This window comes from Haliotis rufescens, unplaced genomic scaffold (assembly GCF_023055435.1).
Source record: "Haliotis rufescens isolate VD_foot unplaced genomic scaffold, xgHalRufe1.0.p SCAF_12, whole genome shotgun sequence".
Taxonomy (NCBI): Eukaryota; Metazoa; Mollusca; class Gastropoda; order Lepetellida; family Haliotidae; genus Haliotis; species Haliotis rufescens.
Genome location: NW_025963802.1, coordinates 35,818,149 through 35,949,891, shown reverse-complemented (window position 1 = coordinate 35,949,891; position 131,743 = coordinate 35,818,149). Strand labels below are relative to the sequence as shown.

The window sequence follows — 131,743 nt, the reverse complement described above, 5'->3', positions numbered from 1 at the left end:
ACATTTGAAGGGAGGAGGCGTTGCACAGTACGTGGGAAGCACTGCCATACAATCTCAACCATATATTAGACATATATTTAGTTTTCAAAATTTTAATCGAGAACTGTGTCAACATATCTTTCAAGCGTAGCCTGAAATGGAAGTCGCCAGGTTGAAATGAGCGCCGTAAAGCTAGAGAAAGCTGCTTTTTAATTCGCTGATGTCTACTTCTTCTTAGTCATTTCAGTGGTCGGTCAAAATTTGCGAAAGGTCATTCTGACGTGACCCGTAATGGGATGTCCTCAGATCTTTGTTTAGCGGCAGCGAGAACTTAGATCTGATTTTAATGAGATTGTCTGATGTTAGGATGTAAACAGACAGATGGTTTCTTTCAATATGGTGTTCTGCTTGAAAATACACCAAAGTAGAAGTATGATTATTTTTCATAATTGTTCTTTGTGATTGTCATTGCCCTGTCGGAATGTTTCAGGTCAGTTTAGTGTACATCAGAACCATGATATCCATGTGCAGTTATTTATCATAGTTACATTGTTTACTGTGCCACATTCATCTGATAACATATACTAAACAAAAAAAGTTAGAGATAATATCCTGGGGGATATTATTGTATTTTTGTTTTAGCATATCAAAGTTTACTTCAGAAAAGGCGTAGATTTTATACAATCAACATTTGAGTCTGAGCTTGATACCAGTAGCATCTGTTTGTGAGTGAGTCTGAGCTTGATACCAGTAGCATGTTTGTGAGTGAGTGAGTGAGTCTGAGCTTGATACCAGTAGCATGTTTGTGAGTGAGTGAGTGAGTGAGTCTGAGCTTGATACCAGTAGCATGTTTGTGAGTGAGTGAGTCTGAGCTTGATACCAGTAGCATGTTTGTGTGTGAGTGAGTCTGAGCTTGATACCCGTAGCATCTGTTTGTGAGTGAGTGAGTGAGCGAGTCTGAGCTTGATACCCGTAGCATCTGTTTGTGAGTGAGTGAGTGAGCGAGCGAGTCTGAGCTTGATACCAGTAGCATCTGATTGTGAGTGAGTGAGTCTGAACTTGAAACCAGTAGCATCTGTTTGAAAGTGAGTGAGTCTGAGCTTGATACCAGTAGCATCTGTTTGTGAGTGAGTGAGTGATTCTAAGCTTGATACCAGTAGCATCTGATTGTGAGTGAGTGAGTGATTCTAAGCTTGATACCAGTGTCACGCTGTGCTAATTAGCGTCATTTCTCTTCCAATTTTCTCAGTCAATATTATATGTATTTGTACAGTTTGAAAGAGAACTGTATTCTCCACCTTCATGTGTATTTGCTTTTATTGTCACTTTTCAACTTTTTATGTAATTCATGAGTTTGGGTCACTGAACACATATTTTGCGCTTGTGTATTTGCTGTTTATTGTCCCTACCAATTTCATTTGAATATTTAGTGTTGTATATTTTATATCAGTGTATAGAACTTTTTATGACCTATACGCTCATAGTTCATATGTGTATATACTCATAATATAATTTTAGTTATATTACAAAAAACGTGTTCTAGAAAACACACTCTCATTAACAAGACAGGGTTGTTTAGCCTTAGCCAACATGAATAGGCTTATCTCCCATTGGTTAATTAATTAATTAAGTGGCCAATTAGTGATGGTCAATTAGAGGCTCTTTCTTTTAAAGGCCGACTCAAATCTTAAGTAAATCAGTAACGTCTCGGCGGACCCAGGTCACGCTGCTGGCTGCTCACTGCTGTCTTACTGCTGGACCGACTTGGACTCTTTGACGGGATTTGGTGAGATCTTGAACTGTAAATGTTTGGATAACTTTGTCATACCCACATTTGCTTATCTTACCCCTTATTATACCCTTTTTGTAAGTTCGTAGACTATTCTGCTTGCTCTTACATTTTATTATAGGGTTAGATGTACTTGTAAGTTCATAGAACTAGCTATTTGTATCTTACAGTACTTTGGGAAGATATTTTGGGTAAAATCCTTATTTACGCTTAAAGCGTTGTAGTTCTTTTAAATCCATTTATTATCCCTTAGAGGTTATTATCCTGTCCTTTTGAGTCCCCGCTAATTGGTCCAATTAAGAGCTTATGTTAATTGGTCACAGCTCATTGTCTCAAGGTGTGAATTCCTGTCAGACGGAGACGTTAGCATATCCATTTTCTTGTCTAGCGTCCGGTGAGATTGGTTAGCACAGCCTATTTAGTTGTGAGTTTGTCAATTAGCTCCACACTCAGGTGTTTATCTATCAGGTCCTACATACCTGTTGTTGTAACCCCTACTTGAGTTTGATTGCCTATATAAATAAACTGTGAGTTTTAGATTACAAGCCACTTGTTTGTATTATTTTTTCTATCCTGACCACTGCTATTCACTGCCTGACATGCAGGTCGATTCCCATGGTAGACTAGTGAGGCGACTTTGGTCACCGTGATACCAGTAGCATCTGATTGTGAGTGAGTGAGTGAGTGAGTGAGTGAGTCTGAGCTTGATACCAGTAGCATCTGATTGTGAGTGATTCTAAGCTTGATACCAGTAGCATCTGATTGTGAGTGAGTGAGTGAGTGAGTCTGATCTTGATGCCTGTAGCATCTGATTGTGAGTGAGTGAGTCTGAGCTTGATACCAGTAGCATCTGATTGTGGCATTTATTTATTTAACCCATAGGGACTTAGAGGTTCAGGTGGTCAGGCTAGCAGACTTGGTTGATGGTGTGTTGATGGACCTAATGGCATGGATCATAGCTCACAATATCGATCACTTGATTGTCTGGTCCGGACTCACTTATTTACAGGCCACGTCATATAGCAGAGTGTGGCGTTAAACCAAACACACATATTTGTATTTCTTTCACACAAAAACCAAGAATTTATCAACAAGAACCTACAAGTTTCATTCTGGCACCAGGTGAAACCACCCAAGGAACCAGTGTGGATGCAGGTCAAGATGGGTGCCACCAAAAATGGAAAAGCCAATCTGTTAAAAAACACCATGACCATGTTTGTACATATCATTCCCAGTGTGTTTCCTGTATATTTTGTACTGTTTACTGTAACTTTATTTGCTCTGCTTCAATGGTAAAAACCCATGTCTTTCATCAATAACTAAACTTTTAATATTGAAAAGTCTGATTCACTATGTTCTTTACCTGCATCTAGTGTCTTAGCAAGATCAGCTGTTGCCAGATTGAGAGTGGATTGGTGGGGGAATGAGTAGGTTGATGGTGTGAACATTTATCAGTCTGGTTGATGGTGTGCTGTTTGTTTGTTGTTTAATGCTGCTTCATGTTGCAAACACTGATTGGTGTGACTGTTTGTTTGTTCAGCATTTTTCCAGCTATATGACAGCGGTCTGTAAATAATCGAGTCTGGACCAGAAAATGCAGTAATTGATATCAAGAACATCGATCCACACAATTGTTTGTTAGTTGTTTAACTCCGCACTCAGCAATCGTCCAGCTATATAACGGCGGTCTGTAAATAATCAAGTCTGGACCAGACGTTTCAGCGATTGACATAATGAGCATCGATCCACGCAATTGGGATCAATGACATGGGATGCAATAAGCATCAACCATGTCAGTGAACCTGACTATCCGATCCCGCTAGTTGCCTATTTCAAGCATGGGTTGCTGAAGACCTATTCTTACCCGGATCTTCCCATGTCGGTTGATGTGTGAACACTGATCAGTGGAGTTTTCGGGTGGAGACGTGTTTGTTTAGATTGAGTCAGTTGAATGTGTTATAGAACAGCAAGTGGCCATGTGATTCAGGTTTAAACTACGTTGGTGACAGAAAGAGGATCCTAATCAGGATCAATCTGGTATTTATACCACCTTTCAGCAGTAGATCACCGAGCCACCCATGCCCCCTGAGGTTGTAGGAGTGAGTGAGTGAGTTGGGTTTAACGCTGCTTTTAACAGTATTCCAGTTAAATCCCGGTGTGTCAACTTAATGTGGGAGGAAAGCCTGAAGTGGTGCAGGTCTTAGACGGGTATGGTACTGACAAACCTAGAAACATAATCGGGGCAAACCGTGATTCGAACGCACAATCATAGGTTTCCGGCGTGTCCAAGGGACGCAACTCTGCACAGCGAATTGTGGCGCCTTAAACGCCTGGGCCACCCGTGCCCCCTGAGGTTGTAGGAAGTCAAGAGCCAATTCAAGCATGATACATTCAGTTACATGACCAACAATGTCAAACCTCATGTAGGACACAGATATATACACTGAACAACAGGGTGTTACGACAAATAACAAACAAAACTCATTCCGTCAAACTTTATTGTAACATAAAAATGTGGAATTGTAAAAACAGTGCACAGTAAAACAGAATATCATAACTGACACTTCTCAATGAGGGCTCTATGTACCCATAATGGTACATACAGAAAAAAAAAAAGGTTTCCAGATGTGGAATGATGACCACAGCACAATAAATAAGTGTTCAAAGAAGCACACTGGACCTTCCTGTGGGAGACCCTACAATCTGGTTAATATGGCATCAGACCGCCTCCGTGGTCTTGTGGTAGAGCGTCCGCCCGGAGAGCGGAAGGTCCAGGGTTCGATCCTGGGCCGCGTCATACAAAAAGACGTTAAAAGATTGTACTTGTTGTTACCCTGTCTGGCGCTCGGCATTAAGGGGCTAAAACAAGGACTGGTCGGCTCGGAGTCAGTATACTGTGTCTGAGTGGGGTATTCATGTTAAACTGCGGCATGGTATCTCAGTGAGCTAGCACTATAAATCGGCATCAGTCCGGACTAGTACAAGCAGTCACACACACACATACACGTGCATGCACGTCGCTATATAAGTGCAATAATCTTGGACGCGACGTTAAACCCAATTTCAACTCAACTAATATGGCATCATTCAAGGGAGACTACTTTAAATTACCATTGTACACGGTGCATGTGGTGCAGTTCAGAAACCATGCGAGTATGTTTGATGATATCATCCTGACACATACCAATGAACTGACAAAATATTATGCAGCAACTTGGTTAAAACATATTTATTTTCACAGAAGTATGAAAATGGATTGGCAAACAAGCAAAGCAGCAACTTTCACCAGCAACTTTAGCAAAGTAATCGAAGCACTATGGATGTATGATTCCCACAGTAACACAAAATACACCAGTCGGGACTGCCCATTCGATGTTCTAGGGTACCTGTGAGGGTTTTTTGGGGGATTTTTTTCTAATAATTTGTTCTTGAAAATACTTTTTTAAAAAAACTTAGAGAAAGAAAAAGTAAAAGATGAAAAAAAAAGGGTCTCCCTTCTGAGAAAACAAATTGCAAATACCTTGAAGCAGTGAGCACATATTAATTCTGTCCCTAACGCGGTTTTAAAGGACGCAAAACATTAAAAACCAAGCAAGATCTAATAAAGTTACAGATGGTTCATCTTTAAACAGGTGGATCAGTGAATAGCCACTCCTTGATATGATGGACTGTGGTTATTATTCACGAAACCCACAATATACTTTGTAGAACAGAGGTAAAACAGAACAGTTTAAGTACAAAGCTCTCATGACATGAATGCAACAAAATCCTGAGTATATGTAAGTTTCAACATAAAAACAAGAACATTCATACTTAAGTTAATGCTGTATAAAATACCCTCAGTGAAAAGAAGGATGATGCAAAAATATGATCCGCTATCTATCATGATCTGATATATATGATCATAAGTAGGATGATGCAGAAGTATCTATCATCATAAGATCTGATATATATGATCATAAGTAGGATGATGCAGAAATATGATCCGTTATCTATCATCCTATGATCTTATATATATGATCATAAGTAGGATGATGCAGAATTATCTATCATCATAAGATCTGATATATAGGATCATATGTAGGATGATGCTGAATTATCTATCATCATAAGATCTGATATATATGATCATAAGTAGGATGATGCAGAGTTATCTATCATCATATGATTTGACATATATGATCATAAATAGGATGATGCAGAAGTATCTATCATCATAAGATCTGATATACATGATCATAAGTAGGATGATACCGAATTATCTATCACCATAAGATCTGATATATATGATCATAAGTAGGATGATACAGAATTATCTATCATCATAAGATCTGATATATATGATCATTAAGTAGGATGATGCAGAGTTATCTATCATCATATGATTTGACATATATGATCATAAATAGGATGATGCAGAAGTATCTATCATCATAAGATCTGATATATATGATCATAAGTAGGATGATGCAGAAATATGATCCGTTATCTATCATCCTATGATCTTATATATATGATCATAAGAAGGATGATGCAGAATTATCTATCATCTTGTGATCTGATATATAGGATCATATGTAGGATGATGCTGAATTATCTATCATCATAAGATCTGATATATAGGATCATATGTAGGATGATGCTGAATTATCTATCATCATAAGATCTGATATATATGATCATAAGTAGGATGATGCAGAAATATGATCCATTATCTATCATCTTGTGATCTGATATATATGATCATAAGTAGGATGATGCAGAATTATCTATCATCATAAGATCTGATATATATGATCATAAGTAGGATGATACCGAATTATCTATCACCATAAGATCTGATATATATGATCATAAGTAGGATGATACAGAATTATCTATCATCATAAGATCTGATATATATGATCATTAAGTAGGATGATGCAGAGTTATCTATCATCATATGATTTGACATATATGATCATAAATAGGATGATGCAGAAGTATCTATCATCATAAGATCTGATATATATGATCATAAGTAGGATGATGCAGAAATATGATCCGTTATCTATCATCCTATGATCTTATATATATGATCATAAGTAGGATGATGCAGAATTATCTATCATCATAAGATCTGATATATAGGATCATATGTAGGATGATGCTGAATTATCTATCATCATAAGATCTGATATATAGGATCATATGTAGGATGATGCTGAATTATCTATCATCATAAGATCTGATATATAGGATCATAAGTAGGATGATGCAGAATTATCTATCATCATAAGATCTGATATATATGATCATAAGTAGGATGATACAGAATTATCTATCATCATAAGATCTGATATATATGATCATTAAGTAGGATGATGCAGAGTTATCTATCATCATATGATTTGACATATATGATCATAAATAGGATGATGCAGAAGTATCTATCATCATAAGATCTGATATATATGATCATAAGTAGGATGATGCAGAAATATGATCCGTTATCTATCATCCTATGATCTTATATATATGATCATAAGTAGGATGATGCAGAATTATCTATCATCATAAGATCTGATATATAGGATCATATGTAGGATGATGCTGAATTATCTATCATCATAAGATCTGATATATATGATCATAAGTAGGATGATGCAGAAATATGATCCATTATCTATCATCTTGTGATCTGATATATATGATCATAAGTAGGATGATGCAGAATTATCTATCATCCTATGATCTGATATATATGATCATAAGTAGGATGATGCAGAATTATCTATCATCATAAGATCTGATATATATGATCATAAGTAGGATGATGCAGAATTATCTATCATCATAAGATCTGATATATATGATCATAAGAAGGATGATGCAGAATTATCTATCATCATAAGATCTGATATATATGATCATAAGTAGGATGATGCAGAATTATCTATCATCATATGATCTGATATATATGATCATAAGTAGGATGATGCAGAATTATCTATCATCATATGATCTGATATATATGATCATAAGTAGGATGCAGAAATATGATGTGATGAGTTCCAACATACCCACTGAACATTTCAAACAAAAAATGGAATATTTTTATCGCGCATGGTTATTTAAGTTGTGACAGCCATGTTTAAATATTGCAGTTGTGACACTGATGTTTAAGTACTGGCAATATGACAGACATGTGGCAGGTAAGCCCCCGTGTACAGAGGAAGGCTGGAGTCCTGGGCCCTGTTCCACAAAGCGATCTTAGCGCTACGATTGTCGTAAGTCAGTGTTAAAGAATGGGAGTTACGATCAACTTACAGCTAAGATCACTTTGTGGAACGGGGCCCTGGGTGTTTCCTGGACAGCAAAGACTAACAACACAACATACAGTAGACATGGATGGAATGCAATGCTTGTCACATTGTGAGACGGAGGGAATACCATCTTTCAAGGCCTGCTGGTGTTGACATTTCATGGCAAACCAAAACACAAAAATAACGCTTGTGGAATAAATAATGTAACATGATATAATTACGGTTATAATCACTTAAGAAGACAATCACATCAAAAATATAATTTTGTGCCAGAATCTTACCTGAATCCAACAATCTGAACAGTACCCAATGCAAGTTGTTCATGTATAGGAAGCACTTCATTGCAGACACTATGTGTACAGGGTATAATAGATGAAGCACTTCATTCTGATTGGGTTAGATCGCTGACTTTGTGTGCTGGTAAGTGTGTGGCAGTGTGTGTTCGAATCCCGGACAGGACTCAACCCCAAAAAGTATGAGAATCTGTACTTTACAAAGAAATTGTTATCCCAAATATAACATTTGTTACATCTGACCACTTTCTAAATGTCATTGTGTGTTCATAGCTTTCGGCCATGGGAGCCATGCCAATTTACACTTGTCAGAGGGGTACACAAAGTATGTGATCTAGACTACCAGTTTTCAGACTTTCATTTTATGGAAGCCTCAGTGGCTGAGTGGGTAAGATCACTGATTTTGTGTGCTGGCGATTAGGTGCCTCACTCTGGCGGTGTGGGTTCGAATCCCGGACGGGACTCAACCTAAAAAAGTACGAGAATCTGTACTTTACAAAGAAAGTGTAATCCCAAATATAACATTTGTTACACTTCATTCTTTACAATACATGTTGTTGTACAGTGTATATGAAGCACTTCATTGTAGACAATATGAGTTGTACAATGTCTGTGAAGGACTTAGTTGTAGATAATACATGTTGCACAGTGAAAATGAATCACTTCAATTTCCCACAAGCCAACAATGAGTTATAACTTATATAAACAAGTATAACTGATCAAAGAAAAGTGAAGAAAACACAAAGATGGTTTCATTCAACAGCACATAATTGACTTCTCTATTATAAAAAATATATAATTCCTCTCATGGTTACAGAGATATACACTTGTTACAAAAGACACTATGTAACATTTAAAAAATACTACTAAATATTTGAAACAACACAAACACAAACTGTAAGTTCAAGCCGGAGATCTAGGATATTACTGAGAAATCCACTGACCAGTGGTGATTCACATTCACCCAAATAAGTAGTAATAAGATAAGGAATGAGCCCAGATCATCAATAGTCCCGGCAAACCAGGGCGTGGCAGTATGATCCCAGATCATCAATAGTCCCAGCAAACCAGGGAGTGGCAGCATGATCCCAGATCATCAATAGTCCCAGCAAACCAGGGAGTGACAGCATGAGCCTGGATCATCAATAGTCCCAGCAAACCAGGGAGTGACAGCATGATCCCAGATAATCAATAGTCCCAGCAAACCAGGGCGTGGCAGTATGATCCCAGATCATTAATAGTCCCGGCAAACCAGGGAGTGGCAGCATGAGCCTGGATCATCTGTAGTCCCGGCAAACCAGGGAGTGGCAGCATGATCCCAGATCATCAGTAGTCCCGGCAAACCAGGGAGTGGCAGCATGATCCCAGATCATCAGTAGTCCCGGCAAACCTGGGCGTGGCAGCATGAGCCTGGATCATCAGTAGTCCCGGCAAACCTGGGAGTGGCAGCATGAGCCCAGATCATCAGTAGTCCCGGCAAACCTGGGCGTGGCAGCATGAGCCCAGATCATCAATAGTCCCGGCAAACCAGGGAGTGGCAGCATGTTCCCAGATCATCAGTAGTCCCGGCAAACCTGGGCGTGGCAGCATGAGCCCAGATCATCAATAGTCCCGGCAAACCAGGGAGTGGCAGCATGAGCCTGGATCATCAATAGTCCCGGCAAACCAGGGAGTGGCAGCATGATCCCAGATCATCAATAGTCCCAGCAAACCAGGGAGTGGCAGCATGAGCCTGGATCATCAATAGTCCCGGCAAACCAGGGAGTGGCAGCATGAGCCTGGATCATCAATAGTCCCAGCAAACCAGGGAGTGGCAGCATGAGCCTGGATCATCAATAGTCCCAGCAAACCAGGGAGTGGCAGCATGAGCCCAGATCATCAATAGTCCCGGCAAACCTGGGAGTGGCAGCATGAGCCTGGATCATCAATAGTCCCGGCAAACCAGGGAGTGGCAGCATGAGCCTGGATCATCAGTAGTCCCGGCAAACCTGGGAGTGGCAGCATTAGCCCAGATCATCAATAGTCCTGGCAAACCAGGGAGTGGCAGCATGAGCCTGGATCATCAATAGTCCCAGCAAACCAGGGAGTGGCAGCATGATCCCAGATAATCAATAGTCCCAGCAAACCAGGGAGTGGCAGCATGAGCCTGGATCATCAATAGTCCTGGCAAACCTGGGAGTGGCAGCATGAGCCTGGATCATCAATAGTCCCGGCAAACCAGGGAGTGGCAGCATGATCCCAGATAATCAATAGTCCCAGCAAACCAGGGAGTGGCAGCATGATCCCAGATCATCAATAGTCCCGGCAAACCAGGGAGTGGCAGCATGAGCCTGGATCATCAATAGTCCTGGCAAACCTGGGAGTGGCAGCATGATCCCAGATCATCAGTAGTCCCGGCAAACCAGGGAGTGGCAGCATGATCCCAGATAATCAATAGTCCCAGCAAACCTGGGAGTGGCAGCATGAGCTCAGATCATCAATAGTCCCGGCAAACCTGGGAGTGGCAGCATGAGCCTGGATCATCAATAGTCCCGGCAAACCAGGGAGTGGCAGCATGAGCCTGGATCATCAGTAGTCCCGGCAAACCTGGGAGTGGCAGCATAAGCCCAGATCATCAATAGTCCTGGCAAACCAGGGAGTGGCAGCATGAGCCTGGATCATCAATAGTCCCAGCAAACCAGGGAGTGGCAACATGATCCCAGATAATCAATAGTCCCAGCAAACCAGGGAGTGGCAGCATGAGCCCAGATCATCAATAGTCCTGGCAAACCTGGGAGTGGCAGCATGAGCCTGGATCATCAATAGTCCCGGCAAACCAGGGAGTGGCAGCATGATCCCAGATAATCAATAGTCCCAGCAAACCAGGGAGTGGCAGCATGATCCCAGATCATCAATAGTCCCGGCAAACCAGGGAGTGGCAGCATGAGCCTGGATCATCAATAGTCCTGGCAAACCTTGGAGTGGCAGCATGATCCCAGATCATCAGTAGTCCCGGCAAACCAGGGAGTGGCAGCATGATCCCAGATAATCAATAGTCCCAGCAAACCTGGGAGTGGCAGCATGAGCCAAGATCATCAATAGTCCCAGCAAACCTGGGAGTGGCAGCATGAGCCTGGATCATCAATAGTCCTGGCAAACCTGGGAGTGGCAGCATGATCCCAGATCATCAGTAGTCCCGGCAAACCAGGGAATGGCAGCATGAGCCTGGATCATCAATAGTCCCGGCAAACCAGGGAGTGGCAGCATGAGTCTGGATCATCAATAGTCCCGGCAAACCAGGGAGTGGCAGCATGATCCCAGATCATCAATAGTCCCGGCAAACCAGGGAGTGGCAGCTTGAGCCTGGATCATCAATAGTCCCGGCAAACCAGGGAGTGGCAGCATGATCCCAGATCATCAATAGTCCCTGCAAACCAGGGAGTGGCAGCTTGAGCCTGGATCATCAATAGTCCCGGCAAACCAGGGCGTGGCAGTATGATCCCAGATCATCAATAGTCCCTGCAAACCAGGGAGTGGCAGCATGATCCCAGATCATCAATAGTCCCGGCAAACCAGAGAGTGGCAGCATAAGCCCAGATCATCAATAGTCCCAGCAAACCAGGGAGTGGCAGCATGATCCCAGATCATCAATAGTCCCGGCAAACCAGGGAGTGGCAGCATGAGCCTGGATCATCAATAGTCCCGGCAAACCAGGGAGTGGCAGCATGAGTCTGGATCATCAATAGTTCTGGCAAACCAGGGAGTGGCAGCATGATCCTGGATCATCAATAGTCCCGGCAAACCTGGGAGTGGCAGCATGAACCTGGATCATCAATAGTCCCGGCAAACCAGGGAGTGACAGCATGAGCCTGGATCATCAATAGTCCCAGCAAACCAGGGCGTGGCAGTATGATCCCAGATCATTAATAGTCCCGGCAAACCAGGGAGTGGCAGCATGAGCCTGGATCATCAATAGTCCCGGCAAACCAGGGAGTGGCAGCATGATCCCAGATCATCAGTAGTCCCGGCAAACCAGGGAGTGGCAGCATGAGCCTGGATCATCAATAGTCCCGGCAAACCAGGGAGTGGCAGCATGATCCCAGATCATCAATATTCCCAGCAAACCAGGGAGTGGCAGCATGATCCCAGATCATCAATAGTCCCAGCAAACCAGGGAGTGACAGCATGAGCCTGGATCATCAATAGTCCCAGCAAACCAGGGAGTGACAGCATGAGCCTGGATCATCAATAGTCCCAGCAAACCAGGGCGTGGCAGTATGATCCCAGATCATTAATAGTCCCGGCAAACCAGGGAGTGGCAGCATGAGCCTGGATCATCAATAGTCCCGGCAAACCAGGGAGAGGCAGCATGAGCCTGGATCATCAATAGTCCCGGCAAACCAGGGAGTGGCAGCATGAGCCTGGATCATCAATAGTCCCAGCAAACCAGGGAGTGGCAGCATGAGCCTGGATCATCAATTGTCCCAGCAAACCAGGGAGTGGCAGCATGAGCCCAGATCATCAATAGTCCCGGCAAACCTGGGAGTGGCAGCATGAGCCTGGATCATCAATAGTCCCAGCAAACCAGGGAGTGGCAGCATGAGCCTGGATCATCAGTAGTCCCGGCAAACCTGGGAGTGGCAGCATGAGCCCAGATCATCAATAGTCCTGGCAAACCAGGGAGTGGCAGCATGAGCCTGGATCATCAATAGTCCCAGCAAACCAGGGAGTGGCAGCATGATCCCAGATAATCAATAGTCCCAGCAAACCAGGGAGTGGCAGCATGAGCCTGGATCATCAATAGTCCTGGCAAACCTGGGAGTGGCAGCATGAGCCTGGATCATCAATAGTCCCGGCAAACCAGGGAGTGGCAGCATGATCCCAGATAATCAATAGTCCCAGCAAACCAGGGAGTGGGAGCATGATCCCAGATCATCAATAGTCCCGGCAAACCAGGGAGTGGCAGCATGAGCCTGGATCATCAATAGTCCTGGCAAACCTGGGAGTGGCAGCATGATCCCAGATCATCAGTAGTCCCGGCAAACCAGGGAGTGGCAGCATGATCCCAGATAATCAATAGTCCCAGCAAACCTGGGAGTGGCAGCATGAGCCCAGATCATCAATAGTCCCGGCAAACCTGGGAGTGGCAGCATGAGCCTGGATCATCAATAGTCCCGGCAAACCAGGGAGTGGCAGCATGAGCCTGGATCATCAGTAGTCCCGGCAAACCTGGGAGTGGCAGCATAAGCCCAGATCATCAATAGTCCTGGCAAACCTGGGAGTGGCAGCATGAGCCTGGATCATCAATAGTCCCGGCAAACCAGGGAGTGGCAGCATGATCCCAGATAATCAATAGTCCCAGCAAACCTGGGAGTGGCAGCATGAGCCCAGATCATCAATAGTCCCAGCAAACCTGGGAGTGGCAGCATGAGCCTGGATCATCAATAGTCCTGGCAAACCAGGGAGTGGCAGCATGATCCCAGATAATCAATAGTCCCAGCAAACCTGGGAGTGGCAGCATGATCCCAGATCATCAGTAGTCCCGGCAAACCAGGGAATGGCAGCATGAGCCTGGATCATCAATAGTCCCGGCAAACCAGGGAGTGGCAGCATGAGTCTGGATCATCAATAGTCCCGGCAAACCAGGGAGTGGCAGCATGATCCCAGATCATCAATAGTCCCGGCAAACCAGGGAGTGGCAGCTTGAGCCTGGATCATCAATAGTCCCGGCAAACCAGGGAGTGGCAGCATGATCCCAGATCATCAATAGTCCCAGCAAACCAGGGAGTGGCAGCATGAGCCTGGATCATCAATTGTCCCAGCAAACCAGGGAGTGGCAGCATGAGCCCAGATCATCAATAGTCCCGGCAAACCTGGGAGTGGCAGCATGAGCCTGGATCATCAATAGTCCCGGCAAACCAGGGAGTGGCAGCATGAGCCTGGATCATCAGTAGTCCCGGCAAACCTGGGAGTGGCAGCATGAGCCCAGATCATCAATAGTCCTGGCAAACCAGGGAGTGGCAGCATGAGCCTGGATCATCAATAGTCCCGGCAAACCAGGGAGTGGCAGCATGATCCCAGATAATCAATAGTCCCAGCAAACCAGGGAGTGGGAGCATGATCCCAGATCATCAATAGTCCCGGCAAACCAGGGAGTGGCAGCATGAGCCTGGATCATCAATAGTCCTGGCAAACCTGGGAGTGGCAGCATGATCCCAGATCATCAATAGTCCCGGCAAACCAGGGAGTGGCAGCATGAGCCTGGATCATCAATAGTCCCGGCAAACCAGGGAGTGGCAGCATGAGTCTGGATCATCAATAGTTCTGGCAAACCAGGGAGTGGCAGCATGAGCCTGGATCATCAATAGTCCTGGCAAACCTGGGCGTGGCAGCATGAGCCCAGATCATCAATAGTCCCGGCAAACCAAGGAGTGGCAGCATGATCCAAGATCATCAGTAGTCCCGGCAAACCTGGGAGTGGCAGCATGAACCTGGATCATCAATAGTCCCGGCAAACCAGGGAGTTGTAGTGTGAGCAATGGTCCACACCATCGGGGCATGATGACCTACAATGGGCAACCGAACCTGGCCACCTGATACACATATTTGTCAGATCTTTCAACAAGCAAAGCCCATGGGCTGTTTGTTGTCAGGTCGTTAAAACAAAACACAAGTTAAGACTAAGTTTAAGTAGTTCAGTAACAGTGGGAGAACAATTGTCTCAGTCATAGATCACCATTTGTGTCTCAATAACTTGACCAATATCATAGACATTAAGAGAATTGAAAGTAATGATTACGACAGGAGATATTTCTGATGAAAGATGACACCTTTCTGTGTGTAAACCCAAAGTTGGAACGAAGTTACGCAGGATGGTCTGTAACAATACACTGTAGCAATATGATATGTATCTTGATCATAAGGTTGCAATATGATAGATACCTCATTAGAAAGGTCACGATATGATGCATATCTCAATCGTTAGCTGTACAATATACCTCAATCGTAAGGTCATAGTACACTGTGAATCTCAATTGTAAGGTCAAAGTACACTGTGAATCTCAATCGTAAGGTCATTGTACACTGTGAATCTCAATCGTAAGGTCATTGTACACTGTGAATCTCAATCGTAAGGTCATTGTACACTGTGAATCTCAATCGTAAAGTCATAGTACACTGTGAATCTCAATCGTTAGGCCACAATACCATAAATATCTCAATCATAAGGCCACAATACGATGTATATCTCAATCGTAAGATCACAATACAATGCGGATTTCAATCGTAAGGACACAATATGATGTATATCTCAATTGCAAGGCCACAATACAATACATATCCCAATCGTAAGGTCAGGATATGATGTGTATTTCAATTGTAAAGTCAGAATACGAAAACTAGGCTACCCCACCGCCACTTTCTTCAGTGAACTATCACCCATTGCAGCATTTACCAGTACAGTTTTCACAATATAAAATTCTACCTAACTGCACTGATTGCCAGCCATATACACACATAATTTCAAATCTGTAGCATGAACGGTCACAATATTGTCATGAGAATATCATTTGGAGCACGTCTCCCACACACTGTATAACAATATAACACATACTGAACACACAAGTACGTATATTGAAAAAATTCCTCTTAAAATTCAATGCACAAAACGCAAAATATCATTTGTAAAACCCAAGTGGACTACCTATGTGAACTCATGTTCCAGGTAGACTGACCTGTATGAATACATGTTCCAGGTAGACTCACCTGTATGAACACGTTCCAGGTAGACTCACCTGTATGAATACATGTTCCAGGTAGACTCACCTGTATGAACACATTCCAGGTAGACTCACCTGTATGAATACATGTTCCAGGTAGACTCACCTGTATGAATACATGTTCCAGGTAGACTCACCTGTATGAATACATTCCAAGTAGACTCACCTGTATGAACACATGTTCCAGGTAGACTCACCTGTATGAATAAATACATTCCAGGTAGACTCACCTGTATGAACACAGCAACATCATTGAGTATCACAGCCAACAAGTGAACCAGTCGCAGAAATGTGAAATGTGAATAAATATTACTCAATTTTTAGAAGGATAGTTTTATATGCCACGTTACACCTAACTCATATATTTGTGACCCGTGAAGATCCGGGGTACAATAGGTCTTCAGCAACCCATGCTTGCCGTAAAAGGCAACTATGCTTGTCGTAAAAGGTGACTAACTGGATCGGGTGGTCAGACTTGCTGACTTGGTTGATACATGTCATTGATCCCAATTGCGTGGATCGATGCTTTATGATATTAATCACTGGATTGTTTGGTCCAGACTCGATTATTTAAAGACCGCCGTCATATAGCTGGAATATTGCTGAGTGTGGCGTTAACAACAAACAAACCAACTAACCATATATTTGTAAAATAAGAGCCAATAACATTGATATGTAAATAGTACAAAACAACATAATTTTATCTTATCCTGACTCATACTTATTGCTTATCCTTTCTCTTCCAAATATATATATAGTAGTTCAGTTCCAATAACATTGTTAAATATTTTTGTTAATTTTTCAATTGACTTGTTTCTTCACAAATACAATAATTGGACCAGCCTTGTGAACATTGTCATTGAAAACGAATACATAATACACTTGGTCTGTGGTGGCCCAACCAAGCTCCACCTCATCATATGCTGTAAGGAGCTCGGGGGGTGTCCACTGACACAAGGAACGTTTTCCACTAGAGTTACGTCCCTTCAAGGTTTCTACACTAGGGGGCAGTGACTTCAAATTGGATCAATTATGTGGACATACTGGAACATCTGTTACAAAATCACTATATGAACATTATAGTCATCCTGCATCTGACAACATCTGAAGTCTCTACTTCAGGCATATATTAATCTAAGCTTCTTTTCAAATATGTCAATAATCACAGCATGAACATCTGCAGCCATCACTGACCTTGAAGCCTGACCTTGAAGGCTGGTGTGCTGATGTGAGGAGACTGATATTGACTGACACACAATCTGGCGTCTGGCAAGTCAATATGGCTGCCAAATTTGAGCAACTCGAGTTGATGGAGGTAAGAGTGTCCTTAAGTTGTGATAAACACAGACACTGCTCTATATCACTGACGGCTGACTCTGGTGTTCAGATCTAAAGCAGCAATGGTGAACAGGCACAGAGACATGGATCTCAGATACGGAACCAGGTCTCAGATGTGGGGCCAGGTCTCAGATGTGGAGCCAGGTCTCAGATGTGGAGCCAGGTCTCAGATGTGGAATCAGATCTTGGTGTGGAGGCCAGGTCTCAGATGTGGAATCAGATCTGGGTGTGGAGCCAGGTCTCAGATGTGGAATCAGATCTGGGTGTGGAGCCAGGTCTCAGATGTGGAGCCAGGTCTCAGATACGGAACCAGATCTCAGGTGTGGAAGCCAGATCTCAGATGTTGAATCAGATCTGGATGATGGGCCAGGTTCAGATTTGGAGCCAGGTGTCAGATACTGAACCAGATCTCAGATGTGGAGCCAGGTCTCAGATGTGGAGCCAGGTCTCAGACATGGAATCAGATCTGGGTGTGGAGCCAGGTCTCAGATTGGGAGCCAGGTCTCAGATGTTGAATCAGATCTTGGTGTGGACCTTGTTCACGAGTCCACAGTTAATGCATACATCTGCTGTTGGTTACTGTGACTTCATAAATGGCATTTCAAACTACCATACTAGGAAAGAACATATTGAAACTGACTTCAGACACAGCTATAAAAAGTGGAATGAGATAACAATGGCGGTGACCTTTGAGATCACAATAAACACCTTGAGAGACCAACAGCCAATAAAATGTGGCATAAAACTAAACGTCTTGAAGAAAATAGCACTCAAAGATCTAGGTGAAGGTGAAGGTCATTGGTCCCGCTTAGTGAATGTGGCAAGAATTTCTCCCTTGGGGCGTGAAACAGGCAGCCATTTCTGTGAGAGTTCCTGGTTGTCATGGAGACGCCACTGGTAGGCTCCCATCACCTTGTTCACCGTGGACTGAAACATGGCAGGTCATTAAAGTGAGTGAGCGAGTTGGGTTAAACACTATAATAAACAATATTTAAGTTATATCAAAGTCTGTCAGATGTGAGAAGAAAACTGGTGATGCAGATTTTGAGTACAAACAAGTTATGGTCACAAAATTAAAACCAGGGCAAATCTGGGATGACAGTATACTGAAACATATTTGGATTATTTCTGATTTATTGTTTGATAGGCATTACTTAGAAGTTAACGGATGACAAGATACTTCTTTAATACTGTGAAAAGCGATGTTCGGTATAGATCCTTATACCGTTGTCAAGCAAGACTGAATGAGGGACATAGTGCAGAATATATTTATTACTTGCCCGTGAAAAGATCACCCGTTTAATAAACATACAGCTGTATTACACATTGTGTAATACCAAAACGCGTGCTTATGTACTCTCGGAACACGTTTCACGAACAAATATTGAAAGCTCTCAACATACCTTGGCTTATTCAAAGACATTGTGTGTGGAGATAATGGATCACTGAGAGGAGCTTATGCACACTCGATGACCCCAGCAACCTTGTTGCTAGGCTGACGTCACATGGCATTGTTTCGCCGAAGGAACTTGCAACAAAATTCCACAAATTACGTCATCGGGTATTGTGACGTGATTGTAAACTTTGAGGTGCAAGGCCCCGTTCCACAAGGCGATCCTACTGTAGCGCAACGACAGTCGTTGGTCTAAGTTAAAGTATGTGAGTTGCGATAACCTTAACGCTACGATAATTTTGTGGAATGGACGCCTGAAAATTCTAAAGGTGGACCGTTGTATGGTATTAAATTCATACGTTTCAACTTTTGACGTGTTTGAAGTATTACTCAACTCAATCGGATTATGCCGTGGATCGTGTAGGTGTCAGCCTATTCACACTCGAGAGGATAATTCTAAAAACGTTATAAATGGCAAGTAATAAATAAAATACTAAACTCGCTCCCGTGTAAAACCAATTTTATGAAACTCGTGAATAGTTGTGGTATCTGACTCGCTTTCGCTCGTCAGATACCGCAACTATTCACTCGTTTCATAAAATTGGTATTACACGGAAGCTCGTTTAGTATTCTGTATATAGTAGGTGGAGGATTAACACCTACTATACACAGTAAAAAAAGTGTTGCACCCCCACATTAATACGTTTGATACATCACAACATTTAAAACGCCCGACTCTGGTTTTAATGGTAGGTATTCCTTGGGGATCTGATGTTAAATGTGTAATGTTTTCGGAGGGAAGATGATCACCAAAACTTAGCAATCAGCACGTGAATTGCATGGTGCATGACATTTGCAGATTGCAGTATCTTCTTAAGCTCAACATCGCCTATAAAAGATGTTCTCTGACAGCCCAGTTTATTGTAACCCACAATGCCGGGTAGACGATTGTCAGAAGCAGTCAAGTGGCAGATTATTGGCCTTCATGGAGCAGGTCTTTCGTTCAAGGAGATTGGCAGAAGAACTGGACATCACTACTCAACAATAAGCCGTTTGGTCAGAAAACACGCACAAACTAATGATGTAAGGAATCGCAGACCCTCTGGCAGACCATGTAAGACCACAGTTAGAGATGACAGAGCGTTGTTGAGGGTGGTAAGGCGTCATCCATTTGCTACAAGCACAACCTTGAAACGTCTTTGGCTTCCTCGTCAACAGTTCAGTACCCAGACCGTGAGAAATCGTCTTAAAGCTGCAGGGTTGAAGTCCAGAAGGGTTATCAAGCGACCTAAACTCACAGACAACCACAAACGACTACGTCTAGCCTGGTGTAGACTGAGACAGAACTGGAACTTGAGGTCCTGGAGAAGAGTCCACTGGTCGGACGAAAGCAGGTTCCTTCTGCATGTTGTGGATGGCAGAGTGAGAGTATGGAGGCGTCCTGGAACAGCTTATACTGCAAGAAACATCATGCCAACTGTACCATATGGAGGTGGATCTGTTATGGTCTGGGGATGCTTCTCATTTGATTGTAAGCTTGATTTAGTGACCATACGAGGCAACTTGACAGGGGAGCGCTACATCCAAGAGGTGCTGAATCCAGTTGTGGTGCCCCATTTTGACAATCATCCACTGGCCACCAGACCGATATTCATGGATGACAATGCCAGACCACATCGTTCACGAGCTGTGACCCAGGTTATCCACAACAATGCTCTGACGCAGATTCCATGGCCAGCAATGAGTCCAGATCTGAATCCTCTGGAACATGTATGGGACATTTTGGGATGCCTGATTTATCGTCGGGACCCTCCTCCACAGAACTTGCGTGAATTGGAAGCAGCATTACACGAGGAGTGGCAGCAGCTGCCCATGGAGCGATTCCAACGTCTGGTGAGGAGTATGAGACGAAGACTTCAAGCTGTGATCCAAGTGCTTGGTGGAAGTTCTCGATATTGACTTACTGTGTTCGTCAAATCTCCATATGACATTCTTACCCTATTGGATGAATTTGGTCACTAAAAATTATTGAGATGTCACCATACTTAATGCGTCTTCGTTGTTCGTTCATTTTTCGTAAAAGTTCAGCATGAGATTATTACATGCCATAAGGTCATGGAATACCCCATTTAAGTTCATTGTATAGACAATACACTGGTTTGTTGGTATACACGAAATCCTGGTTAATATTAATTCGGTTATCTTTACACCCTTTCAAAACACCCCTCCATGAAAAAGTATAGGGGGTGCAACACTTTTTTTACTGTGTATATATATATTCTGCACTATGTCCCTCATTCAGTCTTGCTTGACAACGGTATAAGGATCTATACCGAAACGTCGCTTTTCCCAGTATGAAAGAAGTTGTTATGCATAAAATTGAGTCTATTGAGGGTATTTATCAAGGCAGGACGGAGATATGATACACTGGATAATGGAGATGACGGAAGGACCAGGATGCCCTTACCTTGATGATGTCCCAGACCAGTCTCTGACCCAGACATCCCCGGGGACCTGCCCCGAAGCAGAACAGCTTGCTCTTCATGTCAGCAGAACTACAGACAGAACATATGTGACATACAGGGCATACAGAGCTACAGACATAACATATGTGACATAGAGAGCATACAGAACTACAGACAGAACATATGTGACATACAGGGCATACAGAGCTACAGACATAACATATGTGACATAGAGAGCATACAGAACTACAGACAGAACATATGTGACATACAGGGCATACAGAGCTACAGACATAACATATGTGACATAGAGAGCATACAGAACTATAGACAGAACATATGTGACATACAGAGCATACAGAACTACAGACATAACATATGTGACATAGAGAGCATACAGAACTACAGACAGAACATATGTGACATAGAGAGCATACATAACTACAGACAGAACATATGTGACATACAGGGCATACAGAGCTACAGACATAACATATGTGACATAGAGAGCATACAGAACTATAGACAGAACATATGTGACATACAGAGCATACAGAACTACAGACATAACACATGTGACATACGGAGCATACAGAACTACAGACATAACATATGTGACATACAGAACATGCAGAACTAGAGACAGAACATATGTGACATACAGGGCATACAGAACTACAGACAGAACATATGTGAAATACAGAACATGCATAACTACAGACATAACATATGTGACATAGAGAGCATACAGAACTACAGGCAGAACATATGTGACATAGAGAGCATACTGAATTACAGACAGAACATATGTGACATAGAGAGCATACAGAACTACAGACAGAACATATGTGGCATAGAGAGCATACAGAATTACAGACAGACCATATGTGACGTAGAGAGCATACAGAACTACAGGCAGAACATATGTGACATACAGGGCATACAGAACTACAGGCAGAACATATGTGACATACAGGGCATACAGAACTACAGACAGAACATATGTGACATAGACAGCATACAGAATTACAGACAGAACATATGTGACATAGAGAGCATACAGAACTACAGACAGAACATGTGACATACAGAACATACAGAACTAAAGACACAACATATGTGACATAGAGAGCATACAGAATTACAGACAGAACAAATGTGACATAGAGAGCATACAGAACTACAGGCAGAACATATGTGACATACGGAGCATACAGAACTACAGACAGAACATATGTGAAATACAGACCTACAGACAGAACATGTGACATACAGAACATACAGAACTACAGACAGAACATATGTGACATAGAGAGCATACAGAATTACAGACAGAACAAATGTGACATAGAGAGCATACAGAACTACAGACAGAACATATGTGACATAGAGAGCATACAGAACTACAGACAGAACATATGTGACATACGGAGCATACAGAACTACAGAAAGAACATATGTGAAATACAGAGCATACAGAACTACAGACAACACATGTGACATACAGAACATACAGAACTAAAGAAAGAACATATGTGACATACAGAGCTACAGACAGAACAAATGTGACATAGAGAGCATACAAAATTACAGACAGAACATATGTGACATAGAGAGCATACAGAACTACAGACAGAACATGTGACATACGGAACATACAGAACTAAAGACAGAACATATGTGACATAGAGAGCATACAGAACTACAGACAGAACATATGTGACATAGAGAGCATACAGAACTACAGACAGAACATATGTGACATAGAGAGCATACAGAACTACAGACAGAACAAATGTGACATAGAGAGCATACAGAACTACAGACAGAACAAATGTGACATAGAGAGCATACAGAACTACAGACAGAACATATGTGACATAGAGAGCATACAGAACTACAGACAGAACATATGTGACATAGAGAGCATACAGAGCTACAGACAGAACATATGTGACATACAGAACTACAGACACAACATATGTGACATAGAGAGCATACAGAACATGCAGAACTACAAACAGAAAATACATGACACACAGCACTACTGACATGACATACAGAACTACAATAAACTACATTTATAAGGAACATTTATTACGAACTGATGGATATAACAGTTTTTTGGTCACAGCCATTCGCACAGAACACCTGGCGACTTTCATTTCAGACTCCGCTTAAAAAAATATGTTGAGACAGTTCTCGACTAAAATTTTGAAAACTGAACTAACGAACATTCCAGAATTTCTGATATATGGTTGAGATTGTATGGCAGTCCTTCCCACATACTGTGCAACGCCTCCTCCATTCAAATGTTTATCCCACGGAAGCTAGAGATAGACGATAATTTGACGGAAACAGTCATTCGGAATACCCAGTGTTAATGTTTTCGAGGTTGCATGATTAGAAAACACATTCCGACTGTCACTTTAGTGATCTGGTAAGCGACGCTTTGATTGCTCGGATGCAAGGTTGTTCTGACGCGACCCGTAATGGGATGTCCTTAGATCTTTGTTTAGCGATAACGAGAACTTATTTTAATGAGATTGTGACAAAGTATCATAACAGCTCAATATCTGATTTGTCAGAGGAAGAATCTAAATCAGTAGTAGTGTCATCCAACAAGATAATGACTGGGGTGATGAGGCTGGTATCAACTCCATCACATTGGCGGTACTGATGTTCAATGTCAAGGACATGATCTGCAGCCTTTTGCCAACTTCAGGAGTAATTCTTGCAAAAGAAGCATGTGTGAGGGTTTTGACATGTTGAAGCATGAAGGATGTGTTATTCTAAGCCATAAACCCTTTGCAGTTGGCCCAGATGGATTCCATCGGATTGACCTCCCAGTGTCTGACGGGTGAACGTAAGATGACGTGACCATGATGCCCTACCCTATATCAAAAAGGTGTTTTGTTCAGTTGGCATGCCTGTTCGCGGTTCTCACACGTTGTGAAAACTGGCATTATCAAGGACAGTAACACTGGGGTTATTCAGATAAGGGAGTGGAGGTGAGGTGAAATGGGGTTTAACGTCGCGTCCAAGATTACTGCACTTATAAAGCGACGTGCATGCACGTGTGTGTGTGTGTGTGTGGCTGCTTGTACTAGTCTGGACTGATGCCGATTTATAGTGCTAGCTCACTGAGATACTATGCCACAGTTTTAACATGAATACCCCACTCAGACACAGTTTACTGACTCCGAGCCGACCAGTCCTTGTTTTAGCCCCTTAATGCCGAGCGCCAGACAGGGTAACAACAAGTACCATCTTCAGATTAGGGAGAAGCTGGTGTTCCATCAACTCTAACACTAACGTCTAACTCTAGAGTGGTACTGAAGACAGCAATACCTGATGACAAGTATATACTCACCAGTTTGTCCAGCGCTCGGGACGGAACTCCTCCGGGGCTTCAAAAACCGCCGGGTCTCGGTGAGCGGCAAACGTCATGAAGACCACTGCATGATCCTTAGGAACCAGGTACCCGTCGATCTCGTAGTCCTGATGACAGCAGCACCATTATTGTTAATACATGTACTCAGTACCGATCCTTAATGAGTACAAGGAATAGTCACAATGATCTTGCAATCTTGTTCAGAAATAGCCAAACTTCTCATCAAGTTCTGTCAGTTCTGGTCTCTATTTACTATTAATTACAATATTCATCACAGTAACAATATTTCAAACTGATGGATGGCCTGGATAATAATTGTGTTGAGCTTTAGCAGAATTTTTTGTTATTGTTGTTTTTTGTGTTGTTCGTGCATGCGTGCTTGCGTGCGTGCGTGCGTGCGTGCGTAAGTGAGTGAGTGCGTGCGTAAGTGAGTGAGTGACTGCTATGTTATTGGCTTAATCTAGCAGGCTGGGTTATCTTGTTCACAAGGTCAGGGTAGACAAGGGGCATAATCCATATCCCATAGAGACCAATATTCACAAACCAATTTTATTCAATGACAGAAAAGGCCATTATAACTGTAATGTTAAATTTATATCCAATACAAAAAATGTAAAATATATATAGAAAAACTGACCCTTGTGTGTTTTGACATGAAATATACCAACAAGAAAAACACTCAAGGGTGAGATTATATTTATCATCAAAATTCATTCTTCCAACTTTTTCAGTTTGTTACCATGGAAATAACGAGTGAGTGATGGGGTGAGTGAGTGATGGGGTGAGTGAGTGCGTGAGTGAGTGAGTGAGTGAGTGAGTGAGTGATGGAGTGAGTGAGTGCTTGAGTGGGTACGGTTTTACGCCTCTTTTAGCAATATTCCAGCAATATCACAGCGGAGGCCACCAGAAATTGGCATCACACATTGTACCCATGTCAGGAATGTCTTCGGCATGACAAGCGAACACTTTAACCATTAGGCTACCCGACCGCCTTTTGAGTGTTAAAGTAGTGCTGACCAGCTTCAGTGGCAGAAAGATTAGTGATGTCATTTGATTGCGTCATCATGGTAACCAATGATGTCACAATGTTCTGCAAAGCATTGTGATGTCATCTCAATGAAGTGATATATCCTGTGGAAGCAGTTTTGGATGATAAACATATATCATACGAACAGTTACTCTTGACGAGGTCACTATGTGAAAACAAGTGCCCAGGGACCCAATCCCTGAGGTGGTCCAACCGGTGGCCACAGGTTTTGCGTATTGACCTCGTCAAGAGTAATCATTCGTTTTGTTATTCCGAAATTGACCTTAAAGTTTATGGGACCATTATACCATCCTCTGTTTCATTGCGGTCACTTGTACCAGACGCCATCTTGTTTTGTTGGTACAGATTAACCAATGGAATTGCAAGATTCTTAATAGATGAATAACAACAATTTTACCAACCCAAATGTTAAATTATAGATAAGTTCATAGACTTTCAAAGACTGACTTGTGTGACAATACGACGTCCGCCGAGAAAGGCTGGGTAGAGACGCTGAACCTCCAGAAATATGGCGTCCATGAAGTCAGGATTGGACAGGCACTCCGTCTGCCAGGATAGCTGCCAAAGGTCAAGGTCAAGGTCAAGGTCGCGTAAAAGACAAATCTATACTGGCTGTGTTACTCATAAAATTGGAATACTCATAGAACATGGCAGTCTTTCATGTTTATTAAGGTAACCTGTTTCTTAAACTCTGCGTGTCAGCTTAATGTGGGAGGAAAGCCTGAAGTGATGCAGGTCTAAGACGTTTACCACTTTGGTGAAACCCACAAGCACGGGTATGGTGCTGACAAACCTAGAAACATAATCGGGGCGAACCGGGATTCGAACCCACAATCATAGGTTTCTGGCGTGTCCAAGGGACGCAACTCTGCACAGTGAATCGCGGCGCCTTAGACGACTGGCCCACCAGTGTCATCCATGACACCATGTCAACGAGTACATGTGAGTGATATACAAACAGTATCCCCATCTAAGACCATGTGAGTTTTCATCTCGGGGATTTTTTCTCTCGGATTTATGATGTCTGTGGAGGGTCAGTTGGAGAAAAAATGCATTGCTAACCAAAGATTTGTTTGTTTGTTTGTTTGTTTGTTTGTTTGTTTGTTTGTTGTTTAACGTCGCATTCAGCAATATTCCAGCTTTATGACGGCGGTCTGTAAATAATCGAGTCTGGGTATTCATCAAGGGTATTGATCTACATAATTGCGATACAATGACGTGCACCAATCCACCCCAGCGTGAGTGAGTGAGTATGGTTTTACGCCGCTTAAGCAATGTTCCACGACAGGGGACACAAGAAATGGGCTTCACACATTGTACCCATGTCGGGAATCGAACTCGGGTCTTCGGCGTGACGTGTGGACGCTTTAACCACCAGGCTACCTGACCGCCCCTCCACCCCAGTGAACCTGACTACCTGATCATGGTAGTTGCCTCTAAGTAATTGGTACCATCATCCAAGGAAAGCCTTTGTGGGTTATGACCTTCACCTTCTGCTGGTTACAACACTTCTGTCAGTGAACATTGTTTCCATGTTAATCAGTACCAATGTAAATATTTCTTAGAAACGAAAAGATAGTTTTTTCAAACATCACATGGTAAATTGGTACCTTGTCCTTCTGCCCGACCTCAACAGCGAAGGAGGTCAAGATGGAAGCCAGCGCCTTCGGGACAAGAGCAGACGTGAAGAGCAGCAGATGGTTGTTGACAAAAGTGTCATTTTGCACCGCTGGGTCATGGGCGATGGTGGATATGTGTTGAGGGAAGCTTTTGTCTGTCTTCACTCGCCTTTCCTTGATGATTTCTAGCAGTTTTTTCTGCATTGACAGAGAAACAAATGTACATTGAGCATGGTAAGCATGAAAAGGTATTTGTTGTCAATTAATTTGAGAACAAAATTCCTGGTGTTTCAATTAATTATTATGACTTATATCTCAACTGCCAGCTTTACTGGAGGGAGAATGTCCCACCTCTACAAAGGAAGGGGGCAGTTCTCTCTGTATTACATCCAAAGGGGGCGGGTCTTGGTGTATAACAACCTAAGTGGGTGGGTCTGGCTGTATTACAACCTAAGCCGAAGGGCCTCACAGTATTTCATTCAAAGGGGGCGGGTCTGACTGTATTACAATCTATGTGGAAGGGCCTCACAGTATTTCATTCAAAGGGGGCGGGTCTGACTGTATTACAATCTAAGTGGGTGGGTCTGGCTGTATAACATTCAAAGGGGGCGGGTCTGACTGTATTACAACCTAAGTGGAAGGGGCTCACTGTATTACATTCAAATGGGGCGGGTCTGACTGTATTATCACCTAAGTGGAAGGGGCTCACTGTATTACATTCAAAGGGGGCGGGTCTGACTGTATTATCACCTAAGTGGAAGGGGCTCACTGTATTACATTCAAAGTGGGCGGGTCTGACTGTATTATCACCTAAGTGGAAGGGGCTCACTGTATTACATTCAAAGGGGGCGGGTCTGACTGTATTATCACCTAAGTGGAAGGGGCTCACTGTATTACATTCAAAGTGGGCGGGTCTGACTGTATTATCACCTAAGTGGAAGGGGATCACTGTATTACATTCAAAGAGGGCGGGTCTGACAGTATTATCACCTAAGTGGAAGGGGATCACAGTATTACATTCAAAGGGGGCGGGTCTGACTGTATTATCACCTAAGTGGAAGGGGATCACTGTATTACATTCAAAGGGGGCGGGTCTGACTGTATTATCACCTAAGTGGAAGGGGATCACTGTATTACATTCAAAGGGGGCGGGTCTGACTGTATTATCACCTAAGTGGAAGGGGATCACTGTATTACATTCAAAGGGGGCGGGTCTGACTGTATTCAGGGTATGAAACTCCCAAAAATTTCAGCCAGACCACAGGACTGGCTAGCTGAAATACTTGCCAGCCCTGACCAAAACCTGCCTGCCCACTATAATCATATGTTTCTCAGGATAAGCTAACGGGGTTTCTTTATGGTTACATTTTATCATTCATCTTTACATGTGAATTAATGCTTATCATCGGGAAATATTTTGAATATTTTCACATATGAAATATAACCCGACCGTCAGGGAGGGGGATTTGAAAATCTGGCAGCCCGAGTTGAAATCAACCCGTCTCGGACGGTCGGGCAGGCAGGTATTTCGAACACTGCTGTATTACAATCTAAGTGGAAGGGGCTCCCTGTATTACATTCAAAGGGGGCGGGTTTGACTGTATTTGAATCTAAGTGGAGTGAGTGAGTGAGTTTGGTTTTACGCCGCTTTTAGCAATATTCCAGCAATATCACGGCGGGGGACACCAGAAATGGGCTTCACACATTGTACCCATGTCGGGATTCGAACCCGGGTCTTCGGCGTGACGAGCGAACGCTTTAACCACTAGGCTACCCGACCGTCCGAATCTAAGTGGAAGGGGCTCACTGTATTACATTCAAAGGGGGCGGGTCTGGCTGTATTACAACCTAAGCGGAAGGGGCTCACAGTATTACATTCAAAGAGGCGGGTCTAACTGGATTACAATCTAAGTGGGCGGGTCTGGCTGTATTACAATCTAAGTGGGCGGGTCTGGCTGTATTACAATCTAAGTGGGCGGGTCTGGCTGTATTACATTCAAAGGGGGGCGGGTCTGACTGTATAACAACCTAAGTGGGCGGGTCTGGCTGTATTACAATCTAAGTGGGCGGGTCTGGCTGTATTACATTCAAAGGGGGGCAGGTCTGACTGTATTACAATCTAAGTGGGCGGGTCTGGCTGTATTACATTCAAAGGGGGGTGGGTCTGACTGTATTACAACCTAAGCGGAAGGGGCTCACAGTATTACATTGAAAGAGGCGGGTCTAACTGGATTACAATCTAAGTGGGCGGGTCTGGCTGTATTACAATCTAAGTGGGCGGGTCTGGCTGTATTACAATCTAAGTGGGCGGGTCTGGCTGTATTACATTCAAAGGGGGGCGGGTCTGACTGTATTACAACCTAAGTGGGCGGGTCTGGCTGTATTACAATCTAAGTGGGCGGGTCTGGCTGTATTACATTCAAAGGGGGGCAGGTCTGACTGTATTACAATCTAAGTGGGCGGGTCTGGCTGTATTACATTCAAAGGGGGGCAGGTCTGACTGTATTACAATCTAAGTGGGCGGGTCTGGCTGTATTACAATCTAAGTGGGCGGGTCTGGCTGTATTACAATCTAAGTGGGCGGGTCTGGCTGTATTACAATCTAAGTGGGTGGGTCTGGCTGTATTACAATCTAAGTGGGCGGGTCTGGCTGTATTACATTCAAAGGGGGGCAGGTCTGACTGTATTACAATCTAAGTGGGCGGGTCTGGCTGTATTACATTCAAAGGGGGGTGGGTCTGACTGTATTACAACCTAAGTGGGCGGGTCTGGCTGTATTACATTCAAAGGGGGGCGGGTCTGACTGTATTACAATCTAAGTGGGCGGGTCTGGCTGTATTACATTCAAAGGGGGGCGGGTCTGACTGTATTACAACCTAAGTGGGCGGGTCTGGCTGTATTACATTCAAAGGGGGGTGGGTCTGACTGTATTACAACCTAAGTGGGCGGGTCTGGCTGTATTACATTCAAAGGGGGCGGGTCTGACTGTATTACAACCTAAGCGGAATGGGCTCACCTTGGCATCCAGAGCCTTACTGTAGGAGGATGCCCCGCCCCTTCCAGGGATCTTCAGGGGTAGGGGGACGGAGATAATTCCTGAAAATAGTAAACCATGAATTGTTGATACAATTTGTTTTCTGCTGCTTTTTGAGATATTACAACTTGATCAGAGTGGAGAATACCAAGAATGGGCTTCACACAATTTACCTATGTGGGGAACTGAACCCGGGTCTTTAGCATGATGAGCGAAGACTCCATCATCGGGTTACCCCACCGTGTCTCTTTCACCATTAGATAAGTGTTTCAGAAGATTAAAATTAAAATAAATCAGTGATAATAATAAATAATGTATAATTATAGGCTATATATAATGCGCATACTTCCACAGCTTACATGGTCATTTGATCATTGTGCACTCAACAATCATTCTCAACTCCCTGGGGAGACTACAACCCAATCTGTTTGTTAGGCCCTAAATGGTTAACAACCACATTGCCATTTCATCCTACTGGGTACCCATTCACTGCTGGGTGAACAGAGGCACATTTCCAACAAAGTCACTTGGCCAAGGAGACACCACATGTGTTACAGTGTATGCACTTCAGTCATTCGTCACCACTCGCCCCTTTCCGTAACCTGCAAGAAGACTCATCCCCCTATCGATGAATGTTATGTGCGAAAATACGACAAACCAATCAGAATGCGCGTATGATTTCAAGTTCTTCGTCAAAGAATCCCTCAGAAATAATTTTTGATTTTACATGTCTTGCATCTAAAAATATACCCAAGACATTGTTAAATGTCTTCAGTCATACTGTATAATTACGCACGTCCCCATGTGCTTTGAATTGCATCTGCAATATATATAATACATGTTGAAATAATATGTGAACCATTATGCAACGAGTTGACAATTGTTTTAGGTTTGCTCGTTTGCGCTAAGACGGAACCCGGTCGCAAAAATGGCCATGAGAGGGGCATGAGTCGCTATTTGGCTTGTCCCGGAATAACACCAGTTGGTCACGAATGCACTTCAGTGTGGGGCAGGACCGAAGCCCTAGAAACTCTCAGGAGCCAAGCTGCCGAAAAGCGGTCATCCATCCAAGGACTCTCCATGACAAGCGTTGCTTAACTTGATTTGTGACCTCTGCACCGTGCACAGGATCACGTGCCATGACAATTATAGGTCAAAACCGACCAAAAGTGGACATGCAAATAAACTACAACCAAATTATCTGTAGATATTCCACTCAACAGACTGGTAAACCAACACATTATCAACTTATTATTATCAGAGGAATCCCCTCAGTAGGGATTGGAAATGTCTTCATATTTATCTAACTGTTTATTGATACCAAATGAAGTCAACAGGATTACCCACCATGCCAGTGAGTGGTTGTCATGGAGATGATGGTGTCGCTGACTTCCTGTGCATCCTGGAAGTCCAATCCCAGAAAGAGGCTGAGGCAAATCTCGGTGACCAGCTGTTTGAAGAATGCATACAGGCACTTGGGTTGGCTGCAAGAATAGCACGTTATGATACAATCATTGTGGCCAGACTCTAACGTAAGTGTGTGAGTGGGTAGGTCTTAAAGATGCTTTAAGCAGTATTTCATGGTGTGTGGGACAAAAATCTTCAGCAATGCCAATCTTAGACATTATGACTTTGATAAAACCCAGAAGTACATCTGTGGTGCTGGGTGAAACTGGGATTCAAACCCAGTCTCAGGATGATTTCCTGACAGTGAACTGAGGTGACTCAGTCAACTGGGCCACATGTACCCCTACAGGTGACCATAACATCGTTGAGAGTTATCTCCCCATTACCAGGTAACAGCAAGCTCCTTCGCTGCCACCATTGTGGGTGTGGCCATTACAAGAATCTTGAAATTTGCCCTCTAACCCCAAATGTAATCACATTTATCCTTTTGTTTATGTCTTTGGGAATGCCGTCGTACTTCATTTTGAAAAGGTTTACAACTGACCATATTTCACAGATGAATTTTCCTTTTTGTTTGTTTGATCAGATGGATTCGAGATTGCAGAGGAATGGAAAATCAACCAACTTCTTACAATCTTCTTATACCGATTACATGATAGTTGTAATTAAACAGAAATTCGAATTGACAAACAAAGAGTGAGTGAGTGAGTGAGTGAGTGAGTGAGTGAGTGAGTGAGTGAGTGAGTTGGGTTTAACGCCGCTTTTAACAGTATTCCAGTTATATCGCGGGATGTCAGCTTAATATGGGAGGAAAGCTCGAAGTGATGCAGGTCTTAGATGTTTACCACTTCGGTGAAACCCATGAGCATGGGTATGGTGCTGACAAACCTAGAAACATAATCGGGGCGAACAAGGATTCAAACCCACAATCATAGGTTTCTGGCGTGTCCAAGGGATGCAACTCTGCACAGCGAATTGCGGCGCCTCTGACAACTGGGCCACCCATGCCCCCCGACAAACAAAGAAAATGATTAAGGTGGGGTAAGAGTATACGGCGTCACGGCAGCCATCACGTGTTTGTAAACATGACGGTCAATCGGTTGCAAAGTTCAACTCCATGCATGGTTGTAGCCACCTATCACAGTAGAGAGCTTTGACTGGTTGCAGGGATAGTATGGAGAGTTCCACAAACGGGATATCGCTGTGAGGAGCTTGAGGTAACAGCAAGCTCCTCACAGCGACAGCCCATTTGTGGAGTTCTCTGTTCTATGGCTTCCAACAGTGACAGCTCCCCACTCTGCTGGACACTTTACAACCATGCATGGAGCTGAACCCAAAACAGGTTGACTGTTATGTTTACAAGGTGACGCCAAATACCCTTCTCCAACTAACTTGTTTCAGGATGAAATTATACTTGATTACAACTACATGTGTCCTAGTGAGATTGTATAAAGGGTGAAGTTGTGTGCTTTGTCTGCAATCTCGAACCAATCTGATTAAAGAAACTAACATAAATTCAAATGGAAAATAGCAAGTCTGCAAGCCTTTCCACAATTCACAATACAGTATTCGACATAATAAGCGCCCCACTCTAATAAGTGCCCACGGCGATATTTTCTAATATATTGGCTAGTGAACAATCACAATTAGAACCCCTTCCGATTGATCATGCAATGTACACAGGACTTATTCATTCCTGTATAATACGTATTTTATATGCATTCTTAATTATGAGAAATTAAATTCTGAAAAAAATATATCTGTCGTATATAAACATTTCAGGGTGTCAGCATAAACCACGAAATTTCAACTCTGTTGTTTTTCACCAAAATAATATTCTAATAAAAGCCCCCCCTATTCCTAACTTTGAGAGCACCCTGGGCGCTTATTTTGTCCAACATGGTAATGACAATCCCTCACACAAAGTATACATGTCAGTACTTTGGGGGTGTGAGGGAAGGTTCTCAAGGTTCAAGACTGCCATGTTGACACTCGTGGCAGTTTTAATACCTCGAGGGTAACAAAGATGTCACATGTGGGGAAGGAGCTTGAGCTTACAGCCCCAATGCCTGACTGTGCTTATCTAATGACTAAACATGCTGAGGTATTTACCTGATGTCCATACTGGCAAGTTTCTTGTTGAGAACCCTGTCATAAAAAAAATCACATTATCAATATTAAACGTTTGCGGTATTGAGGTACATTTTTTCCACGAAATGTATCACAATATCATTTTTCCATTTAGAATTATAGAATATATCGTGATACGTATCTCAATACGATCTTGTACATTATAAATATTGTGAGACACTTTAAACCTGCAATACCAATCCCTTATCAATATCATGATTATCATTTCAATTCTGTATTCATATCCCACTTCTAGCTCAGATGTACAAATACTCAAAGTGAGTGAGTGAGTTGGGTTTAACGCCACTTTTAACAGTATTCCAGTTATATCACGGAGTGTCAGCTTAATGTTGGAAGAAAGCCTGAAGTGATGCAGATCTTAGACGTTTACCAGTTGGTGAAATCCACGAGCATGGGTATGGTGCTGATAATCCTAGAAACATAATCGGGCTAACCAGAAATCAGAGGTTTCTGGTGTGTCCAAGGGACACGACTCTGCACAGCAAATTGCGGCGCCTTAGACGACTGGGCCACTTGCGACCCCACAAATATGTAGCGCATCATCACTATCAGTTTTACAATACAATATTTCACCATGGTAATCATAAATACATCATTGATCATAACCATGGTAACAGCTATTTATAACAAGCATGCCTTTTAACTTGCCCTTTACCTTTGTCCTTTTATGGCTGAAAAATCACCAGTGTGACACTGAACATAAACTCACTTTATTTAGTCGCCTGCTACGAATGAATCTATGAAACTATAGCCATCATAGGAGCTTGGCAATAAACAGGAAGAGACAAGTCAAACCAATGGTTGACAGCATGAACAAGAATCCACTTTCGGGTACCATGACAACAAGCAACCAGGTCACGTATTGTGCCATCAGTTCCTTGTTATAAAGTGGGATGTCGTAACTAGTCCTGGGACATAGTCTTGGTCCTAGTCCTGGGAACTAGTCTTGGACCTTTTCTGGGACCTTTTCTGGGACCTTTTCTGGGACGTAGTCTGGGACCTTTTCTGGGACCTTGGCTGGGACCTTTTCTGGGACCTTTTCTGGGACCTTTTCTGGGACCTTGGCTGGGACCTTTTCTGGGACCTTTTCTGGGACCTTGTCTTGGACCTTGCCTGGGACCTTGTCTTGGACCTTGTCTTGGACCTTGCCTGGGACCTTGTCTTGGACCTTGTCTTGGACCTTGCCTGGGACCTTGTCTGGGACCTTGTCTTGGACCTTGTCTGGGATCTAGGTTGGGACCTTGTCTGGGACCTTGTCTGGGACCTAGTCTGGGACCTTGTCTGGGACCTTGTCTTGGACCTTGCCTGGGACCTTGTCTGGGACCTTGTCTGGGACCTAGTCTGGGACCTTGTCTGGGACCTTGTCTGGGACCTAGTCTGGGACCTTGTCTGGGACCTCGGCTGGGACCTAGTCTGGGACCTTGTCTGGGATCTAGGTTGGGACCTTGTCTGGGACCTTGTCTGGGACCTTGTCTGGGATCTAGGCTGGGACCTTGTCTGGGACCTTGTCTGGGACCTTGTCTGGGATCTAGGTTGGGACCTTGTCTGGGACCTAGTCTGGGACCTTGTCTGGGATCTAGGTTGGCTTGGACCTTGTCTGGGACAACAACAAATCACTGCCCACCTGCTGTATCATTGCCTGAGAACTAAGTCTTTTATTTTTTAAGCCTAATAGAGTGTCCGACTGGACAGAAGCAACACCATAAACTGACCTGTCAATAAGCAGGATGTTTTCATAGCAGACAGTGTAAAGCTATATAATTACCCTCCTTTTATCAGTGATATGAAAATTTAGTCATAATATTCGTATTGAAATAGAAGCAACAAAACCCTTTCCATATTAATAAGAAATATCTGCCAAAAACAGACTGTACGATGCCAATTATAGCATAAGCAGGTGTCTATGAATCACTATCAAATAGTAACGACACCAGGTGCTGGTGGAAAGGAATTGTATTTTTCTATTTTAGCTGCAAATTCGTAACAAATGTGAAAAATTCGGGACAGTTGGCAGGTATGAGTATTTCATGTCCGATTAATGTGGGAGAAAGCAAGAGAGCATGGGTATAGTGCTGAGAGACATAGGATCATGATCGTAGCTAATCTAGAATGAGCAGATCCTGGCAAAGGGAAAGAGACACAACTCTGCATGTGTCCTGTGACGGATGTGAGCAGGGAGGGAATGTCACTGCAGTACCTGTCGATGGTCTGGTGGTAGGTGCGGACACTGTCCTCTGTAAAAAGTTGACTCAGCGATTGTCTTAACACCTGCGCCTCCTCACCTGTGGTAATAGAAAGTAGGTAACAGTCACCATGGTAACACAGAAACATACTACCTCCTGAAATCCCAACATCACTGATATTTTTTTATTAGATATTACATGTATAACATAAAATATTATAAAAAAGGGAGAGGGGTGCAATAGCTGTTGCAATAGTTTACATATAACAGAGAATATTAACATTAGTTCTTCTGAACCAAGTCAATCATTTGAGTTTTATCTGCATTTATTCAGAGTATTATGTTTGTTTTATATACCTATCCTGCATTATGTATTGCACATTGCTCTTACTCCCGAAGTCCTAACTAGAAATGAATGACGATCTATCAGCATCTTAATTAATTCTTTTGCCCAACATAGATAATCACACGGCCGAAAACTATGCGGACACATCCTGGAGGTAATGGCTCGCGAAGACAGTGGTAGAGCTCCAAAAGCAGCCCTGCATGATGGACTGGATCAAACAGATTCGGTGGAGAGCATGGTTGAGGTTGTTGGCAACTTGGTGCTCCAATACTGCTGCATCAAAGGCCTACAGGATTGTGGATCTCATGCAGGTTGTTGGCCCCCGGGTGTCTAATACTGCTGCATCAAAGGCCTGCAGGATTGTGGATCTCATGCAGGTTGTGGGCCCCCGGGTGCTCCAATACTGCTGCATCAAAGGCCAGAAGGATTGTGGATCTCAGCCAAAAGGAGATGGTATTCCTGGATATTTCTCCTTTACAAGTCAGTGAGGTGGGAATGAACAGGCTGCGTCTAGTTGTTCTCCTGGGCCTCGCTGCTTCTATGCAGGCTCTGAGGGTACGAACGGGAAATAGCAGAAGCTCATCCTGGTCCTCCAACCCCACGATAAAATGGAGGGTTGGGGAATGGTAAAACGTCTATCCCGTTGGCCAGGCTGTAGGTTTTTGGCTATAAAATCCCAGCACAGGCAAGATAGACAGACCCTCTGGAGCGTTGTTCCCACTGGACTTAAGTGACATCTAGGGAATGGAGCTCGCAAACCCTGATTGCCGTAGCTAAGTCAAGTGATGAAAAGAGTCCTTGTTGAGTGGTTAAATAAAAAACACAGCTGTGTAGAAGAGGGTGCGCATTATACACACCATAATGAGTTTTGATTTGTTTCTTCCCCCAATGTAAAGACATTACCGTGAGCATGTAACACCGGAAATACCATGTCAACAAATCTGTACTGAAGTACGCAAATTAATCATGTAATTACACTGTCTGGTTATAAAAAGTATTCATTGTATATATGGACTTATGTTTGTAACTTATTTCATTAATCTTATTCAAAATTCCCTTTAATATTGTTTTAATTAATTTCGGCGAAATTGTATGTGAAGCGATCGGAAGATTGCACAACTCACCGTTATTAACAGCAACCACGGTCAGATTACTGCTATTAACGCCTTGAAACGAAATTTAGTTGACAGAGAATGGATACATATATCATAAATGCCATACTTTGACTCGTTAAAAGTCATATTTGTTGTAGTTTGTCGATTCTATGTCAACATGTAGTTCTCGGGATCACTTGCGCAGGTGCCTCGACGGTGACTGGTCAAATTGTTCCATGTTAAAAAAAAACCCGGCAATCGCAATAAGCTGCACCCTAAGTGCAATGCTTAGGGTTATTATTATTTTAAATATATTTAATTAAAGCTGCAACTAAAATAACATAAAATTGGAATATATTATTCCTGATCAAAAAAATAGTTTCAGATACAATTTTTCCTGATCCTTGCTTTAAAATCCATTAAAGTTATATCATTGTTTTAACTGAATCACCTGTAGATTCCAAGAAAACGTGTGTACAGCTGATTGCTGTTTCCGGCTTAGTTTACGAGAAAATATGCAAGGTAATCTTAATCCCTGGATGTAAAACAATGCCTAGCAGAACAAAAAATACAATTTAAATGGTAGATCAACATGTCGGGTGATTTTGTATCTCAAATTTCGAATTTGTACTGACCAAGTTTCTTATCACCTGTTCGTTTACCGGAATTCACTGAAGGGGTACGGTGTAATTTCTTTCTGCGCATAAAATTCGATACAATTTTTCCCGATCCTTGCATTAAAATCCTTAAAAGTTATATGATTGGGTAAGTTTTAACCGAATCACCTGTAGATTCCAAGAAAATGTGTGTACAGCTAATTTTTTTCTGCGCAAAATAATAGGGAAAAAAATTCCAAAATACTGAATCCGCTAGAGGGGGGTGCGCATTATACTTGGGTGCGCACTATACTCAAGAAAATACAGTATTCAAGAGATATTAGATTGGTTCAATGCACAAACGAACAAACTGGTATGTTGCGTAAAACGATACTCATGGACGCATCATATGTGATGTCATAGAACCATGACTCCAGATGAACCATTTGTCTCCTACCGGATTAGCGTCTAAAGTTGGGAAATTACGTGCAGCATATCGTGATAAGAATAAAGTCACTCTGTGGTAACACTTGACAGATTGTTAGTTTTGTCATTAATTGGTACACATTGGAAACATATCTTCTTGACGTACACACTTCTCTATGTGTTTCTATGGTTCGTGTTTCTTTTGGCGGTGAGTATATTAACAAGCTACATATACCATATGTATACAGTGACTGAGGTTGGTGGAACGTTCAATAAGTGATTAGCTGCAGAAAGCCCTAGCTTACACACACATTGATTACCTCTTCAACAGCTGCCGTGACAGATTTACTCATTTTGAGATAACAAAGAGTCCATGAAATAAATCAGTAGTGGTTGGATGATACACAGATGCATCTGTGGATCGCGATTTTTTACTTCTCGATGTAAGTATCATTCAAAGTCGCACATCGATATTGACCTTAAATGTTTGCTTCAGTAACTGTTCCACTAAAAACTAATCAGTAGCGCAAGTTAATAGTGAAAACATAAGTATTTTATATATACTTGACACTGCCAACTGTAAATCATCAGTGTGGCAGGTATTTGGCCATCCTGTCAATCGACCACAGATTAGAGGACATGCAAGTATCGTGATACATATCGGATCGTGAGTAAGGTATCGTGATACGTATTGGATCGCACAGTTGGTGTATCATCCCAGCCCTATAAATCAGGTTCTCTCCCTAAATTTATAGCCGAACAAGCAAATATCACTGAGAGAAATAACATTGTGATATTCGTATGAATTGTATTGATTCTCATGAAGCATATCCAAAAATAAACAGTCATTAACTCTTGTGAATTTGTTGATATAATTATTGATTTGTTGAGTAATAACAAGTCATGTTTATGAGTGAGTGAGTTGGATTTAACTCCGCTTTGAACAGTATTCTAGTTATATCATGACATGTCAGCTTAATTTGGAAGGAAAGCCTGAAGTGTTACCCCGAGAACATGAATGGTGCTGACAAACCCAGAAACATAATCGGGGCAAACTGGGATTCAAACCCACAAAGATAGGTTTCTGGCATGCCAAGGGGACACAACTCTGCACGGCAAATTGTGTCTTCTTAGACGACGCAATATTTATGTCTCATTGGTTGTACACTCAGGGAATTGTCTTAGTTATTTTAGGTTTGGTGGGTTACCATGGTTACAGATTTTGAATATTATTTTTTCACAAAATCCAACCATCCAGACTATCTATACATATTCTTCTGATGGAAATTTCCCTCTCCATGTTATACAATATACACAATTTATGGATAACAACTTCTTTGTAAACTTCTAAGAAGTGCCTATCAAACAATGTTTCACAGTGGTGGACTGAGTTAATGATCCATCCATCCATGAACTCCTCTTCACTTTGTAACCATGGAAACTACTATGTTGTATCCTCTCACAGTAAGTAACCTTTCCCAATCTACTACTCACCATTGGTAAACAAAATATTGTCTCCAAATATCTGTCCCATGAATGCCTTGTAGCCGAGCTCCAGGTGCTCCCCGCCATCTGAAATACAAGGCACAGCCATGATGAGGCCAGGACACGACCCTACAGTGTAAACTTTAGCAATAAGGGACTTAGGGTGTGCCCAGGGCAGGCAAATTGGGAAGAATAGCATTATTTTATTAAAAATTGAGATTGTCTTAAAGTTCCAATTTTCTTAAGATCAACAAATTTAACATTTTTCTGAGAAATCATGTACAACAAAGTTTGCAAGTCTCTTCCTCTCTATTTGTCCTGTTATCAGTGACAAACCCCAACCAAAGACCCATGAAGATCCGCGGTATAATAGGTCTTCAGCAACCTTTTGCCGTAAAAGGCGACTACGCTTGTCGTCAGAGGCGACTAACAGGCTCGGGTGGTCAGGCTCGCTGCCTTGATTTATGCATGTCATCGTATTGCAATAGGGTGGATCGATGTTCATGATGTCAATCACTGGATTGTCTGGTCCAGACTTGATTATTTACAGGCCGCTGTCATATAGCTGGAATATTGCTGAGTGCGGCGTAAAACAACAAACAAACAAACACCTCTACCAAAGCAGGACATTAGTTATATAACTATATTATACTTTCATGTAACATGAATTGGAGAATCTGTTGTTCCAGTTTGGGACGTTATGTTGACTTGGGTCAAGTACCGGTAAGTCGAGATATATCCGGTCCCTGTCACACTGTCCTAACATGAGGCTGGAGAACCAGTGTTAGAAGTAAAGGGGGTCCTGAAGTCCCTGGGGTTCCTGCTGTTGTATTTGATTCTAAACATCCTGTGAATGTTTCATTTAACACTTGGGACAGTGGGTAGTCTTGTGGTTAAAGCGTTTGCTCGTCATGCCAAAGACACAGGGTCGATTCCCCATATGGGTGCAATGTGTGAAGCCCATTTGTGGTGTCCCCCGCTGTGATATTGCTGGAATATTGCTAAAAATGGCATAAAACACTACTCACTCACTCACTCACTTAACACTTGGGCTATCATAAGGGCACTTGACTATAATCCTCAGCTTCGTAGACTGAGAGTAATTCATTAAGATGAAGCTCGGGAGGAGAAGTTCATTCAGTGCATGATACGTGTTGAGTCACACAAAGGATGAAGATGTCACACACAGGATGAAGCAGCACACGATTCACTGAATCATTCAGTCACCATCACATACAATACTACTTCCTTGAGCACTTATAATATAACTTGCTTCATGATAAAACTCATCTGGAACAAGAAGCAAAGAAAGTTTCCCAGAAAATCACACCAATAATCATGATAACGATATTAAGCTGGTTTCCATGGCAATCACCAATCTTGAGCTAATTACAATTCCACCATGAACATACATTTGTAAGAAATATTCCTCCAACATGTTCAAGTTAGAGGGCTAGCCATGTTACCACATCCTTGAATATTATTTATCTACTGTGTTCTATCTCCTTTCAATCACAATAAATACCCTGGACCCATAGCTTCCTTTAAGAAGCGGTGTCAGTAAGGCTGGGGTCGGGTAACTCGGGTACTCAGGTCGGGTGGGTACTGAGAAGGACCCGGGTACCCACAGAACCACCCCAGACCCGTGGTTGGTCATGTGATATATTGTTTAGTGACAAAAATAATCTTGAACTATATGGTTACACTACAAGTCACTAATGTTCGCATTTCTTTCTGACTATGCACCCAGACTTTTATATGTTTGAATAAAGATAAAACTTCAGTCAACGTCAGTGTATGAATGACCAGATTGATTTAAAAGTGTATCTCAATACATTTTTTCCATGGCTGCAGTCAAACTATTTCCAATCGACATTTACAGCCTTACATTTCCACACAACAACCTGGTTTTGTCCTTGGCAACAAAGTGTTAATATTAACATACACCAGGTGCACCAACGTTCAGAAGTGATGTCACTTCCTCACATCACTAACTTTTCACACATTTTCTGTCGCTAAGGAGCGAGATGGGAGCAATTTTCAGCACATCACTTGAAAATGAAGCCATGGTATAATCAGGCCAGGGCACTAATCATAATAGTTTGTTCGTTAGTTGTTTAACGCCGCGCTCAGCAATTATCCAGCTGTATGACAGCAGTCTGTAAATAATCAAGGCTGGACCAGACAATCCAGTGATTGACATCTTGAGAATTGATCCACATAATTGGGAACCACGTAAGCAAGCCTGACCACCTGATCCCGTTAGTCGCCTCATAGACAAGCAGAGTCACCTTTTACAGCAAGCATGGGTTGCTGAAGACCTATTCTACCCCGATCTTCACGGGGATGATAACAGAAGGGAGATATATACCATTACATAGTGTGTAGACAATGGACAATTCAGGAATATTTCATCATGGTCACTAGTTTACTTATAATCCATGGTTGTCTTCACTCCCACTGCCAATGCTATTGAGGCCTACCTGCCAGCACTTTCTCCACTCCGCTGTTGGAACACACAAACACTGTGGGCTTGTTCAGGAAGCGGACAGAAAACACCCTGGATTTGTTTTGTGTCATGTACTTGTTTAGAAAATCTCTTGGGTTTTTGTAGAATTCATATGATTTATCTCCAACCAAAGGCCATCCCACAGTCCCTGGAGCAGTTGGGCTCATCGGGCTGGTCGCCATTGTGTAGAAATGTCAGGCTGTATGAGTCAAGTTTAAATCAAGGATATTGACTGCTGAGACACAAAATGCTTCTCTCCAGGCTATCACACTTCTTGATGCATCCTTACAGCAGGAACTCTACAGACTCAAGTTTCCCATGTGTCACAGGAATAGCTTCTGTTCAGCTGATCTCTGGGACAACGGTGTTCTACTTTGGTGTTCTACACTGGTGTTCATTTCTGCAAGTGAAACAGAATACACATACATTGACATAGTTTAAATCAAGGATATTGACTGCTGACACACAAAATGCTTCTCTCCAGAGTCTGCTGTAAGGATGCATCAAGAAGTGTGATGGTCTGGAGTCCAGGCTATCACACTTCTTGATGCATCCTTACAGCAGGAATTCTACAGACTCAAGTTTCAAGTTTCCCTCTGGGACAACGAACGGTGTTCTACATTGGTGTTCCACATTGGTGTTCCACACTGGTGTTCATTTCTGCTAGTGAAACAGAATACACATACATTGACATAATGATATACCGTATTCGACGTAATAAGCACACACAGCGATATTTGCTAATGTATTGGCTAGTGAACAATCCCAATTAGCACCCCTTCCGATTGATCAATGTACAAAAGACTTATTTATTGGCGTAAAATACATACTCGTGTGTTATATGCACCCTTAATTATAGGCAGTTAATTTCTGGAAAAATATATCTGTCGTATATAACATTTCAGGCTGTCAGCATTAACCACAAAATTTATCTTTCAAATCTGTTTTTTTCACCAAAATAATATTCTAATAAGAGCCCCCTATTTCTAAATTTGAGAGCGCCCTGTGCGCTTATTATGTCGAATACGGTATATCAAGTTTAACATGCAGGGAATAACATAATCAAACACATGATAATGCATTGGGATGATAAGCAAAAGGCTGTATGTGTTGATTGCTCAGGCTGGCTATCCACACAGATCATAGAGATTGATAATTGTTAACTAAATATTGATCAATTATTGAGAAATATCAGAGAAATATCTTTGAGTAAATATGCCAACAAAATTGCAGATGAAATCAACATATGTCACCCTACTGGTGAGTGGTGGCACAATTATGCAGGGATTACTTTGTAGACATTTGAAATATAACAAAAACAGTTACTTTCCATCTTCAGCAATTACATTATTGACAATAACAAGTCTGCTTTGGTAAATCTAAAATTTATTTCATCACAATAGTTCATGTAAGGTATTATCAAGGACACAATTATCACATCAATAATCGTTAATATTTCTTCCCATAATGATAATTCCGATTATCAATCTTTTTTGCCAGCCCTGTTGATTACTAGTAGTAGTACATGCTGAAGTAAATTAGGACAGATTGGTAGGCAAGTACTTTTTTATGAAATGCTCCAAAATTTTGTGGAGAATTTATTTCTAGAAGAAGCATGCTGTAGAGGTAATTAATGTCTGCAAATCTAACAAATGGAAGGAGACAAGTATGGAAGTATGTTACATATTTTAATCATTACCTTATCACAAATGCTATGAACTAAAATATGGTACTTCCAATCATGTTTAACACCAGACAGCCAAGGCCATCAGCATATAACAGTCCTACACAAATTCTTATCAAAAGTTTGTGGCTAAATGTACAAAATTCTGGAATAAATTCTGCAGTAAAAACATAACCATGCCCCCCCCCCCCCCTAAAAAAGTTATACAAACTCATTTTCAGTCTATAAAAATTGTAATCTCTTGCATTTATGGTCAGGTGTATGTAGTCATAACTTAATACCATTAATAACTTAATGGCAAATTCAGCGATTTGTCTGCAATTCTGTGGTAAGTTACATTTTCTGCAAATCTTTCCGTGATCGCAGAATGCATCTTTGGCTGATGTAAGATGAATGTCTACTAAATTAACAGTAACATATATATATATACTTATATACTACAGTCTGTAATGACAAGTGTAACTTCTAGTATGACACATAGATCCTGGAGAAGTGATATGACTCAGCACAATTTGTCCTGACATTCACAGTCTTTTCATCATTTGTCTCCAGTGCATATCGTCCTAGACGTAGTGAAGCAAACGTTTATGAATAACTCCCTTAAGTCTAATGAAATTTCAGGACTGCAAATTCATCGATCGCGAAAGCAGGTAACCACAACAAAAACAATCCTTCACTTATTATTGCTAGATGAGTTACACCGACTGAGACCATAGTCTCTGCACCGACATAACATTAATAAACTGGCAACTAAAGATGACGATAACTTTGTCGAGGTGGCAAACTCAAATGTCAGCCTAATCTGCACACCTCATGCTGACACTGATAATCGGAATGTTAAGTTGATAATGATACAAACGTCAAATGTTATGGTGTTGTATCAGCAGTTATCGGCGAATTTCCAGCTCAGATAATTCATGTTTCTAGCTTAGCTAATATTCATGATGATATTCTAAATCGACATTTTGTTTGAGGCGTTACCTGTCGTTGGTTCCCAAAACCTAATCATCACCGTTGATCGGCATGTCCCTCAAGATTTACCCTGGGGAGGGTTAGCTCGCGTTAATTGTCGGCTTAGAACAAGTCATGATCACTCATCCGCATCCACTTCCGCAATAAACAAAAACGGTCGTGCCACTGTATCTAACACGGTATATGATTGGCTATTTCGGACGAAAGATCAAGTACAGAATAATTGACTGGCTGTTTAACAACCTTCACCTTTCGAGTTGACATATGGCGGGAAATAGCACATGCAGTACCTGCGTAGATTCGGAAGTGAATCGACCTTCCGTGTTTATAGTTGCTGGCCACTTGACAGTGCATTTAACCTACAGATCAGCGGCATGATAGGTCAAGCGAAGATCTCATCCTTTTTCAGCCCGAAGAACGCTAAGAGGTCAGCAGACACTGCCATAGACCAGGTAACCAGGGTTTGCTTTTAACTACTGCCAGGATTTCGGCTACCGTATTTGATATATTGAGCGCGCGTGCATATAAAAAAGGTTTTCAACGTGGGCGCTTATCATCACCACCAATTCCAGTTCACTTGAACCTCTGGATGTTTCATTACGATATAGACAATTGACAGCAACAGAGGGGAAGGATATATCGATTTGTCTCACAAGAAAGTAGAATTCTTTTTTTCAAACTGAGGGGTATTATAATTAGTCGAATACGGTATGTCGACTTGCCCCCAAGCTGTTTGCTATGTTGTTATCTGATTTAAATGGACAAAAATACTTTCTGGAGCACCTTAAGAATACAGTACCACAACTTCTCGTGAGGACGGTCTCGATCTGCCGTAGGTCACATGTCTCAAAGACAAGCAACCAGTTTTTGTAAGAATCCGTCGGACGCGAACTCGCAACCTTCGGATTGTTAGCCCAACAGCTAACCGACTCAGCCACATCCACACTGTGAAACAAAGTTCAAATTTACCTAGTCATGCCTAAGATGTTACGGAACTGAGCAAAAAGGGTCGAATAGGTGACTGACACTTACGAAGGTTACGGGTAGGCATGGTGTCTTGTGACTTTAGTCTATTGACACTTACGAGTTATCCGGAGGAATGATCCCAAGGAATGATCCAATATGGTGCAAACTGAAAATGGCGTCAGACGTCGAACTCGCGAGTATGCATGAATGACATGGTATTTAATAATTCGTCGGGTGTATTTTGTGACAGAAAAGTGTGGTAGGGAACACTGTAAGGATGATGTGGATAATAGTAAGGAACGAGGGAGGCATTTGCATGTCTAGTGACGACACAACAGTGAGTTCGCTTTTGAATCAGTACTGAAAAAATGTAGCAGGTGAAAGTGGCTTGTGTGAATGTTCCAGGACAGTTTCCAGTAGCCAAAGTATTAGACACAAAACCATTTCATTCTTTTTACTCGATGTTTTTGCGTGAAGAATATTAGGAGCCGCTATAGAATCTATAATAGAAACTAAACGGGTACCTGACCCTAATGATCGTAAAGGGATAATTGATCATAAAGGGGATCCAAGGGCTGAGGATACAGAGTTCGAGGTAACCTACCCTAACACTAGCGATATTTGGATGTGTTCAGCGCCAATATAATATCCCTAATAAATTACATTCTTGTGCATAGTAATGAAAATTGATGAACCGAAAAAATAATATATGTATATTAATTCCCATTTATAACCCTTTTATCCACTTGAATTACGAGAAAAAAAAAAATATATAAAAAAAAAAAGTGCTTTTGTAAACTAGCACTTGCTATAAAATGCGCCACCGCAGGCTATATTCAGTAAACAAATATTCAAAACTCTCCACAGCGCTTGGCGTATTCAGTGACATTTCGTGTAGAGATGACAGATCACGGGGAGGAGCTTATGCACACTCGATGGCCCCTGACTTCACAGTGCATTGTTTTGCCAGTGTAACTGGCAACAGAATACTACAAATTATGTCATAGGGTATTGTCACGTGTTTGAAAAGTTTGTGGTACTGTATTCTAAAGGTAGGCCTGTCAGGCTAATCGTTTTGAAACTGCTAGCCTGACTGGCTTGTTATTTCTGACCCTCCTAACGAGTCAATAACTCCGATCATTCAGTTTCATATCTGCAAAGACGTTTACTAGTAAGTCTTACTTTGACTTTGATTGTAAAACGTCTGTGCCTAGTCATTTCATCCCTTAGTAAACACAAGCATTCTGATTGGATAAAATGAATACCGGACGTCAAACAGCAAATCGGCAGTAGTGTTTCACGACTCATCCTTCTGGTAATAGTTACGCCCATGGATGTAGCTCAGTCGGTTAGCTGTCGGGCTAACAATCCGAGGGTCACGATTTGCGTCCGATGGATTCTCACAAGAATTTGTTTGTCTTTGTGACATGTGACCTTTGGCAGTACTGTGGTACTGTATTCTAAAGGTGCTCCGCCTGACAAATTTCACTAGCCACGGGCTATTGGCTGGCAGTTGTTTGGAGTCTTTCTATTTTTGACAAAAATGGTTTGTTAAGGCTAGAACTTCTTATGCTTAGGATCGGGGGGCATGGGTGGCCCAGTCGACTAAGGTGCCACAATTCGCTGTGCAGAGTTGTGTCCCTTGGGCATGCCAGAATCCTATGATTGAGGGTTTGAGTCACGGTTAAAATTCCAGTTCTCCTCGATTATGTTTCTAGGTTAGTCAGCACCTGTGCTCGTGGGTTTCACCAAAGTGGTAAATGTCAGAGACCTGCATCACTTCGTGCTTTCCTCCCACATTAAGCTAACACACCTTCGAGAACTGTTCAAAGAGACATTAACTCGCTCTTATTCTAGAACCATGTTTCAGTTGATGCTGGCTACTGTAACACATTACATACAGTAAACTACGTTTGTAACGAACACACTTATAACAAACTTACGGATATAACAAACTGTTCTTTTGGTCCGAGACATTTCCCATTTTATCATACAAAGTTGATGGATATAATGAACACGCTCATAACAATATAACAGATATAGCAAACACACCTTGTGGCCCTGTGTACTCTGTCAACGATAATGTTTAAGTGTATAACGAACTGTTAACCCCTGACCTGAGCTCCTCACCTGTCACCAATCTGCCTATCAAAACATCCGCGGCCAAGCGCTGCTGTTCAAAGCGTCAATAAGAAATTGAAGGCAATTGATTTACTCTTAAAGGGGAAGTGTACGCGCAAAAATCACGTTCTTTCTTTTTCTAAACAAAACGCAATTTTAGAATTAGTTAGTATCTGTGTTTGAAAATATAAACTCATTTTTTTCACAGTGAAAGTGGGAAGCTCACAATAGTGTGAAAATGATATGCCGTTATGAGGCCTTCGTTTTTCGAGCTAAACAGGCCTGAGTTATCCCCCTTAGATTATGACGTAATTGGTGCCAATTCAACTGGGTCCCTGTCTATTCTCAACACAAAAGATATCAGGTACCAGTTTGCGGTAAAACAACATGGCCTACGACACACTCCGGTGCAGTGGTGACTCAGCATAACACTATGCTGGCTGGCATCTGAGACGCTAGAAACACACCTGTACCTACACCACGTGAAGCGGCTCTAACAAAGCATGATGACGTCATAATGTTTATCAATTGGCACCAATGACGTCATATTGCAAGGGGCATAGGCCATGGTGTTTTTGTTATGGAAATAGAACACTCGGTAAATGTGAAAAATATAAATCGTTTTAATGCAAAAAATATGTTAATTAATTGTGATATTTTTATATTTTTGTCTATGACACTACTAGGTTAACACTTTTAATGTGGAAAAAGTACAAGAAAAATAGGTTCATTTCCGTGTGAACTTGCCCTTTAACATGTTTAAGTATTGACACCTTGTCCTCAAATTACACCCTCAATTAACAACAGTAACACAGTGATTGAAGTGGATATATTCTGTACATGTACAGTGCTCACTTTTGTTATTTATCGAGTAACATGATGTCATATGACTTGATAAAAGATGTCTGATGGTCAAAATGTGTATAACATGTATAACGAACGACGGATATAACAAACTAGAGTTGGTGGTCCTTTGAGTTTGTTATAACCGTAGTTTATTGTAATTATATTCAGTGTTCTGACAGATCATATCGTGCGAGCGTGGGAAGTGATAGAGAAACACGATTTTATTTCAGGATTGTAGAAAATACTCAGTAAGTGGGGCTTTACTTCTATAAATATTTTAGTGTGATGGAACGAACAGTAGTCTCACTGACCATTAATTAGACCAAATCAAATTATATTATTGTTGATTTGTTCTACTGTATGTCACCTTTCAGTCAGTTTCCAAAATACATTAGTAGCTGTAGAAAAATAAGCTTATTATCTTCTTTATACTGAAATAATGAATTCATGGATATATGTAACCATAGTTCTGACTTCAGTGAAAATATGTGTAATGAAATACACTATGAAGCAAATACGATTTATATCACAAATATTGGGTAATGAATACGAATACAATAACAAATCAGCAGTTGATGTATTATTTGTTATATTCAGTGAATCAAAAGAAACAGAATTTTTATTTCCCCCCCCCCCCGGCATATAATGCGGGGGGGGTCTGTCTGTCCGTAATCATTTCCTCTTCCAAGGCAGAACTCGGAAAACCATTCAGTGTATTTGATCGAAACTTGGCAAATCTATCAGTCACATACTGAAGTGGTGCCTCCTGATATTTTGGGATTTTTTCGAATTTTTTTTTTAAAATTTTTAAATTTTTATGGAAAGAAGTTGGACATTGACTCCATTGGGGATGGGGTTCGTTTCCGGGGCAGAACTCGAAAACCATTCAGTATATTCGGTCAAAACTTGAAAGATGTATCAGTCACATGCTAAAGTGGTGCCTTTTGCTATTTTGTAATTTTTAAAAATCTTTATGGAAAGAAGTTGGACAAGGACACGATTGCTAGTTTCACGGATAATTTTGCGCGACTTGTTTTTGGAGAGTATTTTCAAAGTTTGAAAAGAATTGTTTCTATTTACAGTATCTAATTTAGTTATTGTTTCTTGTAATTTGTCATTTGTTTGTATAAAAAAAACCACAGAAACACACTTGTTTTACTTTCCATTTCATATGGATGCGACCATGGTGAATCTTTATTGGGGAAACAATGTTTGCTTCTTCAAGAACATTCAACTCTTGACTCATTACACATGTTACATACAGAATTGCACATTTACTTGTGGTTACTTTACAGACAGCTGCTGGGGCTATATATCATCTTTCTGATGACTCTTGTTTTGACATGGTTTGTTCATTATTAGTATATTTATATATTTATATACTGCACTTATCCAGGTACTATCTGCTCAAATATCAAATGACCAGTGACCACATTACTGTCAAATTACATATAAGACTAAGAGTGTTGTCTTTGAAGAAATCTATGCATATATGTATATTTTTAGGTACAGGGTATGTAAATGCACCAATCTCATTAAAATCAGATCTTAGTTCTCGCTATCACTAAATAAAGATCTGAGGACATCCCATTACGGGTCACGTCAGAACGACCTTTCATCCAACCAATCAGCGTCGCTTACCAGATCATGAAAGTGACAGTCGGCATGTGTTTTCTAATTATGCAACCACGAAATATTTAACACGCTACGGTCTTTATGATTATATCCATACAATCTAGGCCATCTATAAGCCATTCAAGAATGTTCTTCTTATTAGTTTTAATTTTTTTAATCGAGAATACGTCAGAATATGTTTTGAAGTGTAGTCGCCAGTTTGAAACTAGTGTCTTAAAGCTTGAGAAAGCTGCCTTCTGATTGGCTAATGTCGATTTCTTGTCAGTCATTTCAATGGTCGGTCAAAATTCGCGAAAGGTTGTTCTGATGTGACCCGTAATGGGATGTCTTCAGATCTTTGTTTAGCGGTAGCGAAAACTAAGATCTGATTTTAATGAGATTGGTCAATGCACATGATTGCATATTTATGAATATTCAATTCTAGTGGCCAAGAATAACAAATTCAATCCATGAATGGATATGGTTCGATTCACTGAATACATGAGTGAATCGTAACAGCCCTAGTGTACTGCTAAGGAGCGACCGTTTTTGTGGCTAAATGTGACTTAAAACTATGATTGGCCTCCTAAATTCATCTACAGCTCATAAGGTGGCTACCTAAAACTAAACATAACTGGCGACAATATTTGTTTGAGATATTTGTTGGCTCCCTAACAAACAGACTAAAGGGTTGGTGTACTCTGATAACACTGTTTTGTAATATCACTTCAAATGAATAAACAACAATATTGGCATTTCAGAACACCCCCCCAAAGAAGAATAAACCAGACAGCATTCCAGCTGGTAAGGAAGAGGTCTCACCAAGCTCACAGACTTTGTCTCCAGATCAACACAAGAAAATAGAAGAAAACCGGATAACGGCGCTAGCCAAAATCCATGCCAAGAAAACCTCAGGTCTTGTTGTCAATGTTGGGAAAACATGGCTGAAGGCTTTGGAGCCTGAATTTTCTAAGACCTACTTTCTTGAGGTGAAATATGCACTGGTCAATTTTACAAAACTAGTCCGAATGGGAGTGAGGGTTAGAATTGGTCCCCAACAACCTATGCTGGCCGTAAGAGGCGACCTAATGGATCGGGTGGTCAGGCTTGGTGATTTGGTTGATTGTGTGTCATCTTACCCTAATGGCATGGATCGTTGCTCACAATATCAATCACTGGATTGTCAGGTCCATACTGTCATAAAGCTGAAGGGGCGAATGGGTAGCCTAGAGGTTAAAGCGTTCGCTCGTCACGCCGAAGATCCAGGTTCGATTCCCCACATGGGTACAATGTGTGAAGCTCATTTCTGGTGTCCCCTGCCGTGATATTGCTGGAATATTGCTAAAAGTGACGTAAAACCATATTCACTCACTCACTCATAAAGCTTAAAAATTTGCTAAGTATGGCGTTAAAGAACACAAACACAACAGGCACGCACGCACGCATGCACATGCACGCACGAACGCACGCACGCACGCACGCACACACACACTTGATTGACTTGTATTGCATCCCAGGATTTTGAGGGATCTCTGACTGACCATTTTGTAATTTGTCTCCCCAGCTGAGTGAGTTTGTTCAGAAAGAGCGAAGCAAGTCTACCATCTATCCGCCGGTAGATCAGGTGTTTAGCTGGACCCAAACCTCGGACATTGATCAAGTAAGTTTCAATTTTCGAGGAGAACCAAAGGAAACATGTACAACTTTTACTCTTTGATATTTTGAGAGCAAACTCCACAACAATGCTATCCCATAGTGTCATCAGGTCACTCTATACATGTGTCAAGCAGAGCTACAGATAGGCAGCGTATTTGCATAAAATACACACACCCCCCCCAATTTTTTTTATTCAAAACCCAATTACTTTCAATTAACTTACGTACAGAAACGCATGCATTAAATGAAGAAGTCAGATGTATAAAACAGCTCTCGTAAATTACCCAATAAAGCTTTTTAGCATGCGTGCAAAAGAGCTTATTTCTGAAACACAATTACGAGATAATTACTTTCCGAGTCAAGCCTATGTATCAAGAACAGTTATATACATCCAAAACATTATTTCATTTTTTCAAAATCTTAAAATGTTCATTAATTTTGGGAAAAACCCAATAGAGTGATGAATAGTTGAGTGAAAAAATATAGGTTACCCAATGAAAAATGTAATTACCCAATTAAAATAGAAACCCAAGAGTAAAAACTCAATTGCTCAAAAAGTTATCTGGAGCTCTGTGTCAAGTCAGTAGTATTCTCAATCATGATCTGATGACTACCTATAATCCGAGAGTCCCTTGAAGATTTGAGTAGAGAATACGTATTCAGGAACCAATGGTTGCCGTTAGAGGAGACTACTCTTGTCGTAAGAAGCAACTATCGGGATCGGGTGGTCAGGCTCGCTGACTTGGTTGATGCATGTCATCATATCCCAGTTGCATAGATTGATGCTCATGATGCCAATGACTGAATTATAGACTCAGTTATTTAGAGACCATCGACATATAGCTGGAATATTGCTGAATGCAGTGTTGAACAACAAACAAACATACTATAGTCGGAGATATGTTCTACATCACAGTGTTCTGTGTTTGCTGTGAAGGTGTAATGTCCGAGCTATGTTTTGCATGACCTTGACTGTAGCATTCTGTTTGCTGTATAGGTGAAGGTCGTGATACTAGGACAGGACCCGTACCATGGACCCAAGCAGGCACATGGTGGGTACTCTGCCCATTTATGAAAGTATATGAATAAAGAGATATAGTTTTGTTTTAACCCAGGAGATATTTTGCTTTTGAACTGATAAAATGACTTCATGATGGGAGTGATTTTATCAGTCAAGTTAATGTACTCTAGGATACTGTTGTTGTCAAAGTAATGTGACTCTAGGATACTGTTATCAATCAAGTTGATGTACTCAACGATACTGTTGTTATCAATCAAGTTGATGTACTCTAGGATACTGTTGTTATCAATCAAGTTGATGTACTCTAGGATACTGTTGTTATCAATCAAGTTGATGTACTCTAGGATACTGTTGTTATCAATCAAGTTGATGTACTCTAGGATACTGTTGTTATCAATCAAGTTGATGTACTCTAGGATACTGTTGTTATCAATAAAGTTGATGTACTCTAGGATACTGTTGTTATCAATCAAATTGATGTACTCTAGGATACTGTTATCAATCAAGTTGATGTACTCTAGGATACTGTTGTTATCAATAAAGTTGATGTACTCTAGGATACTGTTGTTATCAATCAAGTTGATGTACTCTAGGATACTGTTGTTATCAATAAAGTTGATGTACTCTAGGATACTGTTGTTATCAATCAAGTTGATGTACTCTAGGATACTGTTGTTATCAATCAAGTTGATGTACTCTAGGATACTGTTGTTATCAATCAAGTTGATGTACTCTAGGATACTGTTGTTATCAATCAAGTTGATGTACTCTAGGATATTTTTGTCATCTTTCAAGATATTATGTTAAGATAATGTAATTTATCAAGTTGATACTTTGCTAAGACACTGTTGTTATCAGTACAGGTGATATGACCAGTGCGATATTACTCTGATATTTTCGTCTTCTTCCAGGCCTGTGTTTTAGTGTACAACAAGGGGTCCAACCTCCACCCAGGTCAGAAATAGTATTTTATATTGCTCTAATTATTATGTGCATTACATTTCATGGGCTGTTTTTGCTTTTATCCCCCTGGTAGATAATGCAGGGTGGAAAATAGTATAGTAGCAATCAGTCTGTTGGTTCACACTCCATCACAGAACTGATCACATCCATCAATCAGGTCATAGAACTGATCACTTCCATTGATCAGGTCATAGAACTGATCACATCCATCATTCAGGTCATAGAACTGATCACATCCATCAATCAGGTCATAGAACTGATCACATCCATCAATCAGGTCATAGAACTGATCACATCCATCGATCAGGTCATAGAACTGATCACATCCATCAATCAGGTCATAGAACTGATCACATCCATCAATCAGGTCATAGAACTGATCACATCCATCGATCAGGTCATGGAACTGATCACATCCATCAATCGGGTCATAGAACTGATCACATCCATTGATCAGGTCATAGAACTGATCACATCCATCAATCAGGTCATGGAAATGATCACATCCATCGATCGGGTCATAGAACTGATCACATCCATCGATCAGGTCATAGAACTGATCACATCCATTGATCAGGTCATAGAACTGATCACATCCATCAATCAGGTCATAGAACTGATCACATCCATCGATCAGGTCATAGAACTGATCACATCCATCGATCAGGTCATAGAACTGATCACATCCATTGATCAGGTCATAGAACTGATCACATCCATCGATCAGGTCATAGAACTGATCACATCCATCAATCAGGTCGACCACTGCTGTCTGATGTTGTTTTGCATGGAAACAAGTTGGACTTTGACTCAGTTCGGAGTGAGGGCTCAAAATCTGTCCTCTATTTCTTCATGCAACTTAACACAGCTGTCCACCAGAATGGGCACTGGTGTTTTGAATAGGGACTTTAAATGTTTGGATATCTTTTGGCATTTCCATGGAAATACGTGGAACTTATGCCATTATTTATGTTCTGGTGGGGTACGTTTATGGAGCAGAACTCAAAAACCTTTCATGAATTCATCATGAATTGGTGCACATACATCAATCAGTAGTGAACTGGGGCCTTTTGCTAATTAGGGACATTTCATGTTGGACTAAAACTTAGTAGAGGTTGGGTTGTTGCTGCAGAACTCAAAATCTGTTCATAGTTACAAAAATTGCAAACACAGCAACCAAATGTTGAACTGGTGTCTTTTGTAAGACAATTGGTAAGGACAGTGTTAGTGTTGTTAATCCATTCCTAAATGTCACTCACCCACTCACTCACCCACTCACTCACTCACCCACTCACTCACTCACCCACTCACTCACTCTTTGTTCACGACCGCCTCCGTGGTCTAGTGGTAGAGCGTCCGCCTGGAGAGCGGAAGGTCCGGAGTTCAATCCCCGGCCGCGTCATACCAAAATACTTTAAAAGATGGTACTTGTTGTTACCCTGTCTGGTGCTCGGCATTAAGGGGCTAAAACAAGGACTGGGCGGCTCGGAGTCAGTAAACTGTGTTTGAGTGGGGTATTCATGTTAAACTGCGACATGGTATCTCAATGAGCTAGCACTATAAATCGGCATCAGTCCGGCCTAGTACAAGCAGCCACACACATTGCTATATAAGTACAATAATCTTGGACGTGACGTTAAACCCCATTTCACCTCACCTCGCCTCTTTGTTCACAGCCTGGTGAACATGTACAAGGAGCTCGCGAAGGACATCGATGGTTTTGAGCAGCCGGGCCACGGCACCCTCAATGGCTGGGCCAGACAAGGTGAGCAGCAGACTGGACCACTTGTTGAAGCAGGCTGGGACCACTTCTTGAAGCAGACTGGACCACTTCTTGAAGCAGGCTGGCACCACTTGTCTGAAGCAGGCTGGGACCACTTGTTGAAGCAAGCTGGGACCACTGGTCTGAAGCAGGCTGGGACCTTGTTGAAGCAGGCTGGGACCACTTGTTGAAGCAGGCTGGGACCACTTGTTGAAGCAGGCTTGTTGAAGCAGGCTGGGACCACTTGTTGAAGCAGGCTTGTTGAAGCAGGCTGGGACCACTTGTTAAAGCAGGCTGGGACCACTTGTTGAAGCAGGCTGGGACCACTTGTTGAAGAAGACTAGGCCACTTGACTGTAGCTTGAGTCAACCAAACTTGATTTCAATCTTCTCCACTTGAACTGATAATACTCAACATGTTCAGATTTAAGTTCTACAGGTGGTGCAGTGTTAGACTCTATTCCCCACTCAGGTACACTGTGCCCATTACTGTATCCCTGGCATGTTATAGCTGGAATAACCCTAGAAGTGCTATAAAACCCAGCTCACTCGCTGTGGCATCTGTTAAAATAATTATCCCCCGCCCCAACGAAGTTGGCGGGGGGTATAGAAATGGGTTCCATCCGTGTGTGTGTGTGTGTGTGCGTCCCGAAATCGTTACCAGAGCATAACTCAGAAACCGTTTAATATTTCTCTACGAAACTTTGCATGTCTATCAGACTCATGCTGAACTGGTGCCTTTTGCTATTTAGGAATTTTATCATTTTTTATTTTTTACGTTTCCATTGCCAGAAGTTGGACTTAGGTTCTATAAGGGTGCTGATCGTTTCCGGAGCGTAACTCAAACCGTTAAATAATTTCTTACAAAACTTTGCATGTTTACCAGACACATACTGAACTGGTGCCTTTTGCTATTTAGGAGTTTATAAATATTTATGTTTTATGTTTCCATGGCAACAAGTTGGACTTAGGTTCTATAGGGTAGAGTTTGTTTCCAGAGCATAACTCAAAACCCATTCAATACTTTCCAACAAAAACTGTGCATGTTTACCAGACACATACTGGACTGGTGCCTCTTGCTATTTAGGAATTTTAGAAATTTTTATTTTTCACGTTTCCATGGCAATAAGTTGGACTTAGGTTCTACAGGGGTGGTGTTCGTTTCCAGAGTGTAACTCTAAAACTTTCTTACAAAACTTGCATGTCTACCAGGCACATACTGAACTGGTGCCTTTTGATATATAGCACTTTTAGAATTTTTTATTGTTTATGTTTCCATTACAACAAGTTGGATTTAAGTTTTAACATAGGATTGGTTTACTTAAGTAGTATAACAAATAAACTGTTAAATATTTCCTTGCCAAACATTGCATGTCTATATATAAAGCACATACTCAACTAGTGCCATTTGATATTAAGGAGTGTTTGAAATGTTTATTTTAGAATTACCATTGCAGCTATTTTGACATGGGCTAAGAGAAATGTTGGGTCAGTTTCCTGGTTTGGGACCATAACGTGTTAAAATGGGCGGGGGATATAGATGACTTTGTCAACTATATGCTTGTTTTCCTTGTCTCTATCAAACTGCTCTGTATGATGCAAAGCCTCCCTCCATCCTCTCTCCATCACCTGTCTGTAGGTGTGCTGCTCCTCAATGCCTGTCTGACCGTGCGCGCCCACAACGCCAACTCCCACGCCGGCAAGGGCTGGGAGAAGTTCACTGACGCTGTCATCTCCTGGCTCAACAAAAATGGGGAGGGGATCGTCTTCATGCTGTGGGGAGCCTACGCCCAGAAGAAGGGGGCCTGCATTGACAAGGTACTAACGTTTCTAAGGCCATTTGGTTTCTAATCTAGTTCAAGGTCTTGATTAATGCCACAATGGACGTACTAGCAGGCATCCATATATTTGAACAGATTAAAAAATCTTTTGTATGTAGGTTTTTATAAACTTCAAATATCTTTTACACAATTGTTGGGACTGAAATGCAGTATGGAAGAACATTATGTTCACTCAACCAATAAGTTCAGTTGCAAATATTCCGTCTTTCCGAGGCAAGGGAGTTTAAAAATCAAGTTACCTCTCTTTTCTTACAAGGTTGAGTTCCTCTTTTATAGCGCCACCAGTGGCTATTACGAGTAATGTCCCTACTTTGTCCCTTCTATTGACCAATCAGATTCCACCTCTCATATTACTTGCATTTGCTTCAAACAATCAGAAGATGGTCTGATCGATAATAAAGATCTAATATTGTTATGTAATGGGTCTTGCCTTATGATGCATCAAGTCACGTGAGCACCTTGATTTAATACATGAAAAGATTTGGAGAATATCTGTCAACACCCAGTTTATGGTACACATGCTTTGCAAATCCTGCCATTGAGTGATATCTGCATGGCAGTTTATGAACCAGATGTCAGTTTTGTTATGCGATTTTGATTGGACTATGTATAGACTTGTTAATTCAGCCAAAACAACACTGAAATTCGGGTCTAGTTCGGCAATTGTGGAAATAAGATTTTTTAACAATTGACATCCGAACAGAGCAGTTGTTTCCCTCGGTCAGGATCAGCGGATTATCTCCCTTATCCTGAAACACTTGACTTCCAAAGGTTTCACCGAAGTGGGGAACGTCTATGACCTGCACAGCCATGATGGCGGGGGCTTTCATCCAACATCAAACTCACTCACTCACTCACTCACTCACTCACTCACTCACTCACTCACTCACTCACACACTATCACTCACTCACTCACTCTATCACTCACTCTATCACTCACTCTATCACTCTATCAGTCACTCCCGAAGGTTTCACCGAAGTGGGGAACTCCTATGACCTGCACAGCCATGATGGCAGGGGCTTTCCTCCAACATCTCACTCACTCACTCTATCACTCTATCACTCACTCACTCACTCTATCACTCACTCCCTAAGGTTTCACCGAAGTGGGGAACGTCTATGACCTGCACAGCCATGATGGCAGGGGCTTTCCTCCAACATCTCACTCACTCACTCACTCACTCACTCCCGAAGGTTTCACCAAAGTGGGGAACGTCTATGACCTGTACAGCCATGATGGCAGGGGCTTTCCTCCAACATCTCACTCACTCACTCACTCACTCACTCACTCCCGAAGGTTTCACCAAAGTGGGGAACGTCTATGACCTGTACAGCCATGATGGCAGGGGCTTTCCTCCAACATCTCACTCAATCACTCACTCACTCACTCACTCCCGAAGGTTTCACCAAAGTGGGGAACGTCTATGACCTGTACAGCCATGATGGCAGGGGCTTTCCTCCAACATCTCACTCAATCACTCACTCACTCACTCCCGAAGGTTTCACCAAAGTGGGGAACGTCTATGACCTGTACAGCCATGATGGCAGGGGCTTTCCTCCAACATCTCACTCAATCACTCACTCACTCACTCACTCCCGAAGGTTTCACCAAAGTGGGGAACGTCTATGACCTGTACAGCCATGATGGCAGGGGCTTTCCTCCAACATCTCACTCACTCACTCACTCACTCACTCCCGAAGGTTTCACCAAAGTGGGGAACGTCTATGACCTGTACAGCCATGATGGCAGGGGCTTTCCTCCAACATCTCACTCAATCACTCACTCACTCACTCACTCCCGAAGGTTTCACCAAAGTGGGGAACGTCTATGACCTGTACAGCCATGATGGCAGGGGCTTTCCGCCAACATCTCACTCACTCACTCACACTCACTCACTCACTCTGGATTGTCTGGTCCAGACACGATTATTTACAGACCGCTGTCATAAAGCTGGAATATTGCTGAGTGCGGCGTAAAACAACAAACCAACCAACTCACTCACTCTAACCTTAGCCTATGACAGCCCATATATAAGGAGTAATATCTACTGAGACCGTTCAACAAGGTCAAGTTCAAGGGGTAGGACTCAAACATGTTTAGCACAAACTGTTGTGAGATTAACGAGTGTATTTGTTGTAAGATTAACAAAGTCATGTATTTTTTGTGTAACTTTACAACTTGTTTGTTTTGTTGTGCTATTAACAATTGTGTAATTGTTTCAGAAACGGCATCATATCCTAAAGGCTGTCCATCCATCCCCACTTTCTGCGCACAGGGGGTTCTTCGGATGCAAGCACTTCTCCCAGTGTAACTCGCTGCTGAAACAGCAGGGCAAGACACCCATTGACTGGGGGAGGCTCCCCAGGGTGTAGAGAAGTCCAAAGAACGAGGAACATGCAAACGAATCAGTTTTACTTCATTATTATCAAATACATGACTGCAGATACTGAAAAAGACAGAGATGTAGATGTGTTTATTTCAAAATTGTTTGCACAGAAAAAGTGTCAGTTTTGTTTTAATTTGTTTTTATTTGTAACAATTAAGTCTCAGTATTCTCCGCTCACACTGCAATGCTATTCTGTTATTTTGAGTATACCACATTGTTATACCACATGGTTATACCACACATTCTGTGTTCGCTGTATGTATTTGATAGTAGAGGGACTTATCAGGAGACTTATTGATGATTTTGTTACACTTGGAACCAAACTGAAAAATTCAATTCAATCATATTTTAAGTAACTGTTTGAATGTTTTTGACCGAGGAGCCTTGAGTTGGGCATATTTGATAGGAAGATCCTTTTATGATGTTAGGGACTAACTTTCAACGAATTCAAGATTCAGTGCTCCACAGTCCCTTGACCTCTATATCGATATCAGCATTCATGGAGGAATTTGGAAACTGTTCAAATGGATTTTCTGTATTGTTTTGTTCATGTGTATATGACTCTCACTGTTTTGGTCATGTTCAGATATGAAATAGAAAATGAAAAAATGCTAAATTTCACATAGCAATGATAGTACAATAGTGACGTCCCTGTTGAAACAGTGTGACTGTGTTGTCCAGGACTCTCAAAATACTCTTGCATACAGATCCGGGAAAGAATAGGTCTTCAACATCACATGCTTTCCGTAACATGCGACTATGGTTGTCGTTAAAGGCGACTAACAGGATCGAGCGGTCAGGCTTTCTGACTTGGTTGATGCATGTCATCGTATTCCAATTGCGTTGGGCCCGTGAAGATCCTGGGTAGAATAGGTCTTCAGCAACCCATGCTTGCTGTAAATGGTGACTATGCTTGTCGTAAGAATGGACTAACAGAATCGAGTGGTCCGGCTCACTGACTTGGTTGATGCATGTCATCAAACCCAATTGCGTAGATCGATGCTCTTGATATTAATCACTGGATTGTCTGGTCCAGACTCGATTACTTACAGACTGCCGTCATATAGCTGGAATATTGCTGACTGCGGCATTACACAACAAGTGAACAAACCAACCAACCAACATAAACCAATTGCGTTGATCGATGCTCATGATGTCAATCTCTAGATTGTCTGGTCCACACTCGATTATTTACAAACCGTCGTCATATGGCTGGAATATTGGTGAGTGGCGTAAATAAACAAACAATCTTGCATACACAATAGTCTGCCCTGTCATCACCACCCTACCCCCACCCCCCATGTATACGTGCTGCTCCTGCTGCTGGGGGGTTGCCCTGTGTGAGTGAGTGAGTCTGACATCCTCCTTGGGTACCACCACTACTGTGTTCATGTATGTATGTGTTGTGAAAGATCCGGGCAACACCTCGGCAGCCGGAGTTAGACGCCTCCATGCACGGCATTAAATAGGTGTTAGCTGTTATTAAATCAATCCTCAGATAGATCTATGTAACATCTGTCACTTACACTCAAGTGGGGGAGCATTTTGAAAATATAGTGTGGGCGGTTTCTTTTTTGTTTGTCTTTTTTTGTTTTTGTTGTTCAAACGAGTATATTACCAAACACACAGTTGTGTAACCAAATAAACAGTTGTGTACAATCAACCTAGGAAAGGGCCTCCCTACATAAATGTATTTTTTTATGAGAAAAATACTGGAATATAGTATGTGACTACCATTGCCCTTGGAATTATTAATGATATTTTTGTTTTCTTCAAATATGGAAATAAAAATGAAACATGCGTCAGACATTATGATGATGCGAGCGGAGCCTGAGAACAAAGACTATTATTTTTTTTAGCCTAAGACAGCACATTTGAGGTTACTTGGCTCAAAGGAACCTAACATCAACCAGGAAGTATTTTGTAAAAACGTGGAGTATATGATGATGATGGCAATGGCGAGTTACTGATGCACAAGAACAGGCAACATCAATATGGATTCATAACTAGCATAAAGAAAACACCTTGTTTCATTGAATCAATATTAACATAGCATTGTGTAAGTTTTGACCAATTACACAGTAATTGTTCTAATTTGACTCAAATTTATTACATGAGGCACACATCCTGATGAATCTGGTTTCTCAACATGCCCGACACTAATGAAGGTGCTGCTGTTGCTGCCGCCTCCCTGGGTTATGTACAATGAGAAGTCTGATACCTACTTTGGATACCACCTCCACTGTGTTCATGTGTGACTGTCCCTGTCTGTGTGAGTGTGATGGAGGAGGTGCCAATGGCAGCACAATCAAGTGGATATTTGTGTAGGTAGTCCCTTATAGATCTTCAGCAACCCATGCTTGCCGTAAAAGGCGACTATGCTTGTCGTAAGAGTCGACTAACGGGATCAGGTGGTCAGGCTCGCTGACTTGGTTGATGCATGTCATTGATCCAAATTGCACCAACTCGGATGGTGTCAAGTTCGGCTTTTGCGCATCTGCGTGTTAGACCAATGAGCATGGATTTGGTTTTGTCGCCATTTATCTTGAACATGTTAGAAGTCGTCCATGCTTAATATATGGCCATAGCGACCAGCTGTTTGCGCAACTGCTTCTGTTGCTGCTGAGGGACATCGCTTGAAAACCTTCATTAGCTGGGAGCCATCAGCATGAAGATGGCGTTGAAGATTGTTCTTGTTCTGTAGCACCATGTGGTTTGGTGTATAGAGTAGACAGCACTGGTCCAAGTACTGATCCTTGAGGGACACCACAAAATAACATCCATGGCGCCGTTCCACAAAGCGATCTTGGCGCTACGGTCGTAAGTCTGTTAAAGTTATGGAGTAACGATCGTCTTTGCGCTAAGATCACTTTGGGGAACGGCGCCCAGAAAATTTCGATTTAAGTTTCAATTTCATCCATGAAATACCCATGAGGTACAAATCCATAGCACCAGACGTTGAACGTAGTCTGTCTACAAGGTAACCGTGACTTAAGGCCCAGCTCGCACAGCCAATTTCTTAAGTTGTAATTTGTGCATTTTGTGATCTTCATAAGATTTGAGTTCTAATTAGGTTGGCCCACAACCAGATGGTCGACCAAATTGGTTATACATAGGTATCTTGTACAATCTACAATGAGGTGACACCCCACAGACGACTACAAGTGACTTGGTTGAGGCAAAGTTGTTTCATGGAGTTGAACATCTAATGTTGACTGACATTTTCCAGTGTGAGTGGGTGCTGCGCGTTTTCAAACAGTGCTATGTTATGTTGCCTTTGTTTAGATGAATATAATAAAGTTTTATAGCAAACCAACGGCATCCGTGTTATTGATGTGTAGAGTTGCGTCCCTTAGCCATACTATTGTTGGTTTGAATCCCAGACCCGCTCTGATCATTGATTTTAACTATTCGTCAGTTTCCCCAAAGCCATAACCACGTAAGCCTGCGTCATTCAGAGCTTTCCTCACACATTAAGCTGACACGCCATGATAAAACGGACATTGATTGCGTGGATCAATGCTCATGTTGTCCATCACTGGTCAGGTCCCGTCATATAGCTGGAATATTGCTGAGTGCGGCGTTAAACAACAAACAAATAAACACTCACTCGTCCACCCACCCACCCGCTTGTACAAAACAATCTAAGGGCTACGACTGTCATTAGTCTGTGTTATGGTATGGGTGTTACGATGACCTTGGCGCTAAGATCACTTCGTACAACGGCACCATGCTGTCTATCTTGTCGGGGATGCAGCTGCTTGGCCCGTGTCGACCAACCAATGGAGACCCATGGTTGCAATGCGTACCTGCTTGTGATAGCCTGATTATGCGGATTGTTGTTGCTCTTGCTGTCAACCTCTAGTTTGTCTGACCTGACTTGATTATTTAGAAGCAGCCCAGGTAAAGCTGCAATATTCTTGAGTGGTAATCTCTTGAGAGTAAATGAACCTCACCAATGGGATATTGCAAACATCTCTTAAATGTTGCTGGCACGAAACATTCCTTGAATTCCAGTGACTTATATATTGGATATTGCTTCGTAGCGTTCAGACGATCTTAGTTCCCATACTTTAACAAAGACAAACGACAGTCGTAGCGCTGCGATCGCTTTGTGGAACAGGGCCCGGATGACGGTCCCATAGATTTCACAGCCTTCACACTTGTAATGATGAACTCGAGCATTCCTTCGTCAAAGGGAAGTAACAGACTCCCAAAACTTAGTTAGAAGTGTAGCTAGCGAACTCTGGTAAATATAACCAGAGCATAGTATGTTACAACTATCTTTCGCACAATTGATTTTGGATTGGAATATAGATACGAAACAGTGGGTGACCTGGGCCCCGTTCCACAAAGCGATCTTAGCGCTAAGGTGATCGTAACTCCCATACTTTAACACTGGCTTACGACAGTCGTAACGCTAAGATCGTTTATAGAACGGTGCCCTGTCTTCTATCATCGTACCCCAATGACGTGGATCGTTGCTCAAGGTTTCGACCACCGGTTTTCATTCGTCAACTCGGAGTGATTGTATGACGCCTAATATTTCTATTATCCCATGTTACAAATATACTTCCATATGTATTAATGTGTTACTTGGCATCCGTATGCTGAGTTGGCCTGGTGTGTCATCACTAAACTATCTTCCTGCATCCCTCGGGGACAAATGCTGGCGGAATTATTGTTTGTTTGTTTTTAACGCCGCACTCAGCAATATTCCAGCTATATAACGGCGGTATGTAAATAATCGAGTCTGGACCACACAGTCCAGTGATTGACATCATGAGCATCGATCCAAGCAATTGGGATACGATGACATGCATCAACCAAGTCAGCGCGCCTGACCACCCGATCCCGTTAGTCGCCTCTTACGACAAGCATAGTCGCCTTTTACGGCAAGCATGGGTTGCTCAAGACCTATTCTACCCCGGATCTTGACGGGTCGTGACCGCTATGAGGCTTGGTTGTATCTATAGTCACTGGTCACTGGACACCTCCTTTAGATTTCTAACATTTAATCACTCTGGAGAGATAGTGCGTAATTCGTAGTCAAAGCACTCGACGTGGGACTTGAACGTTCCAATACAATGAATTGTCAACGATCACGACAACATCTTGGCATGTATGAACACATGAAAACCACACTGATCTGAATTTATTACACTTCATAATTCATAAACACATGTATGTTTCAGTCTTTTTCAGCAAATAGATCACCGTTCCATATTCACAGTCGCCGTGGCATAATGACTTCTATCACCAAGGATGCGGATGAATCAGTTATGTGACAGGAAGGCTGTGAGGAGGCGCCACCCCAAAAAGAAGTGCCAACCCAGAAGGAAGTGTCACCCAAGACTGTGCCACCCCAGGAAACAGAAAGTCTCCATGTAACAGTGTCTGCAGGTTCACCTCGGCTTGGACCTGGTAGGCCTGGCGAGGTTGTTGATCATCCTGCCTCTATGCAACAGTGACAGCGTCTGGCGGGATGCGTAGATCCTCGAGGTCATCTGACTCCGGTTCCGGAAAGACTGTCGCCTGTTCCACTTCGTCCTCTCATTCAGCCCGGGAGAAGCATCAGTCTTGGGGCATCCCGGTCTCTCAGTATCCGCAGCCGTACATTCCGACTTGTCTATGTCCTCCGTCGCAGCACACCCAAGGCCGTCTTTCTCAGTGACTATCAAGGTCTTCAGGATCTCCATGTTCGGCTTAGTCGGAGACGTTGGCTGTGTCGATCTGGAAATCGAGTCCCCCCGACACATGTCGGCCTCACCAACGGCTGCCCCGGACTCGAGACTCTTGGATTTACTTGTCTTCTTCCCTCGCGGCTTTCTGTCATCATCACATGGAAAAGCAGCCCCCCTGTTTCGTGTTGCTTTCCTGCCGCCTTCCCGCTCCCCCAGCCTCATCACAGTTCCCTCTACGCTATCCAGTTCCACATCCAGGCTGCAGTCTGCACTCATATTCCCCAAACTTAGGCTCCCCCTTCCCCTGACACCCTCGCCATCACATGCCCGGAGTTTAAGCGTCTGTTCACCCCGTGCTAGCTGAGCTGACTTTAACCTCCTCGAGCCGACCTGTTCACTCGCATTCTTGTTGGTGTCAAATATCTTATACTTGGAGATATCAGAATGAAGCTGTATTTTCCTGTGGTAGAGGTCACTTCGCATTTGACTCTCACTATCGCTGGACCTCACAGGAATGAGTTGAGTGACGTCAGGGGCCAGTCTAGCCATCCGTGTATTACTGTCGTCCATCTTGTATACCTGACGTTGCCGGGGACCGGGGGCGCTTCTTAAGCTTCTGACACTGCGAGGCATCTCTGATGCTAAATCGGGATCGTCCGTGGGAGAAGCATCTTTCATCCGTCCACCACGTTTCAATTGTTCCTGCGCGTTTTCCACGAGGCAGCAAGCAATGCACGCACTCCTATTGTGACGCTTGTCCAGGTGATCCGTACGTCCCGGGGTCTCTCCGTCATCCCTCGAAGATTCTGACGTTGGTTTGAACATCACATGCGTGGTGAGATCTGTCGAAAGACCGATGTCAACATAGCTGATGCCATTATGTCCATTCTCTGTGACGTCAGAGGTTTCCGAGTCAGACGCCACCTTGGAATCTGATGGTGTTTCCCTGTCGATCATGGTCGGAGAGCTGCTAGTGGTTGGCGTCATCACAATTGACGTTTCCGCTCCACACCCAGGGGACTCGTTGCCTACATGATCAGGTTCGTTCAGGGCTTTCAGTGCTTCGCACACGGCGCCGGATATCCGGTCCACGGCAGACACATCTTCTTCCGGTTTATGATAATCGGGCCCGACCTTGAAATCCACCTCGAGACACACGTTGGGATTACCGAAAACACCATCTTTACCCACTCGCAGGGTGTCGCGAAGCGATTTAGGAGCAAGGTCAACGTCACTGGTGCACACACGGCAATCGGGTCCATGATCACAGTGGGAGGGATTGAAGATATCATAGACATCCTCGTCCGTCAGCTTGGAGTTGGACCCGGATGACGTCAGAAAAGACCTCCACCTGAAGGAGGAAGATATAAAAGATATACGGCTTCATGTTACCCAAAGGGGAACGGTTATAGGTGAAACTATTTTCATTATTTCACTGAGACTCATGAATTTTCCTTCATGCAAAATGCCTAGTTGTTGCCATGTTCAATTGTTTCCTGTTTGTGAAACGGCCGTCAGCAACGTCACGTCATAAAGAATATGACGCCATCCATTGTTCATGATGTCACAGACATTTTGTGTGATGCCATATGATTGACTGAACTGGGCCAAAATGCACAAAGCGATCTTAGCGCTAAGACTATCGAAAGCCTATGTTAATGTATTGGAGTAAAGATCATCTGAGCGCTAAGATCGCTTTGTGCAAGTGGACCCAGGTGTCTTCGTTTGAAAGAGGAAAACCCTCAAAGTGTGTTACATTCTCGCAAAAATGACTATAGGTATAGACCTACATACTCGCTGTTATCAGTTACGGAAACTCGGGACTTCACTCGGGAGAGATAATACGGTATGCCTGTAGTTGGTGGGTTATTATTTACTTCCCGTCACTGCATAGATTAGCTGGACATCGTCTGCTATTTCACGAGTTGCCGACATGAATGAAAATATACATTTCTCAGGTTACCGAGTTAGATAAACATAACTTATTATTACTACAATTTCATTCATCATCAATATCTCGTGAGTAGCCCCTGGGGCTTTGTCCCGTACCTGTGAACGTCCAGGTACAGGTCTGACGTCACTCTCTCAGGACGAGACGAATCTTCATCCGACTCACGGGCCCGACCTGCTGGGGGTGAACACAGTTAAATTATTCATCGATTCAACTGCTCATCACCACATCATTCCAAAACAATACTGCCTCTCTGCGTTTACACGTGATTCAAAATACAACCGTTAGAGAATGTATTCATAGCGGTGATTCAACCTGCAAGCTCTACAAAACGATCTTAGCATTAGGACTGCCGTAAGTTTGTGTTAAAGTATGGAAGTTACGATCGTCTTGATAGTAGCATTACTTTGGTCTACGTATTCACAATAAAATAAATATATAGAGGATATGTGTTTCTTCTTGTCAAATAACATGTTAAACCCATCATTTTCAGGTCACGAGATTAGATAAACACGTTTTTTGACAAGAAAGAAAAACGTTCGGAAGTCTCGGAAGTCTCTGTGTCATTGAGAGCCTGAAAGTAGTTCCAGCATAATGAGTGAGTTAGGTCTAACAGCACACTCCGGCGCAGTGGTGACTCAGCATAACACCACAGGCTAATTTGCATATCACGTGACCGGACTTTTCTCTTGTTTGTAAACAAACGCGCTTTTTCAGAAATCAGTATAGAACGGACTAATGCAAGTATTTGGGGGCGCTTAACATATTGTTTTGCATAATTATATAGATATGCTACTACCACCGCGACAGTGAATCTCATGACAATATAATATTTATACATCAAAGTGACCGTATCGCTAGCTCTCCGTTGGGCTTCGATGACAGCACGTGGAGCCATACAACCAATGTAAACAAGGGATAACTACGCAAAAACAAATAGATTTTCACGTATTAGGCTACTTCCTTAATGAACCGTAACCATTCTTTGACATTTGTTTATGAAAATGTGTAGACTTGTCAAACATGAAACGGATGAAAAGCATATTCAATATCTTGAATGGACTGTGAAAGATGTGACGAATCGTCACATGGCGCTGGCCTGTGGCAGAGGTACTATGCTGGCTGGCTGCCGGTCGAATGGAACTCTGGGTCGGAGAGTGGTCTAACAGTATTCCAGTTATATCACGGCGTGTCAGCTTAATGTGGGAGGAAAGCTCGAGGTGATGCAGGTCTCGGACGTTTACCACTTCGGTGAAACCCACGAGCACGGTGCTCGTATGTAGGGTGCTGACAAACCTAGAAACATAATCGGGGCGAACCAGGATTTGAACCACACAATCATAGATTTCTGGACCCGTGACGATCTGGGTTAGAATAGGTCTTCAGCAACCCATGCTTGCCGTAAAAGGCGACTATGCTTGTTGTAAGAGGCGACTAACGGGATCGGGTGGTCAGGCTCGCTGACTTGGTTGATGCATGTCATCGTATCCGAATTGCGTAGATCGATGCTCATGATGTCAATCACTGGATTATCTGGTCCAGACTCGATTATTTAAAGACCGCGTCATATAGCTGGAATATTGCTGAGTGCGGCTTTTTAAAAAAAAAGCATATACAATAACATAGTTTTCTGGCTGAGCCAGTTTTTAGCTTGCATAAGGGACCCTGCCACCTATGCCCCCCGTTCCGTCATAAGTGATATTTCTGAGTATGAATATTAACTTTGGTGTACATATTGGAACGGACAATAATCCGTGACGGCATGCGTACTCACCCCTCATACCAAGTATCTCATCCGAAGGCACGTCTTTCGGGGAGAGGGTGTCGAACGGTCCGTACTGGTATGGCGGGAACGGAAATGGCCACGAGTCATCTCCCTGTTCTTCTTCCCCGAGCCTGGAGAACAGAACACACAGTGAGACAGCAATGGCAGCGGTAAGCACTTAAACGGTGTTTCAGTTTTACCAGACTTAGTTTATCGTGGGAGCCAATCGTAGACGTTTTAGACTTTGGTCAAACCCACAAGTAAGAGTCAAAGGACGCGACTTCGCACAGCCAAATTACAACAGCCTCAGTCCGTACAATGGTGGTGTTTTTTATGGTTTACATTTGTAATGAAAAAAAAAAAAATTCCGGTAGACAGCTGCACAAAAGGTATATAATAAAAAGGATATTCCATGTGTCAAGTGAAATATCATGTTTCTCTCATCTCGTGTTTATTACCCATAGCGTTAGAAATAACCGAGATCTTATTAATGGGCGATCTTTTTGTAACAAAGGGAAATAACTCTCCTTTTGAAATGATATAAGCGACGGTCCAACCTGTATGCGCACTATTGTGCAAATATCACTTCACGCAAACGAGTTTATTGTTTACGTCATCCGGACGGCATTGTTGACGTCATTCGAATCTTATTGGGACGTGGGGTAGAAATGATGTCACAATATGAACGACGTCAGAGCGAAAGATTGTTGACGTCATTCCACAATTGTGGTTTTGTAAGACGGCGGTCCAATCTCATGAAAATCAGACCTTAGTTCTCGCTACCACTAAACAAAGATCTGTGGACATCCCATTGGGGGTCATGTCAGAACGACCTTTCATCCGACAAATCAGAGCGTCGCTTACCAGATTATGGAAGTGACAGTCGGAATGTGATTTCTAATCATGCAACCTTGAAAACTTCACCACGGGGTATTCCGAACAATAGTTACGGGTTTAACGACTGAGTCGATACAATCTAGACCATTTATTAGCCATTCCAGAATGTTTTTTTGTTTAGGTTTCAAATTTGTCATCGAGAATTTGTCAAAATGTTTCAAAGCGTAGTCGCCAATTTGAAATTAGTGCCGTAAAGCACGAGAAAGCTGCCTCCTGGTTGGTCATTCCATTGGTCGGTCAAAGTCCGCGCAAGGTCGGTCTGACGTGACCCGTAATGGGATGTCCTCAGATCTTTGTTTAGCGGTAGCGAGAACTAAGATCTGATTTTAATGAGTGGTTAGAGTGAGTGAGTGAGTTGGGTTTAACGCCGCTTTTAACATTATTCCAGTTATATCACGGCGTGTCAGCTTTATGTGGGAGGAAAGCCCGAATTGATGCAGGTCTCAGACGTTTACCTCTTCGGTGAAACCCACGAGCACGGGTTTGGTGCTGACAAACCTAGAAACATAATCGGGGCGAACCGGGATTCGAACCCACAATCATATGTTTCTGGCGTGCCCAAGGGACGCAACTCTGCATAGCGAATCGCGGCGCCTTAGACGACTGGGCCACCCGTGCCCCGCATAATTAGAGAGCTGTATCAGATCCGCGGCAGTGAGGAGGACATGGGTCATCTGCCCCTGAAGGTTCCCGGGTGGTGTAGCCCTCATGCTGGGAGACTATCCTCGTTTCTTAGTTAAGTACAGATTCTCGTCCTTTTGGGGGGGACCCAACCCAAAGAATCTGTACTTCACTAAGAAAGTGTTATCCCAAATATAACATTTGTTACATTTGACCACTTACTAAAGCCCTGGGAGCCCTGCCACTTTATATTCGTCAGAGGGGTACACAACGTACATGATCTAGACTATCAGATGTCGGATTTTCTTTTTTGTGGAAGCCTCGGTGGCTGAGTGGGTTAGATCGCTGACTTTGAGTGCTGGCGATTAGGTGCCACACTCTGGCAGTGTGGGTCCGAGTCCCGAACGGGACTCAACCCAAAAATGTACTAGAATCTGTACTTTACTAAGAAAGTGTTATCCCAAATATAACATTTGTTACATTTGACCACTTTCTAAATGGCATTGTGTGTTCATATCCTCCTGCTGTTAGGGAGAGATGAACGTTTTGAGGTTATTTAAGAAATGACTTTCACTTTGTGTGAGTTCATTGGACAATGAACCTTCATAGAGTGAGGGCCAAACTGTATGAACGTCAGGGCTTTTACTATTTTTTACCTCGTAGGATTGAGCGCTGGATCTATACACAATTGTATTTAAAGTGGTACGTGTGATTTCATGCTTACACTGACAGCCATACAACAAGCTGTATCGCGGAATAAAATAGTTCCTCAAACAGAGTGGTGACATGAGCGTGTGTATGCTCAACTTGCTTCACATGAACATCTGATGTAGTTTACAACAAAAGTATTCAAATAATATCACCATTAGATGAGAAACGTCTGTTAAGAACTAGCTCGGTAAGTCAGTAACAGTGACGGTGCGTCGTAATACATTTACATTAAGTACAAGACGTCAGGGGCGGTCGGGTAGCCTAGTGGTTAAAGCGTTCGCTCGTCACGCCGAAGACCCGGGTTTGATTCCCGTCATGGGTACAATGTGTGAAGCCCATTTCTAGTGTCCCCAGCCTTGATATTGCTGGAATATTGCTAAAAGCGGCGTAAAACCGTACTCACTCACTCACAAGACGTCAAAATGACCGAAACGATGAACGTGACGGGAGACATTTCCGAAGTTGTTAATGAACCTGTGGCGGTTACATGTGTCAGTCATCATTGATCAATTGACCGATCATTAAAAGGTGATTATAAAGATGTGTCAAATAGATAGGTAAATTAACAGATAACTGTAGACTGCCATTGTCAGTCCAAACACGGATCGAGTCGATACTACAATAGTTTTAATAAACATTTTTTTCGTTTTTTTCACTAGGATGGGTCGTAAAAAACGTGTGAAGGTCAAATTGTGTCGTTCATACCCTTATGAACGTCAAATTCGCAGTCATGTGACCGACCTCCCGTCCAATGGAAAAGATGCATATCGTGTAAACTTTCACATTAAAAAGTTTATTGATACTTGCCGTCTGCTCTCATGTCCATTGCTCGATACAAGTCATGCATTTAGCCGAGTGCTTTTATGGTCCTTCCATGCTTCGATTAGCAGGCTTTGTACATGACGTAAATGTGAATAGTATCATTCGTGAAATGATTAGGACCTTCAAAACGTACCTGTATGTTTCTCCTCCAGTCCTCTCTGCTGGTGAATTGACTCGCTTCTGGTCCGTCACAGACGTCTTCTTCTCGCCCGCCTTTTTAGGCGAGTCCAAACTGACGGTACTCCGAGGGGAAGTGGGTGGTGCTCCTGGCGACTTTGGTCGATGGTCCAGCAAGTGTTTGTCGTCTTCTCGAGGTGCGTTGGCGCGACTTGTCTTCTTCTTCTTCACAGTGGTTCTCGCCGTCTTGTTCTTGGCGATCTTCACTGGGGACTTGTGCTGCGGAAGGTTCGTTGAGTTCCTCTTGGGAGACGGCGATGTTCCCGAGGCACTGTGTGGCGATGGCTTCTCCGGAGCTGCAACAGAGTCTTGAGAGCTCAGCCTTTTTGGTTTGGTTTAACGCCGCACTCCAATATTCGCAATATTCCAAGCCTTAAAACAACTGATTCAGTGACCGACCAATGCCGCCATCATCTCTCGGTTGGTTGTAGTGAGTGAGTTAGTGAATGAGACTGGTTTTAAGCTGCCGTTGAGCACCTTAGATGGCAGCTAGACTCTATTTAAATCCTTTATTATTTTGTATAATTGTGATTATTTCGAAGTGATGGGGGTCGTAGCAGTGTCTGTGTGTGTGTGTGTTTGTGTGTGTGTTTGTGTGTGTGTGTGTGTGTGTTTGTGTGTGTGTGTGTGTGTGTGTGTGTGTGTGTGTGTGTGTGTGTGTGTGTGTGTGGTGACTGCTTGTCCGGACTTACGCCGGTTTCATACGCCGGTTTCATAGTGCTAGCCCACTGCGATATCGTGCCTAGCGCCAAGCAGGGCAACAACAAGTACTATCTTTGAACGTCTTTTGGTATGACGCGTCAGAGGATCGAACCCCCGACATTCCGCTCACCGATCATTCGCTCTATCCACTACATCACGGAGGCAGTCTTAGATGAATACATCTTTGATGAGCACGGGTATGGAACTGACAACCAAGTATCATTATTTGGGCAAATCTTTTACTCGAACTGCTCGATCCTCACAACACCTGACACAGCCGAACGCGCTGCCTGACATCACTGGGCTTCGCTCCCCAAGCTGATTGGAACGCCCACTCATTTGAAAATGTGTACAGCTGCATTAACATCGGCCCGCCTGTGGTACTTACATTTATTGCCGTGGCTCGTTCTTGTCTGACCAGAGAGCTTGGCCTTGAGGACCTCCCGGGCGTTGATGTCCGGGGTGCGGGGATTGTCCAGTGTCCTGCCGGCGTCGGGTGGGTTGACGGTGTCTTGCCGTCCCTGATGCTGGTTCTCCTGCATCTTCCCGAGCGTCCCCTGTGCCTCCGCTCCAATCTGTCTGCCAACAACCCGGGGCTGGCCTCTAGGCGCGTCCTTCTGCAGACTCTCCAGTGGCGCGTGGTTGGCCGCGGCGGTTGCAATGCGCGCCAGAGTCGCTGCCGATGACCCCCCGCCAAATCTGGCCCAAAGGACGTTGTGGGTGGCACTTTCTTCCTGTCGTTTCTTGGAAGGGGACGGGCGATACACCCAATCTGAAACATGTCATCACACCCAGACGTCCTGTACTGCATAACCACCCTCCGGGTTCATACACTAAACTAAAAGTGAGTGAATTTGGTTTAACGCCACTTTAAATCCAGGTTCGGCCCGATTATGATTCGAGGCTCGTGGGTTTTACCAAAGTGGTAAACGTCTGAGACCTGCATCATTTCGGGCTTTCCTCCCACATCAAGCTGACACGCCGTGATATAACTGGAATGCTGTTAAAAGCAGCTTTAAAACTTACTCACGCACACATTTAGCGCCATCATCATCATCATCATCATCATCATCATTATTATTATTATTATTATTATTATTATTATTATTATTATTATTATTTACAAGATATACAAACCCGGGAATTCCTTCTTGTGCTGGTTCTTTATCAAATCGGCCTGGTCGTAGTAAGGTTGCTTCTCCTCCCGAGTGAGGCTGTTCCACACGTCGCCCAGTTTCATGCTGATCTGGGAGTTGGTGTCTGTGTTAAAACGTGATGCCAGCTTAGCCCGGTAGGTGCGCGCCCACACCATGAATGCGTTCATTGGACGCTTCACGTTGCCGTTCTTGTTACGGAAGCTGGAGCCGGGCGTACGATACCGATCCCCTGTGCCTGTGTTACCATAGAAACGGTTATCTTATGATTGCAACAGTATGTAAGATAGATGACAAAGGTTATTTTACAACAGTATGTAAGATAGATGACAAATGTTACTTTACAACAGTATGTAAGATAGATGACAAATGTTATTTTACAACACTATGTAAGATAGATGACAAATGTTATTTTACAACACTATGTAAGATAGATGACAAATGTTATTTTACAATAGTATGTAAGGGCTAAAATATATTTTTCTCAATAGCAGGTTTGGACAGATGGAGTACAAAGGTCACTTTATTAACACAGACTCTATTCGCCACCCAATAAAAACTCCAAAATGATATCAAGTATCGCAAAATACATATTTACGCGTGCCTTAGTTTAGGTGACCCCAAACTCTATCCTTAGCCCTTGGATCATTGAATAACATTAGTGGCGAACATACATGTATTCTATAGCTGCTCCCTGTATGTAAGGGTTAATATCAATCTCATTAAAATCAGACCTTGGTTCTCGCTACCGCTTAAAACGGGGTATTCCGAACGATAGTTACGGGCTTAACGACTGAATCTATACAATCTAGACCATATATTAGCCATTCGAGAATGTTCTTTTGTTCAGGTTTCAAATTTTTAAGCGATAATTTGTCAAAATATGTTTCGAAGCGTAGTCGCCAGTTTGAAATTAGTGCCGTAAAGAACTGTTCTGGGAAAGCTGCCTTCTGATTGGCTAATGTCGACTTCTTGTCAGTAATTCCATTGGTCGGTCAGCGTTCGCGTAAGGTCGGTCTGACGTGACCCGTAATGGGATGTCCTCAGACCTTTGTTTAGCGGCAGCGAGAACTTAGATCTGATTTTAATGACATTGGGGTTAATATTCAATTTCGAGGTTTAATTATATCAAACTAATACAAATACCAGCCGACTCATTTTCTCCTCCTTATTTTGAGCTTACCAAAATGGCGGAAGGAGCCGGTATACCGCATTCTTGCCAGAACTTGGAATCTTGGTCCACCCACGACTACTGATAAAATGCCTTGATATTTAATTTCAACGTTTATCCATATATTGAAATAAGCATTCCTGAAATGTCTATTCATTGATTCATTTTGTTCAGCCTCCATGTACATTTGCAGTATACTGACTACCTGGCTACCATGTTTGATTATTTTCTTCAGATCATATAGCATCTTGACGCTCACACTGACACAGGTTTACGACTTCACCTACCAGGTACCACGTCCTTGGCCCGGTCCGATGGGACGGATACTGAATCCGGGGACTTGTGACGAGCTGTGACGGGCGAGGGGAGGATCCCGGATGTTGGACTGCTTTTGACTGGTGTGTTGTTGGGGATCCTAGGGGACCTGTTGTCATCCTGTGATGGGAAGCTCGGGGAGTGTGCTGCAATAACTGGAATCTTGTTGAGATACACGACATGGCCAGGCTGAGTTGTTTGGGCGGCAGCTTGCTCACTGCTGTGTATGGGAACCAGGTTAATGTCCGAGAGTTTTTGTCCTGGCTGAAGGAAGACAAAACGGACATCCGGTTTTGGTGCCGCCGGTGCCGGTGCCGGTGCCGGTGCTATCGGTTGATTCTTCCCCGGGGGGTACACATAACGTACATCCTGTTCATTTGGCTTTTTCAGTATTTGCTGTCCAATAATTTCATCACAAAACTTGGATCCTCGGGCGTCCCCCAGGTTAACGATCTCAGTGATATCCTTGGCACCCAAATTTACACTTGTCTGTGAATCATCGGAAATATCCATCTTTGTTTCCGAGTCATCCGATGATAGTTGTAAATCAGTCCTTAGGATCTGGTCGCTCGTCAGTGTCTTTCCGCTGGATGTAGCGCGTACCATTTTATCCCCGCTCTTTCCTCGCCATGGGACAGTAAATGTCTTATTGGACTTAACGGATCGTTTGGCAGCACTAACTGCGTTACCCATAATAGATGTAGCAAGAAAGTGACAGATATAGGCGATGATTTATAGATGACCGTCCGTCGGTATGAACTGCCGTTGTCTGTGACGTCATTCGAATTGTCGTGACGTCACTGCCATAGTAACCAAACGTCACAGTACGGCATTGATCATTTCGACGACACAAGGGGTCGGTGCGTATTGATGCCGTCAAGAGGCAGCAAATGTATACTATCAGCAGAAAATAATGGCAGATTAGCGTCCGGCTGATTATGTCTGCTAGTGTTATCCTTGAACAGCTGTTATAATTTACTGGACCGGCTCCGTGGTCTTGCTGTAGAGCGTCTGCCCGGAGAACGGAAGCTCCGGGGTTCGATCCCCGGCCGCGTCATACCAAAAGACGTTAAAAGACGGCACTTGTTGTTACCCTGTCTGCAGGTGGCGCTCGGCATTAAGGGACTAAAACAAGGACTGGTCGGTTCGGAGTCGGTATACTGTGTCTGAGTGGGGTATTCGTGTTAAACTGCGGCATGGTATCTCAGTGAGCTAGCACTTTATATCGGCATCAATCCGGACTAGTACAAGCAGCCACACGTGCTTGCACGTCGCTATATAAGTGCAATAATCTTGGTCGCGACGTTGAACCCAATTTCACCTCACTTCACTTATGATTTACAGACACGCGTGCGTCTTAATACGCATACACGTACACGCGTGCGTAAATCCTATCTATAGATATAGTGCGCCTTTGAATGTCAAATTAAACTAAATAACGTCCAAAACAACACGTGACCTCCATGAATACTCTAAATGGAGAGATAAAGGCCAAGCAGTGGCTTGACACGTTCACGTGTTGCTTGGTACATTGGCTGGTGAGCTGACACGTACACGTGTTGCTGGGTACACTGCCTGGTGAGCTGACACGTTCACGTGTTGCTGGGTACACTGGCTGGTGAGCTGACACGTTCACGTGTTGCTGGATACACTGGCTGGTGAGCTGACACGTCCACGTGTTGCTGGGGACACTGGCTGGTGAGCTGACACGTTCACGTGTTGCTGGGGACACTGGCTGGTGAGCTGACACGTTCACGTGTTGCTGGGTAAACTGGCTGGTGAGTTGACACGTTCACGTGTTTGTGGGTACACTGCCTGGTGAGCTGACACGTTCACGTGTTGCTGGGGACACTGGCTGGTGAGTTGACACGTTCACGTGTTGCTGGGTACACTGGCTGGTGAGTTGACACGTTCACGTGTTGCTGGGGACACTGGCTGGTGAGCTGACACGTTCACGTGTTTGTGGGTACACTGCCTGGTGAGCTTACATGTTCACGTGTTGCTGGGGACACTGGCTGGTGAGCTGACACGTTCACGTGTTGCTGGGGACACTGGCTGGTGAGCTGACACGTTCACGTGTTGCTGGGTACACTGGCTAGTGAGTTGACACGTTCACGTGTTTGTGGGGACACTGGCTGGTGAGCTGACACGTTCACGTGTTGCTGGGGACACTGGCTGGTGAGTTGACACGTTCACGTGTTGCTGGGTTCACTGGCTGGTGAGTTGACACGTTCACGTGTTGCTGGGGACACTGGCTGGTGAGTTGACACGTTCACGTGTTTGTGGGTACACTGCCTGGTGAGCTTACACGTTCACGTGTTGCTGGGGACACTGGCTGGTGAGCTGACACGTTCACGTGTTGCTGGGTACACTAGCTGGTGAGTTGACACGTTCACGTGTTTGTGGGTACACTGGCTGGTGAGCTGACACGTTCACGTGTTGCTGGGTACACTGCCTGGTGAGTTGACACGTTCACGTGTTTGTGGGTACACTGCCTGTTGAGCTGACACGTTCACGTGTTGCTGGGGACTCTTGCTGGTGAGCTGACACGTTCACTTGTTGCTGGGGACACTGACTGGTGTGTTGACACGTCCACGTGTTGCTGGGTACACTGCCTGGTGAGTTGACACGTCCACGTGTTGCTGGGTACACTGCCTGGTGAGTTGACACGTTCACGTGTTGCTGGGTACACTGGCTGGTGAGCTGACACGTTCACGTGTTGCTGGGTACACTGGCTGGTGTGTTGACACGTTCACGTGTTGCTGGGTGCACTGGCCTGTGAGATGTCGCGCTCTGATGCATGAGATTAGTATTCTCACACATTTAGCCGCCGTGCCCTTTTCATGTTCCATAGCCCATACACTTGTTTACCGACAAATACATCAGTTAAAATGAGTTCCATTCCATCCATACTGTGCTTCTGGTTTATTTATTTTTTTACAGCAGCGACAAACGGTCGTAAAATCTCATACAATGTGTGAGAATCCCCAGCTGTTTCGCTCTTGTTTTGCTGTGGTAGACATTCGTATATATTGATTTTGTTTTCTTAATTAACTATTTTATATCAGTATGTTCCAATTATTGTTCTTTGAACTATTTCAGATAATGCAGTAACTGACAATTATTTATGGTATTTATTTCACCTGCATCAAGTAACATTCTTCATTGATCCACATATACTACTCGAAAGAAGTTAAAGAACATACGATTATTTTGTTATACTATTACATGTCACGACTGATTAACTATAGTAGTATAAAATAATCGGGTGTTCTTTATCTTCTTCTGGGGTTGAAAATGTTCGGAAATATAAATAACCTTCTGTTTTCTTGAGGGGGCGGTGAGTTAGCCTGGTGGTTAAAGCGTTCGCTCGTCATGCCGAAGACCCGGGTTCAATTCCCCACATGGGTACAATGTGTGAAGTCCATTTCTGGTGTCCCCCGACGTGATATTGCTGGTATTTTGCTAAATGCGGGGTAAAACCATATTCACTCACTCACTCTGTTTTCTTGAACGAACTGACTGAGGGGCATCGGGTGGTCAGACCCGGTGACTTTTGCTCAGTTCGTGCCATCGTGTCCTGATGACGTTGGTTGTTGATCGTGCTTTCTGTCATAAGGTTTATTTACGGGTCGAGGTGTGATATAGCGGGAACGTGTTGAATGCGGCGTGAAACAATTTTTACTCACTCACTGAGTTTCGTGGTAGCCACGTGACTGTTATCGTAGCAGTCAAGCATGTCCTGCATCCTCAACTTGAATAAAGAAAGTTTAAAATGATAAACCACCAACTGTTGCATTGGTAAACAGAACACTTACATAACCTCATTTGTAACTGCATACCCTGTTCAAATCTACCGCTGATGTATATTCAGTCCTTCCCTAGCTTCAAACTCTCCATAATTACTGAACCCTTAATACAGAAATTAATTTCAAATAACCCCTGCCATTCATCAAACTCTGATTATGACTATCTGACAAGAAAACATGGTCGTGCATATTTCGGGCTCTGCAGTAACCTTGACCTTAATCGGTGAACACTTATTCCGCATGAACCAGAGGGTTCATGAAGTACACATGAACTCAATCAGTGTTATCTATTTCGTGTTTAATACTCTCTGAAGTCCGGGCTGCATTTAAAAGGCTATGGCGATCAGATTGACATTACCGAGTGCGAAATAGGTCCACCGGAAGCTCTCGTAAAAGCTCCAACATTCTCATCATCAAAGAATTACATCATCCTCGTCTGGCACAGGAGCCGTGGTGTCCTGGAAATCGGTAATCTTCAGCCTGTGAGGACGAATGACGTAAAAACCTATGTTAAAGTATGGGAGTTACGATCAACTTAGCGCTAAGATAGCTTGGTGCAACGAGTCTCTGGAAGTCACAATATGTGACTTTGCTGGATTTGTGGCGTCGCCTGTTGTTCGCTCTGTCAACCACAAGTCATCTGGCCCTGACTTGATTATTCACATACAGGCCTTCTGTGTGAAGCTGGAATATTGTATTGTAGCTGGCGTTAGAATTAATGTCAGATAACATTACATTCTAAATATATTGAACGAGAATTGTGTGCCGTCGTAGAACGTTGCACATGCTACCAACCACGGTTGTCGTTGTCCAGAGTTTTTCACGAGTCGTTATATACCGTATTTCCTCTATTAGACGCCCGGGCTTCCATTTATTTCGGACAAGCCTTTGACCCGGCGTCAATTAGAGGCCCGGCTTCTATTAATACCCCCATTTCACTATGACCACGAATTTAGGTCCCAAAAAGGGATAATTAATTGTATCAATTGATCGACCCGGCGTCTATTAGGGGCCCGGCTTCTATTTTTTGCACTGAACAATTGACCCGGCTTCTATTAGAGGCCGGCGTCTATTAGAGGTCCGGCGTCTAATAGAGGAAATACGGTAGCTGGAGACAATATTTCTGACTGTGACGCACGACAATATTCACTCACTCACTATAACATTGCAGGAACGAGACCGTCCCCGCTGTATTCCGAGGCCAAACAATCAAAATTCTGTGGTCAATCCTTGCTTGAATAATGACTATAAATCTGAAATGTTGATCATAAATGTTATCAACTCACAAAATAAACATGTTATCTTGAGTTAGCATCAATTGTACTTTAGGCGATATGGCCATAAAAATGCAAAATGCTGCACTTGTTCTGCACAAAATGTGATTTTCTGCAAGAATGGTACATTTCTGCACTGAGTGGGCATTTCTGCAAAAGTTTCCGCGGAATACAGCGGGGACTGACGAGGTGTCACTCACTTGGCTGGGTACTCCCTATCGTCATGGGCCATGCTCACAGAAATTACAGACTTACAACTTACAGCTTACAACTGCCCCCGCCCCAAATACTTGTTTTTATTTTAAAGCAATCAAATGACTTTTTCAAATCAAGTTGTGTTTTAAGAGGTCACATGTTTCATTAGAATTAAGTTTACGTTTAAAGATTTGTAACTAATTTAAGAAATAAAATATGAAACAAATAGCATCCCCCTACCTACCTTATCGGTTATTAAACCATGTTGAGAAACAAGAATATATTTTAATTGGCCTAAACATCGCCAATCTGGCGTAAATACTTAAATACTAGCTGTGCCAATATTTAATAATAATTTAATAATAATTTGTCAGTTTACTGTAGAAATATAGATGTAATAAATGTGTCGAAATACCAACGTGAATAGCTCTTATAAAAGGTATCATCATCATCATCATAAAGTGAGTGAGTTAGGTATAACGCCGCTTTGAACGGTATTCCTGTTATATCACGGCGTGTCAGCTTAACGTGGGAGGACCCGGGAAGATCCGGGTTAGAATTTGTCTTCAGCAACCCATGCTTGCCGTAAAAGGCGACACTGCTTGTCGTAAGTGAGTGAGTGAGTATGGTTTTACGCCGCTTTTAGCAATATTCCAGCAATATCACGACGGAGGAACCAGAAATGGGCTTCACATATTGTTCCCTTGCCGGGAATCGAGCCTGGGTCTTCGGCGTGACAAGCGAACGCTTTACCCGCTAGGCTATCTGACCACCCCTGCTTGTCGACTGACGGGATCGGGTGGCCAGGCTCGCTGACTTGGTTTATGCATTTCATCGTATCACAATTGCGTAGATCAATGCTCATGTCAGTCACTGGATTGTCTGGTCCAGACTCGATTATTTACAGACCGAAGTCATATAGCTGGAATATTCCTGGGTGCTGGGTACAACAAACAAAACATGTAGGAGGAAAAAAACACAAACTAGGGTGTTCATGTAATCGTTTATTTGTTTCAGAAAAGCAGCATCAACCCGGGGTATGAGGGCTGTGACATGGACGGCTGGGGATGTCGACAGTCCTGCTACAGCGACAACACAGACAGGAAGAGACAGAGAGAAGAATAACAGAAGCAAAGAGTGAAGGAAGCTAAACTTACACCAGGACGAGCGAGGGTGTTCACTTTTACTTCAATAAGTCCAACAATCATGTCTTCATTGCGTGCACAGCTCTTACAGGGAGACAATACTCCACCATCTGGTGCCAATGTATGTCAAGGTCAAGACGTTGGAATTAATGCAGTCAGGCTTATCATCAATATTGATATATAACATAAAATGTCAGTTTGGAGGTAAAGGTCGTGGTTTTGGAATGACGATTCAAATTTGACAAGTCTCTCTTCAAGTAATAGATACTCAAAAGTATTTTTTTCCATTTTATAGGCGTAATTCTTCCCCTCACACGTGAGGCCACTGAGTAAGTAAGTCGGTTTTAACGCCGCTTTGAACGTATTCCTGTTATATCACGGCGTGTCAGCTTAATGTGAGAGGAAAGCCCGAAGTGATGCAGGTCTCAGACGTTTACCAATTTTGTGACACCCATGAGTACTGGTATGGTGTTGACAAACCTGGATCGAAGCCATAGTTAGAGTTTTCTGGTGTGCCTAAGGGACGCAACTCTGCACACCAAATCAGACGACTGGAACACCCGTGCCCTCGCGAGACTGAACAAAGTAATGTCCGTACCAACGGGTTTAATATAGGTACATAAACAACTACATATAAATCGCCGTAAAATCAATCCACACCAAAGTAGGAAATTTCAACACGACAGGATTAATTAACATAACATTAGTACTTAATTTGTACGTTTCAGTGCACAGGTTCCTTAAAACTTTGCACATACATTAGAGAAATAAGACTTTTTTTAACAACCAAAAATAACTAAAGTGCATGTTATGCATTTTTTCGAGAAACTGACTTCTTCATGTTACACGAAGTGATATAGGTTTACGTGTACAATAAGCACATTTTGAAAACAATGTTTGCTCACGTGTACAATAAACACATTTTGAAAACAATGTTTGCTCACGTGTACAATAAACACAATTTAAAAACAATGATTGCTCGTTACAACATATACTCGTGTTTACCCGTATAACGCCATATACCAGTTTTTCACAACCCAGTCAGATGCTCATATCCTTCACACCAAACAGCATCAATGCTCTCATTTGCTTGAACTTCTATATCCGTTACGTCATACGATTATACTGTTGCTGAGATTGCACCTAAGAAGAATATCCATGTAAACGCACATTCACAACTCGCATCTTTCCGTAACCTTTACGAACATTCGTCACCACTCGCCCCTTTCCGTAACCTGCAAAAATATACGGCTTGTCTCGGAATAACACGAATTGGTCACGAATGCTTTACGAAGGCTTGTCCCGGAATGGCACGAGTTGGTCACTAATGGGAAACAATTTTACGTAACTCATTCGTAACTGCTCGTGTCATTCCGGCACACGTAATTTATGATCTATTACACATATCAAGACAAATAGCTTGTATCACAGCTGCTTCAACAATGTCCTAAATACAAGTGTACAATACTGACGTTTAGCATGTTATTTATCTAATGTACGCAAGTTCAACCTTAAAGCATATTCCGTCGTTCATGCCATATGTACTCATTTGGACTCAGGCTGGAAGTTGTGAACCAAAGTGTCATCCATAGTCACAAATTGTTACAAGAACCTTTCTGGTCAGCTTCCAACAGAGCGCGATTATCACAAGACGTGTTTTCTATCAGAAGCTGATACTATCTTATCCTCATTGCCAAAGTTTATGTGATAATGGAATTTACACTTTCCGGGTATTATAATCTAGCATATGAGGCTTGGAACCTATCAACCATCGTAGATACCAGCGATCCAGGCATCTTGTTCATCGTGGCTCGTCCGAAAAAAAGAAGACTTTTATCTGATTACATGTACGTAGAATATGAAAATATGAAGGCCGCTCCCCAAAGTCAAATGTCCATTTAATGACAAGACCTTTTTTTGTGTTTGTGAATATTAGAAAATAGCGTTGAGAAGGTGCAGATCGTCTATAAAAAAAATCCAGGCCTACAGTACTTCCCATCAGCTGCAATGATGCTCCCAATGTATACATGAAGCAATCACTACGGTTGTCACAGTCAGTGCACACAACAGTCATCTCCTTCGCCGCCTTGTGATCATAAAACTTACAAATAGCATCTCCCCGAGGCAAGCCTGTCCACTAGCCTATACCAAAGCCTAGTTTCTACCCTTGCCACATTAAGGCCACATTTCTTGGCTCGACCCTGACGCCACCTCACGATCACGAGTTGTGTCCCTTGTAATGAAAACGCGATATCCAATCAGATCGTTGTTCTTATTTCGTATAGCTTCACAAAGATGGCGACTACCATAGGCGACGACCTAGTCGATCAGATAGCGAAACATTCGCGATTTCATCCCTGACACAAAAACATAGAATTCGTTGGGGGGTTTAAAAGATGAAAAAGACATATTCGTGTCATCAAAGACAGGCCGCGGCAAATCACTTTCATACGAAAGCGTACCAGTCGTGTATGTTGATTTTGTAAAAAGGTTCTCTCATTGGACTGTCGACATGTGCGATAGTCCAATCATATTTAGCACAGAAAAGTGGGCTTGATGTATTATAGCAAGGGTGGAAACAAGGCTTTGATAATAAGGCTAGTGGACGTTCTTGCCTCCGGAAGATTACATATAGAGGCGTAGACCATGCCGGTATATGGTCTCTGTAAGAGGCATACATATTAGTTTTTTCATTCACCACAACTAGTATTTTCCACAGCAAATGTCAGTCATGACGCTAAGCGTCACACAATGTTTTGACATACACCACGAAGATCGCTAATTACTCAACATATCAGCTCGGCGCTCACGATGGACGATAAAGGTGAGAGTCTGCGGTTAAACGGCGCCTGTAGCAAATGCTAGTAATATTGCGGGGACATCAGCTTCACATGTTGTATCCATGTTGAGAATCGAACCCAGGTATACGGCATGAAGAACGAACGCTTCATGCACAAGGCTATTCCAGTAGGTCAGCCGACTCAACGTCTGTCAGGACACCACAAGTTACACAAGGACCCAACCGGTCAGTACTGACCACTCGACGGGCACCTGTTCTCTGGTAGCGACTTAGACTTGCCCAATTCTGTTTGGTCTGTCCCATCACATGTCAACCTAGTCCCTCAGTCAGCAGGACGACCCACATCCCCTCCCTGCAAGCGTCCTTCTCAGATGTCTCACCAGGACAGAGCCAAGTTTGGGGGGAATTGTGTTAGGCTTCATGGGGTTTGGTTAGAAAATTCTCGAGAGGTTGTCTCCCATGACAATGGCAATTATTTTAGACTGAGCCACATTAATTGCCAAGAAGACTTGGGCAAGTCTTGCATCGACTGCTTGGGTAAAGGTTGTTGATGTTCCTGTTTCTGAATGCGCTATAGTCTTGAAACATGCGTCTAGGGTAACTACCCGCATGTAAAGCACTTCCGCACTATCCTAATAAAGCAAGCTTCTATCACCACGTGTTGTATCAACACTTTCGAAAAGGACGAAACTGAAGCAAGCAGGTGACTCGTGGCACATGATGAGGTCAGCTGACACAGGTACAGTTGGTGGGGGAGGGGGTTGGTGTCTGGGTACGTGAGGTCAGCTGACACAGGTACAGTTGGTGGGGGAGGGGGTTGGTGTCTGGGTACATCAGGTCAGCTGACACAGGTACAGTTGGTGGGGAGGGGGTTGGTGTCTGGGTTAATGAGGTCAGCTGACACAGGTACAGTTGGTGGGGAAGGGGGTTGCTGTCTGGGTACATCAGGTCAGCTGACACAGGTACAGTTGGTGGGGAGGGGGTTGGTGTCTTGGTACATCAGGTCAGCTGACACAGGTACAGTTGGCGGGGGAGGGGGTTGGTGTCTGGGTACATCAGGTCAGCTGACACAGGTACAGTTGGCGGGGGAGGGGGTTGGTGTCTGGGTACATCAGGTCAGCTGACACAGGTACAGTTGGCGGGGAGGGGGTTGGTGTCTGGGTACATCAGGTCAGCTGACACAGGTACAGTTGGCGGGGGATGGGGTTGGTGTCTGGGTACATGAGGTCAGCTGACACAGGTACCGTTGTTGGGGAGGGGGTTGGTGTCTGGGTACATCAGGTCAGCTGACACAGGTACTGTTGGCGGGGGAGGGGGTTGGTGTCTGGGTACATGAGGTCAGCTGACACAGGTACAGTTGGTGGGGAGGGGGTTGGTGTCTGGGTACATCAGGTCAGCTGACACAGGTACAGTTGGTGGGGAGGGGGTTGGTGTCTGGGTTGATGAGGTCAGCTGACACAGGTACAGTTGGTGGGGAAGGGGGTTGCTGTCTGGGTACATCAGGTCAGCTGACACAGGTACAGTTGGTGGGGAGGGGGTTGGTGTCTGGGTACATCAGGTCAGCTGACACAGGTACAGTTGGCGGGGGAGGGGGCTGGTGTCTGGGTACATCAGGTCAGCTGACACAGGTACAGTTTGTGGGTAGGGGGTTGGTGTCTGGGTACATCAGGTCATCTGACACAGGTACAGTTGGTGGGGAAGGGGGTTGCTGTCTGGGTACATCAGGTCAGCTGACACAGGTACAGTTGGTGGGGAGGGGGTTGGTGTCTTGGTACATCAGGTCAGCTGACACAGGTACAGTTGGCGGGGGAGGGGGTTGGTGTCTGGGTACATCAGGTCAGCTGACACAGGTACAGTTGGCGGGGGAGGGGGTTGGTGTCTGGGTACATCAGGTCAGCTGACACAGGTACAGTTGGCGGGGAGGGGGTTGGTGTCCGGGTACATCAGGTCAGCTGACACAGGTACAGTTGGCGGGGGAGGGGGTTGGTGTCTGGGTACATCAGGTCAGCTGACACAGGTACCGTTGTTGGGGAGGGGGTTGGTGTCTGGGTACATACGGTCATCTGACACAGGTACAGTTGGTGGGGAGGGGGTTGGTGTCTGGGTACATAAGGTCAGCTGACACAGGTACAGTTGGTGGGGAGGGGGTTGGTGTCTGGGTACATGAGGTCAGCTGAAACAGGTACAGTTGGTGGGGGGGGGGGGTTGGTGTCTGGGTACATGAGGTCATCTGACACAGGTACCGTTGGTGGGGAGGGGGTTGGTGTCTGGGTACATTAGGTAAGCTGGGTACATTGCATACCATATATGAACGTTCATACGAAATGGTGGACACAACATGAAGGTGAAGGGTGTCCTGCATACTCCGCCTTCAACGACAGCGACGTGATGAAGGCGGCGCCCGAAACACAGTTCTCTTGGGGCCGTCTTTCGCCCACATGTAGACACCACGCCTAAAGCGTCAGGTCTACCTGAAATCTCACCTATCCTCCAGGTTTTCGTGGCTCGAAGGATTAGAATGAAAATAGCCTCGTCATCTAAAGGAATGTTTCGAGCTCTCAAAATACCCTTTCTGTGTTCAAGACATCGTCACCAGCGTTGTGGTAGATTAGGAGTTTGGGGGAACTATTGAACGATGCGGTTCTTGAATCCATAAAACTGCATATGTAACTTTGTATACATTCACTGGCAATGTATAATACTCGTTCGAAGAACCCTTTCACACGTATATCCTGTTTCAAACAGTTTTTCACCTTTGTTCACTGTACAGAATAATATTCCATGTCATGATTGTTTCCATGGCGTCATGTTCGGTGGCATTAACACTTTCTTAAGGGGAGACAACCGCTCAAACAACTTGGCCTACTCGACTCCGTCCAAGAAGACCTCAGTCAGCACCATATTGGAACTACTTTCGTGCACGTGACACATCACACAACAAAACCTGTCGTGAAGACATTCAAATTGTCAGATACAAAAGCTGCTCTGGGTATATGTAGGTAGCGGAATAAGCTGAGTGGACCCGAGACGACCCGAGTGGATCCGAGTGTTTCTCATATGTGAATGAGTTGCTGAAGGATGCTGACGCCGAGCATGGTGACGCACGACCTCCAGTTGAAGTTGCCCTGGGGTATGTAGTTGCGGCTGAGGCTGTCCATGCTGAGGGCGCGATGAAGCACCGAGTCCATGAACGAACCCTGGTCCAGGCAGTAGCGTTGACTTTTATTCCTCATCAGCAGCGACTTGGGGATGGCGACGATTATGGACTCCGAGGTAATGTCTGTCTGTGTGGACACATCCTGGGGAGAGAGGAGACGCATCAGTTGGCATTACATTGGTGTGTGAGTGGGTGGATGGGCGAGTGAGTGTGTGGCTTGGCGAGTGGATTGGCGAATGAGTGGCTGGGCGAGTGAGTGTGTGGCTGGGCGAGTGAGTGTGTGGCTGGGCGAGTAGATTGGCGAATGAGTGGCTGGGCGAGTGAGTGTGTGGCTTGGCGAATGAGTGGCTGGGCGAGTGAGTGTGTGGCTGGGCGAGTAGATTGGCGAATGAGTGGCTGGGCGAGTGAGTGTGTGGCTTGGCGAGTGGATTGGCGAATGAGTGGCTGGGCGAGTGAGTGTGTGGCTGGGCGAGTAGATTGGCGAATGAGTGGCTGGGCGAGTGAGTGTGTGGCTTGGCGAGTGGATTGGCGAATGAGTGGCTGGGCGAGTGAGTGTGTGGCTGGGCGAGTGAGTGTGTGGCTGGGCGAGTGGATTGGCGAATGAGTGGATGGGCGAATGAGTGTGTGGCTGGGCGAGTGGATTGGCGAATGAGTGGATGGGCGAATGAGTGTGTCGCTGGGCGAGAGGATTGGCGAAAACGGGGATGGGCGAGTGAGTGTGTGGCTTTGCGAGTGGATTGGCGAATGAGTGGATGGGCGAGTGAGTGGGTTGCTTTGTTGGTTTGGATGAGTTTGTGGCTGATGAGTGTGTGGGTTGACATTGGCCATATAAAACGATCTTTCAGCATAATCATGATAGTCTAAAAGCGTCATTAGTAAGTTCATCAATGTTGACAAAATGTATAAATGTATCAATATACTTCTTTAACTTTGTTTATATATATTTATATATAACTTCATAAACTGTTTATACAACATAAGAGCGAGTATTTTCTACAGAATATCATCAGATACACTTTACCCTCACTGAAGAACGCGCCATGAGTTGTTTCTGGTGATAATTTCCAATACCGTGAAACTTGTTTCAAACCCAGTGTACGTATTTCGTTCACATGAACTGTTCATGATAAAGAGACTATGGCTACACGGTACCGTCATTATTGAACCCAACATTGTCATTGCCTTCAGGACAGTCATTTCTTAAATTGCGTTAAGTATCGTGATGGGGTAGGCTAGTGGTTAAAACATTCGCTCGTCACGCCGAAGCCTCGGGTTCGATTCCTTACGTGGGTACAATGTGTGAAGTCTATTTCTGGTGTCCACCGCCGTGATATTGTTGGAATATTGCTAAAAGTGGCGGAAAAAGCATACTTACTCACTCAGTGTCGTGATTCAAGGGAATGGATAAGATTACATATCGCCCTACTTTACATCTGCATGTGTTGATGCCGTGTACCAGCTGCCTCGGATCACACCACTGATTCACATTCCTGTACTGATGTATATACGTAGGTAATACGTCATAGATAGGGCCCAGTCTGGTGACAGTGTGTGTTGAAATAAGAGTTATAGCCTCGTAATGATTGAGAATCTATTTAATAATCACACAATAGCGAAGTATAAGATATATTGATGCATTACGGTGGCCGTAATGGATTTGTACCACTCGACAAACCACGATTAATATAACTCTAGTCACGTGATCGCTCAGTGCTGTTTGGCTTTTTGCGAATACTGCTGTTGACAATAATGTATTAAAGAGTTATTGCAGAAAAAAAGGGCTGGAGGGGGTTATTTGATTAGTAAACAACATAAAGACATCAAGTCGAGTCCAGGTTGTTTCTAAAATAAAATAAAACGAAACACAACCTCTTTACACATGTAGTTGCCGCTATTTAACCTCACGTCCAACGTTACAACGCCAACCAATCGGAATGGCTTGCAAAGTCGGTGTGATATGGGTATACATGCTCCAGGCGATGGAGGGATTGTCACAGCCACGAGATCACTCAGTGATGACTTTCTAGACTTACTAGTCTACGTATTAATCACAATCCAGGTCCATACGGCCAATATATTAATAGAGTCACAATCTCATTAAAATCAGACCTCAGTTCTCGCTACCGCTAAGCAAAGATCTGAGGACATCCCATTAGGGGTCACGTCAGAACGACCTTTCATCCGACCAATCAGAGCATCGCTTACCAGATTATGAAAGTGACAGTCGGAATGTGATTTCTAATCATGCAACCTCGAAAAGTTTAACTCCGAACGATAGTTACGGGTTTAACGACTGAATCCATACAATCTAGACCATCTATTAGCCATTCCAGAATGTTCTTTTGTTCAGGTTTCAAATTTGTAATCGAGAATTTGTCAAAATATGTTTCGAAGCGTAGTCGCCAATTTGAAATTAGTGCCGTAAAGCACGAGAAAGCTGCCTTCTGATTGGTCATTCCATTGGTCGGTCAAAGTTCGCACAAGGTCGGTCTGACGTGAGCCGTAATGGGATGTCCTCAGATCTTTGTTTAGCTGTAGCGAGAACTAAGATCTGATTTTAATGAGATTGATAGAGTCAAGGCCATGCAGACCAATGGTTCATAACATGCACGTGCCACCATGGTAATATAACATGCATCAGTTAACACTGGCAGTACCAAACCGTCATCAGTCGGATCTCACAACAAGCAGTGAGCACTGTACAGCGGTTACAACTGCCGGAACTATATGACAGGTATGGTATGTAGTGTCTGGTTGCGAATAAATGTTCATGAAAACAATAGTATCAGCCCACGCAAACGCAACCATGCAATCAAAGCCTTGCGTTGTTCTGGGCTATCAGGTATATAGTATTGATATGCTGGAGCAGATGGTGCCCTCGCGGGAAGTGTTCATTGTATGTAAGTAGGTATATATTGATCTGATGCATGGGCTCCAGACCGTAATTCTGATATAAAACTCTCGTAATGTTCATAATGATAACCTGCTGAATTAGTTTTCCGTCAGTTTTATTAAATATTAACGATCTTTGTGAGTATTGAATGGTTGAATGTTGTGTTTCGGCTTTATTCAAGTTAAATCATATCAGAGAGAGAGAGAGAGAGAGAGAGAGAGAGAGAGAGAGAGAGAGAGATCCATGCTCATTATGTCTGCTGTCGACCTTGATTATTTACAGACCGCCGTCATTTAGCTGTTATTAACAGACCGCCGTCATTTAGCTGGAATATTGTTGAGTGCGGCGTCAAACAACAAACAAACGTTTTTGGTGATATCTTGAAGTAGTCTACAAGCCAATGATTAGCTTAATTACACAGAAACGCCTCCCTTTGACAGTTGATCACAGAACCTGTACCCCTGTACCCTACCCCCTGAACCCTGTACAATTTCTGAGTTTCAATTTGGAAATCACCTCGTAACAATTCATACACTGTATTTGTGATATGTGGCCGTCATGTGTGAACAAAATTTGTGAACCTAATTTCTGAAATAAGGTCTCTGTTTTCAGACACAGCAGTGAGCTGATGCCTTTAATAGAGTGAGTGAGTGAGTGAGTATGGTTCTACGCCGCTTTTAGCAATATTCCAGCAAAATCACGGCGGTGGATCACAAGCCAATGATTAGCTTAATTACACAGAAACGCCTCCCTTTGACAGTTGATCACAGAACCTGTACCCCTGTACCCCCCCCCCCCCCCACCCCCACCCCACCCCACCCCCACCCCCACCCCCACCCCCCACCCCCGAACCCTGTACCCCCACCGCATACTGCTCACATTATTAAACAAATCAGTGAAACACATGGTATTTGAGAGCAGTGTGGGTTTAAAGTGCAGTGTGGGTTCACACCCGCGTGCACAGAGCAGGTAGAGGGTGTGTGCGACTTCGATAGACGCATCTACCCTTGGTTCCCGACATACCGTAAGTTTACGTGTCGCGATTGACAGAGGCAGCTAAAGACTCAAACGCTCGTAAAATATCGAATGGTGTAGTGACCAGGTTGCAAAGTGGGATTTAGAGTTACCTCCCTTGGTTGTTGGCAATTTAACCAAGGTCAGCTTGATCGTCCGAGATATCATAGTTTCTAGGAGGCTAGCTTGACCAATATAAGAGCGACACGAGGGCGGTCCGTGGCCTTTTACGGCCTATATACAGCGTCTTATATATTTGCCAAGTGCGGATTCGGCACCTCTCTGAAAACACCGACTTCCTGCCAGCTTCCAACATTATGCCGGATTCGAGAACGGACCACGGGCCTCTTTCAAGGCATTCGACCGTGACAAATTCTGGATATTCGTGAGTACACTGACATATATCAGAGGGCCTGCTACCTATTGCGGATGCCACTTATTTGACCCAGTGTGTTGCCTTTTCCGATTGTAACCATACAAAACTGTGTTCATGTTTTGATGTCACAATTTCTGAGTTTCAATTTTGAAATCACCTCGGAACAATTCATACACTGTATTTGTGATATGTGGCCGTCATGTGTGAACAAAATTTGTGAACCTTATTTCTGAAATAATGTCTCTGTTTTCACACACAGCAATGAGCTGATGCCTTTAATAGAGTGAGTGAGTGAGTGAGTGAGTATGGTTTTACGCCGCTTTTAGCAATATTCTAGCAATATCACGGCGGGGGACACCAGAAATGGGCTTCACACATTGTACCCATGTCGGGAATCGAACCCGGGTCTTCGGCGTGACGAGCGAACGCTTTAACTACTAGGCTACCCGACCGCCCCCCTTTAATAGACGCAACATCCTTGCTTCCAATTTAGTTTGAGTCGGCGTCTATTACAGACCAGGTCTATTTGTTCTTCCAATTTAGTTTCAGAGCAAAAACGGCAGCAGGAGTGTTATGTGTTTACAGAAGATAAAATTCATTTTCTCCGACTAAAGTTCAAACTAAATCCCCAACTCGCTAGCGAACGCGGAGGCGTCCTTTGAATAGGTTGTTGAAGTCATCAGTCTTGGTATTTTTTTTAAACCTCGACTTGACAAGTTAAAATGAAGATAAACACACGAATCATGACGAAAGAATACAGGGTTTGTCCTTCTGTTCGGGATTTTGATAATATGTTTACAGTTACCATGGCAACAGGTACGTAAAACGTGACCACGATTGATTGCAATGGATATCCATGATTGCGAGAGCCACGTTCTCCTGACAAAACACATAACATACAAGGCACGTTAAAAAGCTAGATAAATACTAGTTCTGTCATGACATCAATCAGACATACACCTTGTCAACTTTCACCAAAGCCTGCAGCATGAAGGAGGTGAAAACAGACGCCGCAGAAACGACAAATGAGTATTTGTTTCCTGAATCGGTTTTTTTTTCACTTCTACTCCGAGATAAGATAATTTGATCGACATCATTCTCGTATATCTATTGCACTCGTGTATCTACATTCGGTATGCTAAACACCCTGGAACCCATCACTACCATAGCCTCGTTTCCGAAATGACGTTAGCATCACGTGGTCTGTTATTATTATTTGTTTGTTTGTTTGTTTGTTGTTTAACGACGCACTCAGCAACCTTCCACCTATATGACGGCGGTCTGTAAATAATGGAGTCTGGACCAGACAATCCAGTGATTAACATCATGAGCATCGATCTACGCAATTGGGATACGATGACATGCATCAACCAAGTCAGCGAGCCTGACCACCCGATTCCCAATTGCGTGGATCGATGCTCATGATGTCAATAACTGGATTGTCTGGTCCAGACTCGATTATTTTTCAGACCGCCGTCATATAGCTGGACTATTGCTGAGTGCGGCGTTAAACAACAAACAAATTAAACAAACACAATGATAACAGATTCGACATGTATAGAACATGGGGCGGCTGTTATACTTCCTAAAGCAACTGCTTAATCGATGTTTGTGGTGTCCGTGGATATTAGTCTGAGTGAGTTGGACTTAACGCCGATTTTAACGGTATTCCAGTCATATCACGGCATGTCAGCTTAATGTGGGAGGAAGGCCCAAAGTAATGCAGGTCTCAGACGTTTACTACTTCGGTGAAAACCACGAGCACGGGTATGGTGCCGACAAACCTAGAAACATAATCGGGATTCGAACCCACAATCATAGGTTTCTGGACAACGAATCACGGCGCCACCTGCCCCCCCCCCCCCCCTCTCCGTGGATATCAAACCGATACTCTGGTAGTCTCGCATGTCAATGCCGTTACATGCATTGCCATCTAGGCTACATAAACCCGGTTAAACAACTCTCGCGGTTGCTATGGTAAGTACACTGATGTATGATATATGATGTGTGCACACGGCACTGATTTTAAGGCATAATATATAGGCTGCTATATTAACAACAGAACATGATCACTTAACTATTTTACTCTTAAAGTTTACATTGTTGAAGGCACGGACCTATATATATATAAAGGTGAAAGATCAGATTTCATAGACTATCGTGAAATTAATTACCATGGTATTTGTCAATATATCGGCGTTATACAAACAAGGGGGCGGTCGGGTAGCCTTGTGGTTAAAGCGTTCGGTCGTCACGCCAATGACCCGGGTTCGGTACAATTTGTGAAGCCCATTTCTGGTGTCCCCCGCCGTGATATTGTTGGAATATTGCTGAAAGCGGCGTAAAACCAAACTCACTCACTATACAAACAAGAGCAATCCGAACATGGTTTACCGCTAAAAATAGATTCACAAGAAAGAAAATAAATTTGACACAAAGCAAGTACTGCCAAGGACCAGTCTTTAAATTCCCTACAAGGACAACAAAAGTTTTTGAAGTGTTTGATTGACGTGTACCAAACTAATATAGTTTAAGTTAAAGATCCGTGTGTCTCTTGACGGAAATACATAATGTGCTACACGTGTAGTCAGCGTTCATATACTCTAGTATGTTATCACTCAAAATGTTGGGTATTGTCCAAGGTATAGTGTAATTTTCAGCCTTTGTCAAAATTAATTCGTTCCATGTGTGAAACTCGTTCATTGTGTCTGTGTAGTCCCGGTAATCAATGACTCGACAGGCGACAGTCAAACTAAATGATTAACGAATTTTGAAGAGCTGCTAATTCGTCCGAGGCAAATCCAATGTTATCATTTCGTGTGTTGTTGTAGTGTGGTCACTGTTATTAAATCAGACACAATGCTAGGGGTCAAGGACGTGTTAGCACGTTGGCTGCACGTGAGAAACGAGCACCTGGCCTCAACAATTAGTATGCACGCAGGGAATCGATATCTCCATACAAACAACTGGCAACTCGCCCTTGACATCATGACGATAATTTCAATGAAAATTTGAGTCACATAGTCTGTTGTAGACACAGACGATGCCTGTTCATGACGTATTGGCAGGTCATATTGTTTATTAGGTTATGATGTAAATCATCTGAGATTTGTACCGGGCGAACCCAAGCTTTCGTCGACCTCACAAGGGGTCAATAGCCATGATCTATGACAGTTGCATCTTGCATTTGCTTTTTAAAAAATCTACTTAAATAGTTAAAGCGTTGTTGATCACCGCGGAGTAACTTTGTATTGAGTTGCTAAAATTAAACCACAGCTGACATTTTCCTGCCACTGATGATCAATCGAAGACTGTTTATTTCTGATAAACACAATTACTTATGGAACAGACGCGCTCGTTGAAGCCACAAGGCTCCAGGCATTGCGTATTGCACCAGAACAATTGTGTATTGATTCCCACGTGGTGTATTGTTTCAGGGCGGCAGTGGGAACCAGAATATATACCAAGTATCGATCCATGTCACGACTTTTCAGTTCGACCTGACTCACCTTCAACGCGAAATAGCTGACGCAGCACTTTAAAAAGAAAATAATCCTAACTGAATAATTTATGTGTGTGCGTCTTCGCGGTTATGGGCATATGTACGTGGGTGGGTGTGTGCGTGCGTGCGTGCGTGTGTGTGTGTGTCGGAAGTATCATGTTTCAAGGCTTATCTCGAGTTGCACTGAATCCAAGCCACGACTCATAACCTATACTTTGATATAGAGTTATACTGATGTATGTAGTTCAGGCTTTGAATGATGACGTTCCGTTACTCTTAAAAGGATATGTTGTAATGGCTGTCAAGGAGCCTGTTTATTATTCAGTGTTTTCGTATCAGCTACCACACCACTGACTTCCTCTAGACCCATTGTACTACACCACTGACTTCCTCTAGACCCATTGTACTACACCACTGACTTCCTCTAGACCCATTGTACTACACCACTGACTTCCTCTAGACCCATTGTACTACACCACTGACTTCCTCTAGACCCAATGTACTACACCACTGACTTCCTCTAGACCCAATGTACTACACCACTGACTTCCTCTAGACCCAATGTACTACACCACTGACTTCCTCTAGACCCAGTGTACTACTCCACTGACTTCCTCTAGACCCATTGTACTACACCACTGACTTCCTCTAGACACATTGTACTACACCACTGACTTCCTCTAGACCCATTGTACTACACCACTGACTTCCTCTAGACCCATTGTACTACACCACTGACTTCCTCTAGACCCATTGTACTACACCACTGACTTCCTCTAGACCCATTGTACTACACCACTGACTTCCTCTAGACCCATTGTACTACACCACTGACTTCCTCTAGACCCAATGTACTACACCACTGACTTCCTCTAGACCCATTGTACTACACCACTGACTTCCTCTAGACCCAATGTACTACACCACTGACTTCCTCTAGACCCATTGTACTACACCACTGACTTCCTCTAGACCCAATGTACTACACCACTGACTTCCTCTAGACCCAATGTACTACACCACTGACTTCCTCTAGACCCAGTGTACTACTCCACTGACTTCCTCTAGACCCATTGTACTACACCACTGACTTCCTCTAGACACATTGTACTACACCACTGACTTCCTCTAGACCCATTGTACTACACCACTGACTTCCTCTAGGCCCAGTGTACTACACCACTGACTTCCTCTAGACCCAATGTACTACACCACTGACTTCCTCTAGACCCAATGTACTACACCACTGACTTCCTCTAGACCCAATGTACTACACCACTGACTTCCTCTAGACCCATTGTACTACTCCACTGACTTCCTCTAGACCCATTGTACTACACCACTGACTTCCTCTAGACCCATTGTACTACACCACTGACTTCCTCTAGACCCATTGTACTACTCCACTGACTTCCTCTAGACCCATTGTACTACTCCACTGACTTCCTCTAGACCCAATGTACTACACCACTGACTTCCTCTAGACCCAATGTACTACACCACTGACTTCCTCTAGACCCAATGTACTACACCACTGACTTCCTCTAGACCCATTGTACTACTCCACTGGCTTCCTCTAGACCCATTGTACTACACCACTGACTTCCTCTAGACCCATTGTACTACACCACTGACTTCCTCTAGACCCATTGTACTACTCCACTGACTTCCTCTAGACCCATTGTACTACTCCACTGACTTCCTCTAGACCCAATGTACTACACCACTGACTTCCTCTAGACCCAATGTACTACACCACTGACTTCCTCTTGACCCAATGTACTACACCACTGACTTCCTCTAGACCCATTGTACTACACCACTGACTTCCTCTAGACCCAATGTACTACACCACTGACTTCCTCTAGACCCATTGTACTACACCACTGACTTCCTCTAGACCCAATGTACTACACCACTGACTTCCTCTAGACCCAATGTACTACTCCACTGACTTCCTCTAGACCCATTGTACTACACCACTGACTTCCTCTAGACCCATTGTACTACTCCACTGACTTCCTCTAGACCCATTGTACTACTCCACTGACTTCCTCTAGACCCAATGTACTACACCACTGACTTCCTCTAGACCCATTGTACTACACCACTGACTTCCTCTAGGCCCATTGTACTACACCACTGACTTCCTCTAGACCCATTGTACTACACCACTGACTTCCTCTAGACCCATTGTACTACACCACTGACTTCCTCTAGACCCAGTGTACTACACCACTGACTTCCTCTAGACCCATTGTACTACTCCACTGACTTCCTCTAGACCCATTGTACTACTCCACTGAATTCCTCTAGACCCAATGTACTACACCACTGACTTCCTCTAGACCCAATGTACTACACCACTGACTTCCTCTAGACCCATTGTACTACACCACTGACTTCCTCTAGGCCCATTGTACTACACCACTGACTTCCTCTAGACCCAGTGTACTACACCACTGACTTCCTCTAGACCCATTGTACTACACCACTGACTTCCTCTAGACCCAGTGTACTACACCACTGACTTCCACTGACTTCCTCTAGACCCATTGCACTACACCACTGACTTCCTCTAGACCCAATGTACTACACCACTGACTTCCTCTAGACCCAATGTACCACACCGCTGACTTCCTCTAGACCCAATGTACTACACCACTGACTTCCTCTAGACCCAATGTACTACACCACTGACTTCCTCTAGACCCAGTGTACTACACCACTGACTTCCTCTAGACCCAGTGTACTACACCACTGACTTCCACTGACTTCCTCTAGACCCATTGCACTACACCACTGACTTCCTCTAGACCCAATGTACTACACCACTGACTTCCTCTAGACCCAATGTACCACACCGCTGACTTCCTCTAGACCCAATGTACTACACCACTGACTTCCTCTAGACCCAATGTACTACACCACTGACTTCCTCTAGACCCATTGCACTACACCACTGACTTCCTCTAGACCCATTGTACTACACCACTGACTTCCTCTAGACCCAATGTACTACACCACTGACTTCCTCTAGACCCATTGTACTACTCCACTGACTTCCTCTAGACCCATTGCACTACACCACTGACTTCCTCTAGACCCAGTGTACTACACCACTGACTTCCTCTAGACCCAATGTACTACACCACTGACTTCCTCTAGACCCATTGCACTACACCACTGACTTCCTCTAGACCCAATGTACTACACCACTGACTTCCTCTAGACCCAGTGTACTACACCACTGACTTCCTCTAGACCCAGTGTACTACACCACTGACTTCCACTGACTTCCTCTAGATCCAGTGTACTACACCACTGACTTCCTCTAGATCCAGTGTACTACACCACTGACTTCCTCTAGACCCAATGTACTACACCACTGACTTCCTCTAGATCCATTGCACTACACCACTGACTTCCTCTAGACCCATTGCACTTACACCACTGACTTCCTCTAGACCCAGTGTACTACACCACTGACTTCCTCTAGACCCAGTGTACTACACCACTGACTTCCTCTAGACCCAATGTACTATACCACTGACTTCCTCTTGACCCAATGTACTACACCACTGACTTCCTCTAGACCCTTTGTACTACACCACTGACTTCCTCTAGACCCATTGTACTACACCACTGACTTCCTCTAGACCCAATGTACTACACCACTGACTTCCTCTAGACCCAGTGTACTACACCACTGACTTCCTCTAGACCCATTGTACTACACCACTGACTTCCTCTAGACCCAATGTACTACACCACTGACTTCCTCTAGACCCATTGTACTACTCCACTGACTTCCTCTAGACCCATTGTACTACACCACTGACTTCCTCTAGACCCATTGTACTACTCCACTGACTTCCTCTAGACCCTTTGTACTACACCACTGACTTCCTCTAGACCCATTGTACTACACCACTGACTTCCTCTAGACCCAATGTACTACACCACTGACTTCCTCTAGACCCAATGTACTACACCACTGACTTCCTCTAGACCCATTGTACTACACCACTGACTTCCTCTAGACCCATTGTACTACACCACTGACTTCCTCTAGATCCAGTGTACTACACCACTGACTTCCTCTGGACCCATTGTACTTACACCACTGACTTCCTCTAGATCCAGTGTACTACACCACTGACTTCCTCTAGATCCAGTGTACTACACCACTGACTTCCTCTAGACCCAATGTACTACACCACTGACTTCCTCTAGACCCAATGTACTACACCACTGACTTCCTCTAGACCCAATGTACTACACCACTGACTTCCTCTAGACCCATTGTACTACTCCACTGACTTCCTCTAGACCCATTGTACTACACCACTGACTTCCTCTAGACCCATTGTACTACACCACTGACTTCCTCTAGACCCATTGTACTACTCCACTGACTTCCTCTAGACCCATTGTACTACTCCACTGACTTCCTCTAGACCCAATGTACTACACCACTGACTTCCTCTGGACCCATTGTACTACACCACTGACTTCCTCTGGACCCATTGTACTACACCACTGACTTCCTCTAGACCCATTGTACTACACCACTGACTTCCTCTAGATCCAGTGTACTACACCACTGACTTCCTCTGGACCCATTGTACTTACACCACTGACTTCCTCTAGACCCATTGTACTTACACCACTGACTTCCTCTAGACCCATTGTACTACACCACTGACTTCCCCTAGGCCAAATGTACTACACCACTGACTTCCTCTAGACCCATTGTACTACACCACTGACTTCCTCTAGATCCATTGCACTACACCACTGACTTCCTCTAGACCCATTGCACTTACACCACTGACTTCCTCTAGACCCAGTGTACTACACCACTGACTTCCTCTAGACCCAGTGTACTACACCACTGACTTCCTCTAGACCCAATGTACTACACCACTGACTTCCTCTTGACCCAATGTACTACACCACTGACTTCCTCTAGACCCTTTGTACTACACCACTGACTTCCTCTAGACCCATTGTACTACACCACTGACTTCCTCTAGACCCAATGTACTACACCACTGACTTCCTCTAGACCCTTTGTACTACACCACTGACTTCCTCTAGACCCATTGTACTACACCACTGACTTCCTCTAGACCCAATGTACTACACCACTGACTTCCTCTAGACCCATTGTACTACTCCACTGACTTCCTCTAGACCCATTGTACTACACCACTGACTTCCTCTAGACCCATTGTACTACTCCACTGACTTCCTCTAGACCCTTTGTACTACACCACTGACTTCCTCTAGACCCATTGTACTACACCACTGACTTCCTCTAGACCCATTGCACTAAACCACTGACTTCCTCTAGACCCAATGTACTACACCACTGACTTCCTCTAGACCCTTTGTACTACACCACTGACTTCCTCTAGACCCATTGTACTACACCACTGACTTCCTCTAGATCCAGTGTACTACACCACTGACTTCCTCTGGACCCATTGTACTTACACCACTGACTTCCTCTAGACCCATTGTACTTACACCACTGACTTCCTCTAGACCCATTGTACTACACCACTGACTTCCCCTAGGCCAAATGTACTACACCACTGACTTCCTCTAGACCCATTGTACTACACCACTGACTTCCTCTAGACCCAGTGTACTACACCACTGACTTCCACTGACTTCCTCTAGACCCAATGTACTACACCACTGACTTCCTCTAGACCCAATGTACTACACCACTGACTTCCTCTAGACCCAGTGTACTACACCACTGACTTCCTCTAGACCCATTGTACTACACCACTGACTTCCTCTAGACCCATTGTACTACACCACTGACTTCCTCTAGACCCAATGTACTACACCACTGACTTCCTCTAGACCCAATGTACTACTCCACTGACTTCCTCTAGACCCATTGTACTACACCACTGACTTCCCCTGGACAAAATACACCACACAGCTTACCCCCTCTAGAGACATGGAATATAAACAGTATGATTTTCTTTGTAAATTATTGATATCGCTATTGAAACTCAATATTCTATTGGGGCGATCGGGTAGCCTAATGGTTAAAACGTTCGCTCGTCACGCCGAAGACCCGAATTCCCGACATGGGTACCATGCCGTAGTTAACTTTTTTTGACAGGGGGGGGGGGGGGGGGGGGGGTTCAAATATTTATACAAGTATCACAACTGCCCCTGCGCCCCCCGCCTCGGCTGGGCTGGCTACGGCACTGGGTACAATGTGTGAAACCCATTTCTGGTGTCCCCCGCCGTGATATTGCTAAAAGCGGCGTAAAACCATACTCACTCAATATTCTATCTCTCATATATTACCTAGGAACGTGACACAACAAGAGGCTTTTCTGGAACTGTCCATTCTGTGAGTTAATAGTAAACGATGATGTCACACGTTGCTCTACCATGATGCTATTCTGCAAACGTGCGTCTGGCGAGGTGATATTAGTTTCCCCTAACGCCCACCAGCATGATAACAAACGCATGTATTAATAATCCATGTACGTTGTTACAATGTAGGGCATGTTAGTAATTCAGATAGGCATTGTATACACTCTTAGGTCCAATGAAACACAATGACTGCCTATGAACATCTAACAGCAGATGTGTTTCAGTGTATGCGCAGTTTGTGGGGCATCCTAGGTTGAACACACATTAGCCTTGCTCCAAGGCTGTACTGAATGAAAAGTCTATGAATGTGTAGTAATTCTATCACTTCTTTCTAGGCAAGTCTAGATATGTGGACAGAAAGGACTCCAGTCTCTTACAGGGAAAACTTGTTCTTATTATTTACATAATCTAGAAATTATGACTTGAACTAATAATTATTGCCTTACAGACTTGTGCAAGTCTATACACACATGCGAACTTATTCAACTGTTTTTCCCAATCTGTGCTGTTTGGAATGTCCTCAGGCCCTGTGGGTACCCGGGTTAGAATGGGTCCCCACCACTCTGTTACTTGTAAGAGGCGACTAAATGGATCGTGGGTCAGTCAGACTTGAAAGCGTGTCATCTACAATTACGGCTTTGGGCGTTCGTTGTTCATTATGTCAATCACGGGGTTATTAACTGCCGATGTCATGAAGCTCGAATATTGTGAAGAGCAGGGTTAAACACATAATGATAATTACATTTTGTCTCTTACCTGTTTTGCCCCTATTTTCTTCCTGAATTGTCCCACGGCATCAGAGACTGTTTTGTTCTTCGTGGTGAAGCGATGTAGGTTTATGAGTCTCATGGAGTAGGAACACTCCGGCATTGGGCACACGAAATGGCCGATCTCGGCGTGCTTGGGGTTATAGGTTCCCGCAAGCTTGCCCTCCCTGATGACTTCTTCTCTGAGTCGGGCCAGGCAGTCGGTGCAGAAGGTGTGTCCGCACGGTAAGATGCGGGGCCGACGAAACAGCTCCCCACACAGGTAGCAAACGAGAGACGAATCCTGCCAGTACCAATTCCCGCTCTCGTCAGAAGAGCAACTCCCTTCCATCGTCTCACTGGCTCGAACACTGGTCTCAATCAAACTGACCACCATTCTTCATGTACAGACGACAAGACACGGAGACATAAGATTCGGGCTCAGCCGAGGTCGGCATCTGATCACAGGGCATGCGGACGCCATGTACTGATGTATTCGGGTGCCACGTTTGATGTTCAGCCAAGAAAGGTTCTGTTAACATCCAATCATAACTCTCATTTTGTCTCATACACAGTGGCTGTTGATCCAGGCGATGCGTTCTGATCAATCAGATCCGGGTGCAGTTAATTCATCAGCCTTAACTCCTGCCTAACATCAACCAGATCTGTTATCGTCTGCCAGACACAGAAAATGGCGAGATTCCTTCGTGTCAATACAGTACACTCTGACATCTACAATGGTCGACATCCCCAAGATATCGACCCAATCCAGCCACAGTATCAAGCCGCGCTCTGTCGTCTGCTCGCTTTAGCTTCGTTATATCTCATCCACAGAGAGAGTATTGTCGTCTGGCGACAGCTAACGAATACCCTTTAGGCAGCAGTGAATGGGTCTACTTTAACACTATATCATTGTGATGTTGAAGACCTGTGGGCAGCTTTGAAAGGGTGGACATTGACACTTTATCATTGTGGTGTTAAAGACCTGTGGACTTGTTCACAATGACAGATGGTTATATTAAATAATAATGCACGTAATATCACGCAACAAAATGAGTGAGTTTTACGCCGCAATAGTCCAGGCAAGCATACCACGACGAAGACACCAGAAATAGGCCTCACACATAGCCATGTGGGGAATCGAACCCGGGTCCTCGACAACGTTTATTTAGGCCACACCACCGCCTTCCAGTCAACAGAACTGCAGACAATATAACTACTCAAGATGTCCAGATTGTTTTACTCCTGAAAATGAAGGTCCCAACCTAAAGGACAACAGTTAATATATTTTAGGTTCTGTATATATGATGCTTGTGTAGGTTTAATATATTTGCCTATATAATCTATTTTATTCACGTAAAGAGCAAACGGTTACACGTGCCAATTTGGTCATCTACGCAACAATAAGGATAACAACACCCCTTAAAAGTTTAATCATGTTTGGATACAGCCAAAATGTATGCTACTCAAGAAAGTTAAGGATCCCCGATTCTTTCATATTAATATAGTTAATCTATAATGTGATGACAGATTAACTATAGAAATATGAAAGAATTTAATCATATAATCGCAAAGCAAGATGTGCAAAAACCGTTCGAAAGGTAACCGCGTTCATCTATTGCTGTCAATGCTGTTTACTGTTAGCCACATTGCCAGTTCAAATAAATGACTGAACATGTTGAAAATCAAAATATATGTCAAAATATTGTTTTCAAACCCGCATCGGTGTTCGGGAAGATACCTGGTCCCTGTTGAATGCTCCATAGTTGTACAAGAGGTAAGTGAGTTGATGAGTTGGTATTAACGCCGAACAGTGTTTTAGTTATTAATCTCATTAAAACCAGATCTTAGTTCTAGCTACCGCTAAACAAAGATCAGAGGACATCCCATTACGGGTCACGTCAGACCGACCTTGGGCGAACTTTGACCGACCTTTTGAAGAACTGACAAGAAGTCGACATAAGCCAATCAGAAGGCAGATTTCTCGTGCTTTACGTGGCACTAATTTCAAATTGGCGACTACGCTTCGAAACATATTTTGACAAATTCTCGATTAAAAATTTGAAACCTGAACAAAAGAACATTCTGGAATGGCTATTAGATGGTCTAGATTGTATGGATTTAGTCGTTAAACCCGTAACTATCGTTCGGAATACCCTGTGTTAAAGTTTTCAAGGTTGCAAGATTGAAAATCACGTTCCGACTGTCACTTTCATGATCTGGTAAGCGACGCTCTGATTGGTCGGATGAAAGGTCGTTCTGACGTGACCTCTTATGGGATGTCCTCATATCTTTGTTTAGCGTTAGCGAGAACTAAGATCTGATTTTCATGAGAGAGAGAGAGAGATTCTTTATTTCCTCCAGATGTCATTCCGAAGATTACAATGAAAATATATTCAATTACACGCAGTTAACACAATAAAAAGGCATAACATATTTACAATTACACACAGTTTATCAAATTCAGATACCTAAATGATGACAGATTTTCACTAGAAGATATATATCAAAAGATGCCTTAGTTTGTACAGATACGAGGCGAATTGAAGTATAATAGTTTCCCAGGTGTGTTGATCCAGATTGTGAGTAAATTTTGTTTCAGCCCCAAATAAGACTGATAACATATCTGTTTGGTCTTGCATTTCAAAATCAACATATTTTTGAACGTCAAGTACGTCAATGAGAGAAGAGAAAAACGCATTTCTTTCTGATATCAGCGCTTCACAATGTAAAATAATGTGGCTTTCATAGTCGAAAGCATGCCTATTACAGAGCATGCACTCTTTCGAAAGTTTACTGGGTGATGAGACTTTCACAGTTGTAAAGCAGGTCGATATTCCGGGTACAGAAAAGCTAGTTGCCAAAGTAAATGGTATGTTAATTTCGTATGAATTCTCTTATAACGGGACATGCTTGCGTTATTTTATACATTTGTGAGCCATGATTGTTCTTCGTATTTGCATATAGTTTCGTTAACACGATTTCTCCATTTCAATTTTGGAGGGAAAGTACCGTACTGAGTATATGTACGAAGGTAGGGACCCAGATTGTATTTATCAAGTGTTGATTTAAGTTCTCCACAGATTGTCTTTGAGTTGACAGGGCTTGCAATGGACGCGCAGAAAATATCTTTTGCAAAGTTATTACAGTTCAGATTGCATAAACGACCAAGAAATAAAAGTTTGCATTTATCAATATATGCAGTAATTGTCCAAAGTCCAAGGTTCGAAATGCAAGGGGAGAAATCAGCAATCAGGGTCCCTTGCAACCCTACTAACCATATTTTAAAACCCCATTTTAAAACGCCATTAAACACGTATTACAACATTGTAATGTTGTCGAGGCCTGTATACCGAGTCGCGGTTCTTACATATGCTGATGCGTGTAAGTGAAACCCACGAGCACGGGTAAAAGGCTGACAAACCTAGAAACATAATCGGGGCAAACCGGGATTCGAACCCATAGTCAATGGCAACCCACGACCCAGTATCACCAAGAGAGGTACTATCGCTTTATGCGGCAGTGAGCAATAGGCAAGCTTTATCCAGGCAGCTTGTAATTAACCAGTTGTTTTGTAGCATATAGTCGATACAACATCAGGTCACACATTATCAGTCAGCCAATATGACAAACCTGAAGCCTTGGAGTAAGGTGTTACAAATAGACCAATGTCCAGAGAATCTGCAGACGCTAGTAGTCATGTCGACGCCATGTGATCTTACAGCAGGATGTCATGTGGTCTTACAGCAGGATGTCATGTGGTCTCACAGCAGGATTGCATGTGGTCTACAGCAGGATGTCATGTGGTCTTACAGCAGGATGTCATCTGGTCTTACAGCAGGATGTCATGTGGTCTTACAGCAGGATGTCACGTGGTCTTACAGCAGGATGTCATGTGGTCTTACAGCAGGATGTCATGTGATCTTACAGCAGGATGTCATGTGATCTTCCAGCAGGATGTCATGTGGTCTTACAGTAGGATGGCATGTGGTCTTACAGCAGGATTGCATGTGGTCTACAGCAGGATGTCATGTGGTCTTACAGCAGGATGTCATCTGGTCTTACAGCAGGATTGCATGTGGTCTTACAGCAGGATGTCATGTGGTCTTACAGCAGGATGTCATGTGGTCTTACAGCAGAATGTCATCTGGTCTTACAGCAGGATTGCATTTGGTCTTACAGCAGGATGTCATGTGGTCTTACAGCAGGATGTCATGTGGTCTTACAGCAGGATGTCATGTGATCTTACAGCAGGATGACATGGTCTTACAGCAGGATGTCATGTGGTCTTACAGCAGGATGTCATGTGGTCTTACGGCAGGATTGCATGTGGTCTACAGCAGGATGTCATGTGGTCTTACAGCAGGATGTCATCTGGTCTTACAGCAGGATGTCATGTGGTCTTACAGCAGGATGTCATGGGGTCTTACAGCAGGATGTCATGTGATCTTACAGCAGAATGTCATGCGGTCTTACAGCGGGATGTCATGTGGACTCACAGCAGGATGTCATGCACCTCTTGTGTTCCAACAGTTCAACTAACCCTGTATGCTCCATTGATACCCGTACAGGTTTGGGTGACCAGTAGCACTGAAAAGATTTCACAGAAGCCAATCAGAAAGTACATACAACAGTACTACACATAGACATGGTTAAATGAATGTATAACATACTACTCAATTTGTGACAGGGATAATCAGATATGTCATTCTATTTAGATATACTTGATTTATTATAAGGTTGTTTTGTGTGTCACGGAAAGATTAAAGGTATCCCTATCACAAGTGGAGTAGCATATTCCCCTACCCCCTCCGTGAAGTAGCGTGAAGAGATGTGATTGATGATACCATGATACTCACTTCCTTAGTGTACAGAACTAATCAGCCAACAGACATGTTCTTGAACACTATTGTTGATGGAATGTCTCTAAATCTGCCATCAATTCTGGTGCTCTGGCAGTTGGTTCATCTGCTTATTGGTCAAAGTTTCAACCCGACAAACCATTGGTTGAAATGAGAGCAATGTCAATCAAATCTGACCATCCAATCCGTTTGTTGCCTCTGCTCTATGCCACACTCATCAATATTCTAGCTATATGATGGAGGTCTATAACATAAGCAAGTCTGATCATCCAATCCGTTTGTTTCCTCTGGTCAATGCCGCATTCATCGTCAATGCCACACTCATCAATATTCCAGCTGTATGATAGAGGTCTATAACATAATCAAATCTGACCATCCAAACCATTTGTTGCCTCTGGTCAATGCTGCACTCATCAATATTCCAGCTATATGATGGAGGTCAATAACATAACCAAATCTGACCATCCAATCCATTAGTTGCCACTGGTCAAAGCCGCACTCATCAATATTCCAGCTACCGTATTCGACGTAATAAGCGCCCAGGGCGCTCTCAAAATTAGAAATAGGGGGCTCTTATAAGAATATCATTTTGGTGAAAAAAACAGAGTTGAAAGATAAATTTTGTGGTTTATGCTGACAGCCTGAAATGTTTATGTACGACAAATATATTTTTCCAGAATTTAATTGCCCATAATTAAGGGTGCATTTAGCACACGAGTGCGTATTATATGCGAAGAAATATATCTTGTGTACATTGATCTAACGGAAGGGGTGCTAAATGGGATTGTTCACTCGCCAATATATTAGCAAATATCGCCGTGGGCACTTACTAGAGTGGGGCGCTTATTACGTCGAATACGGTATATGATGGTGGTCTATAACATAATCAAGTGCGGACCAGACAAACCAGTGATTGATTCAATGAGCAATGATCCCAAATGTTGCTGTACGATGACTAGCAATCAACCAAAATGCCAAGCCAGACCACTCGATCCATTAGCGCCTTTTTTGAGAGAGACTGAGGCTGTCCAATTCCATCAAAGATATCAAGGGCAATATTATTGCCATTTGTCAATCACTTATCTCCATGCACTATGATATGCTGGAAGTGGAGAGTTTCAGCAGAGGGGGGTATAGGTATTTACATATAAATACATAAAAGTTCAACACGAGAGAAGAATCAGTCTCAATTATTTACAAAAGCAGTGAAACTTATATGAATAGATCACTGAAAAACCAATGATGACACCAGGTGTTTGCGAAAAGCGTAGGCTTATCCTGCCTTACCCTCATTCACACAATCTGCATAAAAATAACCAATGACAACAAAACAAACAAATAATTCTTAACATTTTTATTCATCCAATGTATATGGAGAATACAGGCCTACCATCATATCTGGCAGCAATAAAACCAAAGAATACAAACGATGACTTTGCGTAGACACAAGTCAAGCTAACCATTGTCAGCAGACGGCAACATATGAAAATATATTTTAAATAAACCGCTTGTAGCAAATAGTAAAAAATATCTTTGTAATAGTTTCAATCTATAGTGCAGAGAACGTCATTCATGTGACTGACGACAGTATCTTCGTGAGGCTACACCCACTGAGACAACAAGGAAGTATGCTTGACACACACAGATCATCCTCGATTATCCAGAGTATTATACCTGTATTCATTTATGATAAATACCCTGGATCCATTCACATTCAGAGCTTTATAAGCCATATAGCAACCAATCAAATTACTCGCATGAGCGAAGGAAATTCTGTGCTATATTAATGTTAGGACAAATGGAAATGGTGGCGTTAATTATGAAACGAAACTATTGTGGAGAATGGGTCCAGGGTAATTATATCAGAATAAATAAATAGTACACTGGACAAATGAGGATACGTACGGATATGATACTTATATACAACTCATCAAAACTGTGTGCAGTCTATACACCAACAGAGGGCTATGCCAGAGGTGCTTGTGCACCATCAGGAAAAACACATTTGTCAAAAACAAATCTCATAGCACTATTTCAAATTAGTGTAATACCATGTGATTTCTTATTGATATTTTTACAGAAAGCTCTTTCAAGTCCCTCTGCTTGTGCCCATATGACTACATTAAAGCTAAGTCAAGACCCACATTAGAGTGAGTGAGTGAGTTGGGTTTAACGCCGCTTTTAACAGTATTCCAGTTATATCGCGGCGTATCAGCTTAATGTGGGAGGAAAGCCCGAAGTGATGCAGGTCTCAGACGTTTACCACTTCGGTGAAACCCACGAGCATGGGTATGGTGCTGACAAACCTAGAAACATAATCGGGGCGAACCGGGATTCGAACCCACAATCATACGTTTCCGGCGTGCCCAGGGGACGCAATTCTGCACAGCGAATCGCGGCGCCTTAGACGACTAGGCCACCCATGCCCCCACCCACATTAGAACATTAAGTTGATTTGACACTCTGGGTGAGAGTCAGGCCACAAGGGAACTAACAATACCGTGTGGGTCACTTAGTTCTCATGTTATGAAGTCATGTAGTTCAGTAAGGCAGGTATGAGTGCTTTGTGGAATATTCAAGTAAAACTGCAAAAGTGGTTCAGAATAATTGAACAAAAATAGGAGAGACACATCTTTCCTAGCTTTCTTACCTTGTGTACCTTGTATCTAGTTTATCTTATTTTATTAAATATCAGTGTTTATCAGACACAGGTAGAAGGTTTCATTGTTTTATATCAAAGTAATTTTATATTAATCACATAACAAGATCACATGGAACTTGAAAATAGAAGGTTGTTGAAACACCTGAAAACGAGGAATTATCATTTCTGTGAATAATCATATCATCTACAAAACAATCACACTGGCCTTACTTTGAGGAACCTGGCGACACAGAATGTCATGCCATATTTATATAATCAATAAGTTTTCACATAAAATTACTAACATTGAAATGGAAACATTAGCATTTCCAGTGAGGAAGACACTACCTAAAGTTCAAGGTCAAAGATAGAACAGTTTTGAGAAGACATCACCCAGAGTTCAAGGTCAAAGATGGCACACAGTTTTGAGAAGACATTACCCAGAGTTCAAGGTCAAAGATGGCACACAGTTTTGAGAAGACATTACCCAGAGTTCAAGGTCAAAGATGCCAGAGTTTTGAGAAGGAGACAGGGCAATATGGATAACATAGGAAGATGTAAGGATAGAGGGTTATCTTGGTATTAAAACTTAATGTTACAGTCACAACAGCATCAACAATTATGCTCTTAAAATGCGTAAACTTTTACCATTTGTATACTGAACACAACAGCAAAATATAAAACACCTTGATAGTAAACTCAATCAAAAAACTCATTAACATATCAAAGTTTGGATTTTAAAATGTAAAAAGCACCTTCAATCAATATGCATCTAAAAGCCACAATGTGGGTTCATCATGATAGTCTTATAACCTAGAGATGTTACACACCACAAACATATGGAAAAGGGAGACAACTGGTGAAGAGGGCGTGAAAAGACTACAAGCATAACAACTGTGCATTTCCATATAGGAAAATATGTCCATAATAATCAGCCCATTTACAGGATGATATACACAGAAAAACAGTCAGCAAACAGAGTACATATACATGAATATATTCTATGTATGAAGGTTCTAGTTGTTGTACAACCATGAATATATGCTAAGTATGGTGTATCTAGTTGGTGTACAATCATGAATATATGTTATGTATGGTGTATCTAGTTGGTTTACAATCATGAATATATTCTGGTGTAATATCTGTCATAACATCCCACCATGCAATACTGTGTAATGGTGTCCTCGAGTCTTGAACTACAGTCATATTGAGGTCCTGTTTGACACTAGTCCTTGGGCAACAGTATCTAAACATGAACACATCCTCACAAAGCAATGAGAACTGAAACAATGTCTCCAGGTCTCCAGGAGGTTCAAGTACCTGGAATCTATCAGTCTATCAGCAGCATAACATGGATGGCATTATCAACAAATCTTAGCTTCACAGCTATCATAAGACAGTACTAAGATGTAGTTGTTACAACATTTGTTTGGCTAAGATTACTTAAAGATTGCCTGTAACCTTGAGTGAGTGAGTGAGGTTTAACACTGTTTTGTAGCCATGATCCACATAAGGATCTTAGTATTGTCATGTACTGTAACACAGATGCTAAGATCCACAAGGACTACAAACATTCTGAAATACAGACTTACATGACTCAACTTTCTAAATTACATCATTCAGTGTTAATATAATCTGTTTTCATATTGACTAGGATTATAGAAAAAATATTGCCAGTGGTTCGACACAGCGAAAAAAACAAAAACATTGATAGCCACAAGGAGCATAGTGATCAGCGTCACTACAAAGCAATGTCCACGCAAAGACGAACACAAGTCTATGTTAAAGAATTGTTGCTAGGACATTCTTAGAGCTAAGATCCCTTTGCAGTCCAGGACCATGTACTGATTAACATACAAGTTATTGGCTCCTTCCACACAGAGATCTCAGTGCAGATGCTACGGTAAATCCAATATGGAGTACAACAGCCCACACCATCTGATTGTGACCAGGACTAACAGCTGAAGTGCTACAACGGAACTAGGCAACACACTGTAATGCTTTTTTTTAGCTGTCTTACAGATTTTCCCCAAAATAATTCAGGTGGGCATGGGTGGGTAGTTAAAAGACCCGACAAGGTACCCGGGTGTGGCTGGAGTTACTGCCCCTTACTGTTAACACTGCATGGTCATGCAAATCATTGGATTAGAGATTCATTCTGAAAAGTAGCAAGTTTTTAAGTCAAAGTTGTCTCGTTACAGATAATTCTCAAATGGACACAGGGGCGGTCGGGTAGCCTAGTGGTTAAAGCGTTCGCTCGTCACGCCGAAGACCCGGGTTCGATTCCCGACATGGGTACAATGTGTGAAGCCCATTTCTGGTGTCCCCCGCCGTGATATTGCTGGAATATTGCTAAAAGCGGCGTAAAACCATACTCACTCACTCAAATGGACACCTTCTAGTCACTGATTGTCATCTATGGAATACTCTAAAAACAGCATGTTACACAATGTTTCATCACTGAAACAAACACCACGTCATACAAGTCACATTCTTTCATTAACGTTTAGCGACATGTGGCAATTTCTTACACGCAAATTATTGCACAAGTTGTCTATGAATAGGTCTCTACTTGTCTCGAACATCACGTTGGTGGTTTCTACAATTCAACTTTATTCATAGCATTTTAAAACCTAAACATATCCACACAAGTTGTTGTTTCAATGTTCATGAACTAATTTCAAGAAGTCAGTCTATGTAACCAATCAAACAACTGACATCTTCCTGTGGCAATTAAGGGAGTTTACTGACTATAAAAGCCAAACTATAGGCTGGAATCATGGAGTTTTGGCTGGACTAACAAATCTATGCATAGTCCAATCACAATCGTGTAATGAATCCAACCGGTTCATAAACAACATGGCAGATTTCAGTCGATTGCAGGATTTGCAGAGCATGTGCACCTCTAACTGGGTGTTGACAGACTTTTTCCAAATCTTTTCATATTTTTAATCAAAGTGCTCAAATGATTTGATGTACTTCGCAGGTTAGACCCATTTTATTACAATAAAGATCTTGATTATCGATAAGATCATCTTTACTGGGCGCTGAAATTTTGTTTGAAGCAAATGAAAGTGATGTGAGAGATGGAATTGGTCAATAGGAGGGATTAAGAAGGGAAGAAGCGCTGATCGAGCCTCTTTGTTCAGGCAACGGTGGAAACTGACCTCCACAGTTAGGTAACTCCCTTGCCTCGGGAAGATGACAACTGATTGTAGATAATGCCAATACACTACACGTTACTGTCAGGAAATTTGTCACCTTCTACTTGTGCCAACTAGTATTGATAAAGGTAAAGAATGGAAGATTCACTAAACAAGAAGTGACCAGAGTCACTTGGTCAGAAACAAGAACAGACAATACTGCACTGAAAATATGGCCATGTACTCCACTCCATTTCTGGTAGGGATATTCTGACTGATTGAGAATGACTGCTTCATTTCAAGTTAAAATAAACATTAGGTGTCTTCCTATAACAATATGAACACTTCCTATCAAACCTGGGGTAGAACTAATGACATCTTTCCTTTTAACTCAAGAGTTTTTCAGCTCATATACACATGCCAGGTATTTACTTCAGAGTTTAGGAATAAAGTATTTTCATACAACATGGCTGCCAAAAGTCTTGAGGTATGAGCCCAAGAGAAGCTGCTCCAGATTCTCTATGTTAAACAGTAATTATCATTACCATTACTTTTATGAAAACGTCATCCTATTCCACTTCCTGATCACAACTGAAAGTTATTCGTTTTTACAGAGGACCCCCCAAATTAATTTTTTTTAAATTGGACAGATTGGTATTTTTCGAAGATAAACAATTGTCATGACAACAAAACGAAAATGAAATGATTGTTACTCTTACAAAACATTAACTTTTGAAGAAAAAGTTTTGCTAAGCAAGCAGATTATACTCAGCTTCATTACCAGTAAGTTAATATTACATTATCATACAGGGGACCGTTGCATAAATCAGTTGTGATGCTCTATTCATTTGCATCAGCAAATTGCAATGTCTGAAATAATTTGCAAGCAAAGCCAGAATTTTAGCGGTGCTCTTCTTGACCTCTGAGGAAAACAACGTTCAACTCAAACAACGTGTCTAAATGTTGCAATGAACATTCAACTGATGCCAACAACACAATTTCAGAAATTCCACAGATACTTCTTACCCTAAGACTTCGTAAATATCCTGAATGTTTCTTTGTTACATGTTCAATACTTCCTTGTCGTATCTGGTAAGTTATTTCCTGTGAACTGTCACAATGTAGGATCTAACATTAGCAAATCGGAAAACATATCTACCAGGACAGGGAATGCATACATTATATCGCCATAATCACGTCAGAAGCAGATGGATTGCATCCTTAAAGATGAGACCCGTGAAGATTCCGGGGTACAATAGGTCTTCAGCAACCCATGCTTGCCGTAAAAGGTGACTATGCTTGTTGTAAAAGGCGACTAACGGGATCGGGTGGTCAGGCTTGCTGACTTGGTTGATGCATGTCATCGATCCCAATTGCGTGGATCGATGCGCATGATATTAATCACTGGATTGTCTGGTCCAGACTTGATTATTAACAGACCGCCGTCATATAGCTGGAATATTGCTGAGTGCAGAGTTAAACAACAAACCAACCAACCTACCTTAAAGATAAAATGATAGTGAATTGGTAACTGAGATTCCATATGCAAGAGTGGAAGGAAAATAAGACATATTGCCAGACATTGGACAGTACACTGTATGACCTGCATAAAAGGGTGAACGTATATGAGAACATTGTAGCATACATTGTACACACCGTGTGCAAGTCTGGAGAGCACAGACCAGCATGAAGGTGTGCACGTTTTAGAAAACGCTATGCATCGCAAACTTTGCAATGTGACTTTCACTTTACTTGCAAAATGGTTTATGCAACAGTCGCACCCTACATTTGATAATGTACCGCAAAACAGCATCGCAATACCAAACTGCAAAGTTGTTTATGCAACGGGCCCCTGGTTCTAACATCAATGCAAGGATCTCGTTTCTATGGGAACAGAATACAACGGACCCCTGGTTCCAACATCAATGCAAGGATCTCGTTTCTATGGGAACAGAATACAAAGGGCCCCTGGTTCCAACATCAATGCAAGGATCTCGTTTCTATGGGAACAGAATTCAAGGAGACGTTTCAGCAGTTACATTTCTCCTGATTGTCAAACATGTCAGTTATTATGATGATCGCTATGATGATCATTACATGTAAATGTCCTGGGATTATGAGTTAGTGAGTGAGTGAGTGAGTGAGTGAGTGAGTGTGGGGTGGGGGTGGGGGGAAGGGGAAGGGGAATTTACGCTGCTTTTAGCAATATTCCAGCAATGACAGGCGACAGGGGACGTCAGAAATGGACTTCACACGTTGTACCCATTTTGGGAATCAAACCCGGGCAAGACAAGCGAATGCTTCAACCACTAGGTTACCCCCACCGCCCCCAAACGCAACTAAGAGTGAGTTATAACCAAGCAAACTCATCTTCACTCTCATTTACCCACCCAATTCTTGTCCTTATATTGATCGCTGTTCATAAAGGGGATAAGCTTTTATCTCTTACTGCACTGACATCTTGACCATGTTTGTTGTCTCTAGCCACGACTACACCAGCAGATGTTGGTTATCATGGTCATAACTTCTTTGATAGGCATTTAGAAGTTGGAGTACTAAGTAAGGATAAGAATTTATGGATTAACAACTTCTACATTACAATTAAGAGCGACATTTCGGTGTAGGTTCTAACACCGTTATCAAGCAAGTGATGATGACTTGATAACGGTGTTAGAACCTACACCGAAACGTCGCTCTTAATTGTAATAAAGAAGTTGTTTATCCATAAATTCTTATCCTTACTTAATTATGGTCATACTTATGAAATGATGGCATTCTGGGTAATGGCACAATGGAAGAACCTATGTCATAAGCAGTATATAGCATGGGCATGGATCCCCTCAGTGTGAAATATATACAAACATTTGTTTCAAACAGGCGGAGATGAGACATGAATAGACATGTATAACAATCAGGAAGCAAGGAGGATAAACTATTTCTTTGAAGTGTTTTTTTGTCAAATACATCCTAGTGATGTTCTATGTTGAAGCATGACAAACATTCATTCACACAAGTACAAGCACCTGTTGGTTGGGATTAATCACGTCAACAGGCCTATTGAATATTAACAGAATATTGTATCTCAATGTGGCCATGTTAGGTCAATCAGGTCTAAGGTCACAGGTATTATTAGGAAAGGGTACTGGTGGATCGAAAATCAATGTTCACGGTTAGGAGCAATTACAATCTACTGCAGAAGATTGATGAAAACTGACTTTTGGTTTGCTGCCATGTACAGTGAGTGAGTGAGTGAGTGAGATTTTACGCCGCTTTTAGCAATATTTCAGCAATATCACGGCAGGGGACACCAGAAATGGGCTTCACACATTGTACCCATGCCGGGAATTGAACCTGGGTCTTCGGCGTGACAAGCTAACGCTTTAACCACTAGGCTACCCGACCGCACCCGTCAATGTACAGAGACTCACAACTTTTGTCACGAACACCAAGTATAATCCTAATCTATTGTGGAAATGCTATGAACTGTGGTCTCAGCGACATAGCTCTACCAGAATATAAGGGGACATTACACTGAAGCGGTCAGGGAGGTGCGGACACTGGTCCCTCAAAACTACCCCAGAAACAGGAGTCTGTGTTCAGGGATACAAGAACCATAGGCCAATGTTCGCTTTAAGGCGTGTAGCCTTTGAAACCTTTGTCTCACTGAACAGATATGAACTGGCATAAGATCATGTTTATCACAAATCAGTGAGATGACAAACTCAAATCCTATTTATCTGTGCGAGTTGGGTCAGACACTGCTTTCATTAAAACTCCAGCCATATCACGGAAGAATATGTCCCCATGTTGGGCATCAAACCTGGGTCTCCAGTACGAGAAAGACAACGCTTTAACCATTGGGCTATTCCATCACTGCCATAATTACCAAAGACCAGCATGTTCAGAGCAGAGTGGTTAAGTACAGTGCATAACAGTAATGTGAGGACCGCCATTCTCCATATCAGACACCAGGTACACTGCCAGTCACATGAACAGGTGGACCGCCATTCTCCATCACAGACACACCAGGTACACTGACAGTTACATGAACAGGTGCACCACCATTCTCCATATCAGACACACCAGGTACACTGACAGTCACATGAACAGGTGGACCGCCATTCTCCATCACAGACACACCAGGTACACTGCCAGTCACATGAACAGGTGGACCGCCATTCTCAATCACAGACACACCAGGTGGACCGCCATTCTCCATCACAGACACACCAGGTACACTGCCAGTCACATGAACAGGTGGACTGCCATTCTCAATCACAGACACACCAGGTGGACCGCCATTCTCCATCACAGACACACCAGGTACACTGCCAGTCACATGAACAGGTGGACTGCCATTCTCAATCACAGACACACCAGGTGGACCGCCATTCTCCATCACAGACACACCAGGTACACTGCCAGTCACATGAACAGGTGGACCGCCATTCTCAATCACAGACACACCAGGTACACTGACAGTTACATTAACAGGTCGACCACCATTCTCCATATCAGACACACCAGGTACACTGACAGTCACATGAACAGGTGGACCGCCATTCTCCATCACAGACACACCAGGTACACTGACAGTTACATGAACAGGTGCACCACCATTCTCCATATCAGACACACCAGGTACACTGACAGTCACATGAACAGGTGCACCGCCATTCTCCATCACAGACACACCAGGTGGACCGCCATTCTCCATCACAGACACACCAGGTACACTGACAGTTACATTAACAGGTGCACCGCCATTCTCCATCACAGACACACCAGGTACACTGACAGTTACATTAACAGGTGCACCGCCATTCTCCATCACAGACACACCAGGTACACTGACAGTTACATTAACAGGTGCACCGCCATTCTCCATCACAGACACACCAGGTACACTGACAGTTACATGAACAGGTGGACCGCCATTCTCCATATCAGACACACCAGGTACACTGACAGTTACAATAACAGGTGCACCGCCATTCTCCATCACAGACACACCAGGTACACTGACAGTTACATGAACAGGTGGACCGCCATTCTCCATATCAGACACACCAGGTACACTGACAGTTACATTAACAGGTGCACCGCCATTCTCCATCACAGACACACCAGGTACACTGACAGTTACATGAACAGGTGGACCGCCATTCTCCATATCAGACACACCAGGTACATTGCCAGTCACATTAACAGGTGGACCGCCATTCTCCATATCAGACACACCAGGTACACTGACAGTACCATGAACAGGTGCACCGCCATTCTCCATATCAGACACACCAGGTACACTGCCAGTCACATTAACAGGTGGACCGCCATTCTCCATATCAGACACACCAGGTACACTGACAGTCACATGAACAGGTGGACCGCCATTCTCAATCACAGACACACCAGGTACACTGACAGTTACATTAACAGGTCGACCACCATTCTCCATATCAGACACACCAGGTACACTGACAGTTACATTAACAGGTCGACCACCATTCTCCATATCAGACACACCAGGTACACTGACAGTCACATTAACAGGTGGACCACCATTCTCCATCACAGACACACCAGGTACACTGACAAAAAGGCAGCAGTTGAACTTTCTGTAAATTACACCAATAAAAAGCTGAAGTACAAATTTTTGAAAATCCACTAGAAAAAGATGCTGACGTATCCCTCACATTGAAGAATGGGTACATGGTAACCATGGTTACTGTTATTGAGAGGAAAGTAGTTACCATGACAATACATGCTTGTCCCCTTCTCCATTTCATATGTTTCCAGCAAAATGATTTCAAATATCAGGTATGTTCCCATCCATCTTGAGGAACACCGAGCGCCACGGCGGCCATCAGTCATGGTGAGGTATCCTAAAGCAAAGTCTAACATGGATGTTTCAAACACCGAGTGCAACACATCTCAACACAGTCTCCCTGGACAACAATATGATGGTTTCCTGCTTCATTAATGGCAATGGATCAACAAGCAGAGACCAATTTCCACACTCCAGGGTGGGACGTACATGCTGGTCCAATATGCTGGTCCACTGGACAGACGCTAGTCAATATCACGGAGGGCCATTTCTTCACAGTTGTCCAACTTGTCAGTGGAACCATGACCTGCAAGTCTGCATATTTCGCCTATGTTAATCAGGATGAAAGAACAGACACTGTTGACTACTTGACATAAAGATTTGACTAATATCAAAATATAATCTGATATTTTGTAGTTGTAAAAAACAATTCCTTGGGACCAGTGATTTTTCTGCAGAAAAATATATATGTTGAACCCTGCATATGAGACAAGTTTTACCCTATTGACAGACTCAAACATGCTCAAGAGAGGGATGACTCACATCGAGAGATATACAAAATCATCAAAGTCACAAAAGCTGATGACAATTATCTAAAGCATTTTCTAATTAGGTCACTAGTATCAAGGCCTGCAAACGACTCACAGCAGTCAAATGTCATCATAATGATGATATCCATTTAGTACCAAAAAGAAAGACACCAAATTAGTATTAAAGCTGGGACCCTCATGCTGTAAGCAAAGCAACAGGACCAATTCACAGATGGCAACATGCTGTATTACCCACAAGACTCTGCGGTATAGACAAAGGCCCCCAAATTTCCTGGCCTTCCCTGACATATTTTAAGGTACCCATGGCAACAGGCCAATCCACAGATAGCAAAATGATGTATTTCCAACAAAAGTTAACAGCATAGATAAACATGATAAAGGCCCCAAAATGGTCTGGCCTTCCCTGATATATCTCAAGGTAACCATGGTAACATGTTCTGGTGATTGAGCCATTGAGTACCCCCTAAGGCTTTAACATTTTTCCGGAGCCTTATCCAAATACAGTTGACATCATATACCACTCAAAAGAAGTTAAGGAACCTCATTCTTTCATATTACCGTAGTTATTATCGAGTTTTCTTTAACTTCTTTTGGGTAGTATATAAAGCAATCCAAGTTCTCTCAAAATCAGTGTTATAATCCAAGGTTGTCATTCATATTAACAGTATTTTGTAGTGCTAATTGTCACACATGGTCGAAGGGCGCCGCGATTTGCTGTGCAGAGTTGCGTCCCTTGGGCACACCAGAAACCTATGATTGTGGGTTCGAATCCCGGTTCGCCCCGATTATGTTTCTAGGCTTGTCAGCACCATACCCATGCTCGTGGGCTTCACCGAGTGGTAAACGTCTAAGACCTGCATCACTTCGGGCTTTCCTCCCACATTAAGCTAACACGCCATGATATAACTGGAATACTGTTAAAAGCAGCGTTTAACCCAACTCACTCACTCACACATGGGCGAGTAGATGTAGCTTTGTTACACCAGACTATTACATCAATATATGTGTTATATCCAAGTAGTTGTCCATTCAAACTGTTATACAAGTTATATCCAGCTTCGGTATGAACAAGAGCTGACAGGGCTATGATGAACCCTGGTCATCTACACCAACGCCCGCAAACTTAAGTATCCCTGTCAAGTAGAAACACGTGCCTGTAACACAGCATTCTCATTGGCTAAAATTCACCCACAAGACTTGATTGACAGATGTGGGTGGCTCTATTTCCTAGGCTGATATGTCATGATACATGCCGACACAAACACACACACACTAACTACGTATTGAAAGGTCACATGATATTCCGTAAGTGCAACAGCAACAAGACACTTTTCCACCACAAAAGAAAAACGTTGAAATAAACATTTTGAAAATATTTCAGTACGTACAGAACATAGACGGAGTTATGAAGTAACAACTGTAATATAAAAGACACTTAGTGTTAAATCAACATAGTAAAAGATTGCAAGTTGTGCTCGGAGGCTTTTTCAACAGCCTCTTCGGGAGGCAATTCCAACCTCCTCCCTGCTGCCTCAATACCTGGCTGTAGTGGTTAACATAAGTCAAGTGTTCAACTCATCTACGTCAACATAGACAAATACATTGCATGTAGTTTTGCTGTGACAGCCATTATCCAATCTTAGAGCTTCTCGTAACCATGGCAACAAAGATAATTATGAAACTAATAGACAGGTACAAACTGTACAAGGAATACAAATGTAGTTGAAAATATTCATATTCCATTGATACTGGGCTTCAGAGAAGGAAATCATCACCACAATTCAGGTTACCATGGTTACCAGAGACTATCGATCAGATTGGACAGAGAAACCTTTACAAAAATGCAACATAGGATGTTGAGATAGAACTTGTTGGAAGGATTGCCTTATTCCTGTGAGCATAAGTACAATAATCAATGCTGACTGATCAATGATAATCAAAGCTGATGTGTAGTTTTTAGCACTGTATTGATTAGCAATAACTCAATACTTCCTGTTTCAAGTTTTTTAACATAAACATGATAAATGCCCAAATTGCAATATGTACCAAAAAATGAAAAAGTATAAAACATGTCCTCAGTGCTACGCATACATGGATTCTGTAGCTCACGTGGAACCTTCTCAAAGTCTCCAACAGCATCATGGCTAATTACATTCCAACCAATTACATGTCACACTTAATGTAAGCCTCGGGTCATAGGTCATTTCAACACAGCTGAGCTGATAACAAAGTACATGTGTTGCCATGGATTCAAGTGTAATGACACCACCAGACATAGCTGATGATGCAATACTTAAATTATGTTCTTGAATTTGAATGTTTGTATTTACTCAAGATGAAAAACACCACATTTGAAATACATCAGGAAATAAGATGTCTTCAGCTGGTTGCAACTCGACCTGCTGTGTCACAGCTCTTGTCTTTCCATATCTAATAGCTTTCATATCATCATAGCATATACAGGGCTTGATCTAGCTGCATAAAACATGCACCAGTGAAACCTGTGACTGAATAGTGCAACCTATATTTGTGTCAACATGCACCAAGTGCTTGTAAAAAAATTCAAATTTGTGTCTAGCCCTTACTTTTCTTAAGAACAATATTTGAACACACTCGATACCTTTAAGCTTTATGTACCATATAAGATCACTAATCCCGGTATTACCGTATTCGACGTAATAAGCGCCCCGCTCTAATAAGCGCCCACGGCGATAATTGCTCATATATTGGCTAGTGAACACTCCCAATTAGCATCCCTTCCGATTGATCAATGTACACAAGACTTATTTATTCGCGCATAATACGCACTCGTGTGTTATATGCACCCTTAATTATGGGCAATTAAATTCTGAAAAAATATATCTGTCGTATATAAACATTTCAGTCTGTCAGCATAAACCACGATATTTATCTTTCAAATCTGTTTTTTCCACCAAAATAATATTCTTATAAGAGCCCCCTGTTTCTAATTTTGAGAGCGCCCTGGGCGCTTATTACGTCGAATACGGTATGTGTAATTTGTCACACTTTCTTGGGCTTGACGTCATCAAAATGTGGGTACTTGAAGATTAGGTACACATGTACATTTTGCAGCAATGCCTATAATTAATGTATAATCATGACACTGTCATTAGAAACCTGAGACTTTATTTATTTAGGCTTATGCATCTTTCAAATTTCATAAAGTTATGGGACCAGGGTGCAACTAGGTTGTCATTTCCTTAATCGATTTCCTTAAATCAAGCCCTGATACACTTTTTCAGACATCATCATAATCATATGTTCCACTTCTTAATATTCCATCTTGTATATACCAGAAAAAATATTTAATCTTATAATAGAAACATGCAAAATTATGGACACTATGAAATAATTAAAAACAGAATTTCACATAATAGCACTAGAGCCTGAATCTGAAATATGAGGCACCTATCTGCAGTTACTTTATAAAGCTTGTGTGAGGTAAAATAAACAACTGGTAAACTTTTAGGACGTGACACTTTTAGGACAAATCCTGGAGATTTACATGAGCTGTACACCATAAAAAGATGTATCCATGGCAACAGTGCCAGAGACGGGTTCTTACAGCTGATGACCTCTCATGATGTGAGAATAAAAACCATATTTGTTATAGCACTGCTTACCGCACACATTACATACAAAAGGATCAGTGTGACTGTGGCACCCAATGTGAATTGAAAACAAAACCTCATCTTCGAATGTCACGCCACAATGAGTGCACTTTGACCCCGGCCTCAGGAGTGGCTGGTCACCTTCGTTTGTGTCCGACACAAGACGTGTTGAAGATATCCGTCTAACCGATGACAACAACTCACACTGAACTGATCTCTCAACCAGGAACATCCTAGTGCGCCGCCGATCGTAATTATCATTTGACACTGCAGCACTTTCAGTCTTAATTGCAGGCATCGTACACTGTATTCCAATATTTGACATTTCTGTTTTGATATGTCGGTTTGTGAAGTGAACATCAACCCCTCCTCGAACATCCCGAGGGTCAATCACTTGTCGGATATCACGTGCTTCCATCGCTGATCGAACATCCCGCGAATCGAACACTGTGTGTATTTCACGGGTATCCGCAATGGGTCTGTTCTCATGAATATCTACCATTGAGCGAATGTCACGGGGTACGACAGATGGTCGAATATCATGTGACTCAATTGTTGAGCGAACCACATTCTGAGGCCTTACTGCCTCAGTCGACTTGACATTGTTAATTCCATGCTCACCAGATGGCGTTGCTTCATTATTGCGATCTCCAGCAGGAGCTGGTTCGAACATTTCCATCGAGAGTCTCTGTGTTGTTTGTGCCTCCATATGTCTTGGTGCATTGCTCCGCACTGGTGTAGCCGAACTCGACACATCCGATGCTCCGTCGCAATCTACTGGCTCGACCTTCACCTTCACCTCCTCTTCCGATGATTCCCCCTGTTGCTGCCTTGTTAAAGGGTGATTAAGGGGAGACAATCCCTGTGACGATTCTACAGGCGGTGGGAGATAGAAGCTGGATGATGTGATGGTGCTTGTAGCTGGCACCCGAGGCGTGTGATGGGTCGTGATGATGTTCGACACTATGGATCTCAAATAATCCGATGCCATGTGGTTTTCTTGCGCAACCCGCTGAGTGGGAACCTCGTAAGGCCGATACTGAGTGACACAGTTAGTCAATATCTGCGGCTCAGCCCTGGCAAACTGCATGCTGGGAGGAGCTGCCCCGAGTAACGTGTGAATTGTACCGACGGGCATGGCTGTCTGGGTGCACTGATTATGTGGGATTTCCATGTGGCGACCACCGAAGTGGTTGTCTCCATATGTCTGGATCCTGAGTGCCGTCGCCTCCTGCATCGGCTGCAGCGGCGGCCCGTAGTCCTCCCCGTGGTCCTGACTGTAGTGCTCCCGGATCTTACGAGGCAACACCGTGGAGAAGTCACACTTGCCACATCGGAGGACTGTGGCGGGGTTGTTCCGCATGTGAAGTCGCTTGTGGCGACGGAAGTTGCTCTTGTCATTCGTGGAGTAATCACACATCGGACACTTGAGGGCCTTCAAACCTGAAACACACAGAGACGAATGAAATACTGCTTCTGCTACAGTTCATGTTACACATCATCCTAACTTTTATCTGCCTTACCAAAGTAACCACGGAGATTTGATAGGAGTGAGTGAGTGAGTGAGTGAGTGAGTGAGTGAGTGAGAGCTTTGGGTGAGTGAGTGAGTGAGTGAGTGAGTGAGTGAGTGAGTGAGTGTGAGTGAGTGAGTGAGTGAGTGAGTGAGTGAGTGAGTGAGTGTAGTTTTACACCGCTTTTAGCAATATTCCAGCAATATCACAGTGGGAGAAACCAGAAATGGGCTTCACACATTGTACCTACGTGGGGAATCTGCCCCGGGTCTTCGGCGTTATGAACGCTTTAACAACAAGGTTATCCCATCACCCAAGATTTGAAAGGAAGAAAGTTTCTCTTTTGTGTCTTAGTAAGATTTTATTGGGGGCCAGTAATATTTTTGTTCAACAATCAGCATGACAACTACTTGGCTTGTATTACATTACCAACTAAAGCAAAACAAAATGCTAAATGTGTCATATATCACTAAAAGAATGTGACTTAACCATTCACTTAAATCCAATATAAACTGGTTCATAGCAACAAGGCAACATGCAACATGGAATACCATCACCAAAACAGCAGGGAAACTGTAAGCAAATATCATGATATGCATCATGGCAGGACTTATGTATCACCATATGCATCATATAAAGCCTCATGTATCACCATACGTATCATATAAAGACTCAAGTATCGGGATACGTATCATAGCAAGACTCAAGTATCAGGATATGTATCATATCAAGACTCGTGTAGAACCATATGTAACATATCAAGACTTGTGTTTCGGGATACTTATCATATCAAGACTCGTGTATCACAATATGTGTCATATCAAGACTCGTGTATCACAATATGTGTCATATCAAGACTTGTGTATAGTCATATGTGTCATATCAAGACTCAAATATCGGGATACTTATTACATGTATATCAAGACTCATGTAGAACCATACGTTTCATATCAAGACTCGTGTATAGTCATACGTATCATATCAAGACCCAAGTATCCCCATACGTATCATATCAAGACTCAAGTATCACTCTGTGTATCATATCAAGACTCAAATATCGGGATACATATCCTATCAAGACTCAAGTATCACCCTACGTATCGTATCAAGACTCAAGTATCGGGAGACGTATCATATCAAGACTCAAGCATCGGGATACGTACCATATCATCACTCATGTATCGTGATGCGTATAATAAAATGACCCAAGTATCGGGATACGTATCATATCATCACTCATGTATCCGGATACATATGATATAAGGACTCAAGCCTATATGAATACATTGGTCAGGTGAGGCACCCATGGTTTTTTTTTACCCACATTGAAGTAAACTCATGCAACCTTAATGGTGTCAAAGTAAAAACTACAACGTGAATGACACAAGTTCTGCATACAGATTACTCCCTCTAGAAATTCATGTTACATGTCCATGAAAAAACAGGTAATTTCAAAAAGATGGAAACTACTGATTTATGTGAGCAATTCAAACAACAATCCAAAAGATGAATTATGACATTTTTACAATAGCCCCCATCCCAACGAAAAACAATTCTAACTTCAAGATTTGATCTTTAATTCCAATATTTGAACCCTTCTAATTACAAGATTTGATCATTAATTCCAATATTTGACCTCTTCTTATCTGATCATGCCTAGTTTCCAGATTTGAACCTCCCTAATTCCAAGATTGGACTGTGTCCTAGTTCCAGACTTTGCCACCTCTATTTATTTCAATACTGAGGTTGGGTACAGGAGAGGGACTGGAAATCCACAAACCTCCATGTTTGGGCATATGAAGCTGTAGATGAGAGTACGTCACAGTGGAGAAATTGCAGAATCTACAGTTATAAAGTCTACCGGAGGGGTTCAAACCTGACGATGACGGGGGATAGGTGATGTAGACGTCGGGAGAGAGGTCATTCTGACCAACACTGAGGTCGTCTGGTGGAGGGGTCCCATCTGCTGCGCTGTTATTGTCCAGCATATGACAGTCAAGACGTGCTGGACGGTGGTCCGACACCTCCATGGGCTTGTCGTGTGTGTTGCCGCCATCCCTTCTCGCCTCCTCCTGGGCGATCATGGAACTCGCCAGAAGCAGACGGGCAACAGCACCTTGGCCCGGGTTACATTTCGCTTCGTTGCTTGGTGGGTGGGGCTGGTCCTCCGCCATTGTTCAACCCATCTGAAACACAGAACACACGTCATCAGCCCTTGCGCCATATGCCATTGTTCAACCAATCTGAAACACAGAACACACGTCATCAACCCTTGTGTCATCTGCCCTTGTTCAAACCATCTGAAAAACAGAGCATATATCATCAGGAAAGAAGAAATATATTAACTCCTAAACAAAATTACACCATGGAAATATCCTGGAAAAAAAATTCTTTCAGGTCTTGTTAATAGGTTAAGAATTGTTTCTACAATCAAAATGTACGTAACCATAAGAAGATAAACATATTCTAGATATACTCATGGTCACTATTCTTTTAGTGCAAGACTGTCCCTGTAAACATGGAATAACTTTCAAAGAAAACAAAAATCACAATATATTGTCTCTTGAAAGTAATTAAACATGACTCTACTGAGACCTACTTGACCTCCATCACATAACCTAATAGGGAAAATACCAATCTTGCACAACGCTCACCAAACTAACATATCATAGATCACACTGCTAAAACTAGGAAACTTCTACAAATTCTCTTTCCTTCCCTGATACAAGATTACTTGATAATGATAACAGCCCTTCTCCAAAACACAAGACTCCTACATGAACATGATGATGGCCAACCCTTCCTCCTCCAACACAGCAAGGTTGACACTGGCACATCCTTTACCATGTTTACCCTGTATACAGCAACTGAAAACAGACTTCAGATAAAGTTTGTTCCAGTTATGTAAGTCCAGGGAACAAAAAGGGATACACACAACAAGAAGCCTGATGACATCATCACAAGTATTTACCCAGTCACAAGGACACTGCTGCACAGCATCATGGCGTATAATGTGAAGGAAGAGTTGAACTCTAACATTGAACAACAAGCCCTGGGGCATAAACTAATATCAAAAGAAGCCTCTTTTAAACATCATTTGATTTGTTTCTTTGTACGTTCTGTGTTTACTTAGTTCCACAAGTCAGAGTTTAATGATTAAGTAAAGTCCTGCTTTGAACAGCTAACAGAGCAAGAGATTCTTATAACATAATAAGCTGTCACAGTATCATCAAATACACACTTATTCATCAGTCTGTAAATGTGATAAAGCACTAGGCTCGATATAAAAATATCTAATTTGGCACTAGTCCTTAGTCCCTGCCAAATTGCCCAATAGTTAAGGTATCTTAAGGAGTAATAGAAATTTGCCCTTTTTAAGGGGTTTTGCTTATGTTATCATTATAAGGACTAGTGAGCTAAAGCTGTTAGTTTCTATCGCTGTAAGACAACCTCAAATTTTAAAACAATAGGTCTACCTCCTAATTTGAAATGCAATTTATATCATGTGGACCAATGTAACGTTAGGTTCTGAAACCAGTGAAAGATTTGTAGCAACTGGTCCCATTGTAGAATTATCCCGGGAAATTACTCAGAACTTTCATGGCACACTATTACGACTCAGCATCACGTTACAGTATTTGTCTAATAGAAAGATTAATTTGACAAATTACATGACATTAGATGCTAGAGATAATCTGACTCATACAAATACATGAATACTAGGCCACCAAACAATAAGTCTGTAAAATCACACTTGAATAAACACAGGAAAAATTACATCACAGGTCTAGTTCAATATTCTCAGTCAACAAATTTGAACTATCCAAAAATGGAATATGACGAACAATGTGTTCACCAACAACCATGATACTGTCAAACATACAGACACCAGAATACCACTCATGGTTCTTTTTAGATACATGTAGTATACTGTGGAGGCATGAGCAGACAATCAAGAGTTACTCCCCTTTACACGGAAAAAAATCTGACAGCATGGTCCAGTGTTTGAAACAAGACACCTCTCGATATTTACTTAACACTGTCATTTGTCTAAGCGATACAACCACATGCATATAGAAATGACGAAATATGGCTGTAGGTCAATCAAAATGGCGCCATGTGCTTTCACACGATCCACAAAATGTCAAAATGACCATGAAATTCGAGTAAGAAAATCCCTATCTTGCAGTTTCATAACGATAAAAACATGATTGATCAAATTTGGCATAATTAATGGTGGCTGGTGTGTATAAGGACGATAAACCATGTCTCCAGGATTGATTATTTAATCAATATTCCATAGAATGACACCGTTCTGACGCCATCAAATTATGAAGCTTACATTGAATCGTTAAATCTGCCATACACAGACATGCTTCGTTACCGACAACCACATTTTCAAGGTCACAAAGTGTGTCAATATCAAACCTTTTATATCAAAACATCTGTGGTACTCTAAGGTATCAAATATCTTCAAATTTCAAATCACATTTAGCTGCCCTCGGTCAAAGAGGAAGCCATGTTGATTATTTTGGTATGTGTAATTTTGCACCTCACACGAGGGATAGTAATAAAGGGAGGTAATTCAGAAAGTTGACCCATGTGCGTTTCATCGTAAATAATTAATTCTTCATAGCATTCTAACTTTAGATGATCTCGAAAGGTGGGAGTTTGCCACAGTGTGAGGCCACCTTTACTGCACATACGTCTAACATTCAGAACTTTCAGCAGTGCTTCATTAGTGATACTTAAAAAATACTTTAAAAAAATGTTTGGTTACAGTATATCTTACAAACTAGTTTGAACTTCGATTTAAATAAGAATTCCGCCTATATTTCGTTGCATTTTTTCTTTGATAACATTTTTACAATCAACATAAGGAAAAGTATGTTTTATCGGGAATCAGAAATGAATATCCGGGGTGGCTCCCGTACTCTACACCATACAGTAAACTACGTTTATAACGAACACGCTTATAACGAACTGACGGATATAACGAACTTGTTTTTTGTCCTGACCATTTACTGTACATGTGCTGTATATGCTTAACGAACTACGGTTCTCACGAACTACAATTACTGGTCCCTGTGAGATCGTTATAACCGTAGTTTACTGTATATCAGAAGCCTCAGTGAGAATTACCCAAGCAGTCGAAGATAGACATAGTGTAGCAAGGAGCGATCATACGACCCCCAGTATGTAGACTCATGTAGATGTATGTATATTTACTTGTCAAATGGGATATATCGTACAGCAGTTTCATTTACAAAATAGGGAACGTATTTATGTGCATGGCTGGGCATATTCTAAATGCAAATATCAACTACATCTAGCTGGCTTCAATTTGCCCATTGCCATTTCTGTTCTTTTACCTATCAGTGGCCTGTCCTCATTTCGCCTACACCTCATTTCGCCTACACCCTTATCAAAACAAATTTACAGCCGACTGCACATAAGTCAAGTGCTGTGTTACCTCTAAAATAATGAACTGACCCAAAAGAAGGTTAAACAGAGAAGACATACATTGTTTAATAGCTGATATTTACATTATGCAGTAATAATAATAATGACTCATGATTACTGTAGCTTTAGTACATATCCAACGGCATCAAGAAATTGCATTACAGTTTAATCTTCCACTAATATAAGAAGCTGTGTCTTTAGTCTTTCAATTCTTTCGTCCCTTTGTCTGTCAACACGAGCTCGGGGTCTGCATGATCCTCCAAGATCTATTTGTTTCCTGGAGCGTCTGTCTGCCTTTTCAATCTTCTTGATCTCCTTCAAGAACTGATAAATGTTAGGGTGAGATCGGGGCATTCTCTTTTTCAGTCCACAGTGG

General features: G+C 42.9%; 5 protein-coding genes across 7 annotated transcripts; 1 reads left to right on the top strand and 4 right to left on the bottom strand.

Moving 5' to 3' along the window:
- Positions 1-17,620: 17,620 nt before the first annotated feature.
- On the bottom strand, positions 17,621-45,397 carry LOC124136593 (cytochrome P450 716B1-like). Its single transcript, XM_046502561.2, has 12 exons — positions 45,276-45,397; positions 42,585-43,010; positions 40,111-40,188; positions 36,170-36,254; positions 33,934-33,969; positions 31,762-31,898; positions 30,397-30,476; positions 27,372-27,578; positions 26,209-26,319; positions 24,693-24,820; positions 21,322-21,409; positions 17,621-18,388 (listed from the first exon to the last, which is right to left on the bottom strand). The coding sequence occupies exons 2-12, from the start codon at positions 42,790-42,792 to the stop codon at positions 18,257-18,259; spliced, it is 1,290 nt and encodes a 429-aa protein (XP_046358517.2). The 5' UTR covers positions 42,793-43,010; positions 45,276-45,397; the 3' UTR covers positions 17,621-18,256.
- Positions 45,398-45,522: 125 nt separating this feature from the next.
- Positions 45,523-61,518, top strand: LOC124136596 (uracil-DNA glycosylase-like). The gene is made up of 8 exons (XM_046502563.2): positions 45,523-45,718; positions 51,575-51,802; positions 52,378-52,473; positions 53,467-53,521; positions 54,402-54,444; positions 56,130-56,218; positions 57,854-58,032; positions 60,279-61,518. Exons 1-8 carry the CDS (start codon positions 45,548-45,550, stop codon positions 60,426-60,428), a joined length of 1,011 nt encoding a protein of 336 aa, XP_046358519.1. The 5' UTR covers positions 45,523-45,547; the 3' UTR covers positions 60,429-61,518.
- Positions 61,519-65,579: 4,061 nt separating this feature from the next.
- LOC124136597 lies at positions 65,580-77,197 on the bottom strand. Of its 2 annotated transcripts, none has more exons than XM_046502564.2 (7): positions 76,385-77,197; positions 74,910-75,164; positions 74,161-74,544; positions 73,027-73,366; positions 69,852-69,973; positions 68,176-68,254; positions 65,580-67,477 (listed from the first exon to the last, which is right to left on the bottom strand). In XM_046502564.2, exons 1-7 carry the CDS (start codon positions 77,103-77,105, stop codon positions 65,848-65,850), a joined length of 3,531 nt encoding a protein of 1,176 aa, XP_046358520.2. In that variant the 5' UTR covers positions 77,106-77,197; the 3' UTR covers positions 65,580-65,847. The 2 variants fall into 2 exon arrangements, with proteins under 2 accessions (XP_046358520.2, XP_046358522.2); XM_046502566.2 differs by having other exon boundaries at positions 68,176-68,251; positions 76,385-77,196.
- Positions 77,198-85,126: 7,929 nt separating this feature from the next.
- On the bottom strand, positions 85,127-104,550 carry LOC124136598. Its single transcript, XM_046502567.2, has 2 exons — positions 103,748-104,550; positions 85,127-88,934 (listed from the first exon to the last, which is right to left on the bottom strand). The coding sequence occupies exons 1-2, from the start codon at positions 104,132-104,134 to the stop codon at positions 88,689-88,691; spliced, it is 633 nt and encodes a 210-aa protein (XP_046358523.1). The 5' UTR covers positions 104,135-104,550; the 3' UTR covers positions 85,127-88,688.
- A 19,110-nt stretch (positions 104,551-123,660) lies between these two features.
- Positions 123,661-130,453, bottom strand: LOC124136599 (ikaros family zinc finger protein-like). 2 transcript variants are annotated; one of them, XM_046502568.2, is made up of 3 exons: positions 130,333-130,453; positions 127,685-128,090; positions 123,661-125,836 (listed from the first exon to the last, which is right to left on the bottom strand). In XM_046502568.2, the coding sequence occupies exons 2-3, from the start codon at positions 128,076-128,078 to the stop codon at positions 124,344-124,346; spliced, it is 1,887 nt and encodes a 628-aa protein (XP_046358524.2). In that variant the 5' UTR covers positions 128,079-128,090; positions 130,333-130,453; the 3' UTR covers positions 123,661-124,343. The 2 variants fall into 2 exon arrangements, with proteins under 2 accessions (XP_046358524.2, XP_046358525.2); XM_046502569.2 differs by having other exon boundaries at positions 127,781-128,090.
- Positions 130,454-131,743: the final 1,290 nt, after the last annotated feature.

Coding starts and splice junctions, on each gene's coding strand:
- LOC124136593 (XM_046502561.2), bottom strand. CDS start 42,792: ATGGCGACCAGCCCGATGAGCCCAACTGCTCCAGGGACTGTGGGATGG. Junction 24,821..26,208: donor GACGTCGTATTGTCACACAA/GTCAGTCTTTGA, acceptor TGCTGTCATCAG/GACTACGAGATCGACGGGTA. Junction 21,410..24,692: donor CCCGAGCGCTGGACAAACTG/GTGAGTATATAC, acceptor TTCTGTCTGTAG/TTCTGCTGACATGAAGAGCA.
- LOC124136596 (XM_046502563.2), top strand. CDS start 45,548: ATGCAGTACCTGCGTAGATTCGGAAGTGAATCGACCTTCCGTGTTTAT. Junction 45,719..51,574: donor CAGACACTGCCATAGACCAG/GTAACCAGGGTT, acceptor TTGGCATTTCAG/AACACCCCCCCAAAGAAGAA. Junction 53,522..54,401: donor TGGACCCAAGCAGGCACATG/GTGGGTACTCTG, acceptor GTCTTCTTCCAG/GCCTGTGTTTTAGTGTACAA.
- LOC124136597 (XM_046502564.2), bottom strand. CDS start 77,105: ATGGGTAACGCAGTTAGTGCTGCCAAACGATCCGTTAAGTCCAATAAG. Junction 75,165..76,384: donor GGCCAAGGACGTGGTACCTG/GTAGGTGAAGTC, acceptor ATGGTAACACAG/GCACAGGGGATCGGTATCGT. Junction 74,545..74,909: donor GCACAAGAAGGAATTCCCGG/GTTTGTATATCT, acceptor GACATGTTTCAG/ATTGGGTGTATCGCCCGTCC.
- LOC124136598 (XM_046502567.2), bottom strand. CDS start 104,134: ATGGTGGTCAGTTTGATTGAGACCAGTGTTCGAGCCAGTGAGACGATG. Junction 88,935..103,747: donor AGAAAATAGGGGCAAAACAG/GTAAGAGACAAA, acceptor CTCTCTCCCCAG/GATGTGTCCACACAGACAGA.
- LOC124136599 (XM_046502568.2), bottom strand. CDS start 128,078: ATGGCGGAGGACCAGCCCCACCCACCAAGCAACGAAGCGAAATGTAAC. Junction 125,837..127,684: donor TCATATGCCCAAACATGGAG/GTTTGTGGATTT, acceptor TGTGTGTTTCAG/GTTTGAAGGCCCTCAAGTGT.